This window comes from Eleginops maclovinus, chromosome 2 (assembly GCF_036324505.1).
Source record: "Eleginops maclovinus isolate JMC-PN-2008 ecotype Puerto Natales chromosome 2, JC_Emac_rtc_rv5, whole genome shotgun sequence".
Lineage (NCBI taxonomy): Eukaryota > Metazoa > Chordata > Actinopteri > Perciformes > Eleginopidae > Eleginops > Eleginops maclovinus.
The window spans coordinates 26,618,879-26,724,149 of NC_086350.1; the positions used below are offsets into that span (position 1 = coordinate 26,618,879).

At 40.9% G+C, this 105,271-nt stretch overlaps 8 protein-coding genes and 1 long non-coding RNA gene across 14 annotated transcripts; 5 read left to right on the plus strand and 4 right to left on the minus strand.

Moving 5' to 3' along the window:
- Positions 1-5,000: 5,000 nt before the first annotated feature.
- On the minus strand, positions 5,001-6,956 carry LOC134860387 (uncharacterized). The gene is made up of 3 exons (XR_010165239.1): positions 6,812-6,956; positions 6,084-6,173; positions 5,001-5,321 (listed from the first exon to the last, which is right to left on the minus strand). It is a non-coding gene; the product is annotated as an uncharacterized LOC134860387 (long non-coding RNA).
- A 4,251-nt stretch (positions 6,957-11,207) lies between these two features.
- On the plus strand, positions 11,208-20,669 carry prmt7 (protein arginine methyltransferase 7). Its single transcript, XM_063903591.1, has 17 exons — positions 11,208-11,446; positions 12,334-12,370; positions 12,492-12,641; positions 13,083-13,191; positions 13,370-13,482; positions 14,472-14,701; positions 14,792-14,972; positions 15,056-15,183; positions 16,284-16,422; positions 16,498-16,581; positions 16,691-16,738; positions 16,879-16,968; positions 18,022-18,183; positions 18,490-18,564; positions 18,909-19,069; positions 19,806-19,902; positions 20,201-20,669. The coding sequence occupies exons 1-17, from the start codon at positions 11,352-11,354 to the stop codon at positions 20,357-20,359; spliced, it is 2,058 nt and encodes a 685-aa protein (XP_063759661.1). The 5' UTR covers positions 11,208-11,351; the 3' UTR covers positions 20,360-20,669.
- Positions 20,670-21,032: 363 nt separating this feature from the next.
- Positions 21,033-26,886, minus strand: ciapin1 (cytokine induced apoptosis inhibitor 1). Of its 3 annotated transcripts, none has more exons than XM_063903633.1 (9): positions 26,732-26,886; positions 25,881-26,041; positions 23,688-23,831; positions 23,386-23,465; positions 22,997-23,156; positions 22,324-22,397; positions 22,065-22,180; positions 21,854-21,935; positions 21,033-21,737 (listed from the first exon to the last, which is right to left on the minus strand). In XM_063903633.1, exons 2-9 carry the CDS (start codon positions 26,035-26,037, stop codon positions 21,627-21,629), a joined length of 924 nt encoding a protein of 307 aa, XP_063759703.1. In that variant the 5' UTR covers positions 26,038-26,041; positions 26,732-26,886; the 3' UTR covers positions 21,033-21,626. The 3 variants fall into 3 exon arrangements, with proteins under 3 accessions (XP_063759703.1, XP_063759686.1, XP_063759695.1); XM_063903616.1 differs by having other exon boundaries at positions 22,324-22,400; XM_063903625.1 differs by lacking the exon at positions 26,732-26,886 and adding an exon at positions 26,455-26,721 and having other exon boundaries at positions 22,324-22,400.
- A 115-nt stretch (positions 26,887-27,001) lies between these two features.
- coq9 (coenzyme Q9 homolog (S. cerevisiae)) lies at positions 27,002-35,336 on the plus strand. The gene is made up of 9 exons (XM_063903604.1): positions 27,002-27,132; positions 29,123-29,354; positions 30,054-30,189; positions 30,953-31,095; positions 31,171-31,255; positions 32,871-32,975; positions 34,219-34,374; positions 34,678-34,731; positions 34,992-35,336. Exons 1-9 carry the CDS (start codon positions 27,027-27,029, stop codon positions 35,025-35,027), a joined length of 1,053 nt encoding a protein of 350 aa, XP_063759674.1. The 5' UTR covers positions 27,002-27,026; the 3' UTR covers positions 35,028-35,336.
- Positions 35,337-35,691: 355 nt separating this feature from the next.
- Positions 35,692-41,203, plus strand: polr2c (RNA polymerase II subunit C). 2 transcript variants are annotated; one of them, XM_063897952.1, is made up of 9 exons: positions 35,692-35,902; positions 36,243-36,292; positions 37,644-37,712; positions 37,831-37,883; positions 38,661-38,789; positions 39,467-39,518; positions 39,626-39,794; positions 39,874-39,948; positions 40,780-41,203. In XM_063897952.1, the coding sequence occupies exons 1-9, from the start codon at positions 35,817-35,819 to the stop codon at positions 40,922-40,924; spliced, it is 828 nt and encodes a 275-aa protein (XP_063754022.1). In that variant the 5' UTR covers positions 35,692-35,816; the 3' UTR covers positions 40,925-41,203. The 2 variants fall into 2 exon arrangements, with proteins under 2 accessions (XP_063754022.1, XP_063754031.1); XM_063897961.1 differs by lacking the exon at positions 36,243-36,292 and having other exon boundaries at positions 35,724-35,902.
- Positions 41,204-42,192: 989 nt separating this feature from the next.
- znf276 (zinc finger protein 276) lies at positions 42,193-56,816 on the plus strand. Of its 2 annotated transcripts, none has more exons than XM_063904987.1 (12): positions 42,193-42,319; positions 43,551-43,852; positions 44,649-44,967; positions 45,405-45,445; positions 45,535-45,924; positions 46,583-46,664; positions 46,948-47,022; positions 47,127-47,237; positions 48,072-48,147; positions 48,328-48,445; positions 49,468-49,567; positions 55,521-56,816. In XM_063904987.1, exons 2-12 carry the CDS (start codon positions 43,606-43,608, stop codon positions 55,789-55,791), a joined length of 1,830 nt encoding a protein of 609 aa, XP_063761057.1. In that variant the 5' UTR covers positions 42,193-42,319; positions 43,551-43,605; the 3' UTR covers positions 55,792-56,816. The 2 variants fall into 2 exon arrangements, with proteins under 2 accessions (XP_063761057.1, XP_063761064.1); XM_063904994.1 differs by having other exon boundaries at positions 44,652-44,967.
- Positions 49,580-55,315, plus strand: LOC134878761 (protein FAM200A-like). The gene is made up of 2 exons (XM_063904975.1): positions 49,580-53,928; positions 54,067-55,315. Exon 1 carries the CDS (start codon positions 51,844-51,846, stop codon positions 53,923-53,925), a length of 2,082 nt encoding a protein of 693 aa, XP_063761045.1. The 5' UTR covers positions 49,580-51,843; the 3' UTR covers positions 53,926-53,928; positions 54,067-55,315.
- Positions 56,333-98,227, minus strand: LOC134878745 (Fanconi anemia group A protein-like). 2 transcript variants are annotated; one of them, XM_063904963.1, is made up of 42 exons: positions 98,061-98,227; positions 96,717-96,829; positions 95,296-95,392; positions 94,128-94,288; positions 92,129-92,224; positions 91,570-91,643; positions 90,246-90,355; positions 87,569-87,673; positions 87,318-87,390; positions 85,883-85,995; positions 85,271-85,347; positions 84,058-84,199; positions 82,902-83,035; positions 81,928-82,038; positions 80,746-80,841; positions 80,256-80,318; positions 78,105-78,193; positions 77,919-77,979; positions 77,756-77,805; positions 77,333-77,403; positions 77,055-77,153; positions 75,297-75,430; positions 74,886-74,956; positions 74,562-74,661; positions 72,441-72,628; positions 72,266-72,362; positions 70,720-70,929; positions 69,013-69,086; positions 68,722-68,850; positions 68,146-68,224; positions 67,855-68,018; positions 67,594-67,699; positions 66,441-66,500; positions 66,240-66,344; positions 65,466-65,581; positions 63,935-64,082; positions 63,720-63,782; positions 61,708-61,801; positions 61,496-61,571; positions 58,391-58,529; positions 58,201-58,293; positions 56,333-57,030 (listed from the first exon to the last, which is right to left on the minus strand). In XM_063904963.1, exons 1-42 carry the CDS (start codon positions 98,119-98,121, stop codon positions 56,938-56,940), a joined length of 4,335 nt encoding a protein of 1,444 aa, XP_063761033.1. In that variant the 5' UTR covers positions 98,122-98,227; the 3' UTR covers positions 56,333-56,937. The 2 variants fall into 2 exon arrangements, with proteins under 2 accessions (XP_063761033.1, XP_063761027.1); XM_063904957.1 differs by having other exon boundaries at positions 68,146-68,227.
- Positions 98,228-102,457: 4,230 nt separating this feature from the next.
- Positions 102,458-104,894, minus strand: slc10a3 (solute carrier family 10 member 3). Its single transcript, XM_063912468.1, has one exon. The coding sequence runs from the start codon at positions 104,439-104,441 to the stop codon at positions 103,029-103,031; it is 1,413 nt and encodes a 470-aa protein (XP_063768538.1). The 5' UTR covers positions 104,442-104,894; the 3' UTR covers positions 102,458-103,028.
- Between the last annotated feature and the right edge of the window lie 377 nt (positions 104,895-105,271).

Below are 105,271 nucleotides of genomic sequence, written 5' to 3' on the forward strand. Positions count from 1 at the left end.
ACAGTCTCTCACATGGCACTGTTGAGGCAGGTGTAGCCAAGTACCTCTGTGCAATATGGGCCAGCTTACCATGAGCACCTGTGTGTGCCGCCCACCACTGTAGTGGACATGCCTCTATGCCGACACTGGGCTCTGCTTTATACCTGTCTACAGTTTTGTCTGTGGACAGTGCCTCATCATCAGACTCTGACTCTGACCCCATCAGTAGGAGGGCCATCTTCTTTGGTGGCTCTGGTTCAATTTCTTCTCTGGATGGCTGTGATGCAGGTTCTCTGTCCTTCAGCATCTCACTCAGCTTTTGCCACACCTCTTCCCTCTCTGCTCTGGGCAGGCACCTGAGGTCCTTGAATCTGGGATCTAGAGCTGTTGCTACCTTTAGCCATAACAGGTTTGTGTTGTCCTTTCGTCTGTTGAGGTCCTCTGTGAATGCAGTCTTGAAGCGCACTATGTAGGCAGGGTCAACATCTGAGACCTCCATCGTACGCAAGAGGTGGCAGAGTGCAGGCAGCACTACAGAGCAGGACACATATTTGTCACCACCCAGGAGCTCAGTGACATACCTACAAACACACAAAACCAACAGTATTAATGACTACACTTTTAATTCATTTAACACCCATTTAGGGAACAGGCCTAAAATTATTTCTGAAATACAATAACAAAGTGACTGTTATATTAATTGTATTTGCCAGAAAATAAAATTGGAGATGATAAGCATTGGAGATGGGAAGTCACCTTACCTGCATGACTCCAGCAGTGTTTCCAACTTTGCCAGCCTGTCATATTCAGCTGAGGTTAGCATGGCTAATTTGTGCTTCTGCTGTGCTAGCGTTGCCTTCAGTGAGTCTTTGTTGTTTTGGACACGCTTTATCATTTCAAGAGTTGAATTCCAGCGCGTGGGTACGTCCTGGACAAGTGACTGCTCTTCTTGCCCATGAGAGGCTCGCTGAAGTTTCAGCTCTGCTGTGTTTGCAGGACTGTGTTTGAAATGTCCGACTATTTGACTATTTTACGGCACTTGGCTGAAGCACCGTCAAACCCGCTGTCACGGCGAGACACTGTGATTACCCTCTGTATAATGTGCGCTACACAGGGCATGTGTTCGAATGGTAGACTCCTTGCTGCCGCGATCATATTGCGTTCGCTGTCTGTTCCTATAGTGGTGACCTTGTCTGTAATCTCCCACTCCTTTGCAACTTGAAGAAACTGACTAGCACATGCTTCTGCAAAATGCCTTTCCTCTGTTTTCACCACACCTAAAGCGAACGAGTGCAGTTGCCATTTGTCATCGATTAGGTGTGCTGTTACACCGAGGTAGTTATGGTTGCTTACTGATGTCCAGTGGTCTCCAATCAGTGCAATAAATGTAGCTTGTGCCAACTGCTCTGCTTTCTTTGCCTTTTTGCTGCCAAACAATTCATGTATTCTTGTGACAATAGTTCCCCTAGCAGGTGGCTTGTATGATGGGTCATCGGAGGCGATCTGGATAATACCTTGAAGCCCCTGGTCTTCAACGATGTTGACTGCGGGCCTGCAGTCAACGGCGATCCATTTAGCGATAGCATTGGTTAGCTTAGTTGTTGTCGCTTTGTTGACAGACTTGCCCTTGCTGCACTCTGCCAGTGTAGTTTGGCGAACACGGCTTGATGCTGTCTCAGTGCTAGCATCAGCAAAGATGCTAGCAAAGATGTGCTTTGCCCGAAGATGGTACTTCAGGCTTGTTGTGCTTCGGTGGAAAGACAGTTCATCACTGCAATATGTGCACACAACTTTGGTTTTATCTTAACTTACGTCTGGAAGCTTTTTAAAGCGAAATGTACCGTTAAGCACACCAGGGAACGCCTCCTCAGTCATCGTGTTATCTGTGTTTGTGACGCCGTTCAGTAATTCAGCCAGGTAAACATGCGCGCTGGAATTACGGTAGGAAGTTGGGGTCAAACTTGATAATATGATTAATTTGCGTTAATTTTTATTTTAACGCGTTATGGTTTCAAGATTAATCGTGGGCGTTAACGTTGACAGCCCTAGTATGTATGTATATATATATATATATATATATATATGAACATTCTCTCAGAGGACTTTTACTTGGCTAAAACTGATGAGCTTTCTGGGGAAAGTTTTTCGAATCTGCTACAAATGATGAGTCTCTGTTAAGGGAACATTTTAAAATTGGTTAAAGTGTATGAGCCCCCAGAAAAGACGTTTATGATTTTGAAGAAAAGTGAAGAGATCATTGAGATACTTACAGTGGGGCAAAAAAGTATTTAGTCAGCCACCAATTGTGCAAGTTCTCCCATTTAAAAAGATGAGAGAGGCCTGTAATTTTTATCATAGGTATACCTCAACTATGAGAGACAAAATGAGAAAATAAAATCCAGGAAATCACATTGTAGGATTTTTAATGAATTTATTGGTAAATTCCTCTGTAAAATAAGTATTTGGTCACCTACAAACAAGCAAGATTTCTGGCTCTCACAGACCTTTAACTTCTTCTTTAAGAGGCTCCTCTGTCCTCCACTCGTTACCTGTATTAATGGCACCTTTTTGAACTCGTTATCAGTATAAAAGACACCTGTCCACAACCTCAAACAGTCATACTCCAAACTCCACTATGGCCAAGACCAAAGAGCTGTCAAAGGAGACCAGAGACAAAATTGTAGACCTGCACCAGGCTGGGAAAACTGAATCTGCAATAGGTAAGCAGCTTGGTGTGAAGAAACCAACTGTGGGAGCAATTATTAGAAAATGGAAGACATACGAGACCACTGCTAATCTCCCTCGATCTGGGGCTCCACGCAAGATCTCACCCCGTGGGGTCAAAATGATCACAAGAACGGTGAGCAAAAATCCCAGAACCACACGGGGGGACCTAGTGAATGACCTGCAGAGAGCTGGGACCAAAGTAACAGAGGCTACCATCAGTAACACACTACGCCGCCAGGGACTGAAATCCTGCAGTTCCAGACGTGTCCCCCTGCTTAAGCCAGTACATGTCCAGGCCCGTCTGAAGTTTGCTAGAGGGCATTTGGATGATCCAGAAGAGGATTGGGAGAATGTCATATGGTCAGATGAAACCAAAATAGAACTTTTTGGTAAAAACTCAACTCGTCGTTTTTGGAGGAGAAAGAATGCAGAGTTGCATCCAAAGAACACCATACCTACTGTGAAGCATGGGGGTGGAAACATCATGCTTTGGGGCTGTTTGTCTGCAAAGGGACCAGGACGACTGATCCGTGTAAAGGAAAGAATGAATGGGGCCATGTATCGTGAGATTTTGAGTGAAAACCTCCTTCCATCAGCAAGGGCACTGAAGATGAAGCGTGGCTGGGTCTTTCAGCATGACAATGATCCCAAATACACCGCCAGGGCAACGAAGGAGTGGCTTCGTAAGAAGCATTTCAAGGTCCTGGAGTGGCCTAGCCTGTCTCCAGATCTCAACCCCATAGAAAATCTTTGGAGGGAGTTGAAAGTCCGTGTTGCCCAGCGATAGCCCCAAAACATCACTGCTTTAGAGGAGATCTGCATGGAGGAATGGGCCAAAATACCAGCAACAGTGTGTGGAAACCTTGTGAAGACTTACAGAAAACGTTTGACCTCTGTCGTTGCCAACAAAGGGTATATAACAAAGTATTGAGATGAACTTTTGTTATTGACCAAATACTTATTTTCCACAATCATTTGAAAATAAATTCTTTAAAAATCCTACAATGTGATTTCTGGATTTTTTTTCTCATTTTGTCTCTCATAGTTGAGGTATACCTGTGATAAAAATTACAGGCCTCTCTCATCTTTTTAAATGGGAGAACTTGCACAATTGGTGGCTGACTAAATACTTTTTTGCCCCACTGTATATGCCTATGCAGGACTATAAAGTAACTTTTTGAAGTAACATACAAACGCTGGTTATCTATTGAGTTTTTCTTTGCCAAACGGAGACCTGCAACTTCAATTTCTTGTTTCTATTTTATTCTGTCGGAGTTTGGTTGGGAAAGGGGGACCTCCTCCTTCCTCCTCATCGTCTGTATGTGGGGGAGCTGAAACGCAGAGAGAGGGGCTGCAGAGGACGTGAAAACCTGGCCAGGATACGATAGGGACTGAGGGTTGCTGACTACAGAGGGTGCATCACTAATCCTGTCTGAATCCAGGCCAGTACAGTTCTTATCCACAACTCTTTTTACCTGCTTTTTGACTATATTCAAGTAGGTTCATTTATAGTTACCATCACTGATATGCCTTTGGTGTACTTTCATATATTTTATTATATGAGTATTTAAACACTTCTAAACCGAATTGGGGTTAATAAATTGCAGGATTTGCATTCACGGATTTGGCAACGGACTGAGTAAACGCATTTGAAATAGTTATTAGAGTGTTAAGTTTTGGAGCTTGACTCTGTTGGGTGTGCATGAGTGTGGAGTATTGGTTGTACACTGAAAAAAAATTGGAGTGACATTTATTTAAGTAAATTGCACTGGCAATACTCACCTATAGATTGTAACTTTCACTCAGATTACCAATGAATCTAATTACAAAACCCAAGTAAATGTTGCTGATGATTCTTTTTGTTTCTTACTCATCTTTTCTTTGTTATATTCTATCTAATTATTAAGTAATATTTATTATGAATATATTAGTTAATATTAATCATTTAGGTAAATATCTTTACTATTCTATTAAATAATAATTCAATATTTGCAGCTTTCAAACATCCCGTTTGACAAACACTTTTATTTCACATTCGAAATAGTATAGATATATTTAAAATATCTATAACATTGTAACCACAAGCACAATTGGGCTCTATTACAAAATTCTAAAGATTTAAACTTTTACTTCCTTAACAGTTGCAATCACAACTTTTGCAGACATTCTCAGGATGTTCAGAACAGAATATAAAACGTATATAAAACCGAGCAACACTTGAAATCACTGTCAGAATCACTGACAAAATGTAAAGAGGTTGTTTGTGCTGGACAAAAGCACAAATAACACTGGAACATTCACGCTAAAAGCTTCTTGTGGAGAGACTGGACCTTTGGTGACATTTTAAGGATGTCAAGCTCAAGAAACAGCTTCTGAAGTACTTCAAATGTATATTTCAGTTTCAGTGGGTAACTTAAGTTGACAGCATAGATGACACCCATGAGCAGGAGGCAAGCGTTTGTCACACCTCCGCAATCCTACAGAACTTCTGTCCCCTCAATGATGACTGACACATACACGGGATCTTGGTTTTCCTGTGCCACATTGGGATGGATGACGGTGATCTTCATCATGTGATTACTGCAGTCCTCTTTCACTGCTTCTTGGCTTACGTCCTGTGAAAACAAATAAGCCACAATTAGAAATAACTAAAATAGATTCCAAGTAAAAGAAAAGGTAAAGAGAAATAATGTGAAAATAAAAACAATTTAGTGTACTCAAATCAAACAATATTCTTATGGCACCCTCTGTGTGCTTCACAGAGGCTGACCCTTAGACAAAGAAAGTCACTTTTGGGGGCCATCCAGACTGAGAGGAGTCAACGCCCACGACCGCAGGGAGTGCCGCCCCAGTGACCACCCTGGCCCGGGCAGACAGGAGGCTCCACACAGAGGTGCAGAGCCCTCCAGCCACCCAGGCTAGAGCTGTCCATGTGACAGCACCCGTGTTGGTAGACCAGAACTACTCCCAGTGCGGAAGATCCCCATGGGGGAAACACTGGAGCTGAAAACGGAGGGGTTAAATAAGTAAAATAGGTTATAAAAAGGTATAAATTAAATTAAATACTCTTTTGCTCATAAAATTAAGTTAACAGGTGATTGTTAAATATTCAGAAAAACAGAGACAAAAGGCAGGTTAAAGTTTAAGATAGATAAGATAAAGATTAAGTATGATTTTTTTTAAATGAAGGGTAAGAGCATAAAAATAATTTACTAATTTTAAAGTTAAAAGCCTGATTAAAAATATGCATCTTGAGTCTCTTTTAAAAAACATCACAAGTGTAGAGAATCTTTGACCTTCAATATAATATCACAAGTGAAGACCAGATTATAAGGCTAGACAATCATTTTAATATGATCGTGATGATCATCAGATACCTGATAGTCTTTGATCAGCTCCTCTCCACTCTCTCCAAGATACTCAACTAAGCAACGGATGATAGTGTCCCTTCTGCCATCGACATGATGCTATGAAACACAAAAAGACCATTTATTGCAGAGAATACATAACATATGTAACATACATACATAACAGCACATACATATGTAAAGTAAGTTACCCATGGGGAATGTAAGCCTGCAACTGCATTCTAACGTTGTGAAGTGTGCAACTTAACATGAATTTGTTAACGATGTGTGTTGAGACAAGAGTCAATGTCTAGTGCATGTCATAATCCGTCAGTCCAGAAACTCTGTCTCTGCCCAGTGAGGGGAGTTTTCTGACTCATCACTGGACCTGCAAATTAATTTTTCGCAACATAACAGTACCTCCTATCACAAAATGAACCAGGCATGGACAGGAATTCCCACACACAAGAGTAATACTTTGGGAAATTATTGTATTGGAGTGTATGGGCTGCACTCAGAGGGTCACTTTGAAAATTCTGTAAATCTCCCTGCTTTTGAGCACATATTAAGGGAGAGATGAATGGTTTGTATACATTTGTGAATCATGTGCATACATTGTTAATTGTGGCCACAGTGACAGGATAAGAACAGTTTCAGGCCAACACAGACACTGATCAGATGAAATAAAAGAGTGATACATTCATAGTGTGTATAACCTCATCATTAGATTATGTAATTAAAATAATTTGAAATTTTACCTCATTTAGTGAGTCCAACATTGGTTTTATTTTGGTCCCTATAGTCCCGCCCTTCCTCCGAAATATCTCCAGGAGTTTGGTGGTGTACCTGTCCAATCTGGACAAAAATGTTCGCTCCAGATGCATCGTGGTTATACGTTTAAACTCTTCTTTGATCTGAAATGAGAGATAAACACAAAATCATGTAAAAGATGACTCATGAGATCTCACATACAACAAGTTGCTGCATGAAAAATAACTGGATTTACCTGATTTTCACTGAACAGAGAAGGCCATCTCTCTAAGAGCTCTTGGATTGCAGGGCAATCCTTGACAACCTCTGTTCTTCTCAGAGCAAAAGACTTCTCCATTTTCTCGTAATTGCCCTCTCATTGTTCTTCTTCTTTATTTCCTTCAGCAAATCTATTCTCTCCTTCTCTAAGCTTTCCTCAGTCTCACCAAATGGCAGTGGTGGCAGATAGTTGACTTCAGCTTTTTTTTGGCCTTTTAAAGCCTTTAAGTAAACCCTCTTCACTGGAGCGTCTTCTCTTCAGTGTGTTCACCTCGAGCTCTGGAATGGCTATTTGGCGACCTCTTAACTTTGCCCTGTAGTTGCCCATTTTATATTTTATCCTCTGTTGCCAACCATATAGGCCATTAAAAGATCCTGGCTCTTTGAGGCATGGGTATTTTTCTACCAAGGCTTCAGCAACAGATAAAATCTGGACACCAGTTGGATATGCTGTGAAGCCAAATATAGTCTCTGCGAGCTTCTCAAGAATGCTATTAGTTACTCCTGGGTTGTTCAAAAGTGTGCCATCTTTTTCATAAGCTTGCTTTCCTGCTTCCAGTGCAAGGTCTACATCATAAGAAAAGACTGGTATTTCAAACTTAAATGGCCATGGTTTAGACCTGTAGGATGGTCCACTCTCATCTGGGGAGGACAACAGGATTGTGTCGCATCCAGATGAGGAGGAGCTTGTTTCCGTAGATAGTGGAACTGGAGATTCGACTTCTGACATGTCCACAGGAGTGAGACTCAAGATCACTGGTTCAGTTTTACTACTTTGAGGTTAGCTTTATCTTGTACTTCTTCAATCGAGGTCAAAGTGAAGAACTGACCGTCGAAATCCATGTCCTGGTACATCACAGTGAATGGTCCTGTAATATCAAATGTCTCTCGAAGAACATCAGTGAGGTCCTGAAGCGTGCTTGGGATGCCTGCAGGTAAAAGTAGTTTGCGGACATCATCCTCCCCAAAAATGATCCGCAGTTTTGCTGAGGGTGCCATATCAACAGGAAGAAGCTGCAACAACAAAGAAGAGAAATACACAGAGACATTTATTCACAAGCTTCTCTCCTCATACTTAAAATGATAGGCAAATGTGGTACTTCAAAGTTGTCAGGCGTCTTCCTGCAAGGGTGTATGGAGCCATAGGATAAAAATCTTTAAGCTCTCTTTGCTCAAGTAACTGCACACTCCCTGTGTTCTCCAGCTCATAACTCCTCAGGTGTTCATTGTACCATGTATTTTGTTGTCTCACAAAAAAAGTCAGTTTGTTACAAATCACCATTATCTGCAACACTCCAGAAAAGTCAGGCAGTCCTGCAGTGGAACCACAACACAACAACATTCCCACTGCATAGTGGGTGCCTAAACTGCACACATTATTGGTAACATGCACAGCTGTAACAGCAGGGAATCTGCATTTCACCAGGTCTTTTAGATCATCCTTAAGCACATCTAAAGAGACCTCTGTTGTTTTTGTGACTGCAAGTGATGGTTTGGCAGCATGTGATTGATGGTATGCAACCATGAGCTGGTGCTTATTTGCAAGGGGACAGCAAGATATTCCTGAAACAACCAGTGTGTCTGACCACCTTCTTGAAAAAGCTGTGTTTGGCCTCGAAACTGAAAAAAGTAACTGAAAAATGCTTCTTCATGAATTCTCTTCTCTTGTATGAAGTTGTGAAAGGGCCACCTTTCCCAAAGGTAGTACTTATAGGGTGTGTCTCACACATATTTTTCACTAAATCTGAGATAATGGCTGGATCCAGATCACAGTTATGGCTTTTCAAGGTGGACACCACCACATCTCTTAAAAGTGGACCAGATGCAGAGGTGGATATAAACTGAAGCTCATCTACTATTTCATCAATGCATTTGTTTGGGACATTGAACATGCTTTCCAACTTTAAAAAGAGATGGCCAAATTTCTCCCTTATATCTTGAGACAACTCCTGTGGTTCCCCATCCCAAAGCTCTAAGCTTTCTTCCACACAGGTCTCATCCTGAGCAAACATGGGTTCATAAGGTTGGCTTTTTAATACTTCAGTTTTAAAATCCTCAAGGGTGTGTGACTGGTGTTTTCTGTGTCTATGCGTAGCAAAGGTGGTATAAATATTTGTACTGAAGTTGCAGTTTTTGAAGACACATGAAACTGCTTCAAACTTCCGTAAGTGGCTGCCAAGATGCTCAAAATACTGCTTCTCTGAATCAAAAACACCAGAGCAGCAAAGTAGACAAGTAAATGAAAGAGGTCCACTTTGTGTGACCATCTCCACATGGTGTCGAGACAAATGGATCTGAAGGGCATTAAATGTTTTAAACGAGCAAGGGCAATCAGTGTGCAGACAAGGGACTGACTGGCTGCGACCACCATTTCCATGCTTTAGTCTGTAGTGTTTTAACAATCCCAACCTCTTCTCAAAGCTAGATATCTTACACATCCATCTCATGTTGTGGCACCTGAAACATACAAAATTAAACATCTCAAAATTAAACCAAACTGCCACACATAAAGAAATTATGTGACAAGTTAAACATAATCATCAATAATTTGATCTTACCTCGTGTCATCCGTGGAGTCCAAATTAACAGTCAGAAGGTCCTATGTTCTGTAAAAAAACAAAACAAAAAAAACTAATTTCTACTAACTCAAGGATACACATTGATATGTAATTGTTTTAAATGTAAATATCATATATAACAAATTATGTGTAAATTATATGTAATATTACCTATAGACCAGGTGTCAGGCACATTGAGCCATTACGCGTTGTAGCCTATAGGGGGCTCGCCTTGATCAACCTGCTTACGGCCCGTCGTTGGCTTGTTACGCCACTGGCGTTGGGGCTACCTGAGGTGACGTCATCAATACTTTATCACCTGTTGTTAAAACAGATGCGGGCAGAGAGTAAGAGTACCATCATCAATTTTTCCTTATGTTGTCTCTTTATTTTTTATTCATTTAACAGGGAGATTGCAGATTAATAAACATTTCTGTAAATGCGCCAGTTAGCCAAGAGGCTATTCATCATCTGTAGTCACCGGACAGGCACATTTCATTGAAATAACAGATACAATCAGTAAAAACATGCAACATAGATTCAAAGGCTTTATTGCCATTTGTACAGTAGCTACAGTGTAGTTATGGCAATATAAATGTTAAACTCCCGAGCTCCTCCAACAATGCAACATAGTATACTGTTTCGTATATACAGCCCGGCGCCGTGGGAGGATCCAGGGAGGGCCAGGCCCTCCCATTTGACATTTCTGCCCTCCCCCAAAAATATATGTTTTTAAAAAATACATCGTACGAGGGCCGGCCCTGGGCACAGTGGAACTAGGCGCCCGCCGAATTGGTGGGGGCGCCCCTTAAGCATACACCTTTCTCTTAACCAGGGCCGGCCCTGGGCATAGGCAGTATAGGCGAATGCTAAGGAAACTACTCTAACATTGCATACAGAGCCAATCATGGCCCGTCACTGGAAATAAGAACCTTAGTGCACACAGATCAGCTGGCACGGAACTGCTATTACATGTCACCAACTCCCTCTCAAATCATGTTTTTATTGTGAATTTGTGCCTTGCTGTGTTACCAGTGTCTGTGCCGCCATTACAAAAATGGTTTCATTGGTTTTATTAGTGTGTATTTGTGATAGGTATGCGTCTTTACACAATGCTGTTGGCCATGCTATTTTATGTTATCTATATTGTGCTGCAGCACATAAAGTTTTTTTGTGCCCTACCATGAAAATCACATGCCCTCTCTGTAGATTTGTTCTGGCGCCGGGCCTGCCATGACATTCAGAAGTTTTCAATGTGCTATCCAACTTAAAGGATTTTCCTTTTTTGATTAAAATGCGTTTAGTCTAGGAAAATCTACAATAAGGATTATTTAAACCTACAGCTGTTTAGTTGTAATATCATTGGACACACACATAACACAAACAGAACAATTAGACAGACAAAAAAGGATTGTTACAAAAAACAAAGTGATATTAGCCTATGAAAAACATGTTATATGTTACAATTATAATACAATAAGTTATTTAGGCAGTATTTACTTTACTTACCTTTAATAAAGCTTTTTAAAAAAAAGCCGGTAGTCACGTGACCCCAGGAGAGTGACGTCGTTCAGCAAGATGGCCGCCTCCATGGGGGCAACGCTGTTCCTGTAAATCAGTTTACTTTTTAGATTTGTGTAGAGTAGTGTTGTAAAACAGCTTTTATCCACGCGAGAAATTTCACCGGAGCTTTGCATCAGTTGTGGCAGAGATGAAGACCTTCTGTGGCAGAGCCAACCCTACCACCGGAGCCTTAGACTGGGTGGAGGAGAGCGAGGAGTACGACTACCACCAGGAGATAGCCAGGTAGCTACGAGTTAGCATAACACAGAGAGAGGTGCTACACAGTTCAGGGATAATATGAAATGTAATACAGTACATGGAATACATTAGGAGCTCTGGAAACACTTCAAATAATGGGAGCAGTTAAATGTGTATTCTGGTGTGCTGAAGAGAAAATAGTATTGATTCTGTACTTTTGATAACACTTGTAAAGATTCATAGGTGTTTTGTCATATGCACAACCTAAGGGATAGCCTAGTTCATGGCAATGAAAATATGAAATCACAGGCTCCTCAACAATGCAACATACGATATGCTTAAGAAATAAAAGTTCATAAGGTGTATGGATAACAAAAACAAGGAAACAAGCATTCAAACTTTACCTTGAAATGTTGCGTCCTCATTGAGTACAGTTTAATACTACTGGTATACATACTAACATGTATGTTTGTGCAGATCATATGTGTTTTCATGTAACTACGTTCATATCTGCAAAGTAGCATCATAAGCATCAAGTATGACAAATAATTACACAATTTGATAATTCTAAAGATGGATGACAGTGGTGTTTTTATTTTTACATGAAAAAACATTGTGAACAGAATTAATTGAATTGACTTACAGCTCTAAAATAAAACTGTTTCAGCTGACATTTCTTATTAGTCATGGCTGATGTACACATAGAAAGTAACATATCAATATTATAGTATTGAAGATCAATACATCACAATATAAAGGTTGTTTTTATCCAAGTTAGAACATCACAAAGGACTCAGAAGTAAAATGATATGAGCAATCTACAGCAAAGTATTAAGTGATGAGTTTTTCTGCAAGTTACTGAAACGGTAGCACCAATAAATTCAACCCTGGTCCATCTGAAGCTGTTTCCATCAGGATGTTTTATTTTTCAGGTCCTGTTATGCTGATATGCTACATGATGATGACAGGGTGAGTGTTAACCTTCATAACAATTTATTCACCACACTTCCTCTGTTGAGTTGGTCTTCAGAGCACCTACTCTTCTTCAGTGTGATACTGACAAGACAGCTGATGTATTTTGTTCCTCCAGAATCAGAAGTATTACCAGGGTATCCGGGCAGCTGTTGGCAGAGTGAAGGCGCGGGGTGGGAAGGTCATCGTTCTGGACATTGGGACAGGAACGGGCCTGCTGTCCATGATGGCTCTCACCGCGGGAGCTGACTTCTGCTATGCTGTGGAGGTAAAGATGAGGACTGTACATGACATGGGGCAATTTTTACCGTCCAATTTCTCCCCATGTGTAGTATCTACTAAAAAGTGTGTAAACAATCAAAAGGGAAAAGTACATGTTTTAAGTAACTTAAAACCAGTGAGCGGGATGTCATGGCGTCTTGTAGTCACCTGTACATCACTATAGTAAGATGTGAAGTTAAAATACTGGAGATCAGCAAAACCAAGATTTTTATGTGGTGTAAAGTTGGTCTTTAATCTACACCAAGAAACAGTTCATATGTTGTTACTGTTACACATATTCAGTAACTCAATCATGGTTTTAGGAATGTTAGCAGACATAATTCATTTAGTTGCAGTTTTATTTGATAATACTTTGATGCACTGCCACAGCTATCATGTCTCTGTCTCATCTTCATCATCCTCGTCTCTGTTTCCTCTGTATCTGCAGGTTTTCAAACCGATGGCAGAGGCAGCACAGAGCATCGTGAAGAAGAACGGCTTCTCTGAAAAGATAAAGATCATTAACAAACACTCCACTGACGTCACTGTGGGGCCAGGTCAGACACGCACACAGCTTCATGAATACTCATCCGTTTCTCTCTGGCTGCTGGGAGTTACATGCCTCATGTCATTATTGCGATACAAAATCAGACTCTCAGTGAAGAGCGGTCTTCAGACAGAGCAGGATGTTTGTTACTTTGTCTGTGGTGATGACGTGTTTGTCATTTATTACAGATGGAGATATGCAAGTGAAGGCCAATGTTCTGATAACAGAACTGTTTGACACAGAACTGATCGGTGAAGGAGCGCTGCCCAGTTACGCCCATGCTCACCAAAATCTGGTCCAGGTGTGTGTGTGCGTTCTTTTATTATCCCCGCCCGGCTTGCCTGTATCGTGTGTTTGGTTGTGTATGTGTCTGTCTGTCTGTCTATCCCCAGCTTATGTAGCATTTTACTGAACTGAGTGCTTAAGGACCCTCCGAGGTCACCTAGATTCACATTTTTGGAAAACCATATCTCACTGACTGTTCTATACTGTCATTGATTGGTGACTACTGACTCCTCTGAAGCAGTTGGTAGGGTCTTGCAAAATGCATTTCCTTCTATCGGCTGGGCTAAAACAAGCCTTACCTAATCTGTTTGAAACCCAAGTCTTTCCTTTGTCTTAGTTTAAAAACCGGAAATTAGGGCCCCCGTGCAGTTCACCTGATAGCGCTAGCAGCTGATATACTGGGGCCCTGTCCCCACTGCGAGGACCCAGGTGTGAGTCTGTCCACGGGACCTTTCACATCATCAAAAAATAACAATAAATAAAATGAGGCACAATACAAGATGAATACATCGTTTTTGTGGTATTTTGTCAACATCTTGACTTTGAGGAAGCCGGGGGGAGTGAGTTCAACTCTTTCCTGTGTGTGAGGGGAGAGGGAAACAATCCTGGCTGAATGACTATTTTTCAATTAGTAAATATACAGCCACTTCAGCATTATCATTTTCTCTGTATTATTTATAGGTATGTCTTTGAGTCCAATTATTATTATTTTTTATTGTGTTCTATAAACTACTGACAACATTTCTCTGTGTTGGAATTCAACAGACTCTGGAATGGCTGTCATACATGTAGAGATAAAGATTTAAGAAACAATTTGGAGTGGTCTAATTTTTTCCGGAGCTGTATTTGCATGATGTGACGTTGATGTGTTGGTTGTACATCAGTCAGAACCTTATGAATTAGGTTAGCACCATAAAAGTCTCTTGAATTCAGTCAAAAATAGTGCAGACAGTCTGTGAAATGTGTTATCCAGCTGGTGGTGAGATGTGCCTCTCCCCCCCACAGGAGGGTTGTGAGGCGGTCCCGCACCGGGCCACCGTGTACGCCCAGCTGGTGGAGTCCGAACTGCTGTGGAGCTGGGCTCAGCTGCAGCCGATGGAGGTGGAGGGGGCCCACCTTGTCCCACTGCCTACTGGGGTCCCATGTGCTGGAGCTCATGCAGTATGTGACATCCAGCTGAGCCAGGTGCCCCCCCACAGCTTCACCCCGCTTGGTCCTCTCTGCACCATGTTCAGGTATGAGATTGAGAAACCTGAAATCTAAACTGATACTCTCTCGACATTTTCACCTATTCTTTCTCCCTCTGCACTCCCCCTGCCTCTCAGTGTGGACTTCAGTAAACCAGTCAGCAGTGCTTTCCAGTCCCACAGCTCCCAGTTTGTGGCTCAAGCTGGGGGGAAGGCCCAGGTGGTCCTCTCCTGGTGGGACCTGGACATGGATCCAAGTGGAAGCATTGTGTGTACCATGGCCCCCAGCTGGACATACCAACAACCAAAGATGGCTCCGGTGAGTTTAGGATGTTATGTTGTGATGCTGTGATGAAGTTCTCTCTCCCATCAGCCCCTGCTGATCTCTGTGTGGTGTTTCAGTGGAGGGACCACTGGATGCAGAGTGTGTATTTCCTGCCTGTGGAGAGCAGTGTGTTGGAGGGAGAGGAGCTGAGCCTGACCGTCTGCCATGACGACTACAGTCTGTGGTACAGCCTGCGGTCTCCTAGGTAACAGCTCACAGACAACATACTGTTTGTTTCTTTAGAACTGCTGTTCGACCATCAGTGTTAACTCACAGGAACAAGAGCATTTAAGTAGTATTGCTACATGGTCCGTAGCAGATGGACAGATGTCCAACATGCACAATCATGCAATAGGAACAATAATCCAGAAATGTATGTATGTGCTATTCAAACTCATATAACATACAACTGCACAGTGACTACTAGGGGTGGGAATCACCAGGGTCCCCACGATACGATACTATCACGATTATGATATATTACTATCTATAATTCCACACCTTTGATTTAAACGCAACCGGCCCATTTCTTATTTCTCTCTCCGCTGACTTTAGCCATGGCCATGACCGCACAAGAAAAAGCTCAGCACCATCTAGTGGATTGAAGAAGCAATTATTACCAAAAACTTTGATTTGGATTTGCAATATGAGTAGTTTATATCATAAAATATTGATACTTGGCGTCGGTGTATGGATGCACTATCACCACGCAAAGCATTGCGATACTATGCTGAATCGATTATTTCCCTCACCCCTAGTGACTACTTTTTACTTTGATACTTTAACATACTTGAATTTAAGTAAGGTTTTGAATGCAACACTTTTGATTTGATCATTATTCAGTGGTCTTAGTACTTTCCCTGAAGTAAAGCATCTGAATACTTCTTCCAGAAAGTGTCACATAATGCAATGAACTATAGGAAACTCAATTCTGCGTATTGAGTAGAATGGAAGGTGGACTATCTGTCTTCAACTTGTTTCATCTAGCCATCATTTAAATGTATTCAGTTATCAAAGAGATACAAACTAATTTGTGCCATTTACTATAAATAATAATAATAATAGTAAATTATATTTTGATATTGCTTTCATAAGACTCAAAGTCTCTTAAGCTTACAACTGCTTTACATTCCTAGAGGACACTGTAACAGAGTTGTACTGTTGTCTTTTTGTTTATATACATTGTTCTGAATGTCAGATACTGCAGCATGATGTAAATATTAGACTACATGATATCATCCGACACAGTTAGGCCATTAGAATTTAAAAGAGTAGCTAATAGTGTGTGTGTGTTTGTGTCCTCAGCCTGCAGGGCTCACAGAGCGAGGCTGCCCCCTCACGGCCCTGCTGCACCTGCCAGGCTCACCTGGTTTGGAACAGACCGCGCTTCGGTGAACTCAACGACAGAAGGCGCACACAGAGTTACGTCAGCGCTCTGCGCAGCGTAAGTGGAGGCCGACATGAAAGTGAACTGTCATGAGTGAATGCATTATCTGATGGGCTGCTGTGTTTTCCGCAGGTTCTGAGGGAGGAAGGGGTGTGTCTCAGTGTCAGTGATGGAAGTCTGCTGCCGGTGTTTGCTCGTATGCTGGGAGCCAAGAAGGTACTCCTCTTTGAACATGTGGGCAGTGCACATACTGCACCTTTACAATCCAAATACCATACTCAGACTGTTAGTGAACTGTCTTTTTATCCCTCTGTCTTCTTCCTAGGTCTACGGTTTGGAAAACTCCAGAATGTCCAAACGGGTTATTGAGCAGGTAAATAACTGACTTTACTCTAGTGCTTCATCTATGAGAAAAGACAGATGAGCTGTGATGTTTTTACACTTTGAGGTACCTAAACACAAAGCTCCAGAGGCAGTTTGAGGAGTGTTGATGCTACATATCTGTCTCTGCAGGTGTTGGAGGCCAACTCCATGAAAGGAGGGGTGAATCTGCTGGAAATCAGACCTGAGCAGCTGAGCAGTAATGATCTAGGAGGGGATCAGGTACAGGAACCAGCGTTTAGTAGTGACCTTTTCTTACCTTTTTCTTTGTTGAATATATTTTATAATTCAGTGTGAAACACGTCTTTATGTTCAAGTCACAGGCTGTAATAATCATTCAAAAAGGCACATTTAAAGAAATACGGCTGCTTGTGAAAACCCACAGAGAACAATCTCCAGCTGGCGGCTCCTCTCAGCTCTATGGAGTGTTTTAGCATCTTTTAGCTCATTATTTTGTCACTGTTGGTTTAGGCTCCCTGCTCTTATGCATATCATATGCTTGTTCTACTGCCCCCAGGTGGCCCAAAATCGGTTATTATTGATATACTATAAGAATTGGTTTGAACCATCTGATAACTGTGATGGAATATGTTTTGCAATAACTCACAGGAGGCTTTTGGATGCTGGAACTGATGTCTTTCACAAACTGTAGGACACAAAATGTCACATTAAATCAATCTATTTCACCCAAAGTGCAATTCTCACAAACTGCTTTATATACCTACACAAATATGCTATATAATATACTTATCTTTGACCAGTTCAAATATGATATTGCTTGGTATTTCTCCTCACCATATATAACTCCTGATGGCAGACAGGAAATCTCACCCCCATTAGGGATTTATGCCCATCTAACTTCTGCAGTCATCTAAAATCTGTATAAAGCGTATTGGTAACAACTAAATCTGCAATTTCATAAATGTTTATCACCGTTCTAAAGCAGAACTTCTATCACTTTACTTCATCTAATGGAATTGGCCAAGGGAACAAGCACTGTCATTACAAAACTTTGCAACTCTGCACTTTTTACTGACTCCTAGGACATATGTGCATTTAGTCAAAACATCTCTGCACTCCAAAAAAGAGGTGCCAATTATATGACGTTCTAATAAAAAAATATTTCAATATATTAATGTATGTATAGATGAATAAAAATATCTTATTAAAGGCATTTTTTAAAATATATTTTTGGGCAAGCTAGTGTCTTTATTTTTCTGACCACACGTCAGGAGTATGTCTGAGAGCAGTGAGTGTGAAGCCTCTCTCCTGCAGATCTCAGTGCTGATGGGGGAGCCGTACTTCAGCACCAGCCTCTTGCCCTGGCACTCCCTGTTCTTCTGGTACTCCCGGACGGCGCTGGCAGGCCTGCTGCAACCCGGCGCCGCCATTCTGCCCAGCTCCGCCACTCTGCACATGGCCGCTGTAGAGTTCCAGGTGACACAGATCCGTATATTTTCAAACTGTTTTTAAAGGACCGGTAACATCTGCAAAAAAGAAGCACAAAGAAAAAGTCTATTTGTTTTTGTACATATAAAAGGCTTAAGGTTTTGTGTTGGTCAAATATACATATATATATATACTTATTTATATATCTTGCTTTTAATCTGAATGGTGTATGAGAAAGAGATATCATTTTTTAAGATCTTTAATACAAAGTGCTGAATGGCTCAATTCTATTTGTAATAATATGGTATAATTATGCAAAGGTTTAATTAGTTTTGCATTTTCTATGTTTTTTAGGATTTATGGAGGATAAGAGCTCCGTGTGGAACATGTGAGGGCTTTGATGTGTCACCCATGGATGAAATGGTGCAGGTAAAATTATTATTTAATTTCTGTTTGTGAATAGTCTTTACATCCAGTGTTATCTCCCGTCAAGTCTGTGTTTTCATCACGGAGAAGAAATGTCTCAATCAGAAGACAGAATCATGAGGGGAGATGGACACTACGTTCATTTAGAGTTTGTTCATGGTAATTGTTATTTCACAGAGGTAAAGCATCTAAATACTTCCACCCTAACCCTAATACTTACAGTTTGCGTTGATAATGATTTTTTTCCCTCAAAAATGTATAACTCCATGACCTTTAACTTAAATGACGGGGCCCTGTACTATACATTCTGGTTTTCTTTGAATACTTCATCACCTCTGTCCTTGCAGCGATCTCTGGATTTCCGTGAGTCCAGTGAGGCGGAGCCCCACCCTCTGTGGGAGTATCCATGCCGTGCTTTGACCCCGCCCACAGCCGTCATGACCTTTGACTTCACACAGTGTGTCCCTCAACAGCCAATCAGCAGTAAGGGATCACTGCCCTTCACAAGGTACCACGTTTTCTTCTATCCCTCTGAGAGCAAGGACCAGATCTCAAAGTGTTAAGGTGTACAGTACATATAAATGATATGATGACGAATATACCAGGACTAAACATCCATTTAGGTTAAACTGATCTGTTGACGTTCAGATATTAAACTTCATGTCTTGACTGTTATCATACATGTACCTTTAAAGCTCGCTAAATTTGGGATAAAGACCAACAGCAGTATTATCTGTCCTGTCTCATAAAATTGATCAGACTTGCTTAGGTTCTCCTTAATACAAAATGTTGCCTGATTCGATAAGCCTGTGGCCAAAAGTGTCTCCGTATTGACTTTTCTTTTGGTATTATGGGGTGTAAAGAAAGTAGTAGCTTTTCTTTCCTTTGGAACTGCTTTGAAGCGGTCTAAAACTTAAGTTCTGGTAATATCTTTAATACAAACTCTGGAGGCGTTTTCCTACTTAGAGAAGAAGCCTCTTTATTAATCACAGTAATGGAAACTCAGGTGTTCACTCTGGTTGCTTACTAGGACCTCACTCTCCTTCATTATGAAAAATCTAATAGAGACTAAAAGCAGCAGCTAAAGCTAGCAGCTAGAGATAACACTACAGGAGGAGCTAGCATCTGGAGCTAGCAGCTGTCCATTTTCTGTCCCTGCAGAATGAACAGAGGTCCCACACAAAGACCCGGTGTTCTGCTCTCAACACTTCGCAGATTTTAAGGCTGTTTAATGTCTGTTTCAGGATTGGTCGTTGCCATGGTGTTGCGTTGTGGATGGAATATCACCTAACTGATGACATCACTGTCAGTGCAGGCCTGATCGGACCAGTCAGTGAGCAGGTATCACAGCATATTGAGTTTTTTTCTTGTGTTCTTTACTCATTTTCTATCTGAAATTAAAGCTACAGCTAACAATCTCTTTTTTTGAAGAATCTGCTAGTTGTGTACTTCTCAACCCCAAATGTATGATAAAAAACGTAAAAGTAGAAAGCACCTTTGACTATAGCTGTTGAATTAACAAAGGAATCGGACTATTTGAAAATAGCTCAACTGCCTATATTTCCTTAACGTCTTTGGCTTTGAACGTAAATTCCATCTTCAGTTATTTTCTGACACGTTTCCTGTGCCTCCCTTGCAGGGTGAGTGTGAGTGGAGTCGCAACAGGAAACAGGGAGTGTATTTCTTCAGGTCACCGGGGGAGAGCTCAGGTGACGGCAGAGCCTCTGTGTCTTACAGCTTCACCTTCGAACCCAGTTTAGGAGACATTAAGATGGACTTCAGCATCGAGGCTCAGTGATATGGAGACTGGGGAACTGTGCTTCAGCCATGATGGTGTGAAATGCGACCATCAGTATTTACAGTCGTTCATTTGAAGTGCATTTCATATGCAGCTATCGGAAGAATTTAGCAAAAGAGTTTTCTTTTTCGCGATAAAATAGAATAATAGTACATCAAAGGTGAGTGTCACTGAGTTTATCCTTTAGGTTCATTGCAGCAAAAGAGCCGAGGAACTTGTATACCGGAGACGTCCTGCAGCTTTTGTGATTTTACCTGTCAGCACAACCCACTGTGTTATTGTAGTGTTTCATAAAGTTTTATATTGCTTGTTTGGTGTTGGAGTGCCATCATTTCTAAGATTCCAAGAAGGAAGTTTACCTGTTTTGAAAAACAGACTGCAGGGCCAAATCTAATATTATCAAAGAGGGCACGTTATGTTAATTTTCAGCTTCATATTTTTATTTTGTTCCTCTACAGTGTCATGTCTCCATGCTTTAATGTTCAAAAACCACTCACCCTCTGTCTTACCCAACAGAACACACCGCAGGGAAGCATAAACCCCCTAAAGCATAAAGGGCCTCTTTAATGTTGGTCCCTGCATGTGTTCACAGAGAAACACGGGTTGTGGTGCTCTACGAGAGTTGAACTTTACATGATTATTGCCAGGAAAATAAATGGGATGTCCAAACAAGGAGGTTTATTTAGTTTATTGTATTTAAATGACACACAAAAAGGCAATATGTAATGCCAAACTGTTTCCCCTTACATACATAAATAATCTGAAATTCAATACTTACTTTTGAATTATTAATTATAAACTGGTGTACATGAAGCAGCTTTCACCTTTACTGTAAATATGCCATTGGTCATGGGAAAATAAATGTATTCAGTGCTTTTACATACTAGAAGCCCCCCTTACTCACCATCATTTGCATATTTAACAACAGTACTTGATAGTGCATTTTTTAAATTTCTTTTAAAGCTCATCCTTCATGGCAAAACTGTCAAATTAAGAAAATCATGGCTTGAAATTGTTTATACTTGAGGGCATCACAGTCTGATGGTAAATCACTGTAGAAAAGAGAGGATGCTTTGTGGTTGACACTGAATGCACCAAACTGAAGCCATCTCACTAAGCAGACAGACGAGCTAAATCACTCTTCACATCTGCAAGGACAGGAACAGCTCTGAACTCTGTGGGGAGGGAGTCGTGTCTCTGGGTGGAAGAAGAAAGTAAGGAATGTAATATTTTGAGGCATGAGCAGCAGGACGTGTGAAATGGTGGTTTAAGCATCGGTCAGCGTCTTGTTGTCCAGCATGATCTTTTCTCCTGGTTTGAACGCTGGCATCCCCAGGTACGGACAGCTGGCACACCTGAACGCATCACCCAGGTAACACTGCCACAAGTAGAAATCAAGATCATTGTCAATATTATTGTTTACATGGTTAACAGGTAATAAAAGAACAGTAAACAAGGTGAGAATTTGGTGATGTAAAATCAGATGATACTCACACTTCCACAGGCAGATTTTGGGAGGTTGGATGTCTGTTTTCCTTTACTCTCCTGCTCCAACTCCTCCGCAAGACCACATGAGCTACACAAACACACAACAGATTTGTGTGTCATGTAATGCTTAAATGCTTTTAAGAAAAACCTCGCTCTTTCTGTTATAAATCCCACTGTGTGTATTTGTCAGTCAGAATCATTTGTGTGATGGCCTCACCAGTTCTTGCAGGCTTTCTTCTTGGCCACTCCCCCACAGCTGGAGGCTTTAAGAGAAGCTGGGTCTGGCTTCTTCATGTCATCTTCATCCAGCAGAGCATCCGAGTCCACCAGATCCTGCAAGAGGAACCAGGAGACATGAGGGAGGTAGAGTTTACAGGAAGACAAGTGGGCTGAAGGAGAAATAAACTTGTGTGGCTATTAAAATAACACTTACGGACTACATCAGGACACAGAAGGATATAAAATGTATAACTCACCACATCGTCGTCGTCCATGTCGTTGGCGGACAGGGTCCACATTTTGACGGTGTTGGGATCCAGAGCGGGTTTCTCTGCTGAAACCACAGACGTTCATGCAACTATAGGACTTTACATAAAACCAGATGAAATACATTCACACATACTGATTCACAAAACTACAAAATAACAAACCTTGATATTTGTTCACAAAAACTCTGTAAATAATATATGAAAACCCTTATATGCAGATTGAATGCTCAAATGTGGAGACATATTTTGTGATGGGTCACACTTGTTTGTAATTCACTGATTCGTGATAAAAAACAAATGGTTGCACAGACATTTAAATTATGCTAGAAAAAAAACACAGCAAGCAGAAATTATATGATTGTTTATAATACTGTTTCACAAACCTGCCAATAGATTGTCCCAGCAAATGTGTGTACAAATAAATGTGTATACAAAGCTTCATGTCCAAGGTAAAATAATAAGCTACCCAACTTTCAACTCCATAACCACCAGCAAGTTATCACGCTTTGGTCAGTCACAGTGTGCTTAATTATTATCATACACTTTATAGAGGTGACCCATGAGCCAGAGGAGAGAAACATCTCAACAGGAAGAAGGATCTCCTTGGATTAAACAATTGAAAAAAGTGATTAAAGTAAAACAAAACTTAAACTTCGCCTACCTGGCTTTTTCCCAAAGGACAGTTTGAGCTGGCTGGATGATCCAACCTCAAAGTTGGGTTTAAGGGCAGACACTCTTACTTTAGACAGAGTGTTTCCTTGGTAACCAGTGGCCGTCCTGAGGGAGCTCAGGGCCTCCGGACTCAGAGCTGCTTCACTCACCTGGAGGGAGAGGAGGCAGGATGGACAGGTCAGAGAAGAAACACTGGTGGGGATGATTACAGAAGTTAGATTGCTTATTTGATCCCAGAGAGGAAATTAAATGAACTATTTGTGGTTGATAAATCTACCATCAATCTTTCTTTTGTCGTAGTTTTTAGAGGTTTGACAACAACCACATGCTCGCAGACACTAGGTTTTTCGCTCTCTGTATGTGAACCCTGTCACGCACCTGTGTCACCGACATGAAGCCCGACAGCTTGAGAGCAGACATGAGTTTTTCAGCTGTCCTCAGACTCTGAGCCTCGGCCCCTGGAACACAGGGAGAACCGAGTCACACACACTGTAGCACAATCGGAGCCAAAACAATCCGGTAAATATTGTATGTATTCTACCTGTGTTACAACTAATGCTGTGCATCACATCTAGTGTAATTTCCCATTTTACTGGCATCAAGATGCATATCACTCCATTTTTTTTTGCAAGAATTTGCCTTTAAACACCCAGTAACAGAAGTTAAAAACAACTGTTCACCTGTAACTGCTTCCCCCAGGACAAGTTTCCCTCCAGGTTTCAGCACTTTGGCCATTTCTGCCAGAGTCTCTGAGCTGTGGATGGAGGAGCTGTCAGACAGGAGGCCGGAGAGCACCCAGTCAAAGGAGGACGCCGAGTGGGAGGCTGAGAGAGGAGAGGAGCATTTCACACCCATTTACTCACTTCTGAAAGAACTGTGTTCATGCTTACAGGAATAATAAAAGGTGGGTTAAATATTGACATATTTTACTTGTGATGTTCAAATTTTAATATTAAAAAGTGAAAATACACGTAAAAGTCCTGCATTGAAAATCTTACTTAAGTAAAAGTACAAAAGTATTAGAATCAAATATACTTAAAAGCATTTATGTGTAATGGTCCATTTTAGAAAGTGAAGGAAATAAGTATTTGATCCCTTGCCGATTTTGTAAGTTTGCCCACTGACAAAGAACTGAACAGTCTATACTTTACATGGTAGGTTTATTTTTAACAGTGAGAGACAGTATATCAGAAAGAACATCCAGAAATTAAAGAAAAGAAATCAGTTAATTTGCATTTAATGGTGGGAATGAAGTATTTGATCCTCTTGCAAAACATGCCTTAGTACTTGGTGAAGCCTTGTTGCACAGAGGTCAGATGCTTCTTGTAGTTGCTCACATCTCAGGAGAGATTTTGGTCCTCTCCTCTCTGCAGATTCTCTCAAAATCCTTAAGGTTTGGAGGCTGATGCTGGGCCACTCGAAGCTTCAGCTCCCTCGACAGATGTTCTATGGGATGGAGGTCCAGAGAATGGCTAGGGCCCTCCATCACCTTAATGGGCTTCTTCTTCTGTAGCCACTCCTTAGTTGCCTTCAGTTCCAGTGTCCTGGCTGAGGGAAGGTTATTAGCCAATATTCTACGTTACATGGCCCCCTCCATCCTCCCCTCGATGCGGTGAACCGCCCTGTCCCCTTAGCAGAGAAACACCCCCAAAGCATAATGGTTCCACCTCCATGCTTGACGCTGGGGATGGTGTTCTTGGGGTCATACTCAGCATTTGTCTTCCTCCAAACAGAACATGTTGAGTTGATGCCTAAGATCTTGATTTTGGTCTCATCTGACCACATCACCTTCTCATAAGCCTTCTCTGAATCTTTCAGAGGATCACTGGCAGACTTCAGACGGCCTGTACATGTGCCTTCTTGAGCAGGGGACCTGCTGCAGGATTTTAATCCATCACAGTGCAGTGTGTTACCAATAGTTTTCTTGGTGACTGTGGTCCCAGCTGCCTTCAGATCATTAACAAGTCCCTCCTGTAGTTCTTGGCTGACCCCTCACCTTTCTCATGATCACTGATGCCCCAAGAGGCCAGATGGTGGAGCCCGAGATTGATGGTCATTTTGTGCTTCTTCCATCTTCTAATAATCAAACCAGTTGTCTCTCTCTCTTTCACCAAGCTCCTTGCTGCTGGTCTTGTCTTCTATTCCAGTCTTGCGCTGGTCTTCAATCTGGTCCCTGATGTCCTTAGACATGAGTTCCACCATGATCACAAGACCTGTCTCTGGTCTGGCCCTCGGTGGAGAGGTTGTAATCTGATTTATTGACTGTGGACCATAGACTGTATATATAGACTATGCTGTGGACAGGTGTCTTTTATCCAGGTAAAGAGTTTACATCAGGAGTACTTTCTTAAAGTGAGAGGACTTATTTAACCGGGGGCCAGAATTCTTGGGATCAAATACTTATTTCCCACCATTAAACACAAATCAATTTATATCTTTTTTTAATCTACATTTCTGGATTTTCTTTCTGATATTCTGTCTCTCACTGTGAAAATAAACCTACCATTAAAAGTACCACCTACCATTGTAAGTGCTCAAACTAACAAAACCGGCAGGGGATGAAATAATTATTTCCGTCACTGTATATTAAATGATTTGATTATGATCATTGATGTATTAATGGGGTCATACAGTTGTAAAGGTAAAGCTACTTTTCATTACTTGATATATTGTGGCTGGATGTCTAAACCTATAATTATATGTCAATGTTTATTCATGAGTTGATTTATATTTTGTGGAAGTGGAATCTACAGTACAGTATTGGCTGCCACCATTTAGTGGAGTAAACTGTGAATCAGAGGTATCTGCTGTACTACACTTTTTTTTGTATAACCTTGCCTAGTGTTATTTAAAATCATGTGTGGAGTACTCACACATCAGTAATCTCTCCATGTTCTCCACTGACACTTTGTCTACACCTACAATGGCCCCCAGCTCCTCCGCCTGCTGTTTCAGGGCTGCTGGATCTGAAGGCTGAGCCCACACCAGCATCACCCTGTCTCCTGCTTTCATGCCCAGGTCTGCCATCATCTGTCTGGAGACAAGTCAAATGTATTCAAGGTGTTAAAACAACCATGGCTTCTCAACTGTCTAGTTGTAGATCATCTAACAGTGAAGACACGTGTCTGTGTGTTACTGGAGATCATTCAGCTCCACCAACAGTATTATAGGCATTATAATAATAGGAATAGCTATCTGAATACACCCAATAGCTTTTACCACACCTCTCAAAGTTAACAAAGAGAAAGAATCATTGCCAAGAAGAAGAAAAAAATACGTATGACCTTGAGATAATTTAAAAGTTTAAAGTTTTTTAAAGTTTTACAATATTTTCAAAAGCAGTGGTTTTAAATTAAATCATTCAACGAGGGAGGAATTGGTTCTCTCTAGCCAAAGTGTTTCCTCAATGACGTTTATAAATTATTGAATTAATGGATGTTTTCTTTCCTTTTCCACCTCTTGAATTAAAACGTAGGCCAGCCGGTTAACTGTTAGCTTGCAGGTCAGCCTGTGTGTTGAGGTTGAGTCAGGTAATAGCAGGTTAGCAAACATCGAGAAACAGCATGACGCAGAAAACGCCGGTGCTCATTAAGTCCAGAAACACGTCGTTAGCACAGGAGAGTACAGGCTGCCCATGAACCAAATGTACAATATTATAATATCAATGTTCTTAAAAAATATGGTTGTTAAATAACTGAACATTACACTCGAGTATGTTACGTACCGCTTGTCTCTTGGTAGAAGTTTCAACGTGAAGTTACACAACACGCGTGCGTTTCCGGTTTGACTTTTCAAAATAATGAATCGTTATCGGATTGCCATTGAGAGTCTGCGGTAAATTGTAGTGGAAATGATTTTGAACATGAAAATTGAGTCATTCCGACACAAAATAATTGTGATTCTCCATAAATAGATATGTAACGTAGGTTTAATGCGTTTTAGACTGAAGACAGCGTTCTTGTTTGTTCACATTATTGCCAACTTGATTAGTGTTTGTATTTCACAAGAGTCGCGCAAAGATGACGCAGTTATTATACAAAAAAACAACCCTCTCAGCGCAGCGGAATATGGCGGCGCTGCTGAGAGCTCTGCGCGCTGGAAGGGCACTCCGGGGTCTGGGCAGCGGTAAGACAAGACCACTGTCATGTTTCCTCTCATGTTATGGGCTGCTTGGGGAATAATTAATGTAGCTAGTTCCATTATTGTGTTCGCTTGTTGCATGAAGTGGAAACGAGCCAGTGTTGACATTTGCCAAAGTCACTTGTCACAGGTGGTGAAGGGCAGCTATATATCGGATGTGGCGTTTTATACCAATTCATTATAATGAATAATTGTTGGTTGATATGGTGCTGTATTGTATTTGACCTCAACATTCAAACTTGCATGAGAAACTCGTTAACGTTACAACAAACTGAGGGCGTCTCTGTCAGATTATGCAAACTGTCAAGGTCTGTTTCTCCTAAGTTGGCTGAAGTTAAATATAGCTTAGATGTTCTTGTTTGAACGTTCATCAACTGTAGTGTTGCTCATTGACACCATTGCACTTTAGTAGTGTGCGTGTGTCATGGGTGAATATTCAAAACTAATTTTCCTGACTTGGATCACACGTCTTCAGGTTCAGGTTATTTTATTTGTACGCATAGGTAGATTTGGTTTGCAGATAAAAAGACATGGGATCCATTCTGACACACTCTGAAAACAAACAGAGAACAGACATATCTGTAATAGTACACCCTGCTCCATCAAATCTCGAAACATTTCAAAAGAAAAACATTAGAACACTACAAACATGGACATTCAAAATGGATAAAGAAGTAAATAAATAAGCATCTGTGTGACAGAAAACGTCCTCTTAACTAACTCGTTCACTGCAGAGGAGTTCATACCGACTCTTTTCACAGAATCGACTCCTTCAAGGTGATCTCATACTGAGTAGAATAGGTTGATATATGTAAATGTGACAACTCAACTTCAAACCTTTTGAGTTTGATTATAAAACACAGTATCTTGTTTCTGTAATACAAAGTATAGCACATGCATGTTTGACAGCTGCCTGCCCCACACAACTCCTCTGCAATGCATGGCCTGTAGTTATGTAATATGTATACGTTCACATACCGCATTTGCACCTGTTTACTTCTGTAAATGCTCCTACAAAGAATATAAACCTTCCAGAATAATTTCAAAAAGTCTTTCCAAAACCTTAATATTTTCTTGTTCAGTTTACTCAAAGTCATTAAGATTTTAAGGCATTTTGCAGCAAGAGAATAAGTGGTGGAGGAAGCACCTGAAGTAGCATCCCCACAGATTCATTCAGGGTCAACAGTCAGACCAGGGCTACCTTCACAAATGTGGTACTAAGAAATGTTGGTAATACACATGATTTATGTTTAAAAAATAAATACAACACAATCAAACAGGCAGATATTTAGCATTTGGCACTGGCATGATAAACATTTTAAAGCAATTTGAGATTTTATGAGACAGTCACTCCTTGTCTAGTATTTTAGACTAAATCCAATCAAATGCATATCATACGAAGCAAAGCACATGTGATGACTTCAGTTCTGAAGCTAATGAAAAGTTAAACGTAGCATTATGGTGATTACTTTACAATGCATTTTAGAGTAGACCATGGAAGAGTAATATGTGAGTAAGTATGTGAGTAAAGTAGAAAGGAGAGGTCCCAGTTCACCTCCTAGGCCCTGCTGTGGTGCCCTTGAGCAAGGCACCGGACACCTCCAATGCCCCCTCCCCATTGCTCCCTGGGCGCTGCACAATAGCTGCCCACTGCTCCTAGTACTAGGATGGGTTAAATGCAGAGGACCAATTTCACTGTGTGTGCTCTGCTGTGTGCATGTATGTGACTAATAAAGAGGGTTTCATCCTCCGATTCTATCTATCTAAAGTCCCAGATTGTTGGCCATAGAGTTTAGAAATAAATATCACATGTTCCCTCTGAATATCAATCACATTCTATCAGTGGTTCAAGTCCCCAAAAGATTAAGTGTCCCTGAGCAAGGCACGGCTCCCTACATTGCTCCCCAGATGTCGTACATATGGCCAGTCTTTCTCTAAACCTTTTAGAAGCTAATGAGTATATTTCTACCTGCAGTGGGGGCTGCTCCAGCAGCAGCACAGCCCCTGTGCTGCAGCCTGACACGAGGCTTCCACCGGGCAGCGCTGAGGCTTCAGGATGAATCCAAATCTGAAAAACCCCCCTCCTCCTCAACCACCTACCATGAGCACTACCAGGCTCACTCTGCTGAACAGGAGGCAGCAGGAGCCCCCCAGGAACACTCAGCAACCGAGCCAGCAGCTGAGGAGGCCTCCAGGCCGAACACCAGGTCAGTCAGAACAGAAAGCTTCCTATATGGAGGCAAAGAGTTGTTGTTTTAATTGAAGGTTATGATGTTTGTGTTGGTTTAAACAATTGGTGTATGCATTTGGATGAATTCATTCATTTTCTCAGTCCAGAGGGCAATTTATTTGAAGTCTGGGTAAAAATTCAATATAAAAATACATTTGTAGTTCAAACCTACAATCAAAGAAATCGAGGCATTTAGAGAGAACCACAGTAAACAGTACACAACACATCACTGGCCTGCACTGCAGAGTACAGAGATTTGATATGGAAAAAACCTGTGTTAGCATGAAGGCAAAGACACATAACAGCAATTAAAAATACACGCTCCATATCGCCCAGCCCTAAGCCTTCTTGTTTTATCAGCCCAGAGGGTTGAATCAGAGCAGCTCATAATTTTAGAGAGCTACAAGTTAGTGAACCGTCTTCCTGCAGAGCTCTGTCTTAGATGAAACAAAGGCAGGAATCAATCAACACATTAAATAAGTCTTGTATGATGTGTATGAATTTAGTATCCTGATATTGTTCTGTCACAGCGTCAATGCAGGATCCCCCCATCGCAAGCATTCATCTACTATTCACGACCTCCAAAAACCTCCACCTCTGTGCTTCATTTCGACTGACACATGCCCTTCTCTCTGTGTGTGCGTGTGTGCGTGTGCGTGTGTGTGTGTGTGTGTAGTTACCAGGACCAGAGCGGAGAGCAGGGAGAGGAGTATGAAACAGAGGAGCAGCTTCAGGCTCGTATCCTGACCGCTGCTCTGGAGTTCGTCCCGCTGCACGGCTGGTCGGTGGAGGCCATCGCTGCCGGTGCTGAGGTGAGTGGAGCAGCTAGACACACACACTCACATAAACCCACTCACACACTGCCCCCCTCCCTACAAACCCAGCGACTAGGTTCGATGAGTGAGTCGAACCTATTCTTATTTATAAAACTGTCCAAAGGCTAATTTTTCTTAAGCATACTCATATTTATTCTTATTATTTTAAATGTCACGGTATATAGTGTATTCATATTTTTTCAATTTATAATGGCTGTATTATACTGTCTATTTTTATACCTGATCTATAGTATATTCAATTTCCATACTGCTGTTTACAATGTTCACATCTCCTTATACTGTTGATAGTGTAATTACAGTCAGACGTATATATTTATATTATACAGCAAATAACTCTGCATTTTACTACCTGTTTTGCACTTCTTGTTAGATACAAACTGCATTTCGTTGTCCTACTACTTGTAATCTGTGCAATGAGAATAAAGTTGAGTCTAATCCAAATGTTGGCGTTGATAGATAGAGGTACTTTATTGATCCCAATTTGGGATTAGTTTGCACTGCAGCAACATAAAGACAAGGCATTGTACATTACAATAGAAGTAAAATAGCATTAAAAAATATACATTCAAAAAGACGACAATCTATAAAACACAGAGAGTTGCTGCAACAGGATGCCACCTAGCATGACTCCCTTTTGGTAGTAAATGTATGTCTCTTCTGGACCTGCTTTTTGTTTTTATACACACACGGTTAGTTTTCTGCTGTATGATGCATTATGTGTGTGTTTTGTTGGTACCAGACGCTGGGCCTGTCCTCTGCTTCCACTGGGATGTTCTATAACGGAGCTGGAGACTTGGTGCTGCACTTTGTCTCTCAGTGTAACTCCCAGCTGACGGATATCCTGGCTGAACAACACAACCAGGTCCAGTTGGGCCAGGCCGAGTACGTAAACACACACATCTACATGTTTCCATAAGCTGTAAATAAACTTATTTCAGCTTTGATACTGTGTTGCAGACCTAAGAAGACTGCTGAGTTTCTCAGAGATGCCGTGGAGACCAGACTCAGGATGTACATCCCTTACATTGAATCCTGGCCACAGGTACACTGTTAACTAGCAGAGGTCAGAGAGGTGTACTTTAAAGCGTGATGAGTGTGTTAGCGAGGTATGTTGAGAGTTTCCCTGGTACCACTTTACAATAAGACTACCCTTAAAAAAGGGTTTACGAATAGTTTGTAATTCATTTATTTACAAGTGAACACTTAAAATCCTAAATCATTAATACGCTTTTATAAGACAAGACACAAAGAGAGATGTCAAGTAACATCAAGATGGATGGGGGTAGAATGACCTCGGTGAACAACAGATACGAAGGACGCTGGCTGATGAAGAAGAGGAAGGAAGCTAGGTAGCTGATATAAGGCTTAGTCATTTTGCCAAATAGTGAGCCTGTGTTGATGTATGAAAACTATGTTAGAACTGGTTTATAAATGGTTCTTAATGATTAATAAATGTTTACAACCTAATTATAAATCCTTTATAAGGGTAGTCTCGTTGTAAAATGGTACCGCTTCCCTGTTGCGACGGTGGCGCTCCTTTAACCTGGCTAGATCACAATGGAAGCTTATTCTGCAGACATTACCTGCTGATTACAAACACTGTTCATTAACTATCTATTTTGAAAGCAGCGTGACTTTTCCGTACAATCAATCTATGAAATACTGGGTCTGAGGAAATACTTTAAATATATGTCAACATGCTGAGGTCTAATGTTAAATGAAGAACGAAGCTGTACAGTTACAGTAGTAATCACACTGTGTGCATCGTAGCGCTTATTTCTTATTGTTGTTGCAGCACCTCTTCTCAGTGCTGCAGAAAGTCTTAGGTAGCCTACGTAGTGCGTTAGTGTTGCTTTATTACTTTCTTCCCATTTAGTTTTGTGATTTTCTTTCTCTGGCTTTTGCCCACATTACCTCTAAAAGAGACTCTGTGCTTGTTGCATACATACATAGTTGTCTATATTACTCAACAGTATGAAGTTTGCTTGCATATGAAAAAAGGTAAAATTGCCTCAAACCGTAATGTCACCTGCTGATTTGCAATGGTGTAAAGTATTAAAGAACATTTACCCAAGTTCGATTTTGGGGTAAAAAACGTATGATACATAATTATCAGTTACCATATAAGCAGCAGTATATAAAGTAATCTAAACTAGCTCCCCCTATACAGTAGCAGCATCAATAATAATCCAGTCATTTGATATGATTCTAAAATGGGACTTTACACACAATAAGTACTTTTAATTTTGATACTTTAAGTATATTTTAATGCTGATACATTTGTACTTTTACTAAAGTAACATTTTAAATGCAGGAGTTTTTCTTGTAATAGAGTATTTTATCTCTTATGGACAACGTTTTAGATCTGCCGCATCAGGGTTAAAGTTTAAGAGCCGCAGAATGTGTATTTTTTTTATAATCTTGATCCATTTCCCATGGTAGAAGAGTGAAATGCTGCAGTAACCGCCTCATTAAATGAGAATCAGAGCCTGAGGAAGAAGGTCTGGATGAACACTTAAGACATTTAATAACCCCCTTGTGCTACCTGCTATGTCTGATTAAGGGTTTTAGTTTTGTCGAGCCAGCAAAGTCAACCAAACCATTAGTCTGTCAAATAGTACACCTTTCCTAGTGTTCCCTTCTGTGTGTGTCCTCAGGCGATGAGCATCCTGCTCCTCCCTCACAACATCCCCGACAGCCTGAAGCACCTCTCCACCCTGGTGGATGACATGTGGTACTACGCCGGAGACCGTTCCACAGACGTGAGTGTATCTTATCACCGTTAATCCCCTCCTTCTTCTGCTCATACCTTCCTCTCCCCCCTGCATCACCACCCCCACAATATCAGGCCTGCCACCGCCCAGGTTACTCCCCCTACTATACCTGTCTCTAATTAATCAGTTTACATCCGTCACACAGATGACATGGTACTGATTGGCTGGCAGATGTCAAATGTTTATCAATACTCTGCAATCAGACCAGACCAGAGCATAAAAGTGATGGTTTAAACTAAGTAGGTGATGAACCATAGGCTCAACACACTGACCTGCTGAAGTTTGATGGACAGACCGATGATTATCAGTTCTCTTGTTTTTATGTCTGTAAGTTGCCATGGTTTTAGCAAGATAATGCATTCCGATGCATTTTAAAAATAGTTTTTCACCTCAGCCTTATCCCTTATGATGCATGATTATGTACGGATAATGTGCAGCGAGGCGGTCGTTACTGAAAAAAGAGCATTTGACAGGGTGGTCACGGAGCAGGACAAAATGGATATTATCAATATTAATTTGAATTATTTTATTGATTTGAAAATGATCATATTGCTTCCGCTAAGAAGAAAAACCTTGTTAAGGTGCACCAACAGCTAGAAATGCGGCAAAAACAACTTAACTGAAAATGACAGCAGCACTGATCGAGGGTTACTGTGACTGTCCAAGTCTAACCAGTCCTTTGAAACTGCCAGAACCCACACCGTGTTCCTGTTAGTGTTTACTTCCGTCCGTCTTCTTCTGGTGATTTCTCTGACGTCTCTGTCTTTTAGCCTCTTTCCTTCTCTCCCTTGATCCTCCTTAACTATGGTCATTATTTTTCTTAGCAGCAGTGTGTTCACCTGTATTAATCTCTGACCGAATTGACCAGAATCGAGTATTCAACTAAGCTGTATAATAAGCATCATTATTAACCTATGTTAAACTGCTCTACAAAATATATTGTTATATTACCATCTTTTTACCCACCACACCGCCCAGTCTGCTCTGATGGTTGGCCAGACAGATATGACCCCCATGCTGTAAAGGTAGTACTGAAGCTGTGTGGGGGCGATTTTATTTTGCCAAGTTTGAAATGATCAACTGTGAGAGAGAACATCTGTGCTGAACCTGACTCGTCGGTATTGGTCAGGGAATAGAAATCCACAGCTGTCCTGTCTGCTTGTCACTAACCCGTGTTCTTCTGCAATACATCATTTTTTCCCATAATAATCATTTATATATCATCCTGCAGATGAACTGGTACACCAAACGTGCGGCGCTGACGGGCATTTACAACACCACAGAGCTGGTAATGCTGCAGGACTCCTCTCCTGACTTCCAGGACACCTGGGACTTCCTAGACAACCGCATTCAGGATGTGGTCAACATGGCAACCACCGCCAAACAGGTAGAGTGCCTGTCGAGCACTGACGGTCTTTGACCAAAAAATCTGTCACAGTCCAGCAAATTTAAATCCCTCTGGTCATAAGGTCCGGTGAAAATAATTCCCCTCAGCACAATTTGAAATGTATGAATGATTATCTGATTAGGTAAGTGATTAGGTAGGTAATACAAGTTCAGGACAATGAGTTCAGAATGAAGCAAGTGAAACAGGGACTCAGACTCTAACCTGTGTTTAAATGTCTTTTTACCCAATTTCTCAAATAATTGCTATAAGTTGAGTTGTTGTGTTTTCCTCTGTGTTCTGTAGGTGCAGGCGACTGGTGAAACAGTGGTGCAGGGGCTCATAGGAGCTGCTGTTACAGTAAGTGTTTGCCTCATGTTTATCATTTCCTAAGTAGTTATATTAGCAGTCATCTTCCCCTCGTCCATCAGTCCAAATTAAATGTTGTACTGGACTGTATGTATACAGTCCAGTATAAAATTAACCATTAGTAGATGAATCCAGCATGAAGATTTATACAGATTTTTTTTATTGAATGCATTTGAATAAGGTAGGATTATTTGCAAAGACATTTAGTTGTGTTGATAGAAATGAGACTGATTTTTGTCTTGTTTTTACAGCTGAAGAACCTCACAGGACTGAACCAGAGGCGATGATTGGAAAACATCTCTCCCTCACACTGACCCTGCCAGGCTTTCATCACAAGCTGAAGAACAACTCTCTTTTTGCTATTGTATTTGAATAACTGTAAAGTCTGAAAGGATTGAGTCATGGCTTTCATTTGTCAAAGGCTGTATACACCGGCCTATTGATGTTTAACTGTAAGACCCTGGCTTGCCTTGTTTTGCTCCCCCTGTCCAATATCACCCTCCTGCTCAGATTATTTTTTCCCTTTGGACACAATGATCTGTCATTTTTTTTTGGGATGGAGACTTCAATAAAGCAGTTCTGTCTTGTATATTTAAGGTTATGGTTTGTGTTTTATTGATCTGGATATTTTGAAAACCATCATCCATTATAAAGTTTGAGCTCTGTTAGTAGAGTTTTGAAGTTTAAAGTCACATTTACTCACTATAAGAAAGTATATTGTGAAAAAAAAAAGCGAAACTTCAGCATTGCTACCGAGGATGATTACATTTTCTACAACAACAAAAAAAGAAGCAATACAGACTATTGAGTTTTACATATAGGGTCGTTCAGTGTGCAAACCAAAGGTTCTTAATGGGAAATGCTTTTATTTTGAAAAAGTAAATCGCACATAGGGTGACCCGGATGTTATATAAGGACCCGCCTCAATACTTCCTCCTGACGAATCAGTGATCGTATTTACATCTCCTGACCAATCAGCGGTTAGTAAATATTTCCGTGTAGGCCTTCAAGTCAAAGCAGCGGTATTGTAGTGTGTGCGACTTCACAACGTACATTTTTGGCTTATATCTTCAATAATGCCGTATGCTAACCAGCCGACGGTGAAAATCACAGAACTGTCAGACGAAAATGTCAAATTTGTCATTGAAAACACAGATTTGGCGTGAGTATTCACTTCTTTGTCCATTCAAGGAGAGCGTGTGTGGCAGCCATTATTCCTCTCATCCAAACTGATGTTAGGAGGCATTACGTTACATGTTAAATAACTTCACTAAGTTAAAATAATAAAAAGTGAGTTCAGATATTACAGGTAAAACTGTTTTATATTACCTATCAAACAGGTATATTCCGTTAAATTACACCGTGTCCCAGTTGAAGGGAAAGCAAGTTGGCTTTCACTTGGGACAAATCAGAGTCCAGACAGGATAGAAAGGGTCAGCATTAAAGAGCAGTTGAGTGTCATTTCTGGTACCTATTATAAACTCCGTTGTTCTACTTTTCAGGGTTGCAAACTCTATCCGCCGTGTCTTCATGTCAGAAGTTGCGACGATAGGTAAAGTGCTCTTGAACTGTTGTCATCGTGTGACTGGTGCCTTACTGTTATCATGACAGGCTCATTGTGGGTCATTAATGCGCTCTGTGGTTTGGGGATACCCGGATGTAAATAGATAACAGCTACAATAAGGAAAAGCACGGTGTAACTGTAGCACCCCAGTACTCAGTACTGTATTATGCTTAAGGTAATGTAAGATATCAACCTACTTAAGACTGGAATGCTAGGGTGCTTGGGTTCCCTTTTTTCTAGGCAACTAAATTGAAGAACACATTGATATCAACATATATATCATATACGTAACAGACACTTCTGTTTACAGACTACATTCATTTATATTTTATTACAATACGCAGTACTTATATGTAAGTATATGGTTTACTTATTTCTGCATTTTAGATGCACCATTGTGCAACTCGCAACCTTTTTTATTATTCATTTCTTCTTGCACTACACTTTATATTTATATTTGACCTATTTTAATGTCTTAAGTAGATTGCATTTGACAATGTTGATGGAGCTTGGGACTTCAGGTTGTCATTGCCAACAACTATGCTGTAGTTCTTGGGCAGATGACAATAAAACCTTTGATCATTTGAAAAGGGTATGTCCTGTTTATACATTGATACCCTGCTACTAAATAAAGAAACTAGCAAACAAAACACCAGACCTATACCAATTCACCATGGTATTTTTTCGAATCACTGACAACTTCTGAAGTTGGAAAAAAAATATATATATATATATCCCCCTTTCTTAAATAGGAAAAAGTATCCATCAAAATAATAGTAAACAAATAAAAAAAAGAATGGATTTATTAATGCTTTAAAAATAAGGCAAAATGCTAAAGATATTTTGCTTAAATGTGAATATTAAACACACAACTTAAATCCTCAGAGCTCTTGGGTTACATCTCCAACTTAACTTTAACTACTACTTACTTTAACTAGCTTACTCAGAATATGTACTGAACTTTTCATAGTGGACACACACACACACACACACACACACACACAAATAAAAGAAAGTTTAAAGCCTTGGCAATGCTCTGTTGAATTAAGCCAACGTTTTTTTTCTAATGTGACATGTACTTCTGTGGAGACTTGTGTAAAGGGGGCTCTACCCTACCTCCTGTCAGCTCTTCTCTTACCTGTGCGGCCCCTGAGGTCATCACTTACCTACATGAATCATACTGTATTCTGCTTATGCCCTGACGCATATTATTTTATGTTAACATTGTTAACATTTATGAGATGGTGTGACTGCATCATTGGAAAATCTAATATCCACATGTGATATAACAAAAAAAAGTCTAATCGACTTTCTTAAACTCGCATCACTTTTCTTGCAGCGATTGACTGGATCCAGATCGATGCCAATTCATCAGTACTGCACGATGAGTTCATCGCTCACAGAGTCGGTGGGTGTCACAGTGTGCACTTTACTCCTTTAAGTCTACTGGTAATAAGCTGTATTATCGCAGTTTGACCCGAGCGGTGTAAACCTGCTGTTCAACATGAATGATTCTCTGTTGTCAGGTCTGATTCCTCTCACAAGTGATGACATCGTTGAAAAACTGCAGTATTCTAGGGTAAGTATACACTGAAGAAACTGAAACGTTGTCTTAAATGAAGTGTAATGAAGTTGTTAAGTTAACCTCTAATAGTAATGTGAAATCTGTTGAGATAACACACTTTTGGGGGGCTTGTCACCGTTAAATGTAACTCCATTATTACAATCAATTGTTGCATGCTCTAAACTCATCTCTGAAAAGGATTCATATTTTGCTGGAAGTCTTCAGGGCTGATCCTCAGGCCCTTCAACGTTCAGCTTATCCATTCTTACAGTGTTAATACACACAATGGCTTTGCTTTGTTCCACTTGTAACATCTTGATGTCTGCCTATAATTTCTCTTCTGAATGTTTCATGTTTTAAGACTTCAATTTTTACATTTCTTCTTACACATCTTTATTCAAAAGTGCCCCAAACCGTACAAATATACAGTAAAGCACAATAGTAGAATAACATATTTAACAAAGAGCCAAGCACACATTTATAAAACAATATTGTAAAAAGTATACATCCATTATTGTATCATCTAGAATTGTTTGTCTATCTTTGTCATCATTTCATAGCATTTTCCCTATTTCCAAAAGAATTACTACTTTGGATTATTCCCACTCCTGCAGTCCAGTGTGAGCAGCTCGACTGCTGTGCATTAGAGTTTCTATACCTGAACAGATATCCAATATTTATTTATTTTCTAAACCATAACTCCCAACCCCAATTCTAATAGTGTGTCCTGGTAGTGTTTGCTCCTTTGTTTCCTGGAGGACACACATGATGTCCTCTCTCTGCCTCCTGCAGGACTGTACCTGTGATGATTTCTGTCCCGAGTGCTCTGTGGAGTTGACGATGGACGTCCGATGCACCGAAGACCAGACACGCCATGTCACCTCACGCGACCTTTTGTCGAATAACCCCAGAGTGATCCCAGTGAGTCCAGTCTTCATTAGAGTCATTAGAGGAACAGTGGAAGCAAAAGAAATCAAAGTTTATTTATGTCACCCAATATCACAGTGGGCTTCACAGAATAACAAAGAAAGACGATAAAGAAAATTATAGAACGTGAAATACAAAAAAATTGACAAAATAAAATACAACGAAAGACAGTAAAAATACAATAAAAACTCCAATATAAAATACAGTTAAATGTAGCACTCCACTTCCAGAGAAAGGGGGCTTGGTAGCTGAACACTGTGACTCCTGATCTAGTTTTGCGGACTCTAAAAGCTGCTCGAATCGGAGTGATATGGTCCTTTTCCTTGTTTTTGTTATTACACAGGCTGCAGCATTTTGTACCAGTTGAAGATGTTTAATGGATGTGGTGGGATAAAAGGGAGTTGCCGTAATACAGCTATGATGTAATGAAGCAGGAATGAGGTTTTCTGCATCGTTTTGAGTCAGGATGTGTCTGATTTTTGTCCTTCATTTCACATATAAAGAATGTGCTTTATATGTGAAATGAAGGATAAATCCTTATCAAAGATAATGCCACGTTTTTTTTTTACTGTGGTGCTGTAGGCCAAGTTGAAACCATCAAGAGTAGTTATGTTAATAGTTGATTCATTCCGAAATTTCCAATCTGACTGTAATTTGATTGTGTGTTCCAGGTGACCTCCAGAAATCGAGACAATGATCCCAATGACTATGTTGAACAAGATGGTGAGATGATCCAGTCTATAGCCATGTTATTGTCAGTCACCATCATTTCATCCAACATTTAAAACATGTTCCCCTCTGCTCTTCCTCCTCTGTCTGACACAACATAGACATTCTACTGGTGAAGCTCCGTAAGGGTCAGGAGCTGCGGCTCAGGGCGTACGCAAAGAAAGGCTTCGGGAAGGAGCACGCCAAGTGGAACCCCACAGCGGGCGTGTCCTTCGAGTACGACCCCGACAACGCACTGAGGCACACAGTGTTCCCCCGGCCTGAGGAATGGTACGGACCATTAAGTAAAGCCTCATGTTTAATGTATAAACTTAAACAATGACTGATGACTTATCACTCTGACTCTCAGGCCAAAGAGTGAATACTCAGAGATTGAGGAGGATGAGGTGCAGGCTCCCTATGACCCCAATGGAAAGCCCGAAAGGTGAGGAAAGAATGTTTCACACTCTTGAGTTGATGAGGGAACATGTACATGTGGTTTTGTTTTTATGAAGGCTAATGGGAAATGCAATCAGCTTTTTTTCTTTTGAATTTAAAAAACAGTGGGCACATTTGAATTCATTGTTCTATTATAATAATGGTGTGAGAAAAGAGTGTTACTGTGATGATGTACTTTTGTAAGCTGACTTTGAAGTTAGCATCCAAAGGGCTATGGGATATCTCCTTTGGATTTTGAAATATTGGAGTTAATAAGATCTGTTACAAACACACCTTTTATAATACTTACACGTTTTGTTCTGCATTATAATCTCCACATTTTTACAACCGTTATAGGATTTTTGGAGCATAAATGTAATAGCAGAAATAGAAGAAGAAGAAATATGCAAGAAAGCTAATTCAAGGCTATAAATGAGCTACGTCACAGCTTCACCACCGCTAAGCTAAAGGTGGCTAATGTTTGGCGTGATGACGTTCAGTCGTCTCATTTAGACACTTGTTAGCACCCACTGTTTGAAGACACAAAGAAGCTTCTGACATTCACCAGCGGGGTATTTACTGACGTATTTTATGTCGTAGAACCAAACGTAAAAATCTCTCGTGTTAAACACACTGTTCTTATTTAAGATATTAAACCAAAAAAAACACTACGTAGTCACCACTCTATATGATAACAATATAATAATAACAATATGTATTTGGCACAATATTCCTTGTGAGATAAACAATTGTTCTGCTCTGATAAAATGTATGATCGCTCAAATTTAAAAAACAGAGTACGTGTTTCTGAAGGTCACTGTGACATTCCCCCTCACAGGTTCTTCTACAACGTGGAGTCGTGCGGCTCTCTGCGGCCGGAGACCATCGTCATGTCGGCGCTGGCTGTCCTCAAGAAGAAGCTGAGCGACCTGCAGACTCAGCTGAGCCACGAGATCCAGAGCGACGTGCTCACCATCAACTGAGGGCCCACTGAGGGCCCCTCCCTCACAGAGAAGACCTGCATTAACACAGCTTTGAAATCAACAAAGGGCTGATTCAGCACTGTTCAGGACACAAGTCATTGGATCTGTGTGTGTGTTATCAGAGAATATGAGGACATGTATTCCTGAGAGCAGTGATTGTAGCTTCAGCTGTGTCAAAGCAGCCAATGCATGCTCAGTGTCTGTCAGGGAGTTTGTGATACAAAAGCTATTTTGTTGTTGTCTGAATATGATTTTGATAAATATTACTTTTTGAATAAATGTGTCTTCATTTTTTAACAAATACAAATGTTCAAACACCTGGATAATCGAAAAACCATCCTATAAGCTTCTTAACAAGATAAAACAATATGTTTAATGTCGAAGCTGTTTGCAAAAGACAAAACTGCATTTATCTTTTGGACATAAAATCTAATTTCTAATCTTATAGTGTTTATAATTTTGTCTGAGGATCTCAACATGGGAAACATAACCTTAATGCTTCGTACCATCCTATCATATCTGCCAGAGTTTTGGGGGTTCGTGGAAGTAAGATCTGCACTTTGTAAGCAACTTTGGTGATACATGAATCTTGTTTTCTTTATTATCTTTTTATACAGTCAGAGTAATAGTTAATGAGGGCCAAGCCTCAGAGCCAATATATGCTGTGGTAAAATGAACTTGTAAAACAACCTTCAATGATAAGGTATATGTTAGGCCATTATAAATGTGCAATGAGAGAAAATAATTTACCTCGATTACAAGAGGTTATTAGCTACAGATTCAAGACATCTGATGTAACCCCCGAACACTGTCACTTCAGGAACACTGCATGTGTCAGACAAATGGTGACTAAATAATGAAGCACATTCATTCAGAAATTTCAAATAAGGACACATTTGAGCAACTTGTAATCCCCTGCTTTTTTTGTATTTTTTCCTTATCTTTTTTTGAACTTTGAACTGAACTATACTTATTTTTCAAGATGTAAGAAGAAAAGACACACAATCATAAATACTATTCAAAATAAAAAAGAGGAATATACAGTTTATATGTTCTGTTTATTCCTCAGGGACAGTGCATACAAATACACATTACTGTAAATATGCCAGTATGAGCCAGGAGGCTTCTTTTATGCACAGTGCCTGACAGGTGTATAAAGGGATTCTGATTTTGATTCTAGAGTTTGCACATTGAAACCTACAGCCTTTCCATGAACGCCGGGTGGCGCTATATCATCATTTCGCTCTGTCTCTCTTCGAGGAGCACTTCCGGGTTCTAATGTTTACAACTGGCTGCAGCTTTGCACAGCACAGAGCTGTGTTCCTGGCTCATGAAAAATCATATCTATGTTACACCAACATGTACTGGAAGTGCTAGGATTTACAGAGTGTGACGGTAGGCTTCAACGCACCACTGCACCAGTCACAGCGACATCACATCTGCGCACGAGCTAACAAACGTAGCATGCTCATTCAGTAGGCTCAGGCTAACAGCTAGCACTAGCTTGTTGACAGTAACAATCAATAGAGATGTATCGTGTCATCAAAGTGAGAATATTCTGGACGTTCTGTCTGTTTTAAGATGTATGGAAATTAGGGCTGAATGTAAACATATCCACTTCATTTTAAAATAATATATTTAGCTTATTTGCTAGGCTTTGCTCAGTTTACAAGGCAACACTATTTTGAATGTAGCTAAAACCACTTAATATGTTTTTATAATTTAATAATGAAACTTGTGAATTTAAAAAAAGCTTTTGTCAATGAATGTAAAATATGCATAGGAGTAAACAGTGGTGCAGCAAAGAAAATGATTCAGATTGTATATCATTGAATTCTACTGGTTATTGCAAAATAATAAATTGTTAACGCAGTTTTATGAATGCTTGTTATAGAAAAAACATCCCACTCAGATCCTCTTCTTAAGCTAACGTGCTAATAACACAGTCTAAACATACTCTATTACAAGTCAACACTCTTACTTTAAAATGTAACTGGAGTGAAAGTACTGTACTATTATCAACAAAATATAAATAAAGTATCAAAAGTAAAAGTGTTTGTAGCGCAAAGTGGCTCTTTTAAACGTGTTGTATTGTTATAGAAGGGTATATACGTCTTTTAAATCACTATCAGATAAAAATAAGATTTTTTTGTTATAGTTTTGATTCGTAAATGTAATGCAAATGTTGGATACTTTGGGTTTTTCCTAGCAGATTAGTAGTATATAAATCATACTCACAAATGATGTTACTTATGTCAAAAGTAACTAGTAACTCCAAATGGCAAATAAATGAAGTGGAGTCAAAAGCACAATATTTCCCTCGGAAATGTGGTCGAGAAAAAGTATAAATTGGGAGAAAATGGAAACGCTCAAGTAAAGTATAAGTACCTCAAATTGATTCTTCAGTAAAGTACTTGTGTAAATGTATGTGGTAACATTCTACAACTGCATATGTTGGTGCACAGAAGGCTTTCTAAAGGACAGATGTAATATTTTGTGCTTTTTAATTAATACAACATGAACAGTAATTTTAAGATAATATATTAAATAGTTGTTTATTACACAATGATAGAAATAACCAAGTTTAACTCATTATATCTCATTATATCACATGTATGTGTCACAGGCTGCAGGGCGCCATCACCAAGATCTGCCGCTGAGATTCCAAGAATACATAAACGATGAAGAAGAAAAGCAGACGTCCAAGGCCATCGCAGACCTCACAGCAGAGCAGCGGGACACAGACGAGCGTCACTGAAGACAAGAAGCCACCTGGAAACAGAGGCAGACCTAAGAAGACTGTCCCGGTTACCACTGACAACCTTTACCATGGCGACGCTGCAAAGGACAGCACTGCTAACTTAGACGGTAGTGTGAAGGCAGCTGACGACACACAGAAACCTCCAGAGGGCAAGACCAGAGCTTCAGGTCAGTGTCCAAGAAAGATGGATGGATGCTTTATTTATCCTAAGTTGGGAAATGTTTTTGTCACAACAGCATTGCTGAAAGTCATTGCACACGAATTCAAAATATTTTAAAAATAGTATAAAATAAAAACAAAAATGTATCAATAGAGTATTTAAAGAATACACTATATTACGTACAGAATAAATTATAAAACTCTATAATAGACCAGTCGACTACAGAAACATTGGGTATAGTTAGGTATAGTTGTTTGCTTATCAGAACAAATAACCAAAAGGTTCTTGTATTTTTCTGCTGTTAATTATCTTGATTGTTGTACGAAGTGAAAGTAGATTTTTGTCTTCTGCTTATTGGATCAGATGTATGCTGAATTGACTGCCCTAAAAGCCTTAAGTCATGTTTTGTATACATGTCTGACAAAGACAAAGCCAGGTTATTAGTATGTTTCTATTCCATTACAGATTACATACAGATAATTTGATCTTAATCTTCTGTATGTCTTAAACTAAAACGGATCAGATTTTATTTCTGCTTTTTTAAACTGTAATATATGGTCATGTGTTTCATTGCTGGTGTATAGGCTGCTGCCTTAATATGCTTTACATAAAGAAAAAAAAGAAAGTAATCAGGCTACATTACATTTACCGTGATAACTAGATAAGGCTACCGACTACTTTTTATTACAGGTCATTAGTATTTGTTACAGAATACCTTTTTAAAGTAGCCCCCCACCATCCAAGCGTCCTGATTTTGCATCATGATCGACAGATTAATAATAAACTCTGCTGTGTCTCTCCAGCAGGTCGACTATCCACTGCCATCTGCCGGCTCTGCCATGGGAAGTTCTCTCTGCGCAGCCTGCGGCATGCCTTCAACAGGTGGCCCCTTGGTTCCGCTGATATTATGGATGATGACTCAGACGCAGCGGCCCAGTCCCCTCTCTTATTCCACACAGACTTCCAGCAACTGGTGGGGGTGCAGTTGGACCGTGACCCCCGGTTATCAGAGTTTATTTGCAAGAAATGCCACTCCAAGTTCTACAAGTGCCACAGCATCCTGATCCGGTTCCTGCAGAGAGTCAACCTCCCACCGGTCAAGAAAGAAAACCTGAAAGGCTGGTGAGTCAGATAAAATCTTCCTTTGTTTCCATCAAGGTACTCAGATGCCTCAGACACCTCTCAATTAATCTGCTTTACTTACCGTTGTGCTGACTTGTCTACCTTCTGGTTGTGCGACTCATGGCTTACCACACATTTAACAAAGACAATAGGCCTTTACAATAGTCAAATAAATCAAAACAAAAGAGGCAACTCAAACTCAAATAAAATAATAAAAGACTAAGATGAAATGGTTGAAAACTGTGTCTCGACGGCATCTTCCACACAAGTTGTCCATCTCTGTGTCTCTTAAAAGGCTGGCGCTGTGGGAGATGTAGTCTTTTATTTTTACAGAAACTAAAGGCTGGCTTACACAAACAGTGTGCCTTCATTGTAAGAATCTCTGTATTTCGAGCATAAACATCGACACATATGAGCAGCTTCTATTTCTTTTTCAGGAACAAGTGTCCAGAAGCCTCTGTAAACCACGTCCCACCAGGTAAATGTCAACATGTTTTTCTTCTTGTGCTTACAGAAATGACAACACACAGATGAACTGATTCCATGACTGCTGCTCTTTCCTTTCAGCTCCACAGTGCTTCACCTCAGACCATAAGTGCCTGCACAGCCTTGTGTCCTGGGCCCACCATCACGGGGGGGCATGCCGCTCCTGTCCAGACCTGAAGGAGGTGCTGGAGGGCCGTTGCTGGGGCTCCGTCCAGGCCGCCTGGGGATGTGTTGACGGTCACAGATACATCATGGACACTCAATACACAACCACTACACAACCCTGCTCTGTGAACTCATGCAGCGGGAGAGACAACGGGGAGGGAGGGATGTCATGGCAGGAGGAAGAGGAGGAACGCAGCGGGAATGTGAGGACAGCAGCGGGAAGTGTGAGCACTTTAGCTCAGCACAGTCCGGCTGCAGTCCACGATCAGAGGCCGGCGCTGTCTGACTGGACCTGCAACACTGAAGGTGAGACTGCTACAGCCGTGTGTCCCCTAAAACTAAAAACTGTATCATTTCTGGGGCTGCCCCCCATTTGTTGACTAATCGTTAAGTCGGCGAAAAAAAGATTTGTCGACTAGTTGTTCATTGTCTATTAGTCGGGAAAAAAAGAGCTCCATCCGTGCGCTGCATGTGCTATGACGCGTCAGCTGGAAACCCTTCAGACTTCATTCAGAGCGGTGCCTGGTCCTTAAGTTAATTTGTCGTTTACTCGCTCAGAAGGATATCATCCTTCTGAGTGAGTAAACGAGCCCCACAAGGTGACATGCAAACTCCGCTGGAAAAAAGTCGCCTCCACATGCAGGCCATCGGAGCACAGCTTCCTGACTTCCGCCATCATAACGAAACATGGAGCTTTATTATCCCTGACAACGTGTGTTCCTTTCTCAGACTCTGAGGAAAACAGCTGGAGTGAATCAGGCAGTAGCCTAGCTTTGTATCAACATATATAAACCTATATAGAAGTACTGGGTCATTGACAGCATATAACGCCTTGATCCCAAAAAATCCCTAGCATTCTTAAAACAACTTTCTAATTTGGTTGATGTATATCTTGCGTTAACATCACCACTAAGCACTCTCTAAATGTCCCCCTGGTTTGTGTGGTTGTGTTTTCCTCCATCAGATTTCATAGGTCATGACGAGGCGTTGTGCCCTTCTGCGGCCCCACTGGAGGACAGGGCCCCTGACAGTGATCTGTCTGACAGGTGAGTCCCTCTGTGTACCTCTCTCACCCGCTTCTGTCTGTCCTACACTATCTGTGGGAGTAAACCTCAATGTAACTTCCTTTTGTAAGGGATACGTTGCAATTGATGGGAGGTCTTAACATCTAAAAGCACTTCAATTGTGTGTGTGTGTGTGTGTGTGTGTGTGTGTGTGTGTGTGTGTGTGTGTGTGTGTGTGTGTGTGTGTGTGTGTGTGTGTGTGTGTGTGTGTGTGTGTGTGTGTGTGTGTGTGTGTGTGTGTGTGTGTGTGTGTGTGTGTGTGTAGGGTGATCTTCGAGGATGACTTTGATGAGAGCAGGAGAGGGAGGTTATCTGACGATGAGTTTGAACCAGACAAAAGGTGGGTGCAGATCTTCTTCAGTTTCTTCTCGAACAGCAGAGACAGACTGCAGGGGGCTTCAGACAGGAGCAGCTTACCGTGTGCTTCCCCCCCATGGCTTGTAGGGTGAGCGTCCCCAACAAGAGAAGAAGAAGCCTGAAGGCCCAGGAGGAGCCCAAAGTACGAAAAAAACCTGGACCCAAACCCGGCTGGAAGAACAAGTTGACACCTAAAGTGTACGTCTGACATCACGTTTCCTTTAATACCAACCTCCATAGAGTGGTGCAGGATGAGTCCTAAAACTCTGAAGTGAGTTAGCATTTTACCACTTCTGGTTCCCTCGTCTCAGAGTCAGTGGGATTTCTCCGTAGGATTTTGGAAAATAGCTGGAAATAAGGTCTGTGGTTGACACATTTAAGAGACGGATCACGTTTTGTTCTACGACATTAAATACATCAGCATTTTGCTTCCGGCGATTAGATTTATGATTTAAAAATGATAAAAGTAGGGCAGACATGTGGAGATTATCTGGCTGAACAAAACGTGCATTCATCAAACAGGTTCGTTTTCCACATATCTTAATAACCCATGCAGCTTACTTCCGGGTCGGCCTACAAAAATAAGTCATCCCTGCACCACTCTATTGAGAATCAATGTATTTATATATGTGAAGTTGTACCATGGTGTATCAGGGCCATTGTATGTTAGAGGCCCTAAAAGGGAAGAGGGTTATATCACAAGAAAATATTCTTGAGTATTCCTTAGAGATTGAATAAAAATAAAGACATTTATGAGGAAAAAGTAAATTAAATAAAACCAACAGATACAAGATGAAAGGGAAAACATGTAGATGGTCCTTCAGTCTGGGCAATTTCCCATTTAAAACTTGGAAATTCTCACAATCCTAACCCATCTATTCTGACTCATTCTTGTTCTATCTTTTACCTATTATTTGGCCCTAATGCTTTGTTCTGAAGTTGTAGCTTTGTATCGTTTTCTAAGAGGTCTTATTCCCGTTGTGTTACAGGTGCTGTGCATTAACCACACTACTATTGTGTTCTTATTTTCAGAGAGGAGTTGCCGAACATCTACAAGTGTCCGTATCAGGGCTGCACCGCCGTCTACAAAGCTCCTGATGGTTTGAAGGTCACATATAAAAAACTATGCCATCATTTCACTGTTATTAAAGTGATACAGACTCAGTAATCACTGATGGTGTTTATCACTCCAGAAATGCTTCAGTCCTTTAGGTCTTCTCCATATTCTGTTTAAAGTTTCAATAAGCTTTGTTTTGACTGTTAATGGATTTTCGCTGGGGGGGTTTAGAAGCACATCAAGGAGCATCACGAGGAGATGAAGGAGCGGCCCTGCCCTCACCCCGGCTGCAACAAGGTTTTCATGATCGACCGCTACCTGCAGCGACACGTCAAGCTCATCCACACCGGTGAGCTCCCCAGAGACTGCTGTTTGTTTGCAGCGGTGATTCACTTTGGGTCCTCTGGGTTCACTGAGCATTGGTCCTTCATAACAGGGAACACAGGATGTGTGGGTGTGGGGGGTAGAGAGGAGTATGTCATGTTCATAGGAGTTGTAGCATCAAAGAAAGAAGGATCTTTTTACAATATACAGGTTTTTGTGCATGTAAAGAGTCTGCAAAGGCTAGAATCCCCAGGTTCCTTCCCTCTGAAACTCCTCTATTTGACTCCTTTGTTTACTTACATAACATTTTACAATTACACTTCTATTGGCTAGCGCTCCAACACATGATAGGCTAAGAGGAGGGACATCTCACAAACAGAGCCGACCAGCTAGCCAATCAGAGCAGACTGGGCTCTGGTTTCAGACAGAGGGTGAAAAGAGGTGCTGCAGCACAGACAGTATGAGAAACATAAAGAGCTTTATAAACCATTAAAGCATAGAGACATGTCCCGTGAGAGACACTACAACTGATATCCACCTGAACATCAGCAGGAGAGGACTCTTTAAAGTAGAGACACTACATACTGATATACACCTGAACATCAGCAGGAGAGGACTCTTTAAAGTAGAGACACTACTTACTGATATACACCTGAACATCAGCAGGAGAGGACTCTTTAAAGTAGAGACACTACATACTGATATACACCTGAACATCAGCAGGAGAGGACTCTTTAAAGTAGAGACACTACATACTGATATACACCTGAACATCAGCAGGAGAGGACTCTTTAAAGTAGAGACACTACATACTGATATACACCTGAACATCAGCAGGAGAGGACTCTTTAAAGTAGAGACACTACATACTGATATACAACCTGAAACTCTTTTTAAGACACTACATACTGATATACACCTGAAAATCAGCAGGAGAGGACTCTTTAAAGTAGAGACACTACATACTGATATACACCTGAAAATCAGCAGGAGAGGACTCTTTAAAGGTGTGGGTGTTCATGTGTGCTGCCCTCTTTGTGTTTCCAGAGGAGAGGAACTACATCTGTGACCAGTGCGGCCAGACCTTCAAACAGAGGAAACACCTTTCAGTTCACCAGATGAGACACTCCGGGGCCAAGCCACTGCAGTGAGTCCTCATGGAGTTATATTATGTAATTTCATATAAAAATAAACATAGTGCTGCAGTGATGACATTTTATTCCATTGGATTTCTGAATATTGCAGAAAATGAGATGTCAGATGTTTGTGATACTTAACACCACTTTATGATTTTTTTAAAAGCGTAAATAGTCTTCAGAAGTTAAAAGCTAACGTTAGGATATAAAGCAGTGGTACTCAACCTTGTCCTAATCAGGAGCCACATTGACGAAAAAATATTTTTGCAAGAGCCACAATCCAAAAACGCTCCTTTCCTCCCTGAAAGCATTATGCATTTGAGAATATGGATCATAGTAATATGTTACTAATGAATGAAAAGCATAATGTACAGTGCAATAACTGTGATTTATTATTTTCACTGCAACCACAAAACACACATTGCTGATCATCACTGCCCATAACAACAGATAACAGACAGCATGTTTACTGATCATCACAGTCCATATAACAGCAGATTATAGACAGCAGGGGTTGTCAGAAGAGTAATGTTGTACTTACTTCACACTCAATGTGATTTCTGACACTCCTTCTGCCGCACAAGTGATTTGAAGTCGGGCTCTGTGCTGGAAACGGCGATCCGAAGGGCCTCTGTTGTGTGCTGCAGACTCAATCTGTTTCGGTTGCGACATTTTATTTTTGAGAGCGCAGAGAATGCTGCTTCACACCGGTATGTGGACGGAAACATTGAGATGATGCGTCTTGCCAGTCTGGAGATATTTGGTAGATGCCCCACCAGTTTCCAAAAGTCCACGACATCTGTAATCCGAAACTGAAGCTGAAGTTCATCTGAGCTCTTTAACTCCACAAACTCCATTTGAAGCTGCACAAGTCCGAGCTGGTCGCTTATTTGCTTCATTTCATTGACCTCAATCAGGAATGGGTTTTTCACAAGTAAAAAAATATTGCTATGGTCCTTGAAGTCGTGGAATCTTGATGTGTAGTTTTGCTTGAGCTCAGTTAGCACGTCACAGCATTGTGATTGACAGGGCAGGAGAGCGTCTGCATGCATCGCCATCACTTTCTGCACGGTGGGGAAGAAACGGTAATCAGAACCACGGACACTTCGTTCAAGTACATCCAGTTTGTCAGAGAATACTCTGACAGCCGTGTAGAGCTCATACACGGTCTTGTTTCTTCCCTGCATCTTGAGATTAAGTTCGTTCAAGTGCTGCGTAATGTCACACAGGAACGCAACAGACAGCACCCACTCTTCATCATCCAAAAAGGAAAATCGGGAAGTCTCCCCTTGGCCGAAAATGAAGGATTTCAGGGGTTCAAGCAGGTCCATGAAATGTGCAAGCATACGTCCTTTAGACAGCCATCTGATCTCGGTGTGTAACACCAAATCTCCATAGTGAGTGTTAAACTCCTCACACAGCAGTTTAAAATGTAGGTGGTTTCTTGCACGGGCCCTGATATAATTAACCACTTCGATTACATTTGCCATCACTTCATTCAGACATTTGAACTTAGCAAACAAGGCTTGTTGATGCACAATACAATGGTATGAGAAAATACCCTCAGCAGCAACCCCGCCGTTTTTCAGCGTTTCTTTCAACAAAGCCACGGCTCCGTTCCTCTTACCAAGCATCGCCGGTGCGCCATCTGTTGTGAATGCTGTGATTTTTTCTGGTCCAATGTTCAACTTTTCTAATGTTTCCAGCACAGCGTTTTTTATTTCAATGCCCGTTGTTCCATTTTCCAGTGAAACCATGTCAAGCAGTTCTTCTGTAATGTCAAACTTACTGTTGATGGCTCGGATAAAGATGAGTAATTGTGGCGTGTCATTGATATCCAAGCTTTCGTCCATTGCAAGGCTGACAAACTCAGCGGATGACAGTTTGTCCTTAAGAGTATGTGCAATGTTCTCTGAAATGTTTGATGCCCTCCTAGCTACAGTAGAATCCGACAGTTGATTTTTTTTGCCTCTCGTTCCAGGTCTTTTTTCTCAGGAAACAACGTTGAACAAGCCAGCAGTATGCAATCCTTCACCATTTCTCCATCAGTATATGGCAGGGGTTTTCAACCGGTGGTCCGCGGACCCCTGGTGGTCCGCGGCGGCATTGCATGTGGTCCGTGACAAGAGCCTATGTTGATCAGTTCACCATTGTTTTTTTTTAATATAAATTCGCTTTGATATTTCAACACATTTCCAGAATACCGTTACATATCGTGAAAAATATGTTTAAAATAATATAAAGGAAATTCAAGCTGACAGAATGTAGCCTTGCGCCTATCCAGTCTATGGTAGCCTGTGATTCGCTAATGGTAATGAGTTGCGTCGCTAACCTCACTTATTATTCATTACGTACAGTCTTGCGAGCAAAGTTGACACACATTTATAAGCATAGCCGACGAGAGTATTTTAAGATAGGTTGTAGTACAGCAAACATTTGTTACATATGTACTAGTCTAGCTATATATCTAGCACCAATGGATCGTTTTGTAGTGAGGAAAGTGCCAGAGGGACAGGCTGCCATGACAGAGGGTCAGGCTGCCACGACAGAGGGACAGGCCGCCACGATAGGGCAAGGACAGGCTTCCGAAGCGTCAACTTCGCAAAAAAGACGAAAAAGAAAATACAATGAGGAATATGTTAAATATGGATTCACAGTGACGACAGACAGAGCAGGAGAGGAGGTACCACTGTGTTTCGTATGTTCAACAATTCTCTGTAATGAAGCTATGAAGCCGTCGAAACTTACGCGGCATATGGAGACGCATCACGTCCACTTGAAGGCCAAACCCGTTGAGTACATGCAACAGATGTTGCGTGATTTCAAAGGACAGCAGGCTACCATGAGGAAGAGTGCAAAAATAAATGAAAACGCACTGAAAGCATCGTATCTGGTCGCTCTCAGGGTTGCAAAAAGTAAGAAGCCCCATACCATTGCAGAGCAGCTTATATTGCCAGCAGCCATAGATATGTGCAGAGCTATGGTAAGCGAAGAATGTGCCAACAAATTAAAAACTATTCCGTTGTCAGACAACACAATCGGAAGACGAATTGGGGAAATGGCAAATGATGTCAAAGACCAGCTGATGGCAAAACTTCAGACAGTTCTGTTTTCCCTTCAAATCGACGAGACGACAGATGTTACTAATGATGCGCAACTGTTAACATTTGTGCGATACGAGGACAGTGGCACTATGTGCGAGGAATTTCTTTTTTGCAAACCACTGCCCGGGCGAACTACCGGTGTAGAAATATTTAAAGCACTGGACGATTTTTTCACGGAGCACAATATCTCGTGGCAGAGGTGCGTTGCATTATGCAGCGATGGGGCCCGAGCCATGAGTGGCAGCAAGACTGGACTGTTTGCGCATGTAAGGAGGGTGGCTCCGGGGGTAATTTGGACACACTGCCTGATTCATAGAGAGGCTCTCGCCTCCAAAGATCTCAGTGTTGAGCTCAGTGGTGTGTTTGATGTCGTTGTCAAGACGGTCAACTTCATAAAACGAAACGCATTGAATACACGCCTGTTTTCATCCCTATGCCATGACTTGGGAAGTGAACACAGCTCTCTCCTTTATCATTCAGAGGTGCGTTGGCTGTCTCGCGGCGCTGTGCTCGCCCGTGTGTTTGAACTACGCGGAGCTATCTACGAGTTCTTGTGCGAGAAGCATTCTGATCTGGCTTCCAATTTCAACGATAGTTACTGGTTAACTAAGCTGGCGTACCTCACAGATGTTTTTGCAGAGCTGAACAAGTTGAACAGCTCCATGCAAGGGAGAGATGCAAACGTCATGCAGCTCTACGAGAAGCTCGACGCATTTGTGAAAAAAATGTCAAAGTGGATCGAACGAGTGGAGAGCAATAACTTGGCGATGTTTCCTTCAGTTGAGGAATACCCTGACAGCACTGACATCAACGACACTATATGTGAGCATTTGAGGAAGCTTGTGCGTCAATTCGCAAAGTACTTCACTGATTCGGAAGAGTGGCGCCGTGACAGCAAGTGGATCCTGCTCCCATTCAGTGACGATGCATCAGTAGGGTCAAGTCTGACGGCTGTGGAAGAGGATAAGCTGATTGAGATGTCCACAGACTCTGTCAGGAGGCATATGTACGACACACAGCCCCTTGTTAAATTCTGGATAAGTTGCCAGACAGAATTTCCACAGCTTGCTGCAAAAGCAATGAGGTGTCTTTTGCCCTTTCCAACCACATACCTGTGTGAGAGTGGTTTTTCTACACTGGCGTACTTAAAGAATAAGTACAGGGCTAGGCTTGATCCAGAGAATGACATGAGACTGTCTCTGTCTACCATTTCGCCACGAATAGACAGGCTGTGTGGACTTCACCACGCCCAGATATCACACTGACAGGTAGGCCTAATTCTCCCATGTTTTCACTGTTACGACCCTGGCGGGTTTAGGCCCCGCCCTGTGTTAATGGTAAGCCTGTTCTCTCTCCCTGCTTTTCTCAATCTCTCTCTGCTTTTCTCAATCTCTCTGTCTCTACAGCAGGTGATTGGTGACAGGTCTGTCCTGGCTGGGTTATAAAAGCCCTGACCAGCCAGCAGTTGAGGCTGCCTTGGTCTTCATTTGTTGGATTTTGGTTCTCCGGTGTTGTTGGATTTTTGTTCTCCGTTGTTGTTTTGTCACACACCTAGACTGACTTTGCATGACATTTTTAGTTACTTTTCCCAATACTGAATTGCACAACACTTTATTATTCTTTATTCTTTCTTTAAAATAATCTTTAATTTAATTTAATTTAATAAATCTACTTTTATTATTATAAAATCTGCGTGGCCTCTCTTTCATGTTTCATGCATTGAGCTATGCATGTAACACCAAATACACACGCGCACGCGCAGGCACATCAGTGGGCCGCGGATTGCTTTCTAGTCCGAATGGTGGTCCCTGGGACAAAACCAGTTGAAAACCCCTGGTATATGGCTTCATCTGTTTCATCAGTTCATGTGTGATTTTGTAGGATGCCTCTGTCGCTCTTTCACTCGTATTAATGTGGAATAAGTTTTTTTGAGCAGTTCGGTTCTGTTTGAGTCTCGCCAGCTTTTCCGCCCGCTCTCCACCTTTCGGAAAGTCGGTGCTGAACTTCGGGTGTTTTGTGTCGTGATGGCGCTGCAAATTGGACCTTTTAAATTGTGAAATGACGTTGTCACAAAGCAGGCAGATGCATTTTCCCGAACCGGTGGAGACGAAGAAAAACTCGAGTTCCCAGTCCTCTTTAAATGTTCGATATTCCTCTTCATATTTTCTTTTCCTATATTCCTTTGCCATTTTTGCGTAGTGCTGTATGCTAGTTTTCCCAGTGTGACGGAGCATTTATCTCGCGCACCTGCAATCAGAGCGGGAAACCTGAAATCATTTGTGATTGGTTGTTCAGAGGGAGGGGGGAGGGGCGGCTTAATACACGTGACTTGTGAGTGATAATGAAATGTTGATGAATTCTGCTGACAATGTTTTTGTTTTTCGTTTTTTAAAGATTTTTTGAGATTTTTATTTTTTTTAAGTGGGACGTAAAAGAGCCGCAACTAGTCTTAAAGGAGCCGCATGCGGCTCGCGAGCCGCGGGTTGAGTATCGCTGATATAAAGGAACTACAGCAGTCACATGACTTCATGTCAACACTGCTAAGCTAAAGGCGGCTAATGTTTATCGTGATGAAGTTAACAACCGAGGTTTTTATGACACATAGAAGCTTCAGACATTCCCCAGTGCGTACTTACTGATGTTTTTTATGTCGTAGAACAAGGCTAACCTAAAGCGCGTTTAAAAAAGCTTAAAGTTTACTGTAATACGAGGGAACAGTAAGTGTTAACTCATTTTCGGGTTTTAGGACTCATTCCTGAACGACTGCTGACCCTGACTGCTTTTGGGTGAATAATTTTAGAAATATTGAGTGCTGAAAGGAGTCTTCAAATGATATTCCGGTTTATATTTTCTCCTCCAGATGTGAGGTGTGTGGCTTCCAGTGTCGCCAGCGAGCATCGCTTAAATACCACATGACCAAACACAAGGCTGAGGCGGACCTGGACTTTGCGTGCCTGATGTGCGGGAAGCGTTTCGAGAAGGCCCACAACCTGAACGTCCACATGTCCATGGTGCACCCGCTGATCCAGGCCAAGGTCCAGAGAGGCGGCAGTGAGCAGCCGCCGCCGTACTCTGAGCTGCATGCCATGGCGATGAGCGGGGAGGGGGGGCAGCAGGAGCAGGACAGGTGACAGCAGGTGTGCTGCACCGGGACATAAACTGTGGAACACGTGGACTGTAGTTTTTTCACATTCAGCTCATGAACTGGACCTGCTGGCAGTACAGATGTTTATCTCTTCTCTTCCAATATACAAATGATCATCTAGGTTTAAAGTCAAGTCTGAAACATAAAGCTTCATTTAGAAGATATTGGATGTTATGGAACACTCTTTAGAGTCTGTAATTATCATTTTCATTCCAAACTTAAGCTGTTATTTCCACGTCAGCCGTCTTCCGACCAAGGATTTGAATCTTTCTCTGGGGAAGAAACAGGCCTTCCTTTATGTAACTTAAACAAATGCTGCTGTGCGACCTGACCCTCTGGACTGAAGCTTCTAGACTCTGAGGATGCAAATCTGTGGTTGAACAGTTCCAACAGAGTTTAAACTGACAGGGACTTTATAAAAAAAAAACACTGTTGCACTAGTAGTGGACACGTGCGTTTACCGTGCGGCCAAATGACCTCCTTGTGTTATAATACAGTCAGAACAAACACTCGCATGAATTGCCCCCTGAAGCAGTAAGGCATGCTGCATCGTTTCAGAGGCGGCCAATTACAATCCAGCAACAAACCTAACTTTTTAATTACAGAATGAAAAAAATGGCATCAAATGAATATTAGAACAGGTTTGATTTTGTTACAATCTGAAGGATTATAACTTGAAAACTACTCCTGGTGCCTGTTACAGATCTGATGACTGGACATTATGCATCACACAGTTTATTGATAGCTGAGTCGCATATAAACCACTGTGTGACCGACATAAATGCAGTCCTTTAATGCAACGGTTTGGTTTGCTGAAAATATTGTGATGCTCTTGTGTAACTTCCTCACACAGGATGACTTCCAATAACTATTTGATTTTTCACCATTTTAAGTTATTACAATGCTTGAATCTGTATTGTAAACAGTGGAAGGGCTTCAGATGTTTGTGTATTATAAAGTCCTGTGTGCGTTCATTGTGTATACAAAAATAAATAAAAATGTTTTTTTCCACATGAGTGTTAACTGGTCAAATGTGAACAAGATGAACATGTTCCTGTAAATGTCAAGTAGGAGAACATGAGAACAGATCCAGAGAGACACCTCCAAAGCTGCAGGAGGGAGGGGGGCAGCTTCAGAGGAAATCCATCTCCGGGCTGTCGGGGTCCAGCTGCACAGAGAGAGCTGCCCACACCTCTGGATCCAGCGCTGACACCTGGGCCTCCAGCTGCACCGTACAGGGGGGGGAGGAGCATGTGCGCCACTTTGTTAGAAAGAGTGGTTGAGACACCTATTCCAGATTTAAAAAACACTAATGCACAAAGCACCCCCGCAAGCAATACCTAAATCCATATTCTTACAATACTACAATACTATGCTACACTGCTGCAAAGCGGGAGCAACCATTGCTTTACTATTGTCTATTAAATGGTATCTAATATAAAACGTGTCCCAGGTCCAAACTGCACTGGGTTACCAGAAGTACACCCAGAAAGTGAGAACAGTCCTCCAGATTGTACATGTTGTCTAGAGGAAATAAACAAAGTGTAATTCCTTGTACACGGTATTTTCAGAACATTTTTAACAAATGATCCTAATGGGGGGGGACAAAATTGCCCATTTCCAAAAGTGGTGGGGACCCCAGCGTCCCCTGTTTAAATGATGGCTATGGATGGGTGGAGACAAGAGAAGACATAACCATAAAGGCACAGTGCAATGGGTACAATATGTAGGCTTGGGGAGTAATGGATTACAGGATAAGGACACAAACTAAGTTAACTGCATTCCTTTACAGTTACATAATAAGACGTAGTCAGATTACTGTTACATTTCTACAGGTTAGGGATTACTAGCAGGATCGTCCCACAAGGGGGTAATGTACATTGTTACAGCAAGTGTAAATACGAAAATAGCTTAATATCAATTACGAAGCATGCATCAAATATTAAAGATAAAAATGTAGTATGTGCTCGTGTGTTTCAGTGTTGGTGTATAGGCTGCTTCTCAATGAAAGGCAGCTTTTCCTATAAATAATATCAGTTTTGATCCTAAATATCTTGGTGTTCTTTTGTTCTGTTGCCTTACATAAAACACTTCAGTAAAAAACATCTCATTTATATTTATTATCTCTTGTATTTATTTGCCTTGCATTTGATATTGAGGTAATCTAAAGGTTACGGAGAGTAATCAGATTACACTTATTCTATATTAAAAGAAATACTTACTACATTTTTTTGTACAACAAATCATTTTAACGGAATATCTTTTTTTAAGTAACCCTCCCAAACCTGACTGTGTGTGTGTGTGTGTGTGTGTGTGTGTGTGTGTGTGTGTGTGTGTGTGTGTGTGTGTGTGTGTGTGTGTGTGTGTGTGTGTGTGTGTGTGTGTGTGTTTGTACCTGTCTGAGTTGGCTGCTGGACAGAGCTGTGGGGGGTGTCTGTGCGATGGTTCTCAGGAGAAACTGCTTACTGTGGCTCACCATCTGAAAAGGCTGACAGTACAATCCACAAGTTGAACTTCAGAGCATGAAGGGACAGGTCTGACTGACGCTGTCCTCACACTGATACAAAGATTTGTCTGAGAATCACCTGATGGTCAGCGGGGGGAAGTGTGTGTCCCTCCAGGAAAAGCTGCAGCAGCCGGATGTAGCAGAGGACAGTGGTGTGGAGGAAGAGAGGGCAACACACAGCTCTGTGCAGCAGCTCGGCACTCTGCTGGAGCAGCAGGCTAAACACACACACAATTACACAATACACTTTCTGTTAGGTTCATTTAATGTCACTATGTAGGTAGAGAACCACTGATTCATCTTCAGGATCCAAACACTTTGTTAACATTATAATCTTGATTTTTTAATAAAACACAAAGATGTCTTTATTTTCAGCATACTCAAAGATTCTTTATACTTTAAAGAGTCCTCTCCTGCTGAAGTTCAGGTGTATATCAGTATGTACGCTACTTTAAAGAGTCCTCTCCTGCTGAAGTTCAGGTGTATATCAGTATGTAGTGTCTCTACTTTAAAGAGTCCTCTCCTGCTGATGTTCAGGTGTATATCAGTATGTAGCGTCTCTACTTTAAAGAGTCCTCTCCTGCTGATGTTCAGGTGTATATCAGTATGTAGTGTCTCTACTTTAAAGAGTCCTCTCCTGTTGATGTTCAGGTGTATATCAGTATGTAGTGTCTCTACTTTAAAGAGTCCTCAGGGTTTCCGTTAGAAAAAAAATCTGCCGGTCAAAGTGACCGGCCGAGGTTTCACCTTCCGGACATTTTGATAACACCACGGTCAAATATTCCATCGTTCCTAATTAGGCTAGTGTAGAAACATTTGAAGTAGACTAGTAGCTTACAAAATGACAATTTGACACACAAAAATAATTTAACACATTTATTGGCCTTACTTTCAAATAATTACGTGAACACTTATTGCGCAAACGACCCCGTGCGTTATTTGCACGAGGTGCCCGAGTTAATTTTAAGAGACGTATCTGATGAACCAATCATCCTTCCATATATATCAAACAAATAAAAAATAAATACAAATATTTCTATTTAGTTTAATAAACTAATCCCCCTTACCCACATACAATTAAGACTTTTACAGCCCAACAATAGGCTACACGTAAGTTATATCAACGGTCTTGACGTGCACAGACCGGTCATCATCAGCAGCAGCAGCAGCAGCAGCACCTCTCTTGTGAGTCGCATCTGGAGTCGTCGCATCTTTCAGAAAAAAACTTTTAAGGCTACTCTGCCTGGGACCGGCCATATTTTAACAATAGCCGACGTAGCCTATTTGCAGTGTTGTGCCAGTTCACAGCTTTTCTGAACTAGTTCAAGTTCAGTTCATACATGCTCAAAGTGAACAGTTCATGTTCAAAGTTCACAATTTTAATTCTGAACTAGTTCAAAGTTCAGTTCATTTCACTTTTTTCGTGAGATATTCAAATAAATACTTTTTTTCACACTACGAGCTAGAAATCACTATAGGCTACGTTCTTTGAAACTGTTCATTGTAGACATTTGCTCATAACACTGCTATTGTGGGTTTCTTAACAGGTGCTGAAACTTGTAGCAATACAGACAAGATAGACCAGTTCTATACTTAGTGCAATAAAATCTACTAGCATTCAATTAAATAAAGAATATATCATATGAAATATGAATATATTATTTGATATATATGATATTATATATACCTATGTGTGTGTATGAAATGAGCAAAACTCTTGAATTGCATTCACACTGGATGGATGTTTTAATTCAATGTGCCGTTTCAAATTCGAGAAGGACGTTGTCGATGTCCTAACTTGCTATGCGTAAGCCGCTCTGCTGCAATTCATCATGGGTAACGTCTTGCGGAAGCCAGTACGTTTCAACTATTCAACTCAACTATTCTCAGGCGGACACTACGTTGCCCGCAATGCATTGCGCATACAGTGCCAAAACTATTTCTGCGTTGATACATGATTTAAGCGGCACCTACAGGAGGGAGGAACTTTCTCTCTCGTTGCGTTTCAAAAGAGAAAACAGATGTCACTCAGTTTTCAATGGAAAACAAATGCCAACGTTCATTTACAGTGATGTCTGCCGTTCATGACACATAATGTGAACTAATTCACGTTCAAGTTGTTTATTGAAAAATGTGTTGCGTTCAGTTCAACGTTCACGAAAAAATGAGCGTGTTCAATGAACGCGTTCTTTTGAACTCGTTCACGCACAACACTGCCTATTTGTTTGTTAGCAGAAGACGCTAGCCGCATTCAATAAACAAAGTGGTTGTCATGTTTACGCTTTTCGCGGTAGAATCTTTGCTGCACGCAAACGCTCGTGGGCCAATCACACGCCATACACCTTCCGATGTATTTGTAGGCCTGTTAGGTTAAATTATTTTATTCTAATAGGCTACTGTGTTACTACATTAGACTTAGCCTAAATGGTAGTATTATTCTGAAAATCAAATTGAGTTAGATAGAGGGATTATTAGTCAATTTCAAACGGACACTTTGACCGGTGAGATTTCATTTTCTCGGACATTTATTTTTTTTCCCGGCCAATGTCCGGTAATTACCGGACAACGGAATGTCTGGTCCTCTCCTGCTGATGTTCAGGTGTATATCAGTATGTAGTGTCTCTACTTTAAAGAGTCCTCTCCTGCTGATGTTCAGGTGTATATCAGTATGTAGTGTCTCTACTTTAAAGAGTCCTCTCCTGCTGATGTTCAGGTGTAAATCAGTATGTAGTGTCTCTACTTTAAAGAGTCCTCTCCTGCTGATGTTCAGGCATTAACATGCACAAAAACAGGAAAAAGAAAACCTTAAAAAGCATAATAGGGCTCTTTTAATAATGTGATAAAAGGTAAACAACTACAAATTGAAGCCGGACTTATAACAAAAGCATGGAATATTACAAATCACAAATGTGTGCTTTAATGGGATCAAAATTGTGGTTTCAATGTGGACACTTTTTTTTCCTGAGGCTCTGAGTGTCTGTGCTGATCACTTAAACATTTCATAATGGGAACTGAGTTAAACTTACAAAATCAAAATCACTCCTTTGCCTAAATGTATGTCATATGAACACTCACAAAATGATACAAACATTATAAAGCCACATTTGTCCCTAGTGAGGAATAGCGGCTATTGTATCCACTGTCACTCTCAAAACTAAAATAAGATGAAACTGTAAATACTGACCTGAAAAAGGCCCAAGGCATCAGTCGGGTAAACTCATCTGATGTTACCATGGTGATGGACTGGTAAATACCTTGATCTAAAGATGGGAAAACAACATTTAGCCGACTTATTTAACATCAATAAACAAAAGACAAATAATTTATAGAGCAGACATTACATTTAATCTTTCAAATAATGAAAGATAAAGATGATTTAAAAGATAAACTCTGTACCGTCTGATTTGAAGAGGAGCAGCCAGTCAGCAGAGTCCACTAACACACCCAGGAGCTCTGTGCAGAAGTCTGCAGCTCTCTGGTTCTTCTTCTCCTGCAGGAATCATTACAGACATAACATTACACCTCCTGCTATAGGAGGAGCAGAAGTTGACCTCCAGACTGGAGAACAGGTTTTAGGCAAAAACATTGGTGAAACAATACACATTTTATAGCAGTGATAGGTGTGATCATGGCGGTGAGAGTTTTTGCCCTAAGTCTGTCATAGGTCAAGTCTGTGTGTGTGTGTGTGTGTGTGTGTGTGTGTGTGTGTGTGTGTGTGTGTGTGTGTGTGTGTGTGTGTGTGTGTCTGTGTGTGTCTGTGTGTGTGTCTGTGTGTGTGTGTGTGTGTGTGTGTGTGTGTGTGTGTGTGTGTGGGTGCATTGTCAGTTCAACACTTTGGGTAGTGGCTTTATTCAACTCCTAACCTCATGTTGGTACCTCTACAGCTTTATGTTAAAAGGTCTCCTATTATACTATATTTGAACAATATATTGTAGGGCCATATCTATACAAAACATGTCTGAAGTGTTTTGCTCAAAATACAAACAGATCCCCCATTGTAGCATGCCTCATCCCCCTCTATCTCAGCCCTGTTCCTGAAGTGCTGATTCTGTGACTGTAGCTTTAAATGAACTAGCTGCTGCTGGCCACGCCCCTTTGGAGCTGCTGCTGGCCACGCCCCTTTGGAGCGTCATGATCTCTCCTCTGAAGAGAGTTTTCTACCGGGAGAAACTCAGCTAAACGCTGCCGTGATTAAACGCCATATTAGAGCTGCGGGAGGGGATTCAGGTCGCGACTGTGGGGGGGGACGTTGCTAGCCTGGTAATACCAGCCTGTTTGACTTCGATTCTCTCTGGCGTACAGTGTGGAACAGCGTCATTGGACTTGGATTACTGTAATGGGTGGAAACTTGTCTGAAGTTTAAAGTCATTGGAGTTCCCTTAACCAATCACTAACGTTTGGTAATGACGTTTGTTATGCGCCGAAGGGCAGGCTCTGACCTGACGCTTCCTAGTTCCGCTTTCACAGTAGTAAACAAATCGCTACCTGCGTAACCTAAGGATTCAGGGGACAATTCGTAACTCGAAACAATTATTTGAAAATAAGGAAGAATTCCTTCAAGAGTTGAAACAACCGAGCGGATAGCTAGTAGTGTCTCTTCCACCGTCGCCATTGTTGACCTACAGACTACAATTCAAACTCGGCACCAACTTTGACGTAATCACTTTCAACACCACCCCCTGTTCGCTGATTGGACCGATGGGATTCTGAGTTCCAGTAATCATACCGTAATGAGTTCTTGCCCAGTCTCACGTACAGGAGCAAAATGAAATTGGGCGGAAGTATGTAGGCTGGTATAGCCAGGCTAGGACGTTGCCAGGAGTACAATGTAAAGCCAGCTCACATTTCGGTTTTGACGTCATAACCGGAGCAAATCTGGATCAGCTTGTTTGTACCCCCGTTTTTAGAGATGTGGGTAAGGAGGAAAAGAGAGAGGGTTGTATTTTCTGACACTTTGTGAGTCTCCTTACTCACCGGGGACACATATTTATGTATAAAGACAGCAAAAAGTGCATTTTGCATAATAGGGGACCTTTACGAAGACATATGAGAGATGATCTAACTGTGCAAGTCAGCATATTTTCCAAAATACCTACTTACAATAAAGCCGTTGCATTGCTTGGACACTCCAATTGTAAGAAAAATACGAGTGCAGCAGTAGAGAATGCTTCATTCACTTCCTTTCTTTCTGGACTACGTTGTATTTCTAGAAGTGGTTCTCTAGAGTTTATGTGTAATAATTAATGAGGTTCAAGATAAAAAATGAAGTTCCCTCTCACATCTTGCGTGTGACTGGGCATGTTGCTCATTAGGTTTTATCACCCACAGCTGTCTAACTGCACATAAATACCCCGGCTAAACTCCTAAATGCAACCCAGGATCAATTAAAGAACGTTTTTATGAATTACCTCAGGATACAGGAGGGATGACAGATGATCCTTTACACACAGGAAGAGCAGGAAAACTAGAACCTGGAAAAAGAAGTTAGACAGCAGCAGGTAGATAAACAAAGGTTGTATGCCCAAAACAATGTTTGTGTTTTAATGGAAACAAACACCCCATCATACCGGCCGGTGTGGACTTAGGGGCGGTAAAATGACACAAGATGATGAAGTACACCCACCTGTTGACTCCGCGTGCCCCCCTCTTCTCGCAGGGAAGCACTGAGGCCCTGGTTGGGGCCCCCACGGCCCTGCCAGGCCCCGTGCAGACTGGCAGCCAGCAGTAGAGCAGCAGCTGCAGGAACCGGGGGGGGCGGGCCCTTCTCTAGACTGAACCCCAGACAGAAGGAACAGGCATCTTCACATAAAGCATTTCAATAATAACACTGATGATGGGGAGAGGGTCTCCTGGGCAACTATCTAATTCAAATATGACTTATTATAATACTTTTTCCTGTTCCTTTTTTGTATTAAGATATTTCTTATCCTGCCTGTGTATTATTACCTCTGCCAAGGAGCTGGTGATTTCGGCTCAGACGGACTGTTTGTATTTTCTATATTTAATTTAATGAAACTCGGAGGAAAGATAAACCATGGGCCAAAGCAAGAAAAACATTTTGGAGTGGAGATATAGTGAAGGAAATAAGTATCTGATCCCCTGCTGATTTCGTATGTTTGCCCACCTACAAAGAACTGAACAGTCTATACTTTTAATGGTAGGTTTATTTTAATCCATCACAGTGCAGTGTGTTACCAATAGTTTTCTTGGTGACTGTGGTCCCAGCTGCTTTCAGATCATTAACAAGTCCCTCCTGTGTAGTTCTTGGCTGACCCCTCACCTTTCTCATGATCACTGATGCCCCAAGAGGCCAGATCTTGGATCGTGGAGACCCAGATTGAGGGCGATTGATGGTCATTTTGTGCTTCTTCCATCTTTTAATCATCAAACCAGTTGTCTCTCTCACCAAGCTGCTTGCTGCTGGTCTTGTCTTCTATTCCAGTCCTGTGCTGGTCTACAATCTTGTCCCTGATGTCCTTAGATCCAACATTATCACAAGACCTGTCTATGGTCCTCGATGGAGAGGTTGTAATCTGATTTATTGACTGTGGACAGGTGTCTTTTATCCAGGTAAAGAGTTGATATTAGGAGTACTTTCTTAAAGTGAGAGGACTTATTTAACCAGGAGCCAGAATCCTTGTTGGTTGCAAGGGGATCAAATACTTATTTCCCACCATTAAAGGCAAATCAATTTATATCTTTTTTTTAATGTACATTTCTGGATTTTCTTTTTGATATTCTGTCTCTCACTGTGAAAATAAACCTACCATTAAAAGTATAGACTGTTCAGTTCTTTGTAAGTGGGCAAACTTACAAAATCAGCAGGGGATCAAATACTTATTTCCTTCACTGTATATCAGAAGTTATGTTTCACTGTTGCAAGGGTATTCAAGTGGTTTACAAATAATTGGAAAGATTGCTATTATGTATGTAATTGTCATAACAGCAGCTCTGAAAGCAATAACATTTTAAACTGCATTCAAGCCATAAGATTTGGCTTCCTAGCGTCCATGTTGTTTCCACATTCCTCTTAAAGCTCTTTATCAGAGATAAACAAAGCCAAGGCGACTGCATTCTGATAGATTGTTACATCCTTTAGCTGACAGTCGAGAGGATCAGAGGTTCAGAGGAGCTCCATGAGGATGAGGCTTTACCTGCAGGCCCAGCTCTGACACACAGTGAGGAGCTGCAGCTGCTCTGGGAGAGGCTCTCCATCAGTGAGACCACGCCACAGGGAGGACAGCAGGGGAGAGAGACGCTGCCACCAGTGCTACAAACACACACATTATGAGGTCTGCATAAAGACTCATTTCTTAAATGTCCTACTAATATAATACAATAATGATGTCATGCTTTTGTCCAAGTAAAGCAGTGAGTGATAGAACTGAATGCAGGGCCTTTCATTATCACCTGTTGCATTTGTCTCACCTAGTTATTCTAAACAGAACATTTCATTTCCAAATATACATTTTTCTGAATAAAAAAAACTCTATGAACTGGGTCAAATGAATTCCCAAAATTGTTAACCCTTGATTATTTTTATCTTGAAACAACGTAGTCAATGACGGATCGCTGCAGGAGAATCCAAAAATGTATTTTCTTTAACTGACCTCATTCAATGGAAGGTTAATCATCAATACAGAAGTGTTTTTGTGACCATGCCAACGTGTTTTACTTACATAATTTTGAATTGTAAAATTAGAAAAAAAATGCTCAATAAATCGCAGAACACTGGAGCTTTAGCAGCTGTATTGAATTTAGCCATCTTTCAAATGTATCATGTACTTTTTCTTATGTTAAAACTCTAGATGTTTTCCTTGCAAAAGGCCTTCGAAAGGCAGCGACTCAAGCCTCATAACCCTACTGGTTAGAGCCAGGATAAAAGGTCTGCATGGAAAAGTGATGAAGTTATGTTGAACAAACTGTACCAAGGTGGAGAGCAGGAGCAGAGGACAGTGCACACTGATCTGAGACCAGGCTTTGTTCACTTCTTCCCTCGAGTGCCCACAGCGCACACTGGCACACAACACACCCTGGAGAGAGCACACACACGGCACACTTATAGATAGAAATACAGACAGAAAGGTTTGTTAGAAATTGTCCTGAGATTTAAGTAAAGTCACTCTTACCCTCAGGAAGTGTGATGTCAGATTGAAGGACAGCAGGCCGACTGGAGAACACACATTCCTCTGTGGACGGAAGAGAGGGGGCAGACATAGACTGAGGACTAAGTAAGAACCTCAAATAGGTGATCAGGATCAGGGCACTTGTGACAAGACTAAGCACTGAATAAACCAACGACCTGACTCACATTTTGATTTAAAATGGTTGTATTGCTTCCATTAAGAAAAACATAATCTGTACCACGGCGCACTAAGGGCTGGAACTGCAGCGAAACAGCGTAACTGAGGGCAGCACTAATCAAGGTTTTCTGTAGCTTTCCAAGACTGTTCACATTTTCTTTCCATTAACCAGTGTTTATACACTGCCAGAGCCAATACCGTGTTCCCTTTAGTCTTTACTTCCTGTCTGTCTTTCTTTAATGTTCCCGTCAGTGTTAACTTCCTGTCTGTGTTCTTCTGCTGTTGCCATTAGTTTACTTCGGCCCAATTCCAAACCACACCCTACCCACTCCCACTCTGTGATGGAGTGAACTCCGTCTGTAGTCTCACTCACAGCTGAATGAGGCTCCCTTCTTCCCGGTGGAGGGTGTAAATACAGCAGTAAGCTCTGGGATGAACTCCCCTCTCTCTGGCATAAACAGGAAATACCGTAACTTTTCCTAACAACGGTTTCAAATCAGCATCTCTTAAAAAAATTAAATAATAACTCAAATGAAAGTCCAAACATCTTTGAGCGGATCCTCAGCACGAACGCGCAAGCGGAGGGGTAGGGTGTAGGGGGCGGTTTGGAATCGAGCCTAAGTCAACCAGGGCTTTATCTTTTAACCTCTTTCCTTGTCTTGTTGTCTTATTCTTTTATTTACTAGGGACCGTTTTGCCATCATGAATCCTAGGCTTTGTCCTCTCGACAAACATAAAAATGGATGTTCAAAAATAATTCCACAGTGTTCTGATGGAGACAACTTATTTCTATTGTCCACAGCTGATGTCTAATTGTACAGACTTATTTTTTGCAGATTCATATGACTGCACATACTCTTGTCTCTTGATCCTCCTTAGCAACGGTCTGTTCTCCTTATCAACAGTCTGCTAGCGTAACATTAACACATAATCCTGGCACTTTTTCCAACAGCAAAACAGATTCAGAAGAGAAACTCACCTGATGCAGGTTGAGATGTTCCATCAGCAAGCAACAATCAACAGTTTCCCTCCCTCTATCAGACTTCACTTTCAGGAATAACACTGCTGGGAGAGCCAGCAGTACTCTGTGACAAACACACACACAGTTTTCAGTGTCTGTACATTAAATAATGATCTGCATTATATATATGTGTGTGTGTGTGTGTGTGTGTGTGTGTGTGTGTGTGTGTGTGTGTGTGTGTGTGTGTGTGTGTGTGTGTGTGTGTGTGTGTGTGTGTACCTGTTCCATGCGTTGAGTGTGTGTTGTAAGCGGAGCGCAGTGCTGATGCTCTGCTCTGTGAAGGAGCATCTCTGAGACAACAGATCAAACAGGAAGTTACAAATATCGAATCTGCTTCCATGGCAACCAGAGAGGGCAGTCACCTCCATGTCATAGACAAGTTCCTGCACACACACATGAAAAAAAACACATATTATTTTAGATTCTGAATAAACAAGTCTGATTTTGCTTTATCTCTCTGGGTGTGTTAAGGACCACACCGACAGCTGTTCCAATCTACAGCGTACACACCTGTAACCTGGACAGGATGTCAGGCAGACAGCTTCCTCTCTCTGACGCTCTCTCATCCAGCTTCTCCACAGTCGGTTGGCTGCTGACATAAAATACACAAGAGTTACATTTTTACCATAGGCTGAACGAAGTGGGTTCATTGGTGTTCTTGAACGACATATAGTGGATCTTGTCAATAACATATTAATAAGTGAACTGTCTTCTACATCATACTTGTTTTATTCAAATCCAAAAACGTTTAGACTTTGCCTTGTTCAGTATGTGTTGTAATTTTGTTGCTTTGATTTATTGCAACCAAAGATCAACAGTGCAATACTTTGCCTGTAAACATTTTAAACATCGGCTCTTTTGGTCAGTGAATAATTTCTCCTGATTTTGCAGGGAACTGGACCCTGGGACAGTTATTAGGAATACAATAACTTACAGGAACAGCCAGATTCTGATTGCTGATGGTCTAGAATGCTTTATGTAGGTCATAAAGAGACATCAGAGTTCAATTGAGACTTCTATAACCAGTTTTGAAGTACTTGTAGTAACTTTAACCTGCATTCATTTCAGGTGTCCTTCATACTTCACCTTGACTGCTGGCCCATGATGGCGTCGATTAGATGAGAACAGAGGATCCTCGTCTCTCCTCCACAGCCTCCCTGCTCCACCTCACGGGGGAGGTAGAGTTCCGAGCAGGCCCACTGCTGGTACTCCTGACTAAACACACACACGGCCCATGAGTGTGAGTGTAAGTGTGATTGTTTGTGTGAGTGTGTGAGTGTGTGAGTGTGAGTGTGAGTGTGAGTGTGAGTGTGAGTGTGAGTGTGTGTGTGTGTGTGTGTGTGTGTGTGTGTGTGTGTGTGTGTGTGTGTGTCTTACCGTTCGGAGTCTGACAAGGCGTCTTCACTTCTCTGTACTCTGATCTCATTGGCCAGCCATTCTGAGAGCGATAACTTGAAAAACAGACGGGTTCAAGATTTCTGTGTTTGTCAATAAGATCAATCCCCCAAAAACTTTGACAGACTACACCCACCAAGAAGATATAAAACTTCCTTAAAATGCTCTCAACAAGATCTGTGGATTATCTTCAGGTTATGATTTCTTAAAAAAAACATTGATGTTGAATTTATTGTATTTTTTTGCCTCAGAAGCCCAGTGCTCTAGTTTCATTTTATTACATCTGGCATGGGGAGGAACTGATTACATCAGGGCTGTCCAAACTGCGGCCCGTTGTGCACTTTGAATCGGCCCTCAGCTAATTCTAAAAGTATAATTTAATATGTTTGTCTTATATTGTACTTCTTCAATAGATATGTAAACGTATATTGCACAGTGTTCATGTGGAAGGTTATCTTCAAATAAATCCTGTCTAGTAAAGTTGATTAAATAAAGCCCAATAAGTTATTTCCATAATCAGGTTGGAATATACCCTTCATATTATTATTAATAATAATAATAATAATTTCCCCTTATTATCAGCAGACTGAGGCTTCTGTTTTTGTAACAAAATAAATGAAACCCTATCGAGTTTTTTTCATGAAGCATATTCAAGTATCAATCATAATGTACCTATATTCTATTGATTTTGCTAACTGATAACTTAACTTTTGAGGAAATACACGGTAGTGTAGGGGCCCAGCCTTCAGTATTTATCTCTGTATGTGGCCCTCAGTGGAAACAGTTTGGACCCCCCTGGATTACAGCATTACATTATCAAGATACAAAAAGCTAACTATATTCCAATGGAATTATATAAAAATACATAATCAGATTACATTTCTAAACAATGGGGATTACTAGAAGGATTACGATGTTACAACACTTGTGAAAACAATGTCACACATGTTCATTAAATAGTGTGTGTGAGCTTAACTGTGTGTGTTAAAACGGAGCATTTTCTGTCAGCTCAGATTTTATTCCTGCTTTTTTAAACTGTAGTGTGTGCTCATGTGTTTCATTGCTGGTGTGTACGCTGCTGCTGAATGGCTTTCCTATAAAAAAACAATATAATTATTTATATATTGTGATACTGAGATTAGGTCACTGATTATATTGTTTTACAGGTAACTTGTAACTGTGACGCATTCCAAACCTGATTACAGTGTGGAGCTTTTTCCAGCACTAAATGGCTAGAACCTCAAACATCCTACTGAGGCGCACTGTCACAATCTGCTTCTTCAACATAACCCTGACAGCAATTTGAGATTTAGTTGTAACATTAAAGTTGTACTGATAAATGTGCTGGTCTTTATGGTAATCAGTTCTTTGATATGCGTGTGTACCTGCCCAAAGACTGCAGATGGAAATGAACTAATAGCTAAATCTGGCATAAATCCCCTCTTCTCCTTTTGAGATGAATGTATTTATGCCTTGTTGAATAAAGGCATACATGAATTAGTTGGAGAGAAGTGGGGCCTCTGTACTGTCACTATCTCTGACACTCCTACCAAAACAATCTAGGTTGATGAACAGCAATCTTGGTTGTACTGTTTCTAAAGTAACAAAGGTCCTGATCTCCGATGCTGACGGAACTCCATTCAACACTTAATAAACCAAGCTGTTTTAAAGCCAGAGCCACCCTCTCACCTGGTACTGTGCTGTGTGTTGCAGCTGTTGGAACGCTGGGTGTCTCCACAGCTGCAAAGCAGTGTTCCTCCAGCTGCTGCTGTGTGAGGCTCTGTTCCACAGGCCGGACAGATCCTCCTCCTCCTCCTCCGTCTGTCCACTCACCGGAGCTCCAGCAGTGATGCGAGCTCTTCTGGCTTCAGGAAACAGTCTTGGGATGAGGTACAGAAGCTGAACACACAGTTACAGGCAGACTTTAGACATAGGTAACAGTATTATAATATGATAGGGCATGAATATGGTTATTTTATCCAGCCTCCATTACATCAGCTGCTCACAATGATAAGGACATTTTAAATGTAATCTGCGTCCCTCACCTCTCTCCCAGAGCATTATCAATTCAACTCAACTAGCTTTATTAGCATGACCATAAAGACATTCAGTATTGCTAAAGCTTTGGACAATTGCGACATCTATTGATGAATACACATTTGAAATGTTCTATTAACTTCATAAATATATGTTTAAACAAATGCAAGAACAACATGTTTTCTTTACAAGGACCAAAAATACTTTTTGATCATGAACTAGAGAAATTCATTAAAAGATCAATTAAAAAAACAAAATAGAAAAACTAATAAAACAGAACTCTGGATGTATTTGTTATTTGAGGTGTAATATATGACTCAGCAGCTTTAAGACATGAACTAACTATTATTTTCTGCTTCGCTCTAATGCTTTATTTTCACCGGAAAGTGGGCGGGCCGTAATTTTGGCTGGATGTGATGCTAGAACCCTCAAAACATAATAGAAAAAGTAAAGGTGAGTTATTGTGCAGGATGACGCTGATAGTCAATTCATATATAACAATAATAAGAACATATTAATTAAAAGACGAGATTTGAGACCTGATGTAGCAGGTCAAACAGCAAGAATGCAGCTTTCTTTTTTATATCAAAATGGTTTTCTGTCTGTCTTTTGAGACATCTAAACATTTGCATTCAAGACTGCTGAGCTGTTATTTGGGCTTCTCAAATCAGAAAATCTACTGCTCTCCCCTCTTTAATTTCATCAAATTATAATCATAAATTCAATGTTCAAAACAAACTGTTATGAATATTTATTTATTCTGATGTTGTATCAATTGGTCATAAAAGGGATCAGTGGAAATCGTTCAATAAATACATTGTTTATTGCATGTTTTTTTTTAAGTCCTAAAATTATTTTTACATGTTATAAATTCTTCTTTATAGCTTTTAGATTCTGTGTTTTGACAGAAAAGTTAGACGAGGCTAGACTTCTCAGACATTATCCAGAGTTTTTATTTTCTGCTTAGCAACAGATTGGAGGCATTACGGCAAAATGGCCTGCGCAGTGTTACATGCTTATTGAGTTTATTCAAGCAGAACAAGACTATTTATTTACTTCTACTTTATCAAGGCTTTAATGTTGTACAAGTAAAGGGTGTAAGTATTTCCACTAAGCCCTTTTTTGACATCCGTGACATCTGTTTCTATATTAACACTGACTAACCGAATGAAATGTTGTTAAAGACAAGAAGACACACCTTCTTATAGAGGCTGCTTATGATGTAGTCCTGCTGTTGTTGCTGAGGCAGTGAGTCCCCTCTGCACATCCCATAACACACAGCTGCCACACACAACCTGCACGGCAACAAGGAAGTGAAGGTGGCGGCCATGTTCAAATCATTAATGAGAGAGGTAAACTACAGGTGAGCTCACCTGACACAGAACAGCATGTCAGAGTCTGAGCTGCAGGCCAGCGCCCAGCTCAGAGCTGCTCCAACAGATACTGGCTCAGGAGAAATGGGCGTGACCAGCTGCACCAGAGGATTGTGGGACATAGAGGCGTGCAGATGGACCACAAAGGCTGAAAGGCCCAGCGAGTGTGCAGAGCTCAGTGACGAGCCCTTCAACAGAAGAGGTTTGTTAAAGAGTAAATGTTCTGAATTGAGATGAAGTGATTCAACTACTAAAACCTAGAGTTGAACATCTAAATGTTCTGTCAGTAAAGATCTCTCAGTAAAAACAACAACAAGAGTTTGATGGCAACATGAAGTAGTGTGGGACCATGAGGGTTTGTTATTGCTGTCAGCTCCTGTCTCTGATGGAAACTTCTGGAGCAATGGAGACGAAACTCGGAGAGACGCGGGGATAGCTGGAACTTTGATGGCAAACACTGAAGGTTTATTCTGAAGTTAACGGCCGGAGAATTGACAAGACATTTGCTGCAGCCACGAGTTGACACAGCGGTTGCCCGACCAATTCTGAAGATCTCTACTACAACACGAGGTTTTAATTAGTTCAGAATGGATAATCGTCATTTATCATTAGCGAGACTACACAAATATGGACCCTGAATCTAACTAAAGCTGTCTCACATTGGAAAAGAATGTAGGTCAGGGAACCTACGTTCCAGATAAGAAGGGCTTCTAGACGTCCCTGAACAGTAAACTATATCATGGCAGCTTGTGCTCGGTCATAGACTGGCATCAACAAAGCACCCAAGCTGCCCCTCCTTAAGGGAGATTACAGAAACCCCAAGGCCGAAGAACTCTGCCGTGGGAACGCAGACAGAGGAAGGAGAAAATGATGAACTGTGTCAAAGTTTAACTGCCTAAGCAAAATATTCCCTAACAATGCTAGTTAGGAATTCCACACTGTGGTTTTCACTGGGAACAGAACAGAGGTTCTCTTTCTCCCCAAACCAAAGTGATTAATGATGACGGGGCGCTGCGCTGTCTTAGTGTCTGCGTGCGCCCTCATGCCAAAATGCAGATTTTCCCAGTCAAGTTTTAAAGGGATCCAAGAAAACAATATTCTGTAATATGTGTTTTATGTTGTTTTTACGGAGAATAAATGCGGGGTGGATGTCCGGGTGGATGAGTGTCAGGCAGCAGGCGTACACTGAAATGGAGATTTCTGAATTACATCCTTTCTTTTACTCTCGTTTTTTCTGGAGAGGAAGTAAAGAAACCAGAACTCTGGATTTATTTGTTGTTTGAGTTTCAATATACACTGCCTGGCCAAAAAAAAGGTCACACACCCTAATATTCGTTGGAGTGCCTTTAGCTTTGGTTACGGCACGCATTCGCTGTGGCATCGTTTCCACGAGCATTTATTTCTGTCTTGCATTCATTTTTCGCCAAAATCTTGTATTGATGACGGGAGATTCGGACCACTTCGCAAAGTCTTCTCCAGCACATCCCAAAGATTCTCAATCAGGTTCAGGTCTGGACTCTGTGGGGGCCAATCCATGTGTGAAATGATGTCTCATGCTCCCTGAACCACTCTTTCACAATTTGAGCCCGATGGATCCTGGCATTATCATCTTGGGACGTGCCCGTGCCATCAGGGAAGAAAAAATCCATTGATGGAATAACCTGGTGATTCAGTATATTCAGGTAGTCAGCTGACCTCATTCTTTGGGCACGTTGCTGAACCTAGACCAGACCAACTGCAGCAACCCTGGATCATAGCACTGCCCCCACAGACTTGTGACCTTTTTTTTGGCCGGGCATTGTATGACAGCAGCTTTAAGACATGAAGGAAATATTACTTTCCGCTTCACTTCTAATGCATTATTCTCAACAGAAAGTGGGCGGGGGCCGTACATTTGGCCGGAAGCGCTCTCATACTATATTTTTCTAGAAAAATCCCGGTGGGCAATCAAAATCAGTGTTTGTCTCAAGCTTTTCCGCTGCAGCTAACATCTGCTCAACAAGTTTCACTGAGTTTAAACTAAGAAGGATTACTAAATCCTATATCTGGTTAAAATGTAAAGATATAAACAACATTGTATATTAAACTTAGATAAATACATCAGAATGTGGATTTAGGTACCTGGTTATGAAACAGGTCCCAGAGTCTGTGCAGAAGGCTGGAGACGAGCTGCGTGTTACTGAGCAGAACGCTGACAAACCTGGAGGCCCACAGGCTCTGTCTGAGAGGAGAAAGAGGCAATAGATTAACACACACACACACACACACACACACACACACACACACACACACACACACACACACACACACACACACACACACACACACACACACACACACACACACACACACACACACACACACACACACACACACACACACACACACACACACACAGCTTTTTTTTGTTATTTTGGAGGCTTTTCAAGAAGTCTTTGTACTGACTTATTAGGAGGGTTTTCTCTGGAAGCGTCTAACAGGCACTGACAGAAGCTTCTGAGGATCATGTTGACCACCTGAGGATAGGAGGGAGAACACTAAAGATTACATATGATATCTGACAATCAACCAGCGGTGGAAGAAGTTCCCAGTTCTTAAAGTAATAATATCACTGTAGAAAAGAAAAAAAACTGCTATAAGTAGAAGTCCTGCAATCAAAAGTAAAAGTACAAAAGTATTGGCATCAAAATATACTCCAAAACGAAAAGTGGAAAACAAGGAAACACTTAAGTACCTCAAAAAGTGTATTTAACTACAGTTATTGAGTGAATGTACTTAGTTACTTTCCACCGCTGCAAACAAAACACGGACAGAGCAGACTTTAGAAACAAAGAGGACCACAGATCTCATCCGTACTGGGACATGGAGCTCAGGGGAAAGAGGAGTGTGTGTGTGAAGCTTGACGACTGTCTGTCCCATCAGATCGTTCGGGCGGCCGGGGAAGATGACACTCAGAGTGTGTGAGATCCTGGACAGCTGGGCACACATCTCTGAGGAGACATGAGGAGCACGACCGTCAGGAAGGACGGATTCAAAGAGACTGCACACTGAAGGGTAGGTTCTGCGACACATTAACCGTTTCTGACTCAGGTGATCAAAACATTTCAAAGAGCGTTGTAGGTCAAAAGTTCAAAACAGATATAGAATATAGATTCTCAAATTCAGTGTTTATTTAACTATATATGTTTTTTTTGCTTTTCATTTGTTTCCATAACTTTTTAAGCCAAACACATTTTATAATCATTAAAGACTTTTTTATCCAGTCAGCTAGTCCCTTCCTCTGCCCGTTAAGCAGTCTGTCCTCAACTCCACCTGCTGTTTTTTGAATCCCCCAGAAAATGAAAACACACAGCACTAATGACCAGCCGTAGGTAACCAACAGTGCCTATAGGAAATCATCATACCCCTTTGAAATAGTTACTTTATTTATGGTACAGCCTGAACTAAAAACCCATTAAAAAAAGATTAGTTTTAAAAATTAAGTTAATGTCAGGTGGGGGGCGAAACCTATAATGGTATACTAAGGGGCTGATCACTTGACCGAACCAGGTATTTCAATTCATTTTTAATAATAGTCCAGAATTCGTTTTAATGTTATTTTCACTTTGACGATAAGGGTTATAATGTGTACATACAACTGCAAAAAGTTACATTCAATTTATTTAAATTCCCAGGGTGCAATGTGACAAAAGGTACAGATGTTCACAGGGTATGATGACTTTCTATAGGCGCTGTATGCTTGACATCCCTCTTATTTGAAGATGTTTAACCATTAGCTTAGGAGCCAACACTTCAATACGAGTCGAAATAAGGGAACGCACACACACCTGACAATTAGATTATTATAGTTTCTACAAAATTACAATTCTTATTAAAACATAGCATTACTGTAGGAGCCATGAATGTCAGAAAGTGGAGATTTCTGCTGTAAATTCAATAGGTTTTAGAATTTATGTTTTGTCATTGGTCTTTGTTGATAATATTGTTACTTATTATTTTGTGATCAATTATGGGTTGGATCACATGGCAGCACTTACAGTGAATATAATCAGCTGTGTGAGGTGTGTGTGGAGGAGAGGGCGAGAGGTTAATGTTACACAGCTGGATTATTCAGAAAATATAAGCTGTGCACGTTAAAATAAGTTGATGATTTTCATTACATTAAGATTTGTAGATTTTTGACAAACCAGATCCTACCACAGCCTCACAGCCTCTTTACTTTGTTCCTGAAGTCGCTATAATTACTCAAACACAGAAAAATAAACAAAGCTTTCAACTCCTTTTTTGCTCTTTATAAACTAATTATCTCATTGGCTATTGCCAGTCTGTGTTCATAACTGATCAGTTAGAAGGTATCTCTGTGTCTTTTCTCTGACAGCAGAACACCAACCCTGTGTCTGTGCGTGTGTGTGTGTGTGTGTGTGTGTGTGTGTGTGTGTGTGTGTGTGTGTGTGTGTGTGTGTGTGTGTGTGTGTGTGTGTGTGTTTATGTGTGTGTGTGTGTGTGTGTGTGTGTGTGTGTGTGTGTGTGTGTGTGTGTGTGTGTGTGTGTGTGTGTGTGTGTGTGTGTGTGTGTGTGTGTGTGTGTGTGTTTATGTGTGTGTGTGTACTGTACCTCCATCATTCCCCTCAACAACCAGTTGTGAGAACTCCTGCAGGTGAACCTTCAGGACGTCCAGAGGGTCCTCATTGGTGTCCACACACACCACACTTCCTGAAAAAAAAACAGAACAGGGGAAATTATCTCTGTTGTGATGAGAGAAGAGAAACCATCGGACAGCGTTAGGAGATTTACACTCTTATCTAACACCTTCTAAAGCAATTGGAGAAAAAATAAAGCGAAAATAAACAAATGATGGTTATCTTAATCTTAGTACATGATGAATGACCCACCCTCCTGCTGCCTGTGTCTCTGGCAGGACTCCACGTAGGAGGAGAACTGAGCAGCAGGGATCTTATCCACCCTGAATACACACAGGGGCAAAAGAAATACATAAAAGCATACAGATATATTAAAAATGAAGAGATCACTTCAGCATTATCATTTTCTCTGGTTTTATTATTTATAGCTTTGTCTTTGAGTTACATTTTTGATTTTTTTTATTATATTCTATAAACTACTGACAACATTCCTCTGTGTTGGAATCCAACAGACACTGGAATGGCTGCCATACATGTAGAGATAAAGATTTAAGAAAAATGTGGAGTGGTATCTTTATTTTTTCCGGAGCTGTATTATAATTATATAGTATATTAAGTCTAAAATCCTATTGTACGAAAATGTAGATTATTTATGAGCTTATGATCATAACTCACTTTTTCAGAGCTTCTATGAAACTCATGCGAGTGTCGGCTTTGACAGGAAGCTGGAAATGAAGGACAGGTAAACAGGAAGTGATGCGCGTGAGGTGAAGCTTTGTGACAAAAGAACTTCACAGCTGAGAGTTTAAAGATAAGACTGAGGATGATAGATGCTCACCGTTCTCGATGTCAGCAGGGCAGGGAGGAATCGTGTCAGGAAGTACGGCCTCCGGAAGATACTGCGAGGAGACAGAGGTGACAATAAACTGTCTATGTCTCCGTCTTATCCAGCACTCTAACCGACATGAACGCTTCACACCCCCCTCTGTACGCCCTGAATGTGCTGCAGGTGTGATGTGAATACCTGGCCTCCATGACTGTAGCAGAGATTCTTCCTGTGCTCTCAAACAGAGACACCGCCTTCTCCACGTCCTGCACAGCCTGGCACTGCGGCTGCACACACACACACACACACACACGTTTGTAATGCTGCGACTAGGATTAGTAATAAAATAACTCCAACAATAAACAATGTTTGCTCCTCTTGTAGAAAAACAGGTTAATATTCATTTCAGTATTAAAACTCAGGATTAGAGCCAGATTTTAAATGGTGAAAAATGTTAGAGGGATTGTTGGATATTATTTGTTATCAGCATCAATAATTATAACCTGGTGCCGGGGTTGTTGATCGGTTACACATGTCCAAAATATGGTCCGGGGGCCAAATGTGGCCCAAAAGTATAATGGAATATGGCCCACAAATGAAACGTGTGTTTGTCTTATATTGCACTCCTTAAATATATATTTAAACATATATTGAATAGTAGCACTTTCCAATAAATTCAGTCAATTAAAGTTCCAAAAATGTTCTAACAAATTTAAGTTGATAAGAAAAAACCCAAATAACTTCTTTACATAACCGGCTTGAAGTAGATCCTTCATATTTCCCCTTATTAGAAACAATCTGAGGTTTCTGTTTTAAGGAATGAACTACAAACAAAATAAATGATACCCTATGAAGACCTGGGATGTAGGTTTTTTCTTAAAGCATAATTGACCTACATTTGATTGATTTTGATAACTTAAACAGTGGAGGAAATAAGTATTTGATCCCAAGAATTCTGGCCCCCGGTTAAATAAGTCCTCTCGCTTTAAGAAAGTACTCCTGATATCAACTCTTTACCTGGATAAAAGACACCTGTCCACAGCATAGTCTATATATACAGTCTATGGTCCACAGTCACTAAATCAGATTACAACCTCTCCACCGAGGGCAAGACCAGAGACAGGTCTTGTGATCATGGTGGAACTAATGTCGAAGGGCATCAGGGACCAGATTGTAGACCAGCACAAGACTGGAATAGAGTACAAGACCAGCAGCAAGCAGCTTGGTGAAAGAGAGGTTTGATTATTAGAAGATGGAAGAAGCACAAAATGACCATGAATTGCCCTCGGTCTGGGGCCGCTCCACCATCTAAGATCTGGCCTCTTGGGGCATCCATGATCATGAGAAAGGTGAGGGGTCAGCCAAGAACTACAGGAGGGACCTGTTAATGATCTGAAGGCAGCTGGGACCACAGTCACCAAGAAAATGATTGGTAACACACTGCGCCGTAATGGATTAAAATCCTGCAGCGGTCCCTGCTCAAGAAGGCACATGTACAGGCCGTCTGAAGTCTGTCAGTGTTCCTCTGAATGATTCAGAGAAGGCTTATGAGAAGGTGATGTGGTCAGATGAGACCAAAATCAAGATCTTAGGCATCAACTCCACATGTCATGTTTGGAGGAAGAGAAATGCTGACTATGACCCCAAGAACACCATCCCCAGCATCAAGCATGGAGGTGGAACCATTATGCTGTGGGGGGGTTTCTATGCTAAGGGGACAGGGCGGTTCATCGCATCGAGGGGAGGATGGAGGGGGCCATGTAACGTAGAATATTGGCTAATAACCTCCTTCTCCTAAGGCATGTTTTGCAAGAAGATGAAATACTTATTTCCCCCAGTGAAATGCATATTAATTTATATATATTTCTTAATTTACATTTCTTGATTTTTTGTTGATATTCTGTCTCACTGTGAAAATAAACCTACCATAAAAATGACCGACTGTTCAGTTCTTTGTAAGTGGGTAAACTAACTAAATTGGCAGGGGATCAAATACTCATTTACTCCACTGTAACTTATGAGGCAATATGCCTCACCTATAGTGAGGGGCCCATCGTTTCAATTATTTTTCTGTATGTGGCCCTCCGTGACACCCCTGGGTTACACAACTTAGAAGAAAAGAAAACCCAATTAAATGGACTAGACATAATACGGATAAGGTGAAGTATTAGTCTGAAAATATAACCGTCTTCACACTTGCTGTTGTGAAACATTGAACGAGCTTCCAGAGCCGTTCCGTTAATCCTAAATAGATGTTACATTATGGTCAACAAAGAGTCTGAAGCATCATTACAGAGCTGAAACTAGATTGTAATTTCAATACAAACACACTGCTGCGGTCACTGTTACCTGCAGAGAAGCCCCGCCTGCACCAGAAACGTCCTCATACAGACCCATGTCCTCCACACACTCCTGCATACGTAGGTAAACACACACACACACACACATTATATGTATATATGATAAAGTTACAGCTGATAATTATAATACCATGTTAAATGATGTATACAAATGTTGTGGAGTGTCTTCCAGCATTATTTAGATGGATGGTTAATACTTTGTACATGGTTTATAATTGCTCTTTCTATGTAAGGTTTCACAAATGAGTTTACACATTATTGTGTAATCATTATCATGTAGTAGTAAAAGTAGTAAAATGTCATAATGTGTGCAACCATAATCTGTTAAACCACTTTCCTGATGTATACAGACTCATGATGTTGTAGAATGAGCTATAATACAATATTAACATTTTAAATTAATTTTACACAAACTTGGTGGTTGGTGTTGTTTCAATATCCAAGTAATGACGTATTAAGCATTATTTTTTCATACTAACTTTGAGGTCGGCCAATCTGGTCTTGGCCAGAGAGACGTACTCCATCAGGAGGCTGCGGTGCTTCAGGGGGACGTAGGGGGGCTGCAGGACGTGAACCTGACAGGATAATTCACAGGGATGTGAAGAAAACAAGAGCCAAATCCTCTAGTCTTTAGTATGGATAACTCTGGAACTGTGAACTTATACACTGCTACACAAAAATGGGTAATCAATTTCAGCTGCTTTGGTGTTATTGAAATTAACAACTGGTGCACCAGAGGGGCAACAATGAGACAACTCCCAAAACAGGAATGGTTTTCCAGGTGGAGGCCACTGACATTTTTCCCCTCCCTCATCTTTTCTGACTGTTTTTCACTAGTTTTGCATTTGGTTAGGGTCAGTGTCACTCCTGGTAGCATGAGGCGATAGCTGGACCCTACAGAGGTTGCACCGGCAGTCCAACACATCAACACGTGCCACTTCCAGAAGGTTTGCTGTGTCTCCCAGCACAGTCTCAAGAGCATAGAGGAGATTCCAGGAGACAGGCAGGTACTCTAGGAGAGATGGACAGGGCAGTAGAAGGTCCTTAACCCATCAGCGGGACCGGTATCTGCTCCTTTGTGCAAGGACGAGCAGGAGGAGCACTTCCAGAGCCCTAATTTTCATTTCTATCAAATGATGTGGCGTCCTTTCGTTCCTGACAGATTACCCAGTGGTGAGAAATGCATATATTATTGTCTAAGGTATCTCTCTTATCAGTTAGGAAAGAGGAATAACCTGTAAGCTGTAAACTAAATGTAGTGGAGTCAAAAGTTCATCATTATCCTACAAAATGTACTGGAGTAAAAGTATAAAGTAGCAAACAGTGGAAATACTCCAGCAAAGTACTTACATTTTTAAGTATAGTTTCGAGAGCAAATGTACTTATGTGGTTACATTCCATCACCGGGAAAAACTCAAAATGAATAGCCTGTATTTTGTGTATCGTATGTTTTTCTAGCCAAATGAAGTCTGTAAGAGTAACTAGAGTATAAAGAAGCACAAAATAGGTATGCTGAAGTAGAGCAAACATGTAACTTAAGTATAGTACTGGAGTTAATATACTTTTTCTTTCCCCCCCTCCTGCACCCTGTATGAAGTCATACTGCTGTGAACACATGTCAATCACAATCAGTTATGAGTCAGAGACAGACAGAACGTCACCTTGAGGTACTGTGGGGGTTCAAAGGGCACCAGGTCAGACAGGAACTTCAGCAGGAACACCAGAGATTTCTTGCTGCTGGCATGGTAACCACTGCCTCCCCCGAAAGACATCTGCAGAAAAAGCAGCAAGGGATATTTTCACTAGAAAGGAATATTGACTAATATTAAGCTCTTTATCTGGAGCTCTATATTAAACAAAGACAACCCAGAGCAAAATACACTCCCATGACCTCGTTCCAACATTAGTCTGATCAACCACTCCATTAATCCACATCAGTGTACATCTGATAAAACATTAATCATCTGATGTTGGATGAGAGGGCCTGGCTCTCTGTTCTAGTTCATCCCAAAGGTGTTCAGTGCGGTTGAGGTCAGGGCTCAGTGCGGGCCAGTCCAGTTCTTCCACACCAAACTCATCCAGCCATGCCTTTATGGACCTTGCTTTGTGCTCTGGGGCACAGTCATGCTGGAACAGAAGGGGGCCTTCCCCAAACTGTTTCCACAAAGTTGGAAGTATAGAATATTGCAGAATGACTCGGTAAGATGTAGCGTTAAGAATCCCCTTCACTGGAACTAAGGGGCAGAGGCCAACCCCACAAAAACATCCCATATACCAGAGTGTCCCAATATGTTTAATCTATTTCGTGTATATAGAACATAACACAACTAAAACCAATACAAATAGTGAAGAAACAACAGAATAAAATAGAAGTAATGCCACTCTGATGTGTACCATTCAGGGTGTTGATTATACAAATGCACAATTACTCATTATACACCGGCAATACTTTGACAAGTATTTGCTCTTATCTTGACTTTCAGCTCAGGCTAATTGTGCGGTCTAGACAATATTTTAGAAGCATCCTGAGGTGAATACACACTGTAGCTGCTGGTCCCTGAGAACATTTAAAGGTGTTTAATAGTCCTCAAATATGAATAAGCTAAGAGCAAGTGGTGAAAAGTCATTTGGAAACCTTGAACCAGTTGCTGTAGGAAGGGAAGATGGCCGCCCCCTCCAGCGCCCCCTGTCGAGCCAACAGGAAGAGCGTGATCATGTTCTCCAGGTCATAGCCTTCAAACGCCGAGCTCAGCAGCCTGGACAGAAGCTCTGTGGGAGGCAGATATGACGAGCCTTTTAAAACTGGAATCCTCCCCCACTTCTGCTGAATGGCTAAGAAATATTTATACATTGGAAAAAAAGACAAATATGCTACGATTGAAAGTGAAACTTTTAAAGAGAGATGGACACCATTGGTGTAGGTAATAGGAGGAAACTGGGATTAATAATGGCACGATTTTAAAGGCTGCATAAAAAGGAACTGGACTGTGTGACACCCCAAAATAATATTATATGGCTTTTTTTAAATGAGGAATTGTTATTTTTGAAATGTTCTGGTATATGGATATTTTCCTCAGTGTATTGGACTGTATTATTGCAATATGTGATGACCTTATATATAACCCATCTTATATTTTATTGTATATTTGTTATACCTGTGTTATTTACATTCTCAGTGTTATTATTGATGTTTATACATTTTGCTTTTCATATACTCATGTTGAATTTTTGGGATTTGAAACCTTATACATGTTGTGACCCTTTGTTAAAGAAACCGTTCATCTAAAATGGAGTACTACTGGATGTAAAGGGGAGTGTAACAAAATAACTAATAGACAATAAGTAACAACCGATTCCTATCCAAAACACTTTCTTACTGGTTTGAAGTTTACAAAAAAATGCGTAAATGGTTCATCACAAGGTTTGTAATGGTGAAGAGAAGTATAAAGGCAGGGGTGCTTTTTTTTCCTCCTCCAATTGGTCAAATGTATCAGATCAGTTTTAATCCAATATACCAGGTGACAAGTCTCTGATTTATTTTTCTATTCTTGGATGTGTCCTTTATTTACTATATTGACGTTCATTTGATCCTTTTAGTTTATTTTATTTAGATTATTTTCCTTACTCTTTTTCAGTTTGCTTATTTTTATATTGTTTCAATTTCAAAATACAAACCAACACAGTTTTTATCATATAAATTCAAAAGAGCATGAGCTCAACAGAACAGTCAGCACTATCCTGTCAGTCTCAATAGAGACATTTGAAGTAGAGCAGGCAGCCGTACGGTTTACCTGTCAGGCTGCGCTGGGCCCCGGGGTTGTAGACCAGCAGGGTGGAGAGGAAGCACAGCACGTGTTTCCAGTTCACCTCGTTGGTCTCCAGAACCTGCTGCAGGTGACCCAGCAGCTGCTGCACACTGAACATCACTGCCAGCTGACACACGCACACACACACACACACACACACACACACATACACACACACACACACACACACACACACACACACACACACACAAGTTAGTTCTATTACAATAGACAACTGCAGATCTGAAGACACACAAAGAAGTGTTTTGCTCCCCAAAATGCAAAGAGTTGTTATGTAGAGGAACTGTAAACACATCATGATAGAAGAAGCCATTAAAACAGCATCATTGCAATATACTGTCCAATTACAAACTGTTTTTAAAACCTTGTTCTGCTTCCAAGAGTCCGATTCAGGATCACTTACAATGCTACAACTCCACCTTTGAGGAGCTTTTTCCAGCTCCACCACCTATCAAACACTTGAATATTCCCCCTAGCTGAGCTCAAAACCTGCACTGTCTTTCACTCTTTCTCTCATGGTGCAAAAAAAAAAGATATTAAGCAACCAGTCATGCCAACATTAATTACACTCTAATGAGTTTTTCAATTTTAACTGCATTGTAATATCATATTTTAAGATAAGATCAGAATGACTTGTGTTGCAGTAGTATAATTCAAATTCCATGCATAGCAAATAATTACAAATAAACAGTTCGAAAGTATAGACAAAACTGTAGGTACTATTTTATTGAATTGTATTTAAAGCATGTTTAATAATTGTTTGTGTGATAGAGATTATGAAATGTCTTTAGTGTTTGTTGATTAATATGTAGATGGAAATGAGCTATTAGCTAAAATCTGGCATAAATCATCTCTTCTCTTTTCTGAGATTAATCAAATGTATGCATGGTCCTTCCTTACAGATATAAAAACATAAAAGACTCTCAGTGGCTGAACACCAGCTGAAGGGAGGCTAGTTTCTGATTAAATCTGGCACACGTTTGCTTAACTATAACATCCTCAGAAATAGCACAACACAGACTTAAACAGGCCGTCACTATAGTCTGTCGGTCAGAAATCCCAAGCAGGTGAGATAGTCTGAGCAGAGGACACTATTTGAGAAGCTAAAAAGCAGTTCATTGTACACACACCAGCTTATATGATTACTCCTCTGTGAAGGTTCATATGAAGCACTTACCTTACGGAAAAGAGTTGTCAGCAAGCGGCTGGCTTTAGCAAAGGTCCACTCATTCTGCAGACTGATGGCGTCTGACACTGCAGAGACACGAGTTTGTTTTTATTATTTGACATTATTGTCTTTGAACAATTTGCACATATTGTACTTGCACTTCCTCATGCTATACACATTTTAAGACAAAAAAAAGGAATTTGAACAATTTGTAATGTGTATGTTACTCTAGGTCTGCAGTAGAATTGTAATTGTTATAAAGTGCTTTCATTTCTTTCTATTCTGTATGTATTATATTGTGTATTCTTCAGATACTCTATTGATAAACAGTACGTCTCTTCTTCTGTGGATATGTGTATAATTATATTTGCTGTTTATTTTGTTTTTATTCTATTTTTTAAATAATTTTAACTCATGCGTAATGACTTGCTGAGACAAAACCATTTCCTAATTTGGGATGAATAAGTTATCTATCTATCTATCTATCTATCTATCTACTACAGTTATTGTGTAGCAGCATGCATTGTTCATCAGGAGATTCATTTCCAAGACTTCCAAAGTCCCAGACCTTCATGTTCTGACCCTGTCTGAGGATCTCACAGAGGAGTGACGTGTTTCTACCTGTGAGTCGAGGCTTGTATGTGAGAGTCTGTGTCAGTGAGTGTGTGAAGAAACGCTGCAGGGTCTCCACTGAGGCTGAAACTCCACACAGTGAAGCATCAAAGATCTGAATCCTGGAAAAAAATACAGAGCAGAGGAGTGAGAAACCAAATCATCTAACGGCACACATGTTCTCAACACTGTTTGTTCACTAGAGTTAACAAATAAACAACTCTACTGGCCACACTGTCTGGTGTTTATTGCAGGAAAGGAATGCAGTAGTTTCACACACATGCAAAGTGATGCACTTTGAGAAGCTGCTGTCTGTCATTATACAATTGTACATCAATTATATTTCACTCCACTCATAGAATGGGTCTAATGGAGGGAAGTGCTGGACTGGCTATGTGGACAGAGCAACCTTTACCAGAATCTCCTCAGTTCTGTCTCCTGGGGGACAGAACACTTTTGCCACAAAGGGTTAGTAAAGCCCAGTTTGGGTTGGTGATGGTGGGCTGTATGACTGCAGCGAGACTTGTTCTGCGCAACTGAAAAACATCAAGGAAACCAGAACTAAAAGAATGGATTCAACTTATGACAGAGACTGCCTCTTTTGAATATTTGATGGGAAATAATGAGCAACGGTAAATGGAAATTTAGACAGGTATGGGATCAATTCCTTTTATATTTAAAAGGTGTACAACATTAAAGTGTGTCTGAGAAAACTATAGATTTGCTTGAAAGGTGATCTTTGACTCTCTTTGAGCCATTCAGTTTGGGGGAGGGGGTGTTGTGTTTTATTGTAAAAATGGATTATTGGCAAAACTATTTGATGATGTAAGAATATGTCTGAACAGAAATTAATAAAAACTTAAAGAACAAAACTAAAAAGAAGCTGCTGTCTGTTCAGATAATCACTCACGTCATAAGATGGGACTGAGTGTGTGAAGCATGCAGACATAAGAGTTACGCATTAGCATTTGAGTGGCAAGAATGTTGCTGAGAACCGTGCAGAAAAACCGTCAGGGAACAACTTGAAACTAAATGAAACTAGCAGATGAAGCTAATGTGGTCATGAGCTTAAAACTGGGTCGCTGAAAAAAGCAGAAACATCAGTGTGACACACAAAATTCAGTTTCCTGTTGTGGCAGGATGAAGGAATGACTGTGGCTCATGTAGGGCTGCATCGTAACATGTTTTACACACATCCTTTCCTCCAGGAGAAGGATCCAATAATCAGTTGCAGGTTATAAGTTGAATCACATGCACTCTGGGATCCTTATCAACTCATAAAATCATAAAATATAAATGACTATACCAAATTAAAACTTCCCCTCTGAGACGAATAAAGGGATTCTGATTCTGATTGTCACCGGTCATTGATACAGTCATCTTCACAGTGAGTTCAATCTCAACAATCGTCATGTAATCGTCATAAAGTTTATTAGAAAAGCACCATCGCTCAGCTCCTGCAGACTGCTGCGTCTCACTCTGCTGCGTCTCACTCTGCTCCACAGTGTCCAGAAGCCCTTCAGAAGACCCACACAAAAACAATGAAATGTTCAAAAGGCAAGACAGGAAGGGAAAACATGATACTCAGACATGTAAGCAGTTGAAAGTAGAATAGAGCTTTCAGGGTCCAGAGGTGTGAACCAAAGCACTTTACTCAATATATCATGAACAGAGGACAGAGTAGGGGGGACTCACAGAAGAGTATGTGGTCCAGCACTGAGCAGCACAGCAGAGACCCCCTCCTGTCTGCTGCCTCCGGGCTCTGCTCAAAGCCAGCCCCCACCAACACTCCCACCACGGCTGCAACACAGGAGACCTCCCATTAGCATTAGCATCATTGTAGTAGCAGCGTATGCCAAGACACCAAGAGTGCATTTATTGTAGCTATTTTGCTATTTTTTGTAGAACATGTATTTAATCCCTTACTACTTTACAGATCTGGATTAATGATGGTAAATATAATCTCCCTTAAATCAGACTTTAGTTCACCTGCAGTAAATCAGCAGCTACCCTGCAGTATACAAAGCCATTCAAACTAGCTGCACCTTTACCAGCTCTGAGAACACTTTAATGATCAATCATTATAAAACACATCAGAGATATTATTCTGAAATGGACCAATCAAACAATGACTACTTTTACGCTCGCTACTTAGTAGATTAAAGTAGATTTAGATGATAATTCATTTAGAGTGATCACATTCTTTTTACTCACTGTGCCATAGCAACATTAAGGTTAACATTAAGGTAAATATGACACCGCAACGCTTCTATATTCGACGGCTCTGTCATTTCTTTCAAAGCAAAGACAACTTGCATAGTAAAAAGATAAACATTATTCTCCTGTGATCAGGATATTGCTTTTTTAAATATAAGAACACTCCTTATGAGAAGTTTACCTCACTATGATGGGATCCCCCCTATATGTTGGAGGAACTCTAGTAACCAGCATGCAACCACTACAATGTATTGTGGGACTGTCCAGCTATCAAAGACTACTGGAGGGAGACACACAATGTCTTACAAGACATTTCCAAAGACATAATACCTCTAGAGATCAAGGACAGCTCGACTCTGAATGGATGGAACATCACGTTGGATATTTATAACATTGAAAAGATAACTGCTTTTGTGAATCATAAGCTGGAGCAATTCACTTGTGGAAAAGTAGACTCACTATGTAATGCCCTGTAGGCCTGACTGTGTTGCAAAGAAATTACCACTCCCTAATTGTTCACGGTCCTTTGATATTATTTTCTCTGTTTTTCTCATCTGTTATTTGTGTCGTTGCTGACAAGGACGATGAATAGATTCATGTCATTCATGTAAATGTGATGTACAGTATGCTGTAACAATGAGTGACACAGCATTTCAATAAAAAGTTGACATACTGTCTTAGGTGAAACCATTAGCCCTTCCAACCTTCTACCAATCAGGTTCATCACCAATAAACTTCTTCTAGTGTAAATTTCAGGCCGTGCAAAATCCAATTTAGCGCCCTTCAACGTCAGCAGGAGTAATGAATGAGAGATTTAGCTCACACATCATGTCTTCTTTTAACAATGAATCAAAGTGTTTATGTAATGTGTTCTTAGGTTGGCTTTCTTCTGGCAATATGTAAGAAAGGGAAACAAATGCTATATTTTGTGAGCAGGTTACATCTTTTAAAGCTATAGTCACAGCATCTTCGGCAATGTTCTTGTTCACTTTCATGAAGTTTCCCTTTCAGGAGCACTAAACACCTTACGCCAGGGGGGTCCAAACTAGGGCCACATACAGAAATAAATACGAAGGGCTGGGCCCCTACACTACCGTGTATTTCCTCAAAAGTTAAGTTATCAGTTAGCAAAATCAATAGAATATAGGTACATTATGATTGATACCTGAATATGCTTCATGAAAAAAACTCCATAGGGTTTCATTTATTTTGTTACAAAAACAGAAGCCTCAGTCTGCTGATAATAAGGGGAAATTATTATTATTATTAATAAATATGAAGGGTATATTCCAACCTGATTATGGAAATAACTTATTGAGCTTTATTTAATCAACTTTACTAGACAGGATTTATTTGAAGATAACCTTCCACATGAACACTGTGCAATATACGTTTACATCATCCAAACAGGACCCTCACTACTTCCTAAGTTATATCACACTTGTTAAACTCGTATAAAGAAGCTTAAAGGTGTGGTTTTAAGGCTGGTCCTGTGCTGAACTCGTTCCTTGCTAGGAACAGGTACTTCCTGTAGTCTTTGCCGGTTGTTGCTCCTGGTGATGACTACAAAGTAAAAAATAGTAACACGCAAAACATCAGGGGGGCTGGAAGGGGGCTGTGTTACCTTTGGACCAACAAGAACGTATAGGTGATGCTAGGGGGAGAGAGCGAGGCAATGGAAACGGGTGAATACCTTGTGTACCCGTTTATATCCTTTCGGAAAAATACGGGAACTCATCTTGTAACCAGTTGAAACATGAGCTGAAACTCAGGGAGCTGTTCTCTCCTAAAGGATTTCAAAATGTGTTTCTTAATGAATGTGAATGTTAGGGCTGTGTTAGCAAGGTTATGGACTTGCTCGTTTCTGTAATGAAATCATAACAAACCCATTTGTAAATTCCAACTGTTCATATTTCTGTATAGTGTATAAGGGAATGCTCTCTCAAACTGTTGGAGCGCTTATAGCTAGATACTAAATCCTACATGATGCTGTTTTAATCACTTTGAGACTATTTATTGATAAAAGTTGACTTCAAAGTTCCCTGACAGTGTGTGTGTCGGTCTGGAGGACACACTGCTGTAAGTGTTGTTAATGAATGAATGAGCCCATGTCTTCCAAGAAGCACAACTAAACAAGACAAAACTGTGCCCTTACCTGACAACACTTTCTGTTGAACTTGTCTGGTTTCCTCTTCTCCTGTTGGAGGTGTCCAAGCGCACAGAGCCTTCAACTGAGACACCCCCCATAGCCTCACTCCTTCATCACTGATGGGAGGGAAAGCAGGAAGAGGCAGACTGAGTTAAAGTTCATTTCCAGCAGGTGGTGTAGATGGTTAACATTCACCCTGTCAAGCCCTGTGTTGTGTAGAGCCTATATTTGAGGCCTTCTCCGCCCTGAACTCAGTCTGCAGTTTAAAGATGGTTCCTGCTACTGCCACAGGGGGGCAGTGTTACACCACTGACAGACACGTGTCCTCTGCTGAGCGTTCAGTTTAGTATTAAATGTTAAAGAGGTCCTAATCTGCTGATGTCATATCAGTATGTAGTGTCTCTACTTTAAAGAGTCCTCTCCTGCTGATGTTCAGGTGTGTATCAGTATGTAGTGTCTCTACTTTAAAGAGTCCTCTCCTGCTGATGTTCAGGTGTGTATCAGTATGTAGTGTCTCTACTTTAAAGAGTCCTCTCCTGCTGATGTTCAGGTGTATATCAGTATGTAGTGTCTCTACTTTATAGAGTCCTCTCTTGCTGATGTTCAGGTGTATATCAGTATGTTGTGTCTCTACTTTAAAGAGTCCTCTCTGCTGATGTTCAGGTGTATATCAGTATGTAGTGTCTCTACTTTAAAGAGTCCTCTCCTGCTGATGTTCAGGTGTATATCAGTATGTAGAGTCTCTACTTTAAAGAGTCCTCTCCTGCTGATGTTCAGGTGTATATCAGTATGTAGTGTCTCTACTTTAAAGAGTCCTCTCCTGCTGATGTTCAGGTGAATATCAGTATGAAGTGTCTCTACTTTAAAGAGTCCTCTCCTGCTGATGTTCAGGTGTATATCAGTATGTAGGGTCTCTACTTTAAAGAGTCCTCTCCTGCTGATGTTCAGGTGTATATCAGTATGAAGTGTCTCTCCTGGGACATGTCTCCATGCTTTAATGGTTATAAAGCTGCCTGTGCTGCAGCACCTCTTTTCACCCTCTGTCTGGAACCAGAGCCCAGTCTGCTCTGATTGGTAAGCTGGTGTGCTCTGTAGCTCTGATGTGATTGATCAACAGCACTAGCCAATAGAAGCGAGATTGCGGCATAGTGATGTCACCATCTAACGGAAGTAAACAAAGGAGTCCAATGGAGGCATTTAACATACTACAGGAGAGGGAAAACAGGACGTCTTTAATAATTTGAGGCTACATTTATGAATTTAAGTTTTTGGAGTTTCCAATTGTGAAATAACCAGAAGATTCACAGATGAGACAAACTGATATTTGTACCTCTGTGTGATGTACTTCAGAGTGACGATGCTGTAGAAGTCAAGATGGTACACCACCTCCAGCTGGGGCAGCCTCTGTACAAAGACCACATTAAATATTTCATTCCCTTCATCCATTATACAAGAAAGACATGATGGGTGTTCCTATTGTGGCAGTTTAGCAACTATAAAGGGAGACTTCTGATCCTGTTTATTTTATAATTCTAACTTAACGTCTACGTTTTGACTTCTACTCAGTTGTACAGAACTCTAAACGAAGACATTTTTAGGTAACCTAGTGGAATACAAATCCTCATCAGAAGTAAGTTTGGATCTCACGTATGAACTGCAACATATACACACACACACACACACACACACACACACACACACACACACACACACACACACACACACACACACACACACACACACACACACACACACACACACACACACACACACACACACACACACACACACACACACACACACACACACACACACACACACACACACACACACACACACACACACACACACACACACACACACACACACACACACACACACACACACACCTGGTCTCTCCTATACTCCTGCCACAGCAGCTTGGGGCAGAGGGCTCCCTGTGACAGCAGCTCTCTGCTGGACTCCAGCAGGACACACAGCTGCTCCTACAGATGACAGAGACAGAGAGACTAACGTTATATTATATTTCATATCTGACAGACATGCTTCCTGTACTCTGAACACCAATTCTGCAGTAGGGACACACAGGGCGGAGTCTCCTGTGGGTGAAACATGTTGAACCACAGAGGCGACATCCTGCAGTCAGATGTGAAGCAACCAACAATTTAAATATGCAGAAGTGATGAGACAGCAGGAGAGATAACTAGACAACATAGAGTCACTGTGCATTACACAACCACAATGACACAGTGAGGCACACACACTTCACACCATCGTCAACAAACTAAAAAGTGCAGCTTATGAGAATCCATCTGCAACCTAGAAGAAATATTGCATGACATAAATATACAATTTGGCCCAATTTAGTAACAACTAATGTGGGTTTTTATAAAGATAAAAGACATTTTAGAGTGAAGATGCTAAAAGCAAAAAGGAAATATGTGTCCTTTGGTAGATTTCTTCTGCTGTGCACCAGCTGGAAATAAACTAAAACGAATACTAAATAGATTTTAATAAATGCAAAGGTGTGCCTCAAGTACCACACAAAATAGAGAGGTGTAGTACATTTACTCAAGTACTGTACTTAAGTATAATTTTGAGGTACAATGTTTTGCAACTGTGTACTTCTACTCCACTACAATTCAGAGGTAAATGGTGTACTTTTACTCCACTACATGTATCTAATCCCTTTAGTTACTTTACAGATCTGGATTAATGATGGTAAATATAATCTCCCTTAAATCAGACTTTAGTTCACCTGCAGTAAATCCAGCAGCTACCCTGCAGTATACAAAGCCATTCAAACTAGCTGCACCTTTACCAGCTCTGAGAACACTTTAATGATCAATCATTATAAAACAGATCAGAGATATTATTCTGAAATGGACCAATCAGACAATGACTACTTTTACTGTCGCTACTTTAAGTACATTTAGATGAGAGTACTTTCTACTTTCACTGGAGGAACATTTAGAATGCAGGACTTTTACTGTGACAGAGTATTCCTACACTCTGGTACTTCTACTTTACTCAAGAACAAGATCTGAGTACTTCTACTTTACTCAAGTACAAGATCTGAGTATTTCTACTTTACTCAAGTACAAGATCTGAGTACTTCTACTTTACTCAAGTACAAGATCTGAGTACTTCTACTTTACTCAAGTACAAGATCTGAGTACTTCTACTTTTACTCAAGTACAAGATCTGAGTACTTCTACTTTTACTCAAGTACAAGATCTGAGTACTTCTACTTTACTCAGGTACAAGATCTGAGTACTTCTACTTTACTCAGGTACAAGATCTGAGTACTTCTACTTTTACTCAAGTACAAGATCTGAGTACTTCTACTTTTACTCAAGTACAAGATCTGAGTACTTCTACTTTTACTCAAGTACAAAGTCTGAGTACTTTTACTTTTACTCAAGTACAAAGTCTGAGTACTTCTAATATCACTCAAGTAAAATATCAGAGTACTTCTCCTACCTAACAAATGTTCCAAGTGCAAATAGCAACATGAAAGCAGATATTATTCTAATGATGACATTATGAACACATTTTCTTTTTATTGTTGCACAGTGATTTGATTTGTCATAAATAATATATAATGTTTAACATGTTCTAAATGAGACAACACTTCTTTGGTTTTAAGTGTCTTTTCAGCGAGGCTCTCACATGTAGCACAGCTTAGGCATCACTACTTGATGGGAAACAAGCTACCTGCAGTACAAGGTGTCAGTGACACCTGCACTGCCTTACTCTACCAACAACATGTTGATGGGATGTGAAGAGAAAGTCCAGATGGACAACCTTAAAGGCTTGTGAATTGTGCTTCAAGTGCTTGTGGAATCCTTACCTTGACTTAAGCCACAGATAAAAACAGACACTCACTCTCTGAGCCGCAGTGAGCAGCTCTCTCCTCTTGCCCTCCTCCTGCTGCTGCTTCACCTCCTCAGCTCCAATGATCTCCATCAGTCTCTCCAGCACCATCTTCACTGACAGCACCGGCACCGGGACCCCCAGCTGTGCAGCCTGACGCCTCAGCTCACACACTGTCCACACACACAGTACAACACATGCTGGAGTTCAGAGCATTTACTTTGTGTCGTCATTAGCAGTTAGCATTAGCATAACTCTCCTTTGGGGTGCATAAAGAAGGCCTCTCGGGGGTCCTTCAGGTGAAACACAAAGAGGTAAACACATCACTCATTAGACCGTGACGAGTGTGTGCAGCCTCATGCAGTGATGTGCTTTAGTTTGTTACAGGTAAGCTAATGTGATGAGAGGTTGCAAAAAGGAATTGACACGAATGTACTGTATATGAAACTGCAACAAACTAGCAGTAATACATATATTATATTTATGTCTTATTTTATCGTAGTTTTGCCAGTTTTATATCGAGCGTTTAATGTGACACCTGCTAGCCTAATTGGACCAGTGATGAACCTACAGGGCCTTCAAGGTATAGATAATAAAATTAAAATTAAATGAATGAATGAGAATCATTTCTGAGTTGTTGATCTGTAATATTTCAGTGTTGATTTGTTTGTCTTTCTCGGTCCATGCACTACGCATTTGAGTGGTTTTGTGTTAGAAAAAAAATGCAACCAATCAGATATTTTTCTGGGTCTCTGGGAAGAATATCCTTCAGCGTGGGTATTCTATATCCTTGATATAATGCCCTGGCCCTTAAACTGAATGAGAGCGTACGTTTGGATTGACAATTTGATCAACCAATCATATATTGATTTGTGGTGTGCAAGTTGACAATGTAAACAAATGTTAATGCCAAGACATCACTCATTAGAGGGAGTGTATGCAGCCTTGGGCTCTTGTACGTTGCAAAATGAACGACTGGAGTAAAGGATTTTTTCCCAAATGTATACACGACAGGAAGTCCCTTTTATGTCCAAGTGTGCCACACAAACACACAACAAACACTGAGAAATGCAGACTCCCTTACTGCACGTTTTGTAATTATTGTTTAGCGACAGGTGCATCCGGGCCTCTGAAGGTTTCAACTTGTTGCTGTTTCTCAGAGCTCGTCTCACACACTCACCCAGCAGGGACCCTGCGATGGCAGAGGAGACGCTATTACACCCTGTCTGTTTCTGTTCTCCATTCTGTGCGTGGAAAATGTTGCACAGATCTGGATTCTACAAAAAAGAAAAGAATAAAAGAAAGAAACATTAAAAGTATGTTTGAGCAGGGTCACAAAGAATTAGAATGTAACATATCATCATCATCAGTACCCCCCTCTAACGAGTTCCTAGCACATTTCCTGAGGGAGTTTAAGGGTGAAGGCAACTCTATAGTGTATAAAACGTTGGTACTCTTTCAACGTGTTTCCCACAAATGGCTTTTATAGTTCTTCTCACGCCGTCAGGCACGGCTCTACGAGGGTGCAAAAACTTGCATTCCACCCTCAGTCTCATTTTTTAGCACTCAGTTTAAAACTGAATAATAAATGCCAAGATGCTGGGAAAGTGTCTCCAGCACACTTATACCTATTTCTATATGTGTTCACATGTGCAGCAGTGCAACATGCAAAAAGGGCTGTGTGGTAATGGTTATATAAGCATTTGTGATATTAGACACCCTCACATCCCATCATTCTCACAGTTCTGAAACAACTGAGCAAGTCCCCGTCAAATGTGGGCATGAACAGAAGCTTCAGAATAAGTGTGGATAGCTCAGAGACTCACATTAAGACAAATCTGCACTTTACGGCAGATGTTGTTGATTGTTCCATCAGGTTTTTAGGCTCTCTAGAATAACCGTAGAAATAAAAATATATAGATTTGGTGAAACTGTGTATTGGGAAATTGGAAATTACACATATCATACATGTATGTATTGGTGTATTGTTTAGTGATTACTGTTACTCAACAGAGTTTGCATTGCAATGTGTTTCAATGATAAAACATGATAAGCTACTTTTGCTAAAAATGAAGTTACAATAAAGTGGTGTGCTTCAAACTGCACTCCAGATGCTTCATGGATTTAATGAGCGGAAGAATTTCATTAAGTATAGGATAGAGAAATTCCATTTTAGATAAACATATTGTGTCAAGGACAGTCATTCACAGTCACAGATAAATTAGAAAAGGCTCCTAGAGGTGCTCAGCCCATGTATAAATACACAAGCATCCCAGTAAGGGTTTGGAATGCGGAATATATTATTATTTTTATAACTGCCAATCAAGTGGCACAAGAGTAACATGGCAAGAAGATGATGCATGTTTTTCCATTCACTCTAAGATAACATAACAATAAATGTTCTTAACGCTCTAAGAGGCTTTTATTTGCACCAGCGAAGTTGTTAGACAAACATCCTGTTACAGTAAGGGAATGTCAGATGTTAGACGCCTCTTTCTCATTACTGACGTTAGTGTTAAAAGCAATTATTTGAATGTCTCATTGTTTCTTCATTGGCTATGTAGCCCAGCAGGTTCTGACTCCCTCCTGAGGTCCACTCACCCCCGCCTCCCTGAGCAGGCTGCCCAGGCTCTGCTGCTGCTCCAGCAGCTGCAGGGTTTCCTCCTGCAGCCTCTCAGCCTCTCCCGGCTTCGGCCTCTTCACCACACGCCCAGCTGGGAGTTCAACAACAGAACAAACAGACAGACAACTTAGTATGTTCTAAAACTCCTTATGGACAGTTTCAGTATTTCAGAACAGTTTGCCACATTGTTTAAAGTTATGGCAAAACTAAGCGAGTTGTTAAATGTTAGCAGTGTTGTAATGTGATGTAATGAAGTACTTTTAGGAGGGTTTTACTTAAGTATGATTATGGGGTAGTTGTACTTTACATGAGTATTTGTATTTGAATCTACTTATACCTCTACTCCACTACAATTTGGAAGCCAATATTGCACTTTTTACTCCACTATATTTATTTGACTAAATTAATTACAGGTTACTTTACGGATCCATTTTTATTCAGATTCTGATTATTAGCTCAAACTAAATAAACTAATAAATAAACTATGATATATATTTAATCATATGTTAAGATATCCAGCTATGGTATATAAAGTAGGCTAACTAAAATGAGCTCCTCCTTTAACAGCTGTGATGAACACATTCATGATTTCAGTAATCCAGTAATTTAATATATGATTCTAAAATGAGACATTAAGCAAAATAAGTACTTTTACTTTTTGGTATAAATGCAGGATGTTTACGAGTAAGAGAGTACTTTTACACTGTATTATTTCTACTCTTAATTAAGTCAAATCAGTGGTAAAAAGTAAACAAGTACTTTAACTCATGTACCGTACTGAAGTACACATTTGAGGTACTTGTACTTTAGTCAAGTATTTTCATTTTACATGACTTTATACTTTCTCCACTCCAATTTTATGAGTGACAGAACATTAATTGGCAGACATTTGTATTTGTTTTGTTTCACAGATCCAGATTCTTAAATGTGATGCTTTGCTTGAAAATATTTGTATAAACATTTATAGTTTTTTACTCCTAAAACTCTTTTTTCCCAATAGTACTTAAATACTTTTACTTAGGTACCATTCTGGAGGCAGTACTTTTAATTGAAATTGAGATGTTACTGTATGGTATTAGTACTTTTACTCAGGTAAAGAATCTGAATCATTTTCCTGAGTATTCACACCACTGATTGTTGGCCAACATGTTGATAGATTACATATCAGATTAACATTCATAAACCTGCAACTTCAGAGGGTAATCTTTTAGACAAGTAATGTAAAGGAGTGGTTCTATATTTAGGGTCCTGTTGAGCGTCCATTATCTTTAGAGACTGTACTAACGCAGATTTAATGTAACTGAGTTCAGCTGTCAACTCACCGAGGAGGCTCGACAGGGTCCTCTTCTGAGAGACCGATTCACACGAGGCACTCAGTGACATTTTACCTACACAGATTTTTTTATAAACGCTTCGAGACCAAATCGACTTTAAAGTCTCTTGAAAGCATATGTTAACAGTTTCTTAGAGGACTATTCCCGGGTAAACGTCTTCATGCTGCTGCAGTACTGTTTTGATTCACCTTCTCATGTTTCTCATCGCGCTCTTCTCTCCCATTGGTCCGAGCTACAGCCAATCATGATAGACCATTTGGCTGTGGTGCGAACAAAAAATAACACGGAGTTTTATCCCTGTCAAACCTTTTTGCTTGTAGAAATTTGTTTTAAAAATTTCAGTTCAGACGGTCAGTGTCATATTCTGGATTAAATAAAGGCACATCTGGAACAAATTTACCTCACAAAATGTGTCAGGGAAGAGATTACATTTTAAAAATGTATATGTTTGTCCAAGTATGTCAAACTGAACTAATATTGCACAATAAGATATTGTTTATTTCCTTTGTTTTATTTAAACTTAGAAGTAAATAGTTCATAATTTAATTTGTGTGTCCCTTAAAGAGTTTGGGATATGCCATTAATTGTGTTGAAAGGAAATGATTTCAAAGTGGGGCACTCCTCATGGCTTTGGTAATTAAAGTGGGCTCGATGTACATTTGCTGAACACATACTGTATCTCTGAATTGTTTTTCATCTCTTTCTGTCTGTTCATTTCCAGGATGTTATTTTTTCTTCAATGTAAATGTTAACAGAGTGTTGCCGTAAAATAGCATTTAATGTTTGCTCAGCTGATATGTGTATTTAAATAAATTTGACTAGTGGCATTTTAATGTGGTTTGTAACAGGATGTAAGTCCTCTTCAATTGTTAAATATAAAATAATGTGTCATATTTTATAAGATGATGAAACAGATTGTATGTGAAATATTAATCTGTTTTACATAACCAGGCTTGGGGAGTGACATGTAATGGGATTGCGTAATAAGGGTACAAAAAAAGGATACTCTATTCCCTTACAGTAACATTTAAATTTTAAAAAGATCATCTAGTGTTTGTTGTAAAGGATCAGATGTTCTCTTTCCTCTGTCAGCTGTTCTGTTCTGTAGGCTAATACTTTAAGAGTGAATCTATACGCCTACTGCCTGAATCTGCTTCATGGTTTCTCTTTCTTTGGTTCATTTGTTCTGTTTTTAATTCAGCAGGTGAACCTATATGTTCATAAAATAGTGTGTGTGAGCTCAACTGTGTGTGTTAAACTAAAACAGAGCATTTTCTGTCAGCTCAGATTTTATTCCTGCTTTTTTAAACTGTAGTATGTGCTCATGTGTTTCAGTGTTGGTGTTTGGATGCTGCCTGAATATAATTAATGAAAGGCAGCTTTTCCTATAAATAAAAGCAATTTGATCCTAAATATCCTGGTCTCTTCTTTTCTAAAGCCACACTGTTCTGTTCTGCTTTCTTACATAAAACACTTAAAGAGGCCCTATTATGGTTTCTGGGGTTTCTCTTTCCTGTAGTGTGTTATAAAGGTTTTGGTGTGTGTAAATGGTCTGCAAAGTCTAAAATCCCTGTGTTCCCTCCAGGGGAATAGTAATTGTATTGGAATACATTCTAAAAGTAACCCTCCCAACCCTGGCTACAGATTAGTGCACAGTGTAAACAGCACGTACAGTAAGAGGCGTGTCAGGGCAGGTTTGGCTGTAGTGTGGGCTTCCCCCTCTTCATAACAGAGCTGACCTGCTTTTGAAGGCCTGGAGGGTTAGTGTAATTATACTCTGGGAGAATTTGTTGCTCAAATTCAAAGTCGGGAGGTTCAAGAATAAGAAATTGTTGAGGATTAACCTTTTACTTAGAACAAATGTGATTATGACTCAGTTCAGATTTTCCATAGTGAGCGCCACGTATACAAAACTCAGTGTGACCATGAGTGTGCCAAAGCATGCTCCAACTTGCCCTTGGTGTGTTGGAGTGAAGATCACTCCTCATCGTCAGCCAGATTCCTCCCTGTTTTCTGGAGTTTCCAGCTCTATTGCGCGGACAGCAGGAAAACTGTCTCACGGGAGCTGGTGAAAGGAATTCATGAAAACTTAATGCAATGTGTCCTCATGAATTTTTAACAGGTTTCTCTTCCTATTGTGCCACTGATGTGCGGCTAGTGATATAAACAGGAGTGCTGATGTACGGGCTGAGTGCAAAGGCAGAGTCTCATCACCTGTCAGCAGCACTGAGAACAACATGCAGTGACACCTTAGGACACACACGCACAACCTGTGAACTATTTATTATAAAATGGGCCTGAACAGCCTGTACAAAAACACAGAAATGGAGTATCATCAATCATGTAAAGATTGTACTACAAATCCAGTGCAATATGTTTGAGAATGTGTAACAAAAATGTTTAGACAGTATATTATTAACTTTTTTAATCTTCTATCTTCATTTTTTGAAGAACATCAGTTAAAGATGGACAATCATAATTTTAGATACCTCAGTTTATACACAACAGCCCTTCAATTTGAATTCTAGTATTTTAATTATTGTGTGTATTTATATTTCGTCTAAATATTTTTCTTAATTTTTTTATTTGGTTTAATAGTTTAAAGAAAACTTTTTATAATAGTACTGTTTTTGCACCTTTTCTACAACTTATTCCTCTAACAATTACACCAAAGCAAATCCCTCATATGTGTAAATCTACTTGGAAATAAACCTGATTCTATTAAAAAGAATGAAATCATTTTTGTAAATAAGAAAAAAGAGTAGCAATCATTTCCCATGTAATGCTGGCATCTATTATTATCTATTAAGCTTCTCCTGATTGCATAATGTATTTAGTTACAGTTACACCCATGTAGGTCAGATCTATTATCCATGCCTCTTGTGACAAAAAACCATAGAAATGCTCCCAAAGCTTTCAGGTACGAGGAAGAGTTTCTGACCCAGAGAGATGTATCTCTTCTTACATTCATCACTCCCTTGTGACAGCACACAGAAAGGGGAGTGCCCCCCCACCCCCTCTGTTAGGTGGCCACAGGAGTTGAGACACACAATTCCTGAGAATTTTAATCCCAGAACGCTCCGCTCAGCTGGGAGGCTTTACATCTGTGCTACATTCCTCAGAGCTCGGTCAGATCTGCCGGGCAAAACAGCAGGACTGAACCCTCTTGTTTTCCATTACTGCCTCCAAGAGCGTGTAAATGAAACCCAATAAAAGTCTGACGGGTAAACAGGAAGTGTAGCATCTACTTTAAAAAAACTTCCCCCTTCATTCACCGGAGCTGGAGACGTGTCTGACAGAAAGGGGAAGCTGGTGTGTAAAATGAGCACTGAGTTTTGAACCTGCTGCCAACAGTTCACCTCAACAAGAGATATATAGACTGGGCTGTGTGCTCTGGTGCAATATGTTACTGAAGTGAAGACATGCAGCACTGTTATTCTGCTCATAATGCGCCTCTTATTTATTTATTTGATCTTTGTCTGGATCCCTGTCTTCATGCAAACCACTTTAAAAACATTCCTCACTACAAGTATTTAGCACAAACCTGCTCAGCATTTTAGATTTATGACGTTTTGGATTTGAATGTCATGCCAACAGAAAATGTTATCAGTACTCTCAATAACCTCCTCTAACCCCTAAACTGATAGCACTAACTGCTGAAGTCTCTGAAACACTGCTGGCACAGTGTTCGGTAATGTGAAGTAACAGGAACACTTTGTCTGAAACTACACTTTACTGTTAATTTGTTCCACTTTATTTTACTGTTAATACTTAAGCAGCATTCATTCAATCCTGTTAACCTTCATTGCGAACATTGTCAGAGCTATACTTAATCAAAATGGAATATTACACCCCTGGATAATGTTTACTGAGGATTATGCAATGGTTGTAAAAGATCAACAGTTCCCCTTTTTAAGTAGAACATACTCAATGAATGTAGTTACTTTCCATCAGGTATTGATGGCAGCCGTTAATCAAAAACCTAAATTCATTTTTTTTATGTACTAAACTTTTAAAAGTAGTCCAGACAGTGTAGCATGTTTGTTTTGATGACTATGTGACCTTTGGCTTACCCTTACCCTAGCACAGTGTACTGTCAAATTTAACAATCTTTTGATTCCACTCATTTGGTTTCTGCTGATGTCTGCTGGTTTTACCTGGAGTGAAATTGTGACATTGAAATACTTTATTTATGAACATGTATCAATGTATTTGAAAGGAATCTGATAGGCCAAAATGATCCACTTTGGAACTGCATAACATACTATCAGGCTGCTGTTAAAGTGTGCAAACGCTGAACACACTCTTTACATAACAACACTGTCTCTGAGCACGGACCTGTTGGATGTGTTTCTTGGAACACCATACTCATGACAAACTGAAGCCTGCTTTAACAATATTTTATTTACTTTTTCTCCGTTTCTCCTCACTTATATTCAAGTACATGGATTCGCAGATCCAGGAGACACAATCAGTAGCAAATACTTTCATACCATCATCATGTTCCTGTTTGATTAACAAACGATTCCCGGTAACCCCCCTGAATTCCTCCCCCAGGCTAAGACACATGGACCTCATGTAAACATGATGCAAATCAATCTTTGCTTTTTGATTACAAAAAGTAATCTGGTAGAAAAATATCTTTTCTTTTATAGGTATGTCTCTTCTTATGAATATTTACATTAAGTACCTCACAGTATAATCTGATTTTAAAAAGTACATACTGTAAAATAAACACAAAAAAGGTCTCAGAGGGGTAAAAGGCCTTTGGTTTTCATGAAAAATACGAAAACAATGACAAAACACAAAAAGTCCATTCACTGTCCTGTGTACCACAACAGTGACGACTAACCGGTGATTGTTGTGCGTCTTGTAGCCAGCACTGTGGTACACCAAATATCCACAGGTTTCAAAGAGTTCAAAAAAGTTCAGAACAAAAAAAAACGGTGGCTACAATCAGGCGTCACTCCTGGGGACGGCAGGCCCACACAATCTCCGCTGGAAAAAGTAGCCCAGAACTATGAGCAGCATCTCCGAGGTGCTGCTGAGGGCCACGATGAAGGGCGCCTGGGACGCGAAGTCAGCCTCCATCCGGCGGAAGGACAGCTGCATGACGGCAAGGGCCAGCAAGCTGTTCTGCACACCCACCTCAATGCTCACCGTCTTCCTCTGCGGGGGAGCCAGGCCCGCAAGCTTGGCCAGGATGGCCCCGACCACCAACCCCAGCAAAGGCACTGTCACCCCAACTAACACAATCTGGGGCCGCACATTGGCCAGGATGGACGCGCCCATTTGGTAGGCCATGAAGATGCCACCGACGATGAGCACGAAGCTAAAGGGTCGTATGAGTGCCAACAGGACGCGGGTGAGGGCAGGCAGGCGCAGCTTGACCAGCATGCCCAGCGAGATGGGGATGGCGATGAAGAGGAGAGTGCCCAGGATCTTCACAAAGGGCACGTGCAGGGCGGCGTGCACCCCCAGCAGCCGACCATACAGAGCTGAGGACAGAGGCATGGCTGCTGCTGCCACCACCGTGGAGACCAGGGTCATGGAGATGGCCAGGGTGACGTCTCCCCCGAGCAGCAGGCTATACAGATAACCCCCCCCACCTCCTGGGGCGGAGCAGGTGATGACCAGGCCCAGGGACAGCGCTTTGGGTAGGTTGGCCAGTCGGGATATAGAATAGGCATACAGTGGCATCACCAGGAACTGTCCGACCACCCCCAGGAGCAGAGGCACCGGGCTCTTCAGCAGCCCCCGCAGAACCTCCACCTCCACCTTGCACCCGAATGCACACTTGTTGACAAAGATGAGGGGCAGCAGGGCAAACAGCACTGGGTTCTCAGAGAAATGGGACAGGCCACCTGACTGGATGAGCCGGGTGGCCGGGTCATCATTCCCAGGCGCCACTCTGATGGAGTAATCCGTCCTCTCCTCGATCAGAACCGGCACCGAATCCTGGTTCTGGTCCAGCAGCTGGATCTGCAGCTGAGCCCTTCCTGGAAACCCGGAGCGGATGCTGATAATGTAGCTCTTGGCTGTTCCTGTGTGGCCGCTATCCGTCACATTCAGTATGGAGAGAACCTCTGGGTCCAAGGAACGTACCGTCACCGTCTGCTTCCAGCTCTGGCGGCCCTTCCTGCTCGCGGCCCCGCTCCGGTACTGGCTACAGATTACAATCACGCCGTTGGTGTTTTCAGGAAACTCGAATTCCTGCGACGAGCCGTCCCCGATGCTGATAAACCTGCTGCTGCCGTCTGCAGTGAGTTGGGTGTCGTTACTGTCGACAGTCAGGTTTCCGGTGGCACACGCCCGGTCTGCTCCGCCGGCAATAAGGAAGAGACAACAGAATGTAAATAGCGTCCTCATCTTACTGACGGACAGGGGGCGGAGGGGCGCCGCAGAGACACGCTTTTCCCCTGCGAGCGGCCTCCCCAGACGGTTACACCGCCGCCCTGTTACACCGGGACAGTACACTTCTCATTCTAGTCTCCGGGACAAAACAAACGCGTCGGCAGCCAGCTCCACATCTCTTCTGGTTCCCATTTTCTCGCTGCCTTTATACCGGAACCTAAACATCACCCCGCCCTGTCCTGTTCGAGCCCAGCTCCACAGCAGCAGCCCCCGGCATACAGGAAACACACACTAACGCACTCCCACAGGTCTCTCACGGCTCCTCTTTGTCTACTCGGTGTGAATATGTCTGTGTGGATAAAGCACAGCCTCAGAGCCTCTCCTCTCGGTCTGTTTGTCTCCCCGGTGGATGAACGCTGAGAGCATCGTAGCTCCGCTGCTCGCTGCTCGGATTTATTAAAAGCTAGCGAGTAAAATTGGAACTTCCGGTCACGACATGCCAAATTAAACCGCATTATCTCAGAGTCAACATGGGTGGAAAATAAAAACAAAAGAACAGAATTTGGAATTAGTAATTCGATTATTATAGCAAAGTATTTCAGCCATAAATGTCGCTTCCTCAACATTTCTTTAATATGTATTGGTTTCATAATGTCAAAAAATAACAGTAAATGTCGCAAAAGTAAAAAAGAGCAACCATTTTACCAATTTCTACAGCTTCATTCCTGATTGACCAAATGTGTTTTGTTTTTCTATTTGTATTTATTTATGTTGTTTGTTCATAATGCCCTCAGTCTGAATGCATTTAATGAACACTGATGTGATGTGGCTTTTTCTGAAGTCTT

Bases quoted from the DNA above. Each gene is read 5' to 3' on its own strand.
- ciapin1 (XM_063903616.1), bottom strand. From the start codon at position 26,037: ATGATGGCAGACCTGGGCATGAAAGCAGGAGACAGGGTGATGCTGGTG. The intron at 22,401-22,996 runs GTAGGCGAAGTT...CTGTGGTTTCAG, and splicing joins GTCCTTTGGGAAAAAGCCAG to CAGAGAAACCCGCTCTGGAT. The intron at 21,738-21,853 runs GTGAGTATCATC...TACTTGTGGCAG, and splicing joins CAAAATCTGCCTGTGGAAGT to TGTTACCTGGGTGATGCGTT.
- prmt7 (XM_063903591.1), top strand. From the start codon at position 11,352: ATGAAGACCTTCTGTGGCAGAGCCAACCCTACCACCGGAGCCTTAGAC. The intron at 11,447-12,333 runs GTAGCTACGAGT...TTTATTTTTCAG, and splicing joins TACCACCAGGAGATAGCCAG to GTCCTGTTATGCTGATATGC. The intron at 19,903-20,200 runs GTATCACAGCAT...CCTCCCTTGCAG, and splicing joins TCGGACCAGTCAGTGAGCAG to GGTGAGTGTGAGTGGAGTCG.
- slc10a3 (XM_063912468.1), bottom strand. From the start codon at position 104,441: ATGAGGACGCTATTTACATTCTGTTGTCTCTTCCTTATTGCCGGCGGA.
- coq9 (XM_063903604.1), top strand. From the start codon at position 27,027: ATGACGCAGTTATTATACAAAAAAACAACCCTCTCAGCGCAGCGGAAT. The intron at 29,355-30,053 runs GTCAGTCAGAAC...GTGTGTGTGTAG, and splicing joins GCCTCCAGGCCGAACACCAG to TTACCAGGACCAGAGCGGAG. The intron at 31,256-32,870 runs GTACACTGTTAA...GTGTGTCCTCAG, and splicing joins ACATTGAATCCTGGCCACAG to GCGATGAGCATCCTGCTCCT.
- LOC134878745 (XM_063904957.1), bottom strand. From the start codon at position 98,121: ATGTCACTGAGTGCCTCGTGTGAATCGGTCTCTCAGAAGAGGACCCTG. The intron at 68,228-68,721 runs GTGAAGTATGAA...ATTTTATGTCAG, and splicing joins ATCATGGGCCAGCAGTCAAG to CAGCCAACCGACTGTGGAGA. The intron at 61,572-61,707 runs GTACAGAGTTTA...TCCCATCTTTAG, and splicing joins GCTCCTCTTCAAATCAGACG to ATCAAGGTATTTACCAGTCC.
- polr2c (XM_063897952.1), top strand. From the start codon at position 35,817: ATGCCGTATGCTAACCAGCCGACGGTGAAAATCACAGAACTGTCAGAC. The intron at 35,903-36,242 runs GTGAGTATTCAC...TCTACTTTTCAG, and splicing joins ATTGAAAACACAGATTTGGC to GGTTGCAAACTCTATCCGCC. The intron at 39,949-40,779 runs GTGAGGAAAGAA...TCCCCCTCACAG, and splicing joins CCCAATGGAAAGCCCGAAAG to GTTCTTCTACAACGTGGAGT.
- znf276 (XM_063904987.1), top strand. From the start codon at position 43,606: ATGAAGAAGAAAAGCAGACGTCCAAGGCCATCGCAGACCTCACAGCAG. The intron at 46,665-46,947 runs GTGAGTCCCTCT...GTGTGTGTGTAG, and splicing joins GACAGTGATCTGTCTGACAG to GGTGATCTTCGAGGATGACT. The intron at 47,238-48,071 runs GTACGTCTGACA...TCTTATTTTCAG, and splicing joins AACAAGTTGACACCTAAAGT to AGAGGAGTTGCCGAACATCT.
- LOC134878761 (XM_063904975.1), top strand. From the start codon at position 51,844: ATGGTAGCCTGTGATTCGCTAATGGTAATGAGTTGCGTCGCTAACCTC.